This window comes from Loxodonta africana, chromosome 2, assembly GCF_030014295.1.
Source record: "Loxodonta africana isolate mLoxAfr1 chromosome 2, mLoxAfr1.hap2, whole genome shotgun sequence".
Classification (NCBI taxonomy): Eukaryota; Metazoa; Chordata; class Mammalia; order Proboscidea; family Elephantidae; genus Loxodonta; species Loxodonta africana.
The window spans coordinates 129185425-129329603 of NC_087343.1; the positions used below are offsets into that span (position 1 = coordinate 129185425).

The 144179-nt window shown below is 37.5% G+C and overlaps 1 protein-coding gene across 1 annotated transcript; it reads right to left on the bottom strand.

Annotated features, from left to right (window-relative positions):
• Positions 1-274: 274 nt before the first annotated feature.
• On the bottom strand, positions 275-97893 carry SLC12A2 (solute carrier family 12 member 2). Its single transcript, XM_010590225.3, has 27 exons — positions 97096-97893; positions 73523-73642; positions 71757-71832; positions 71287-71382; positions 60814-60953; positions 56989-57099; positions 55363-55471; positions 53788-53915; positions 53600-53684; positions 50239-50390; positions 40228-40335; positions 39071-39194; positions 37851-37952; positions 36124-36279; positions 34774-34873; positions 27252-27363; positions 25452-25592; positions 20923-21029; positions 17295-17374; positions 14937-15056; positions 11469-11516; positions 9893-10015; positions 8256-8367; positions 6298-6384; positions 4720-4855; positions 4357-4424; positions 275-1387 (listed from the first exon to the last, which is right to left on the bottom strand). Exons 1-27 carry the CDS (start codon positions 97828-97830, stop codon positions 1252-1254), a joined length of 3612 nt encoding a protein of 1203 aa, XP_010588527.3. The 5' UTR covers positions 97831-97893; the 3' UTR covers positions 275-1251.
• Positions 97894-144179: the final 46286 nt, after the last annotated feature.

Here is a 144179-nt window from a genome sequence, read left to right on the forward strand (position 1 = left end):
ATTCTGTATAAAGCTTTTTAGTAGCAGTGCACAATGCACTGCCAAAATTGTACTAGTAGACTATGATGTCAAAACAGACATTTCAAAAGCACAAACTGGCAGTTTCTCTTAACACAAAAGTTTTAAAGTATTAAGAATGGATTAAATTTAAATGTTCAGAATAATCTGTTCAAACCTGAGTATATTAAGACTAAGTGTGTTGGAAGTGTATTTGACAACTGAATGAATTAAGCCTAAAAACATTTCACTAAGAAACCAGTGGTCCATTTAACCATTTGATAGAACATTAAATATTTTAATGATTTATAAAGGAGGGTACAATACAGTGAAATTCCATGTAGCATTTATTAAAACAGGTCTATTAAATGACATTGCTTTGTCTAAATTTCCTCTAGAAAAATCTGTTAGCATTTCATAAAAGTCCCTCAGATTTGAGGGAAACTCTAAATTAGGACGGAGCTCTCCTAATAAATTCAAATGATCTTCAGCATTTCTGTTTAAAGAATTTTTCAGCATGGTATACAGAAGTACTGGATAACTCTTCAACCTTCCCTAAGGTTCTGAGAAATAATAACAAAAAATATAAATAAGAGCCAATCCGAGAGAGAAAAAAAGGTATATTGGGCCTTTTTTCCCTAGGTCTACATATATATGTATTTATACAAGCCTAACTTTGGGGTTGCTTTTGGTTCCCATTTTTTTTCCCCGTTTTTCATTAACTGCCCTAATTCTCACTTTTAGTATCTAACAGACACCTTTACAAAGTAATAGAAAACAAAGTATTCAACACTAATTGGTCAATGGAAAAGAAAAGTAGCATCCATTTTATTTTAAAGTGGAAGAGACTAGAAATAAAAATAGCTGAAGGCAAAGTCTGACATTCTATAAATTTATAAAAGAGGATATATGGATGAAATTTGGTTAATTTCAGAAGGCACCTCAAGGCTAAAGGCTTCTGTACTCCTTCCATCAATCAAAAAATAACACACTTTTATTGCTATTCACGTAGCAAAGGGAAACTTTACTCTCACCAGCTTCAGTTCAACAAGGAATCCTCATTCATTAAGACTGAAATAAGGAATTGACTAAAACCGAAGTCTCCATAAACGTATCAATGGAGCAACTTCCTGTGTGCTTTCAAATCAATGAAACAGTAAAAGAAAAGTCACAGTTCGCCATTGTGATGTTAACAAGTCACTGAAGATTTCAGTTACTTCACTAGGCACTAGGCTGTCCATGTGTAGTGAACATTTAAGAATAGAAGGTAAGGACACTCTGATGATTCCCTCGGACTAGGAGGATTGGTGGTAGATCCTTAGATAGAGCTTCTAACCATGCCATGTAGAGAGCACTAGACACAGCACCTTTTCTTGCAACTGGGAGACTCCTAGTATCAAAAAGAAAAAGGAAATTAAGTCAACCCATTTAAGTTGTGAAGAACAAAATATAATAAAAACTAGTCATTATAAATCACGATAATACCAAACCAAAAACCAAATCCACTGCCACTGAGTTGATTCCAACTCATAGTGACCCTATGTATAACAGAAGGAAACACTGCCCAGCTCTGCTCTATCCTCACAATTGTTATGCTTATGCCCACTGTTGCAGCTACTGTGTCAATCCATCTCATTGAGGGTCTCCCTCTTTTTCGCTGACCCTCTACTTTACCAAACATGGTGTCCTTCTCCAGGGACTGATTGTTCCTGAAAATGTGTCCAAGGTATGTGAGACACAGTCTCGCTATCCCTGCTTCTAAAGAGCATTCGTTGTACTTCTTCCTGGACAGATTTGTTCGTTCTTTTGGTGGTCCATGGTATATTCAATATTCTTCTCCAACACACCACAATTAAAAGGCACCACGGTCTTCTTTATTCATCATCCAGCTTTCACATGCTTAATAGGCTATTGAAAACACCATGGCTTGGGTCGGGAGTAGCTTAGTCTTCAAGGTGACATCTTTGCTTTTCAACACTTTAAAGAGGTCTTTTGCAGATTTGCCCAAAGCAATGTGTCGTTTGATTTCTTGACTGCTGCTTTTGTGGGTGTTGATTGTGGATCCAAGTAAAATGAAATCCTTGACAACTTTAATTTTCCCCATTTTTTTTTTAATCATGATATTGCTTATTGGTCCAGCTGTGAGGATTTTTGTTTTCTTTACGGTGAAGTATAATCCATATTGAAGGCTATGGTCTTTGATCTTCATCAGTAAGTGCTTCATGTCCTCTTCACTTTCAGCATGCAAGGTTGTGTCATCTGTGTAATGACAGCTGTTTGTTAATGAGAATTCCTCCAATCCTGATGCCCCATTCTTCACATAGTATAGCTTCTTAGATTATTTGTTTAGCATACAGACTGAATAGGTATGGTGAAAGGATACAACCCTGACGCACACCTTTCCTGATTTTAAGTCATGCAGTATCCCCTCGTTCTGTTCGAACAACTGCCTCTTGATCTATGTACAGGTTCCTCATGAGCACAATTCCCATCGTTTGCAGTATTATCCATAATTTGTTATGATTCACACAGTCAACAGCCTTTGCATAGTCAATAAAACAAAGGTAAACATCTTTCTCGTATTCTCTACTTTCAGCCCAGATCCATCTGACGTCAGCAATGATATCCCTTGTTCTGTGTCCTTTCCTGAATCTGGCTTGAATTTTTGGCAGTTCTCTGTCAATACACTGCTGCAGTCGCTTTTGAATGATGTTCAGCAAAATTTCACTTGCGTGTTATATTAATGATATTGTTTGATAATTTCCACATTTGGTGGATCACCTTTTTTAGAAACAGGCATTATTTATATAGATCTCTTCCAGTCGGTTGGCCAGGTAGCTGCTTTCCAAACTTCCTGGCAGACGAGTGAGCACCTCCAGCGCTGCATCTGTTTGTTGAAACATCTCAAATGGTATTCTGTCAATTCCTGGAGCCTTGTTTTTCACCAGTGCCTTCAGAGCAGCTTGGACTTCTTCAACTGTTTCAGGAGGTACCAATGGTACTGAAGGAAGATGTCTAAGCTGTACTGAAGGCATTCCAACTGATAGCAACCCTGTAAAACAGAGTAGAACTGCCCCACAGGGTTTCCAAGATTGTAAATCTTTTATAGAAGCAGATTGCCACATCTTTCTCCCTTGGAGCAGCTGCTGGGTTCAAATCGCTGACCTTTCGATTAGCTGCTGCACCACCAGTGGTCAGATCACAATAATAACAACAAAAAATTACTATAGTTACATAATATTTTTGATTCAGGGAAATTCTGCATACAGAATAGCATTACTATACTCACACTATTTCTGTTTTTTCAAGTTTAAACAAATGATTTAAAATTTTTTTTCATATGAACAGCAAATAAATATTTCTACAAATGGTAACAAATTTAACATCTAAAACTAATCCCCAAATTTCCCCTTTCTCAATAAGGAATTCTTTTAGAAGAAATGGGTGTCTCTATCTTAATTTAGAAAATGGAAAATACAAGTTAGTTGAAATTCAAATATAATTAATTCCACAGATTAATTTTCATTTTCTCTTATCTCTTGAGCTTTAATCACTATTATAGGTGATGGTGGTAGTGACCAGTTGCTCTGTAGAGTGCTTCTCTCTCAGTTTCTATGTTTTAGCTTCTTCCATTACAGATACTTGATCATCATTAGCAAAACCTGAAATCTTCTGCTGTATTAAATGTTTGTTGTCAAGGAAATTAACAACCCTTTGGTGTTACTTTTGCTTCATTTGGCATATTTTTAGAGGACTGAGTTCTCCTCATCTATTTAAGGGTTTGGGTTCCAGAACTAAGAAAACTAAGGCTCAAGTAATAGCTAGCTAACCTAGTTTGGCGGAAGAAAAGCCAAAGTAGGCATTAGGATCTATGTAAAATAAGGACAATGTGTCTGCATGTAAAGTTTGGAAACGGGAATCTTGGGGGTGGGGATATGGATAAGAAACGCTTTTTAAATGTAATCCTCCGAACGACTTTATGGGTTTATTTCCATGAGGAAGCTGTTGGTGTCCAAGTTTTAACTTGGAGCCCTCACACTCCACACATGGCTATGGTACAGTGTCTCCAAAGCGATGACATTTTGGAAAACAGGGAAGAAGGAATAAAGAAAAGGAAATATTCTAGAATAACCTACTATGATAAAGAACTACTAGATTTGTACAATCTTAAAGCTGTGGCTTTTGTTTTTCTTAAATCCTACTTTAATGATTTCTCCGTATGTTTAAAGCAAAGTGGATTCTAAATTATTTCTTCACATCTACTATGTCATTATAGGTTCTATACAGATACGGACCTAGTACAGAGAATCAAAATATAAAATGAATAGCCAGGAAAATCTCAGCACAGATATTACTTACATGACAATAATATTAGCTGTGCTTGAATGTTCTTTTAATAATTCATTTAACCTGATCTGCCGGTATGTCTGAAATAAAAGAAACAAGATGAAGTCATTCTTAGGTCATTTAACAATTAAAGTCTATCATGGTTCATAACTGCACATTTAAGTAAAAAGAAGCCAAAATGAATTTTGGCATAATAAAAATATCTGTTCCCTATTTATTAAAAAATTCGATGTTTTACATTGTCCACACATAAATTCAACTTAAGGTGGATTTAATATACACAACTCCTTCCCTTCATATCAAATTGAAGCTATTACTATTTACTTCTGTCTTAATAACAACAAAAAATCACATATTAATGAAGAGAAAAAATACCTTTGTCTTATAAAGTTCAAGCTCATTATCTGTTATTAGCCACGGTTCATCTTCTTTCATTTTATCTGCAATATCTTGCTCTTTGTCGTCTTCATGAAGTCTGTACGGCTCAATCATTTCATCAAAAGCTACAATACTTAATAGAAAGAATATTGGCAGTTAAACATATTTTAAATTACATAACAGGAAGATCCTAAACTCTAAATTATAATTTGAAAAGTTAGTCCTTCTCATCTATTATGCTCCTCTTTATATCCTAACTATGACAATCACTTTGGCAATTTATTTAGAAAACAGTAATTTTTGGGTATCTCAAGGGGATTAGAAATGTAAAGCCACAGTCACAGTAACAGAATTTCAACTTTAACCAGTGCACCTGGTCTCCCTGTATCTAAGCTACCCTTGTCCCCATACCCGCCCCCTCAACCTAAATAAATTTTCATCACAGTAGGCAAAATGATCCTTTTGAGCAGTAAGGAAAATTCTGTTACTCCTTTACCCAAACACCCAAAGGCACTCCCAGTTCAAGTGTCGATGAGTAAATACTGTAAGAAAATGTACCAGAACATTTTGAAGGGAGCAAAGAGCAGACACTCAGAATTTAACAAGCAGTAGAATTATTTTCCACATCCAAAGACATTTAATTACTTAATAGGATAAAAGAAAATGAACATGAATGGCATCCTAATCCCCTAAACTGACCATATTTTTCAGTATCAAAGTCTAGTTCAAAGCTCTTGGTATGTATTTTTTTAATAAGAAGAAACAATTTCCTGGTTAGAAGGTACTTACAAGAACCTACTTACAAGGTACAGCTAATGAATTCTTTATACCAATTTCATTTACTCAACTTTTGGTTGGAGAATAATCATGTATATGATAAAATAAACATAAATGTAACAACCTGTTTATACCATTTTCAAGTAGGTTATTCCAGAAGGGTCTGATTTGGCTGAGAGAATTCTGACACAGGCAAATTCTCATATCCTCTTATTTTAATAATATAACAACAAAACAGTAGAAGTAAATAGGTATGTGGAGTTGGGATCGAGTGGTCTTAATGAATATGGAAGAGTCCCTGTGTGGTGCAAATCGTTAAGTGTTCAATTACAAGCCGAAAAGTTGGCGGTTTGAACCCACCCAGAGGCACCTTTCAAGAAAGGCTTGGCGAACTGCTTCTGAAAGATCACAGCCTTGAAAACCCTATGGAGCAGTCAAATATTCAGAACTGACCTGAAGGCAACTAATACAACAACAATGAACGTGGGCAGGCACGATGCAAATTTAAAGAACCACAGGGAATTTCTGTGGCATTAATGATTTTCAAAAATCACTTGTAGAGCGGTAACTGAAACCACCTCTAAAAACTGAAAGCCCTTTAGACTTGCTTAAATATTTGCTACGGGCATACCAACTATCAGTGCTATATATAAAAATTTGACTTCACATATAACCAAAAGCAGGAAAAAAAAACCCAAATAATTAGTTGTAAATTGAATTATCAGTTACTGGAGTATCAAGTAGTTCATCCATAAAAGGATCAAAAATTTGTGCAGAGTAACTTATCCAACAACTTACTTTTCTTTCTTTGGTTTGGTATTAATATCTCCTAGGACCATGATGTCGGAGAAGTCTATCCGGAACTTGCTAAGCAAAGTAGCCATCCTGGAACAGAATGAACAGCACTGAGATACATAAAAGATGTACTGAAGTGTTTTTATTCTACGTAGGGCTAGATGTACATATGTGATTTATAGTCTATATGTAAGTTATAGTCGACCAGTACTAAACTAAGTCCACCAGAGTTAATTCAAAATGTACATTGACAAAGTAGGCTTTTAAATTCCCTGAGTAGAGACTTCTATTATATTCTTTTACTTTCTCCGGATCTCTCTAAGGAGGAATAATGAGTTAACAAAGCAAGGAATTAATAATGAAGTCTGAATGGCAAGTAGTTCTTTTTTTAAGTTAATTTACTCAAATTATATTGAGAAGTATATAGGTTTCAGTAAAAACTAGTAAACGGCTACTTAATTATTTTTGGATTATTCTTCTATTGAAAGAAGAATGCGTATGTCAAGGCAAAGTATGATTTTTGGGTTGGAACCAAACTGAAGATAGTTGACTTAGTTCATCACATTTGGGGGGGGGGCGGGGTGGAGAGGGGACTGGGATAGGCATGGGTGAGGGTCACCAAGAAGCCCCTGATTGTCAGTAAATAATACGTTTCACTCTCTTAGACATAAGGTCACTATGAGCTGGAGCTGAACTGACAACATTTAACAAATACCTTTTTTGAGACATAATTGGCAATGAAACATTGGTGGCAACAACAGAAGAAACACTCAAGAAAAGCAATTAACAAAACAGGATTTATTTTTTATTAAGAGGACAGTTTTCTAAATGAAAATAGTAGGTATGAGAAAGCAGATGAGTTTAACTTTTAAGTTCATTCCTAGTATTTCTTGTATAATTCACTATTTGAAATGAATAAACACCTAGTTTAACCCAGGGTCTACTTATTAAGTGCCTGCTACACACATGGCACTGTGCTAAACATTATAGGGCCCACACAACTGAAATTTCAGATAAGGAAACAAGTGTAATACAAGCCAGAATGTAACGAGTGGTATCAGTGTGTTGTGATTCAGGAAGGAAATGTAACTACTAGTACAGGGTCAAGGAAGAAAAAAATTAGTGAAGGCTTTATGAAGAAGGTGACCAGTGAGCTGGGCTTTGAAGAATGGAGTGTTTTAACAGAGAAGAGGAATGGAGTGAGGAGCTACATTAGCGTAGACAAAGGAGTAAAAGCCTGAAATCACACACACGTTCCGAAGTGTAAATTGAAGTACAGGGCACGTCTGGGGCAACAGGAGATAATAATGGAAAGGGAACAGAAGAAGAGATTATGAAGGGTCTTGAACGTCACATTACAGCAATTAAACTTTCTATAGTTAAGTAGTGGAGGAGTTGTTAAAGTATTTTGGGCAGAAGAATTATCATGATCAAAGCTCGGCTTTCTAAACATGAACCTGGGAGCAATGTGTACAATACGCTGGAAAGGTAAGAGATAAGACCAAGAGTACTTGCAGTGCAGGAGAGAAGCCCTGGAACCAGGAGAACTGTGGCAGCACAGAAGGAAAGATGTGGGATGACAATGGCACCCCACATTTCTGTTGTCTACAAGTCTACAAAATGTATCCCATATGTGAACATGTCATCTTTGTATACTTTCTTCTCCAATTAAAAAGCTGCTTATAGCTTTATTTAATGCTGCAGTATTTAAAGAAGACCTTCTACAATGCCAAAAATGTTTTTTAAAATATTACATATTAATATTAAAACTAAATATCAACAACTTAAACATAAAGATAAAACTAAAGAGAATGAAGTTTTATTTGTGTAGCTGGAATTTTAAGCTTACGTATAGAATGGAACATGACCTGACATTTTCTGCGTTGTCTAACTTTTATCCAATCAAACCTATATTGTGATAAGAAGTACATCTGGATAAATGCCCTTTAAGATAAACTTACGCTCTCCGGTCGTGGTCTATTCTGTTTATTTTTCCTCCAATGAATACTCTAATCTTACAGTCTTTCCATTTTTTCTTGGTAGTTAGAAGATAAGGTATCAATAAGGTCAAACCTGAATCAAAAATATAACAAATCATTTATTAAATGCTAATTTCTCAATCAACAATTTTTTTATCCAGTTTAGTCTCTAAGGATATGTTTACCACACTTCAATAAACCAAACCTGTTTGTCGAGTTGATCTCCGCTCATAAAACGGTATCTTTCTGTCCTTCTTTAATAATTCAGCTCTTTTTTTTTTCTTTTTAAAGCCATTAGGCAGGCCTGAGCAAGGAGGGCAACTCAGTGGAGTTAAAGCCCATGTGAGGAAGGCAGCCCAGTGGCAGAGGGGTCTGGCATCGTGGGGAAGATTAGCTACATACAGGAGGATTGAGAAAATAAGCACATTCATTGAAGATAATGGGGACCACGTTTCTCAATGAAATGAGAAATATGAAAAAGGAGAAAGCTGGACTGAACCCTGCAGTGTTGGACTGGAATTTTCAATCTACATCTATACATATACACATACAAGCACATACATGTACATTTCCTAGCTCTGTCCACCAAGAGGCCCTCTCAGAAGACAGAGCTAGGAAATAAATGTGTATGGTTTTATCACCCTAGTAGTAATGAGTATGCCTAATGTTCCAATCTTTGTTTCTAAATACCACCCTCCTGGGAAAGGAACTAAGGCTCCTGGGTTAGTTCCATCGCTGGAGCAGATAAAGTACAACACTGAGCCTGGAGCATCTCATTGTGTCAGAAAGTAAGAAAAGGCATTTTCTAAGAGTGACCGAGACATGACAAATGGACAGAGAAGCGTGCTTAAAGGGGACCCGGCTGTCTAAATCTGGAATAATCCAAACATCAAAACAAATAATGTCTGTAACAAATCATATCCCAATGAATAAAATGGGAATCCATAACTCCACACTGATAGAAATAAAGAAAACGTTTTTCCTTACAGTAGAAAGCCAACTAATAAATGAAGACATGATGGGACTCGAAAAATCGCCACTGGAAAACAACAATAATGAATCCAGGTAAGAAGAGTCAGTGGCTGCTTAAGATAGTGCTAAAAGTTGTGGGAAGAAGGACATATTTACATAGTCTCAAAGTAACTCCCTCCCAAAAACCTGTAATTATAAAGGGGGAAGGGGGCTAACTTCACAGTGAAAACCACATCACTCAATGGTCAAAGTTAACTTCACCAGTGATGGGACAAATCAACACCATGTGTCATATGGTAAAATGAATCACTTCTGTGTATTTCTGCCAAGAATACATAACCTGGAACTAATTATACTGAAACATCAGGCAGCACTCCGAATTGAGTGACATTCTAGAAAATGGTCTGTAATATTAAAAATATTAAGGTTATGAATAAAGGTGAAGGAGCAACTGTTCCAAATTAAAGGACACTGAAGAGACATGACAATTATGTGCAACACCTCCTTCTGAAATTAATTTCTTTGCTTTTGGGAACATGGGCAAAATCTGAATGGGGTCCTTGGGTGAAGAGTAAATGCGGATTCTTCTTACTATTCTCACAAATTCAGTAAATTTGAAATTATTTTAAAAAGTGCATTAACCTTACCTCCATCATCAAAAAGCCACCAGACGTCAATAGTGTTCTTTCCTTGTTTTTTCTGAAACTGTGTACTAGCTTCAAGGAGCTTTTGGTCAGCTACATTTAAAGGCACAACAGGGCCTTTCGATTCTAATGGATTAAGCAAAAACATAAGATGTAAGGGAGGTAAATCTTAAAGCCTCCCTTGCTGAATTCCTATAGTAGCCTGACTTTTGTATATTCAAATATGTTTTAGTTATATCCACCATAATCTTTAAATTGTCTACAATTTAAACATACTTTTAAAATTGCTACAGATTAACTATACCTTTAAAATTGCTAGATGAAAATTATCTTACCCAGTTTTTAATATTTTGAAGCATTATGAACGAATGTAAATGAATCACAAATACCAATACCAATATACAAATCATAAATAATCAAGAAGATTATACCTGACTGCTAGATTTCGGTTCTTAAAAAGTTGTCTTAAGCTAAATGGATGAGTTTATACCTGTTCTGTGAACATTCTTCATTCATACTATAGCTTCTCAATAATACAAAGCTCAAAAATATTTTAAAATAAAAGTTATCTATAACATAAATGATAGAAGGAAGTTGAAGATTTACCAATACCATCTTACTAATATCACAATGGAAACCTTTCTTAGCCTAAAGAAACTCTCCCTCATCTTTCCCTAACTTCTGTCCCTTCAAAAAATATGATACCCAATTCTGTAGCCATATAACCACCTCATCTTTCTGAACCACAGAAAGATGGTGGAACTCCTTGGAAGGGCACCCATTTGCTGCAGATCTAAAGGACAATAAACAAAGGGAGTTCCCATTCATTCCCAGCAATTAAAATGAAAAACAAAAACAAAAACACACCAAAAAAACATTGGCCCTGTGAGCAAGCAAATGACTATTATGAAACTCCTACACCAAAATTTTAAAGCAGAAATTTCCAGGAGGAAATCTGATCACTTCTGCAGAATGTCTATCATTCACTTTTCATGCTGCCATGACGTGTGCAAACATGACGGATGATTTTGCATGATGAAATAATATGGCTACCAAACCACACTGCTCCATAACTCTCACCTCTATCTCCTTTTCATAAAATTCATGTATGTTGACATGACTGTGTATCTCCCAAACGCAGCAGGACTGTGAGAAATATTATAATTTTTGAAATGAAAAATATATTAGTATCAAAATTAAGGACTTGGCTGGGTACAACTGACGGTAAAGAGTGCAAGCGACACTGTAACTCAGCCTAACTTGGTGCCTCTACTTATCAATCTAATCCAAGCACTTTAAATTAAAAAAAAAATTAACATTGACTTTCAGGATTTGAATATTTAAGAAATGTCATGATGATTTAAAAGAATGTTTGTGATATACCGCCTACTCCTAGGCAGATTTGCTTTTTAGTTGGACTGATGTTAATTTTTCTAATCTGCATTTAATAAATAACTTAATATCCCTCACCATGGAAATAAAACTAAGGCAAAAATAAATAAATAAATAAATAAAGTTGAAGTTAAAGAGTTAACAGCATGAAAAAAGGAATTAAAATAAAATGATGAAAAATGCCTGCCTTTTTTCAACAGTGGTTGAGTTGGAGTCTTGCCATCCTCTTCCTCATCTAGATTATGTTTAAAAAACACAAAATACGAGTTAATTGCTTTTATATTAGGAAAATAATGAAAATGTAAATAGAGCACATTTATAAACAAAACATAGTATGAAGCAACAGTCTGTGAAAAATAATCAAGACTGAAGATTAATATTTTCTACTCTAACTTTCAGGATTTTTAAAAGCAAACATGTTAGACCCCTCCTACAGGGTTACTGATTAACATTCACCCCTAAATTTTATTCCTATAAAAATGTCAAGAAATCTTACCAGAGTTTTTTAAGTTCATATTTGAAATTAGTTGAAAAAATGTTGAACTATTACTTCTAGACTATGACATTAAAAACTGACATTGCAAGGGGCATGAAAGTTGGTAATAGAAAACCCAAGGTAGAGAAGGGAGAGTACTGACATGTCGTGGAGTTGATAACCAATGTTATAAAACAATATGTGTACTAACTGTTTAATAAGAAACTAGTTTGTTCAGTAATCTCTCATCTAAAGTATAATTAAAAAAAAAACCCCAACATTGCAGATAATATAGATTTGAAACATGCCACTGCATCACTGAATAAATGACTGAAAAGTAATTTTAGAAACATTTCATGACTATTTGGTTAATTGTAAAAATTAATCACTACTTAAAATACTAAGGAATATGATCAGAGACAGAAGCCTTTTGATTTTTATAAAATGACAGGTTATGAGGCAGAGATTTTTCCCCAAATATATAAATTTATATATGTATGCATGCCTACATCCATCAATTTATATATGTATAATTATCTTCCTGGAGTTTTAAAAAAAACAAAAAACAAACCTATTGCCGTCAAGTTGATTCTGACTCAGAAAGATCCTATAGGACAGAGTAGAACTGCCCCACAGGGTTTCCAAGGCTGTAAATCTTTACGGATACAGACTGCCACATCTTTCTCCCTTGGAGTGGCTGGTGGTTTGAACCACCGACCTTTAGGTTAGTAGCTGAGCATTTATCCATTTTGCCACCAGGGCTCCTTTCTGGGGTCTACAGTTTCCCAAATCTCAATTTTTTGCTTAATATAAGTTTGTTATTTAAAACAAAAAACAAAACCAAACCCATTGCCATCCAATCGATTCCAACTCACAGCGACCCTGTAAGACAGAGAAGAACTGCCCCATAGGGTTTCCAAGGAGCACCTGGTGGATTTGAACTGCCAACCTTTTGGTTTAACTTTGTTGCAGTAAATATTATTTGTTTGTTTAAGGTAGATAATACTCCTGGACTTGGACTGGATGGGATATACTGCGGTGTGCTCTAGAGTTAGATTCCCAGATTCCTAATACTACCTCTATCCCTTTTTCTAGCTCTGTAGGCTTGAGCTAGTTACTTAACTCCTCAGGTTCCTCATTTATAAAGAGAGTTAACAGTGCCTACCTCTTGAGGTTGTTATATTGGGAGTATGAACGCACTTATAGTTTAGTGCCTGGCACACAGTAAGTACTCAAAGGGTGCTCTTTTTGTCTCTTTGCACATTGTTTGCTTCAATGACCAGCACCACCTCAAATCCCACCAAAAAAAAAAAACAAAACCAAACCCGTTGCTGTTGAGTCGATTCTGACTCATAGCGACCCTACAGGACAGAGGAGAACTGCCCCATACAGTTTCCAAGGAGTGCCTGGTGGATTCAAACTGCTGACCTCCTGGTTAGCAGCCATAGCTCTTAGCCATGTTTGTATTCTAAGGACTTAAAATTATTTAAAAATTTTAAAATAACTTTAGAAAATAACTGGCTAAAATAAACACAAAATAAAGCAGATGTTACTTCTGAATGCTACTTACTTCTTATGCTTATTATGGAATGAAAAACATTTCATTATTACTCTTAATTTTACATTATTAAATATTATTGTTCTTTTAAAAAGGACAATCTGTCTTTGATGATAATAAAATTTATAAATGTAACTATGGACATTCTGCTTTCATTTAAAACAGCTCAGAAATTCCAAGGAAATCTTGACATTTAAAAACATTTATATGTTAAAGTAAGTTTAAGGCATTTAGATTTTTATAATAAAAATTTGTGCAGAAATTAACTGACCCAGTTTCCTACTCTATAAAAATAAATGACCTTGTAAGACTGTGACACACTCACGAGCTAATATATGGATATATATACTACAATGTGGGTGGTACACAGAGTAGATGCTCAATAGATATTACTTCTTCTACTCCCACTATAACATTATCTATTATTTCCTAACAGACTGTAGAGAAAGTGTCTGTCTTAGGCCTAAGAGAAAAGGATTAAAAAAAAAAAAAAAAAATGTTTAAGAGGAAATGAAAGAATGTATACCAAAAACTAAAAAAAAAAAAAAACAAAAAACATAAGAACAGTTATGAGAATTGATTTATAGAAAAAATTATAATTGAGCCAGTAAAGAACTGAAAGAAAACATGGATCTCAACTCAACTTTCAAATACTACCACTCTAAGAAAACAAGGTAAATAACAAAGAAAGAAATAAAAGCAACATTAATGCATCTAAGTAATCTAGAAGAGATCCACTTCAGAGACATGATTTGTCCAAGGATATCAATTTCAGAAAAAAGGATGATAATTATTTTACAAGAATCAAAAGTATGATACAGGTGATGATTCTCTGTGCCGTTTTTCTTGTCGTGTGCCAGCTGGGACAGGACAGATGGAGATACTCGGCTGAAGAGAGGTAGGAGAGTGAGGGCAGGAGAGTAAGATTTGGAAGTCATCCCTCTTTCCTTCTCACAAAAGTGACATATACATTTGTGGAGAAAATTATCTGAAAGTCTCTGGAGATTCTGAAATCTTTTTGTGGCCTATATGGTCACATAAGCCATGAGGGACACTGTCTATAAATTATGGTCTCATAGTTCAGCAACCAAGTACACAAAGCTAGTGTCTTCAGATGGACTAAACTGAAGTATAAATTTTCATTTGATATTTTTTTTTCTGAACATCCACAAATGCAGTAGCTATAAAAACATTTTTATCAACACATAAACAAAAATCCCTTATATTTAAATCCTGTTTTACTAAAAAAAATCTTCAAATGCCATTCCCTTAATAATTTCATCATATGCTACACACATACGATTTATTATGTTTCTTTCCAAGTTCAGATTTAAAGTATGCTTCAAATTAAAATGTTTTATTTGTAATAAAAACATGCAAGAGCAAATTTGCAAATAATTAATCTGCAAGGTTTCTGTTCAATGATTGAGTTTTAATAGCTTAAAATACCTAGTCATTTTGAAGCCATTTTTGAAAGGCATAAATTTTACCTCAGCAACTAGAAATGAACAGTACAAGTCTGAGAATGGGTTACTTTACAAGACATGTTATATAATAAAAATCATTCCCCCCAAATTAAAACATTACTGTTAATAAAATTTCTTACTTCAATGAAAAATTACCTTTAACGGTTTTTTCACCAGATTGTTTGGAAGTACCTAAATCTGATGTTTTACTATATTCCATACTTAGTACCACATCCTTTGCACCAGGAGACTTCTCTTGTGATGACAGCAATTCTTCTGTGGACATAAAAGCATTTAAAATATTATCTAATTCTGTTTAAAAAAAGCATCATGGCTTAATCACAATTAAGTGACATTTTAAAGCAAACTTCCTTATGAGATAATACATTCACTGTACATTATTTCTGATGTAAACAAATGTCATAATGTTTGAAATAACTATTCACTTAAATAATGTGAGTGACAACTAAGTGCCACACATCTGAATTAGATGGTAGGAAATCAGTAATGAGTGAAATTTGTAACAGTAGAATCTGGTGAACAAAAGAATAATTTCTAAAATGTGAATGAATCCTCTTCTCAAAGAAATTTACAAATATAAAAAAAGGTGAAATGACAGGTGCTCACATGCATGTTGAAAGATGAGAGGTAACACTGAAATATTACACTCTTGACTATACAGCCAAGACCAGAGTCTTTTCCTGAGCTCATCGTGAAAGTATCATTTTTTCCTTTCTAAACCAATTTTTTCATTTTCTGTGTTTTTGGCAAAAGGTCAGTAAACATTTAACTTCCACCACTGCAAACATTTATCATAAACACAAATGTAACATGAAATGGATAATGTGTTCTTATTCTCATGACTTATTCACGTGAATGAAGACAACAGTAGAAACTACATGAGCCTAGGTGTCAGCACACAGCCTTATCTCCTTTTCAATCTTCACGGCAATCCTATGAGATAATTGTTTTAACAGATGAAGAAACTGAGGCTCAGAAGTCAGCAAATTATCCCAAGCTACGAAATGATGAAGAGGAAAAGCTAGGATTTTTAACTCAGATCTGCCTAACTCCAAAGACTGTTCTCTTAGTCCGATGCTACATGGAGTTCCTTCTCCAAATCCCACTGGTCATAAATTAGGCTTTTCAAAAAATGTTTCATAATGATTATAAATATTTGGGTGAAAATATTTTTCAATGCTTCAATCACATTCAAACCTCTGTAAATTATTAAATTATGTAGTTAGCCAAACTGTGATAGTAATTATAGAGGGATAACAATTATAAACTGGACACACTAAACTAACTTCAATCACTGTCAAAGCCAAGGGAGAACGGAAACAAATACAGTGTTTTGCAAGGCCTACTCCAGAGTGGAGTCCTGGCGGTGCACTGGTTAAGAGCTATGCTGCTAACCAAAAGGTCAGTAGTTCACATATATCAGCTGCTCCTTGGAAACCCTATGGGGCAGTTTTACTCTGTCCTATAGGGTCACTATAAGTCAGAATCAACTCAACAGCAACGGGTTTGTTTTTTTTTTAACTCCAGAGTAGAGTCCCAGTGGCACAACAGTTAAAAATACCTGGCTGCTAACTGAAAGGTTGATGGTTTGAACCCACCAGCCGCTCCTTGGGAGAAAGATGTGGCAGTGTGCTTCCATAAAGGTTTACAGCCTAGGAAACCTATGAGGAAGTTCTACTCTGTCCTATAGTGTCACTGTGAGTCAGAATCGATCCAACAGCACACAACAACTCCAGAGTAAGAAAATACATTTTCAGCAAGCCATACTTTTGTGTTATATTGATAAAGATCTCAAAGCCTTCCCTTCAAAATTGAAGGATAAGGTGGTGGTGGTGCAGATTAAAACAGTTTAAATACATAAATGGACAACAAAAGCTCATTCTCTGTCTCTGGTGATGCCATAACCTTAGTTAAGTGATAATTTGGTTAATTAACTGCTAATGGTAAAATACTAAATATGCAGATCTTCTTAAGTTTACAGTTTAAACACTATCAGGGAATCATAAGAGAGTATATAAATTTCTACAGGTTTTATAACAAGTTGACAAAGCAGTGATCATACCTTAATTAGGTTTTAACCTTCACTTAAATGTTTTGAAGATAATCTACTACATGATTCTACTCACATAAACAAGAAAATATCTAATGATTAAGTCATTTAATTTTTTCCCTCAGATTGTATTTAACAAGTATTTTTAAAAATAAGCCACTGTATAATCATGACTAATGTTTATTTCTCTTAAACTTGTAATATGGGTTGAATTTGATTCTCTCTGTGATAATCACTAACCATCATCCAGGTAAGTACAGACAGAAAACACAAACTTTGGTAAAGCCCAACAGATATGATCTTAAGATGCAATAAAGTAAGTCCATGGCATAGAATAGATGATAACTATTAAAATTACTGAATAATTTGAGAGAATTATATATAATTTTCTAACATAACTTATATTTTTTAATAAAAAAGAAAACATTTTAAACAAAGTTTACCTTGTCCTTGAAGATGAGATATATCCAGGCCCTCCTTTAAGCGGATAACCACCACTCCATATTGGATGTCAAAGGCATCACTACAATGGGGGGAAGGGGGGGGAAATCACAAAAATTTCTCTGTCTCCCTCTATAAAACGAAGGCAACAGGAGACAGAATCTCTAAAATTACTTTCAGCTTTAAATATCTAATTTAAATATGTTTTTAAAATTACTTGATAGAATCTGTATAATGTTAATTTCACATCCTACCCTATTCCTTTTCCCTTCTGTAATACCCTTGAAAACTATGTAAGTGTCCAACTTTATAATATCGATATTGTACCAGCAAGCTGTTTAAAGCAGTATTATTTATTTTTATTCTATCAGAGACAGTCTAACTAAAATTATGGAGAAATAATTTTCAGTCATCTCAACGTATCTCTATTTAGGCTCTACACTTAAAGCCAAAAGAAACACACAAAGATAATGAAGACAGACTTTCCTAAGAATGAGAATAGGTCATAGAATATGAAGAGATCTTTTCTAAAGTGAGACACAGTACTTGAAATAATCTGGAACAGTTTTTTTTTTTTTAACAGAATAGTCAAAAGGTTTTATATGCATTTGGAAACATGTATTTGTATCTCCTTTTAATTATTTTAACTGTAGGTGGAAACATCCCATACATATGTAAAAGACATTAAAACCACAAGAGCAGCTAAAACCAGGCTGAAAATCTGGACAGTCACTAAAACTGTAAGTCATGTAAAGCCCACACTTTTTTAAATCTACTTAAAAAGTTTCAAATTTCAAAAGTTCTGGTTGTTCTCCAAGAGTACTTTAAATTATTATATTTAATTATGCAAGTGGTCCATATTCATTGCATACGTATCAAGATATAAAGATCTATTCATCTATAATCATATATAACAAAAAGTGAAAAATCAAATAAAATGATCAAATTATTGATGCTACTGACAAATGGAAGGATGTGTTCAGGATATCTTTTGTGGCTGTAAAAGGTCTTCTTTAAAAAATAAATAAGAGAGAGAGAATTTTGGCCTTATTACTATGAGTTAAGTAAGGTCAAAGGAGATCTCTGGAGAAAGAAAGTTAATGGACACATTAACCTCCCCCAGCTGTAGTTGAAAATCTGAATATACTAGAGAAGAAATTACTACAAGTATTTTTAAGAAGTTAATGAAGTGAATCAAAATCAATTTCTTTAAAGAAAAGTCAGGGGATGTTCTCCAGAATTTATTATCAAATTAAATAGCTACAAGTTTTTGCTTTAAGCTACAGAAATTGATAGACAGCTTGTTTTAGGCCTCATATACTGTTAACAAAAAGGTGGTAACAAAGCCCATGTTAACTGGTATTCAGAGCCACTACCAAAACATTAGGGGGAAGTGTCACAAGATAAAAGGATGAAGTGTCACTGCTTTACATTAATTTCTATGGCTCTAGACATCAGAGAGCAATGTTTACCTACCCTTTAATTGCTGTCTGATGCACAATACTCAGGGCAAACACTTTCAGAAAGACTCCTTCTTCCTTCTAGTGCTCCCATTCTGAGCAACTACTATGAAAATTATTTGCAAAAAAAACAAAACCATCTTCTAGGATAATTAGCCCTGGTTTTGAGTCTTGAGAAAAAAGCATACATAGCCCATAGCCCACATGATATAACCTGTCTTTCACACTGCCCTTTCCCCCAATCCTCACATACACAACTATAGAGAGAACTATAAAGCAAGAATAAGATTTTACTTAGAAAAAAATAAACAAACCCAAAGCCAACAGCAGTCACAACATACAAAGGACTGGCAGAGCTTTAATTTTACCAAAAGTATTTAACCATTAGTTGGGAAATCTTGTTCACCATATATGAAGTTTTTTTTTTTTTTTAAGTAAATATGAGCCCTGGTTAGTTCCTCAAAGATTCCTCAAGGTAGGTAGGAATACAAACTAACTATTATGTGTAAAATGAGTAAATAAGTATGTGGTTATGTCTACAGATACAACAGGAATTCCAGTAAGGGAGGTAATTTCAGCGAGTTAAGGGTAATCAGGAATCCCTGGATGACGAAAATGGTAAAGTGCTTGACTACTAGCCAAAAGGTTGGTGGTTCAAACCCACCAAGAGATCCCCTGAAGACAGGCCTGGGGATCTACTTCCAGAAGGTCACAGCCTTGAAAACCCCATGGAGTAGTTCTGCTCTGCACACGAGTCGCTATGAGTTGGAATCGACTCAACAGCAATGAACAACAACAACAAAAGGGTAATCGGGTCGAAATTTACTTGAATTTAGTCTTAGAGCTACTTTGCCAAATGTAAATTATACATTAACAACAAGGACAGTTGTTTGCATATTAAGAAATACTTATAAGAGGAAGTAACCACTCATTGATTGGTGGCTATGACAAGAATACTACTCTTCAATCCAGTCTGGTGTGGTGGGAGGTAACGCTTGTCTCCATAGAACAGTGTCAACGAGATAAAAAAGACCTGTTAAGCAAACCCCAGAAAGCTAGGAAAGGAGACACTTTTGAAGATTAAGAAACAAACCTAGCAAAAATAAAAAGTTTTTTCTTATTAAATAACCCACTCAGTTGCAAAAGCATTTGTGGTAGACTAAAGTTTTTTGTACACAAAAAACTACAATAATATAAACAGTAAAACTAGAAAGGCAAAGTAATGAAAGAATAAAGAGAACCCTCTAGACAAGCCATAAGAAGGAAGCTAAAGTGACATAAAAAAAAATGACACTAAATGGACTAAATGCACTGATAAAGAGTGGCAGAATGGATAAAAAACCAAGATCTGTCTATATGCTGCCTACAAGAGACACACCTTAGACTTAAAGACACAAACATACTAAAACTCCCAGGATGGAAAAAAAAACATGTCATGGATTTAATTATGTCCCCCCAAAAATGTGTGTATCAACTTGGTTAGGCCATGATTCCCAGTATTGTATGGTTGTCCACCATTATGTGAATGTAATTTTATGTTGACAGGATTAGGGTGAGATTATTTAAAAAGAAAAAACCTAAGCTGTCTGATAAAAGACCATTGGAAACACCACTAAGAAATGAATAGTAAACTCACTTTCAAGGAGGTGGAAAAGCAAAACATAAGTACATTTTAAAATGTAAATAATTTAATGGATGAACCAAATGACTAACTGCAAAATTAGTTGGAGATGGGAACAGACCTAGACCTCTGAGGTTGGTAACAGTGAATGAAATGTCCTTCCTCAATGTAAGGCTTTATACTGACATAGCTTAGAAGGTTATGGGTCTGACAATATTTGGGAACTGGGCTCAGAAGCAGTTATAAGAATAGGAAAAAGTATACTAATTTAAATGGGAAGTCACAGTATACACACTTATATGTAATAAACGTCTGTATGTACATGTGTGAATATGCATGAGTGTGTAGAGAGACACAGAAAGATTAATGAAAAAAACTTGTTACTAGATCATCAATTCAGAACCTAGAAGACCACTGTGACACTTTTCATTGTTATGCTTCTACTATATGAGGCTATCTGAGAAACGGGCTTCAAAAACCAGTGCAAGCTTGCAAAATAAGCATTTCTTGAACAACCAATCAGGTTACTAAATTAAAAAAGATACTTACTGAAATAAATTTATATACATATCCACATCCCTCATATCTGCTTGCAACCAATCTTTCTTAAATCCAAGGACAAGTGTGTTTGGTTTCATACGACCGAGACCAGCAGCCTAAAATATAGGATAAATACAACTTTAAAGAACTATACATCAAAATGTTTTTAAATGACAAAATCCTTCAGACAATCTCTAGACATTTAAAAATTATGGATCCTTGTTAGCTAAAATTTTTGAGCATCTAATACATGTATGTTTACTTATAAATTACATGTATGACCGCAGTAGGTTAAGAGCTCGGCTGCTAACCAAAAGGTCAGCAGTTCAAATCCACCAGTCATACCCTGGAAACTGTTATGGGGCAGTTCTACTCTGTCCTATAAGGTCACTATGAGTCGCAATCGACTCAACAGCAATGGGTATAGCATTCATATACTACTTATGATTAAACATATATAAAGGATGTTAAAAGTGAAATACCAGAAAAGTTTTAAAATTTTCATGATCCACCAAAACTTTCATATTTTTACTGAGTGAAATATGATGAAATATACTTTATCTTTAAAAAAAATCACAACGATACAATGGGCTCACTCTAAGTTAAATATTTTGCTTCTAGGTTTTAATGAGCTGTTATCAGAAGTCCAAATGATGACTTTGAATTGTTGCACTGTTGGCTGAAATTCTGAATCACATCAACACTAAATTTTCAATCCTTTCTACCAATCATGTCAAAGTTTCTGGGGAAATTTGGCTAATGCCCACTCTCAATTGTTCCAACACTCAAGCTCATTTGGAGCTGCAGTCCAATACGCTGAACAAATGTACAATGTACAATGAATCTCTTCATTTGTAAGTTTTAAAAACATGTTGGAAATTTCTATTTCCAAGATTGTGTGCACACACAAGTTTTTATACGTGCCATACTTAAATCATTTTTGTAAAAGATTAAATTAATTCAAATACTTTTGTGCTAGACACTGTCCAAGCACTTTGGATAATTAGGGAACAACAACAGCAACAAAAGCTCAACCTTGTAAACCCTGCATCCATTTTCAAAATGTTCTCTGCACAGGTAAGTTTCTTTTTAAAAATCAGATTTTTTATTTCATTCACTATTAAAAACATCACCTTTACTTTGAAGTGACAGATAAAGAATATCCATTTGTGCTTTTTAAACTATTTTCTAGATAGACAGTAACCACATAACATATATTGAAAACTTTTTTTCTAGAAAAACAAGAAATATCTTTAAATTTTATAGCTTTTTAAAGAACAAGGTTACAGGATCATCAGTAACTTCTTAATGGTCCAAAATACTGTCACAATCTCTACCCTTCTCATCACAGAAAATGCAAAAGTTTTATTTTTATGAAATTAACAATGACAGTCTTTAGCACTCTGTGCACTTCTGCTTTCAACTATATTATTCCAACAACTTTTCTTTAATGATGCAGTAAAGCAGTTTCACATGAATCACTCTCATCCCTAAATCCTTCTTAAATTCTAATCAAGGAGGCATAATCACCAATACTTCCCAGACATAATCAAGCACCTCATGGGATTCGTTTACTGGGTTTGAAGGCTTAGGACCACAGTTTCATGGGACAACTTGGTCAATTGGTACAACATAGTCCATAAAATTCGTTCAACATCCTAGTTTGGTGAGTAACATTTGGGGTCTTAGAAGCTTGCAAGTAGCCACCAAAGATACAACCATTGGCCTCTATTCATCTGGAGCAAAAGAGAAACAAAGAAACCAAAGACTCAAAGAAACTAGTCTATAAGACTAACAGCCTACTTGAACAATGACTCATCTATCCTGAGACCAGGGGAACTAGACAGCGCCCGGCTACCACTACCAACTGCTCTGACTAGGGTCACAATAAAGGGTCCTGGATAGAATGGGAGAAAACTGTAGAACAAAACTCAAGTTTCTAAAAATGGCCAGACTTACTGGACCAGTAGAGACTAGGGAACCCCCAGATGATTGCCATGAAATACCCTTCAAACTTTGAACTGAAACAACACTTGGAGGTCGCCTTTCAGCTAACCAACAGATTGGATCATAAAATAAACATCACCCATGAGTACAGTGCTTCTGTATTTAAAAAAAAAAAAATCTGTATGAGACTGAACAGTCAACATTTACCCTAAAGCAACAATAAGAAGGCAAGGGGGGCAGGGAGGACAGATTAATGGAAGCAGAACAACCAGAACGGAAATAACAAAAATGCCGAAGCAATGTGAAAAATGTAACGAATGTAACTGAACTATGTGTACTGAAATTCTTAAATGGGAACCTAATTTGCATGCGAACTTTCACCAAAAACACAATAAAATACTATTTAAAACAAAATTTTAATCAAAATAGCTATTCAATTAGTGGTAATGCTTTCGCAGTTTCCATAAAACATTATGTGTATTGAAGAAATAATTTATTACTGAAAACATATCTCCTCTGAAACCTACTTTTTAGTGGCTCGTAGAAAAGCAGTTATTCATAGATTTCCATAATTGAAATCAAATTAGCAAAATACTATAATCTGAAGCATATTACATATATCTCCAATTTCAATCAAACATTCCCACTGTGTCATATGACCTGGGAAACCCTCGTGACACAGTGGCTAAGAGCTACGGCTGCTAACCAAAAGGTCGGCAGTTTGAATCTACCAGGCGCTCCTTGGAAACTCTATGCGGCAGTTCTACTCAGTCCTGTAGGGTCGCTATGAGTCGGAATTGACTTGATGGCAGAGGGTTTGGTTTTTTTGGTTTTCATATGCCTTGATACTTGTTTTTTCAAAGCTTTAGCAATTTTTTCTATATACCTTTCATCAGAATTTGCAGTTGAGGACTGCATTTACTTTGTTGTTATATTTTTTTTTGCTATATTATTACAACCATTTTTTACCACAGTAGGAAGAACAAGTGTTTCCCAGTGGAATGTAGCTCTTTGTTTCTGCTAAACATTTCCAAACATCATGGTTATCTACTTAAATAATTAAGCACCGGCATGAGATTTGTATCTCTTTAAAAATCACTGAAATAATTATTAAAGTTTTGGCTAAATATTCTGGGTGATTTTGAAATGTTCAGCTAATAGTGATGGCCTCAAATTATCTCATGGCTCAATATATACTCAGGACAAGGTCTGCAATTACCAAAACTGGATAAAAATTTATATCTCAAATACTTTCAGTGGCAATTTTAGGCTGTTTTGGTCTACACATCATTTAAATAACAATGTCTAAAAAATCACTGTTTTTACTTCAAATATGGCTAATGAAGAAGGGAAGAAGTAAAAGAAAAACTCAACACACAAGGTAATTCTGGGTTATCTTCTCCCAGGGAAAAAGGTAGCTATGCCTACACTGAGATTCCAGAATGAGATCTTATTGATTTAGAGAGCCGCCATCATGTTGTAGCCTAAAATCCTCAGTAAGAAAGTGGGGTTTTGCCACTTAAAATGAAGGTTTAAAAGTGGGCCAATGTGTAGCTCCTGCCTTGAAAAAAAGAAAAAGAAATTCAAATACACAAAATAAAGAAGTTAACTGTACTAAGACCTCACTGCCAAACGGCTCCTTAAGCCAACTATTGATGAGACTGCCTCTTCTAAATAGTGAATCTTAAGTGTTGTTGTAGAGACTGGATAGTTAAATGTTGGTTTAATGATTAATAAATGCTCGTGATTATAATTAGTAACTAGTAAGATAAGACCTCAAACCTCTACTTTAACTCAGCAGTGTGCCACAATTAACACACTGAATGGGCTCCTGGTTAAATTTTCTTTTGAAAAAAGGCATTTCTGTAAAAATAAATTGGACTGCCTCAACACATTTGTTTTTCCCTATAACCATTAGTGGAAACCCTGGTGGTGTAGTGGTTAACCGCTAAGGCTGCTAACCAAAGGTTCGGCAGTTTGAACCCGCCAGGCACTCCTTGGAAACTCTATGGTGCAATTCTACTCTGTCTTACTGGGTTGCTATGAGTCAGAATTGACTTGATGGCACTGGGTTTGGTTTGGTTTTTGGTTTATAACCATTAGGGCTGAGGAAACTAAGGTTCAGAGACTTTAAGTAACTTGCTCAGTCTAAAAATTCACAATAAATGGCAATGCTAGCATTTAAATCTAGGCCTGATTCCAAATCCCACATTCTGGCTACTATACCATACATAAAACTGAAATGAAAACTAAATTTAGTACTAGCAAATATATAGTGAGAAATACAAGAAACAAGAACTTTTAAAAAATTAAGAGGGAAGGACTGTCATGACTTAACAATCTTACCAAAAAAATTGCGAACAGGAACTATCTGTGAAAAGGAGGGCAAAAGACTAAATAGGTTGTTTGCCTTAGCCATCAGCATATGGTTTCCCTGGTCCCTTAGCTTTCAAATTATACAAATCTATTTTAATAAATTAAATGAAATTTCTCCTTGTGTTAATATGAACAATAAAACCTAAAACAAAAAAATTTTTTAAATGTTAACGCAAAGTTAAAATAAAGGCATGTGAAATACGTAACACATTTACCTGCATCAAATATTGTGCACCTTCTCTCAAGTCATCTGCATGAACTGGAGCATAAAAAGCCTTCATTTTGTTTTTAATAAGCCATCGCTGGTATTTGGCTTGATCAATGGACATCTCTTTCATGGCTTGTCTTCGAGGGCCCTTTAAATAAAAATATAAATGTTATCTTTAATTGAAAGGTAATCTTTTTCACATTTATAAAAATTAATCTGTTATGCTGGCTTGTAATAAGGTGCCTAAATGTGGAGGGAGGAAGAAATATAATAGCATTTCATTTCTGTCTCAGTGAATTCTTTCTAATCCTTAAGATTGTGTAAAGATATGACTCATGGTGCAGTTAAGGCAACAGGAGGAGCTAGAAGGGAGAAATAAAAGCAGCAAAGACAGGCTTAAAAATAAATTAAAAGTTTAGATACTAGTTTCTCTCATTTACAATGAAAGAAACTAGGAATTACTGAAAATGGAGAAGAGACTGCTCAGAGTAATATAAAAGCTTTCCGTTTTTCTACAGAAAGTCTCCTAGCTTATTTTTTTATTTGCCCCACATGTCTGAATTATCAATTCTTCAAAAACCAAAAACCCACTGCCTTCGAGTCAATTCTGACTCATAGTAACCCAACAGCAACCAAATAACAAAATATTATGGAAATTCAAAATGAGCTATATAACTTAAAAGCATTTTTTCTTCATAATTCTGTTAAAGAAAAAATAATAGAAGAAAGCTTTGTAACTTGCAATCCTGTTTTAATCATTGTAAGTGACACATAAAATATATTATATACAAATGTAAAAAACAAAAAACTAAAGTTTAAGAGCATGTCTAACATGAATAAGAGAAGAAAAATAAAATTTATCTTTCCTCAGAGGGAAATTGCTCCACATGTGTAATGTCTTATGTTCAAGGCTCCAACTTATCAGCCTGGAGAAAAACTGGAAAACTCCATAGCTCCTGAGTGGGACAAGCGTCTTACTCTGCCTTCCACCAACCTCCACTCACCCATACACAGAGCCTTGCCTTTGTCAATATTCAAAAGTAGAAGAGCAAACCAGCAGAGACCGGGGCATGAGGCACACGGCACACATTTCTAGCACCAAAACAAGACAAACAACAGAGCCTGGGAGAAAAGCTAAATTTGACAAATAAAATTTCTTATGCAGAACAGGTGAGCTATCATTCAGTATCTGTTCTCAACAGCAAAGATGCCAAAAATATGAAAACCATGTTTTAGTAAAAAATGAAGGTTTACCACAATTTAAAATATTTTCTTACTTTAGATTTAAAAAAAACAAACAAAAAATTGAAAGGACAATTAAATTTTCAGTGTTTGAACTTGGAAATTCAGGATTTACCTGCTTTCCTACATACTGGAAATATTACTTCCCTTTCTAGATATTTATCAGCTTTTACCCACCTCCTCCTACCAGTTTTTTTTTTTTTTCTGGTAAGTAAATGTTCCCAGTATTCCTGAACTTTATGAGAAATATCGATAAGAAGAAAAACATACTGAATTTCACCTAGGACCCTTAGTTACCAAGTCTTTTCTCAATGCCAAACCATTCTACAAAGGCAACACAGTTTGCTAAAATCTACTCAAAAAAGAATAAGAAAAACAATAAAAGATCAATAATTCCAAAATTAAAAAAAAAAATTGATACAGTTTAGAGGTTAAAATATTCTGAGGTAAATAACTCTGTCTTCATAAAGAAAACTAAGAGAATTTTTATCTTGTCAAATCATTTCAGATTTAGAAAGCCCTCCTATATTATAAATACATAGGGAAAAAACAAATGAACACTTACCATATGTACATGGCCACAGATCATCAAACCAACATTTTTTGTGAAATCATGAACAAGATGAAGTAAAGCTGGGCGTGAGTTTGGAGCACCTGTCATAACAAGACACTGTGGCCTAATTTAAGATTAAAAAGAAAAAACAAAATTAAAGAAGCTTGGGTTTTTGGTAACAAGAACATGATCTCAAGTTATTTCTCTAAATATAAAGAATTACACTAGGAACTTCTTTACGCAACTGTCTTCATGACCCGGGTCACAGGATTCTCACTGGAAAATATGACTTTTAATCAGACCTTCTCAGTGCATAAGAAATGCAGTAACAAAACCTTCTTGGGACAAACACCTTGCCAAATGTCCCTTTAAAATGATAGGTAAATTAAGGACCACATGAACCACAGCCTCCACCAGCCTGAGCCCAGAAGTAGATGGTGCCTGGCTACCACTGCTGACTCCTCTGACAGGGATCAAAATAGAAAGTCCCGGGCAGACCGGGAGAAAAATGTAAAGCAAGATTCAAATTCACACACACAAAAAAAGACCAGACTTACTGGTCTGACAGAGACTATAAGAACCCTCACGACTTTGGCCTCTGGATACCCTGCTAACTCAGAACTGAAACTACTCCTGAAGCCCACCTTTCAAACAAAGATTAAACAGGCCTATAAAACAAACAGAAACTCTGGTGGCATAATGGTTAAGTGCTACGGCTGCTGACCAAAACGTCAGCAGTTCGAATCCAGGGGGTGCTCCTTGGAAACTCTATGGGGCAGTTCTACTCTATCCTATAGGGTTGCTATGAGTTGGAATCAACTCGACGGCAATGGGTTTCTTTTTTTTAATAAAACAACAATAAACACACACACGTGAGGAATGTGCTTCTTAGCTCAATCAAATATACGAATCAAATGGGCAACTCTGCCCAAAAGCAAGATGAGATTGCAGGAAGTTGACGGGAAAACTGGACAAATGGACACAGGGAACCCAAGGTTGAAAGGGGGAGAGTGCTGTCACATTGCGAGGATTGTAGCCCACGTCACTACACAATCTGTGTAAATTTTTGAATGAGAAACTAACTTGCACTATAAACTTTCACCTTAAACAAACAAACAAACAAAAAAACCCCAGTGCTGTCGAGTCGATTCTGACTCATAGCGACCCTATAGGACAGAGTAGAACTGCCCCATAGAGTTTCCAAGGAGCTCCTGGCAGGCTCGAACTGCTGACCCTTTGGTTAGCAGCCATAGCACTTAACTACTACACCACCAGGCACAATAAAATTATAAAAAAAGAGGTAATATTATAACTTAAGATTCTGATAGGTATATTACAGAAGGAAATGACCATACTATTTTAAAACTATGGAACAACTTTTAATCTTCTAAAGGTAATAATTCAGTTCTTTCAGAGAACTTGCAAAACTTTCTGAAAACACGGCCTTGCCTTTCATGTCCAAAGCAGGTCACTTCACATCTTAGTTGATCACATTGCAATTCTACTTTGTGATATCAGCCATCTCTAACCTACCTTAATTTTAATGACTGCTGTCACATGAGTAAAACTACCTATGATGAAGAAAAGGTTTCTACTTGAACTAAAAGTTTAAATTCTAATTAACAATGGTAGACACCAAAATTGAATTCAATTGCCTTTGCAAACAAAGAAAGGCAGCATGACTTTGATACATTTTCTTAATCACTGATTTTTGCTGAGAAGTAGAAACCAGTTTTGTTTTAAGGAGAAGAAAAAAAAGTCAGGTAACTATTTTGTAAGTCCAAACAGGTTAGCAAAAACTCTTTAAACTGAAAATCTGGATTATCAAGATAAATTTTAACAGAAAGCAAACAGGAGACTAAAACTTCTGGCATAAACATTAACTGTTAGGATAGTTTCTAATTATACTCATAAGCAGGGAAAAATCTGAATAAAGAACAAAAAAGAATACTTACTCAGAAAGCTAGCAAAACTAGCTAAAAAAACAATTCTGAGAGCATTGCTTTAGGGCAACCAAATGTGAAATCAGGCCCTATGGCTAAGATTGTTAGTTGTCCTTAGTATCCCAGTGTCCCTTTCTGAGTTTTGACAGATTACACGGCTTCCCAGCTAGATATTACATTTCCTAGCAACTAAAAGTGACACTGTCCTATTTCTAGGTCATACCCTTTAAAAAGGAAGCTGCTGCTCCCTACACTTTGTTTCCCTTTTGTGTAAGCTGAGCCACAGACGTGGTGGTGCTGACTTGGACCACATGGAATAAGTGCTGGGGAATGGCAGACTGATAAGATATAAGGAATGTGGGTCCTAAATGACCAGGTGGAACAAACCCACCTACCTGCCATGAACCATCCATCTAGCCTCTGAAGTATCACATGAGATAAATGAACTTCTACCTGGTCTGAACCACTGTATTTTTCAGTGTTGTTGTTACAGTAGTTTAACCAATACTCTAAAATAATCTGTTACTATGGGGAATTAACTTGTATTCCCTGTCTTTACCAAATAGCAAACATACCATAAGGCATATTTTTGTATAGTTCTGCCATACTAAGCAAAGGTGTAATACAAAGTATGTTAGAGACGCCTTTGGATTAAAATGGCAGAGTGAACACTTGCCTTGATTTTAAATCCTTCCTCAAAAACCAACACTGTATAATAATTTTTTTTTCAAAGACATACAATCACAAAAATAGGGAGGACAGGAGGGGATATATCGATATATTGAAAGCTAGAAAGCCAACTGAAGAACGGTAAAGGATTTGGTAGGTCAAGGAAAAGCCTAAATCTTAAATGAGCATAATTTTACACCTAAAATTACGAAAATGTCTAGGAGTTAGTGGCAGCAGATGCCTCTGAAAGTAGCAGGGCAGTATGTTAAAGCGGCTACAATAGGACTGGGTAAAAGTTTGCATAAGAATCAACTAGGTATACCCACATCGTTTCCACTATTACAATGGGCAACCGTCCCTCCTAAACCCTGTTATTGTTGGCTGCCATCAAGTTGATCCCAACTCACAGTGACCCCGTATGACAGAATAGAACAGTCCCATTGGGTTTTCTTGGCTGTAACCTTTACAGGAACAGATTGCTAGGTCTTTCTCCCACAGAGTTACTGGATGACTGAATGCCTAACTGTTGCAAAACCAAGGCCCCTTCCGAAACTCTGTTAGTCTGAGGCTTATTCACTAGAGAGAGTCTCTAGTCCGGAAGAGATCAGCAACAGCTAAGGGCAAAAGCAAGCTACTTTAAATAGGAGAATCAGGAGGACATTTATATACTGAACTGTGAGACCTTCAGGGTCCTCCCCCACTTGGCTCTCAGAACCCTGCGGCCAGAATTACCTACAAGCAGAAGATTAGAAGATTCTTTTATGGGAAATCTAATCAGATCAAAAAGAAAGCCTTTAATATGACTTAAATTCCTCAAAGAACCAACACAGCCAGATTAATCTACATTAAGGACTTCAACTGACAAGCCCCACCTACCAATGCAGATCTTCCATCACCAAGGAACACAGAGATTGAGACAAGGTTAAATGAAAAAAACTCAAAGAAACAGGAAAGGGTGGGAAAAAAAGACTTCAAATAAATAGAAGTTATGCAAGGTGAGGAAAACAGTATCTTTTGTCAAGTTTGGTGAGGGTTGAAATCATGATAAATATGAAGTTAAACAAGGAAAACGAATAAAGATAATTATTAGATCCAGGGAAAATAAAAAGTTGCACAGGAAAGGAAAAAAAATAATTTACTACATGAAACAGCTATGAATCGTGTTAAAAAAGTCAAAAATATAAATGCCAAATACTGATCTAATCAAAATTCTGACATAAAAATTAACTGGGAGAAGGGGGTAGGGAAGAGTACACATGTGTGGAAGGGGCAGAGAGATGAAAGACATCAGTAGATAATGAATTAAAAACCACAAAGTACAGCAAGACAAGCGTGTTGTTTGGCAATATGAAGGTAAATACTGAAAGAATGGTTGCCTACAGTATGGAAGAAACAGGTATTACAGGGTGCAGTAACTACTTATTTTCATGACAGACCCTATAGGTTAGTTTTTCCTCTTTAAATTATGTACATGTAAAACTCTGATAAAAACTAGAAAGACACACTGGGATAAAATATTGTTAAAAATGTTTCCATTACCTGCTCCTGTCTGGAGGCAAAATGAGAAGGCAGAAAGGAATAAGAGCTGGTTGAGTGGACACGAGAAACCCAGGGTAGAAAGGAGGATTGTGCAGTCACATTACAGGGATAGCAACTAGGGTCACATAACAATGTGTGTATAAATTTTTGTATGAGACACTAACCTGAGCTGTAAACTTTCATCTAAAGCACAATTAGAAAAAAATGCGAAACCCTTGTGCTCAGCCACCCCAGGTATGGCAGACATGGAAAGTAACCTGGTATCACCTTGCTCCCTATGGCAAACATATTAACTACATCCTCAACTAACAGCAGGGATTTTCATCAAACTAAGGCAATACTGGAGCCCTGGTGGTGCAGGGGTTAAGCATTCAGCTGCTAACCAAAAGGTTGGCAGTTTGAATCCACCAGCTGCTCCTTGGAAACTCTATGGGACAGTTCTACTCTGTCTTATATAGGGTCACTATGAGTCGGAATCAACTTGATGGAAATGTGTTTGGTTTTTGGAAAGGCAACACTGTCCCAAACCAGCAGGTATGGATTAAGCATTTAGTAAGTTTTTTCCAGTATTCAAAAACGTAAGGAGGAAGTAAGTTCAGAAGTCTGGCTAAGAAGGAAATCAGAATCTGAATCCTAAAAAACACCACTGTGTGCAGAGAAAAGCTGGGAAAGGTAGGGTGCAGAGGGTAACATATAAAGCAGACTAGTTTCAAGGCTAAACTAAAGATGCCATAAACTGATTGTGGTTTTTAGAGAAGTACTAATAAAGAACTTCCTGGATCTCTCAAAAAAAAAAAAAGCCCATTACTATAATAAGACAAAGCCATTTTCATTTACATTTTATTCGTGGCAAATAAACCTTTTACATAAAGGAATGATCTCTATTTTCTATCATACTTGCCATCAACTGACAAAACTGTGCTGAAATTAATGTTTTCTTTCCAGGGCTCTCATTCCTTTTTCTCTTCCCTATTTCTCTCTACCCCAAGGCCGAAGATCTGTGGCCTCTGGAAACTTTTCATTCTATGAAAAAAGGGGAGAGAGGGTTCTACAAGAGCAACAAAAAAGTACACAAAGACTTTTCTTGTGGGAGAGGTCTGGTAGAGCAATTCTTTCCCGAAGTTCTTTTAAAGAACATCATTTTCCCTATGGTTTACTGACACACATGGATCAAATGTGTTTGTTTATAATGCAGAAGCCAATGAGAGGTAATTACTCAGGATGACAGAAAATCACCTGTTCACAGCCAGACCTAATTTGAACAATTTAAGAATGACAGCCTCATGATCTGATTCAAAAAATTACAAGTCTGCTTTTAATTAAGTATAAATAATAATCTATAATTTCTAATGTCTATAAGAAAATATTTCTGGGTTTATCCACTGCCATCAAGTCAATTTTGACTCATAGCAACCCTATACAACAGAGCAGAAGTGTCCCATAGGGTTTCCAAGGAGCACCTGGTGGATTCGAACTGTCAACCTTTTGGTTAGCAGCAGCCATAGCTCTTAACCACTATGCCACCAGGGTTTCCTTTCTGGGTTTAGAGAAGTACAAAACAATAGTACTTTTAGTAACTAAACTTCATTTATTATAAGTGCATTAGGCTAAGGAATAGGTTTTAAACTGACGGCTGGTAAAATGAACTATAACAGAGATGATATATACTTAAGGTCATTTACAGAGATAAAAGGGCAATGAATGCTCTTTACCCTTAAGTTAATGCAAAACTAACTTAAGGCACCATCCAAGGCCCAACAATTGGTCTCTATTCACCCAGAACAAAAGAGAAAGAAGGAAGAGTCAGGAACAGGGGGAGGAAATGGAATGTGTGGCTAACTGCCTTCATGAGAAACTGCCTCCTTTGTCATGGGACCAGAAGAACTAGAGGGTACCCAGCTACCATTACGGAACATTTTCAGTGAAGTTTCTATAGAAGAATCCTGATCAAAGCAGGAAAATGCAGAACAGAATTTCTAATTCTCATAGGCTCCGGACTTTCGGGAGCCACAGAGACTGGATGAACCCCTGACACAACTGCCCTGTGATAGTCTTTAAATTTTGAGCCAAAATATCCCCATAAGTCTTCTTAAAACCAAACAATAGTTTTAGCTTAACTAGTTGCCTTGAGCATTACAGTAGTCTCCCCTTATCTGCAGGGGTATACGTTCCAAGATCCTGTGGATGCAAGAAACCTTGGATAGTACCGAATCCTATATATATACCATGTTTTGTCCTATGCAAACATACCTATGATGAAGTTTAATTTATAAGTTAGGTATAGTAAGAGATTAACAATAAATAATAATAAAACAGGACAATTACATTCTAATAAAAGTTATGTGAATGTGGTCCCTGGGCAGGATGGTGGGGGATTTCATCATGCTACTCATTTAACATTTTTGGACCTTTGGGTAACTAAAGCCATGGAAAGTGAATACTTAGATCGGAAGGGGGTTGGTTTACTGTACAGTCTTAAGAACTATCCATATGGGATCAAAGTGACAACACCAACTTGAAAGACTAGATAGGAACCTTAGGGGGCAGTGTGTTTACGTTAACGAGGGGAAACAACTCAGAGAAGCAGGGTGAGAATGGTTGCACAACTCGAAGAATGTAATCAATGTCACTTAATTGTACATGTAGAAATTGCTGAATTGGTGTTATGTTTTGCCATGCATATTCTCAACAAAAACAAAATAGAATTTTAAAATTAAATAACTAATTTAAGGCACTGATTCTTTATCACTATAACTTGTTTCCAGTTAGTCACTGATGAGAAAGAAGCAGGCAACATGAAAATATTTAGTGTCTTAGTAAGATTACAAAGTATGTCAAAAACCTTTATGAATTTCCAAGTAGTTTTTATATCTAATAAAAAGAAAAAACCAAACCCACTAAGTCGATTTCGACTCATAGTGACACTACAGGACAAAGTAGAACCGCCCCACTGAGTTTCCAAAGAGGGGCTAGTGGATTCAAACTGCCGACCTTGTTTTGGTTCGCAGCCATAGTCTCCGTAGCTCTTAACCACTGCGTCACCAGGACTCTGAAGTAGGTACATAATTTCAATAGCCAAGGAGGAAAAAAACTGTTCACTTTACTATTACCCACCAGTTTGAAGTTTTCAAAGGCGAATTTTCCAAAACTTTCCTAATATTTGTCTAAGGTAATTTTTCTCTTTGAAAATTTTTGATAATTAAGGAATATCAATGCTGTTTTTGAATAATTAAATTGACAAAGCCTGACCAAAACAAAAAACGACATTCTATGCTGTTAGAAAGCTTTTTAAGGAAATGCCAGCATATGAAAATGTTGCTAAACAATAAGCCAAGAACTGGTTGCCGGGTAGGAAAAAGTCTCTAGGTTACCTTACTACGTACCTAAAGTTTTTCACATGGTCTTCTACTCCAGAAAGACGAATTGAATGCTGCAACGCACTCAGGTAAGTCAGAGCTTGTGTAGAGGATCCCCAATTCACATCTGTGGGAAGAGAGTACTCATGTTAACAACAAAATTAAAAACCAATCAATAACCAGCTGGACACATACAGCGAGTTAAACAATGCTTTCATATTTAAAGTCATTTTTTAAATTAAGCTATTGTACTTATAAAGTCCATAGGATTATATTAAGTTCTATGCTAATTTTACTATAATTGCATTTAAGGAGAAAGTATAGTTTAGAAAAAACAGAGCTGCTGACATACTATGTGTGCAATTCACTAAGAGTTCTTCACACACAAAAAAATTGCTTTTTATTGTTTATAAATATATCCAAAGGTCTAAAAGGGAAGAGACATAGTATAATTAGCAAATCTATTTATACTATCTGTAGTACTTAACTGTTTAGGATATTTGAACAGGCAGATTTTATTTCTTACTAAACCAACTATTTGGACACAGAGTGATTCCAGACATTTACTACTATGGAGACTAATAAGCATATTGGAGAAATAACTCTTCTAAAACGGTTAAAAGAGTAACTTCTCTGTGTACTCCACTTCTAGAGCCACCACTCTAATCCACAACAACTCACCTCTCATATCAGGATTACAAAATGTCGCCTCAGTTTTAAAACTACTAGTTTGCAAACACTCTTATAATCTCTTCTCAATCTATTCTATTAGGCCAAATCTTTTCAAGGTTTTGTTGTTGGATCCTTCTTCTGTGTAAGACCATACAATGGTTATACTACTGGATCAATCCCAATATTCCCTAGTATCATCCTGTTACTTGGAGATACCCAGCACTTATCAATATATCACATGACTAGGTAATCTTTAGTTATTTACATGCTTGTCCGATATTCCCAGCTACACAGTGGGAGGGTGCTTCTAGTGTTCTGTGAATTTCATGATTCTTACTACAGTTCTAAGATCACAGTAGGTAATACATATGCTTGTTAGGCTAATTACCTACACTACTACAGATCTAAGCCCTTTAAAGAATAATTTCAAAATATGTTATTGCAGCAGAATATTACAGGAACTTACTATTTTTCTACAAATAAAATTAGTTAAATGTATGGGTAAAAACAAAATTACATAGGAATAAAATATCTCAAAGTACTCATTTCATGAAAGCTACACGCATCTGGAAATAAAATATTTTAGATTTTATATGAAGTATAAGTGTATCTTTCTATATATACAAAAGACAATGTTTAAGTACTAAAAGTAATAAATTGTAGAAGTTTTCTAGCTCGAAATACTAAATAGAAAAAGCTACTGACCTGGTTTTTTGTAGGTGACATAAATGTACAGCCCAAGGACTATAACATACGTAAGCAATGCCGCCCACCAGTTAATGACAAACATCACTATGCAGCAAAGAATTGCTCCAAGAAGCGATATCCACATGTTGTAGTATTTGAATGCAGGGCGCCATCCTAACAATAACAAAAAACGAATTCCTTAAATAAAAATCACTCAGATGACTCATCTGTTTATATAATGGTACATGTGCACGCACAACATAACTCTTTTTGTGGCTGCCACGCTAAGAGGGCTTTAAGAATTAAGCATAAGGCTACCGTTTACCAGTAATATCAATGGCTATTATTCCTCACAACCACATTTTAAGGTTCCTGATGGCCATAAAGAAGGCATATCTATTTACTCCCACATTACTCTATCTTACTAATTCTGTATTCATTAAACTCATTCCAGAACATGTAAATCAACCCTATTGAACAATAAACACTAGAGAAGGTTTACAAAAGAAGGTTTCAAATTGAGTCCTTAGTAGTGTAGCTTTATTTTTAGTTTAACACAAAACGTTCATGAGAAGAGTTTAAAATCCATCCACTTGCTAGAAAAACTAAGAGTTGACTATAGAAACACATACGTTATCTTTTGGTGAAATATTTATGAATTAAGCCCCCTCTAAGAAATCTTAAAGATCATATTCTTAAATTTTCCTAACAGAAAACTAGCATCCATGCTTTCAACCATAATTTATTTTCTAAAAATGAACCCCTTTTATGTAGTTTCAGACACAAATTTTTTTTAAATCATTTAAATAAAGATGTATTTTTAAAGTAATAACTGAAGCTAAAATGTTTATGTGCCCAAAGTCCTCTTAACTTTATTTTTACTGTTCTATCCTTTCACTGTGCTTTTGTTCATCTTTTCTGATTTCCAACTGTAGTCAGATTTTACTAAAAAAGCCATATATGCTTTTTTCAATTAATAAAGGCTCCTTATAGTAGAACTCCATAGAACCCATTGTGTTAAAACACTCTGGAAAGGTTAAATGAAACCAAATCCATTGCCATCGAGTTGATTCAACTTATCAAGCAACCCTATAGAACACAGTAGAAACCCCATAGGGTTTCCAAGGTTGTAAATCTTTATGGAAGTGGACTGTCATCTCTTTCTCCCATGGACCAGCTAGTGAGTTCAAACTGCTGACCTTTCAGTTACCAGCTGAGTACTTAACCACTGCACCAACAGGGCTCCTTCTGGAAATGTTGTAACTATATCATAATAATGTTTTCAGAATTCAACTAAACAAAAATCAGCTAAATGAACAGAAAAAAGAAGCAAAAAAAAAAAAAACCAGAAAACTAACAGTAAAACATTCTTTCACAATGTTGGTCAGAATTAGCTACTAAAGAGCAATGGTTAAGAGCTAGGCTGCTAACCAAATGGTCGGCAGGTCCAGTCCACCAGCCACTCCTTGAAAAACCTACAGGGCAGTCCTACTCTGTCATATAGGGTTCGTTATGAGTCAAAATCAACTCAATAGCACCAGGTTTTTAAGTACTCTGAAGACAAGAAATAGAATATTATTAGTAAACTTCACGATAAAGAGATCTTTGAAACTTACACAATTTGAACTGTAAAGACAAACTAAGCATTAATAATTCCATAGCAACTTTTAAAATTTGTTAAAGGTTTTTTCTGAAATAAAAAACATTATCACATTTATGAAACATTTTTAAAAATGTAAAATCACCTGGAGATTTTGCAAGAGAGGCATGGAATACTGAAAAATTGATCAATGCATACGATGCTAAGAAGAAGTTAGAGATAATCGGAGCAATAACATTCAGCTCAGCTGCAAAAGAAATATGAGGTCAATTTAATGGCACATTAGAAATTTTTAAATCTATTAACATTATTAAATATTTCAAATCTTTAAATAATAGCATAATGAATATCCCTATATTCACTATCCAGATTTAGTGAATATTTACATTTTGCCATATATGCTTCATATACTTTAGTTTTCAGAAATCCATCCGTAAATACAGTTAAAACCTCCTTTATACCTCACAATTCTGAAGTTGGTGTATTCTTTTCAATCATAACACATAGATTTACTACACACATTTATAATCCATAAATATTATACGGTATTGTTTTGGGTGTTTTAATTAAAAGTTATATGAATAATATCATACTATGTCACTCTGCAATTTAATTTTGAAATTTATCCATATTAACAACACATGGAAACCAAGAAAATTCAATTTTTAACTGCAGAATACTATTCCTCAGTTTCGTTCTTCTTTGGACAGGTATTTAGGTTGTTTCCACATTTTTCACGACTAAAACTAATGGTACTATAAACATTTTTGTAGATCCTCTTTGGGCATATAAGGCATATAGAACTGCTAGTACTATCAGACTTTTAATGTATACTACTCCTGGTGGCCTAGTGGTTGAAGAGCTATGGCTGCTAACCGAAAGGTCAGCAGTTTGAATCCAGCCACTCCTTGGAAACCATACAGGGGCGTTCTTTATCCTATAGAGTCGCTGTGACTCAGAATTGACTTGAGGGCAGTAGGTTTACTCTGAGGGGTTAGACGAAATTCTTTAAAATTAAATGGCCAACGTCAAAGGCCCATTAGCTTCAGATCAGAGGCCCAAAAAAGCCAAAAAAGTTCAGCGAGGCTGCACCTATATGGAGAACACTAGGATCCCTTTCTTTGTGCTATTAACACATTTCTTTTAGAGGTTAAGAACCTAGGAGGAGTTCCCTCTAGCCCTAATGGGGACTTAATGACGGTAAGAATTTTAACAAACATGCATTGATGAAAAAGAAACTAACCGTCCTCTGGGCAAAGTAATATTGTGTTTGTATATTGTGTTTGTAATTTAATAATTCAATGTTTAGAGCTAATACTAAAAATATATCAAAATCTACATTTGTACACTATTTATATGACTAACCAATTAGGATGAATCCAAGTGCAATTAAGAATGTTAAGATGTAGCCACGAAGAGGTTCATTGTTCTTCCCATAACCTTTGGCAAACATCTGGAAAGCTGGGTAGATGTTGTCCTTACACAGAGCCTAAGGAAGAGATGGAAGGATTAGAATAAGATATACTGAAATTAGACATACAAATTTGCTTACGGTTACAATACATCAATCAGGAATGGAATCCAAGTTTCTAATTACTGGTCCTCTTTCCCCCATCTCACATTGCTTCACCTACAAACACTGCTTCTTGAAGTTTGTTAAGTACAACATACATGTGAAATAAATACAAATTCCAGACTTAAAGCAAATAAAAATCCTAACTACAAAACTTAACCACTTTTCTTAAAACTTCACTAAGTACTGCTTTAAAAAATGTATTTTACACCTTTACTATGCTCAAACCTATCTTTAGGAAAGGAGATTGTAAATGATAGATAAGATGGGCAAGATAAAAATGAGCAGGCCTGATTTCTGCTATACATACTTAGGGAACCACGCAAAACTCCATGTGTGCTCACTGGGTTCCACTACAGCATTAGGAACGAGGATGAAGAATCAACACTTCATTTTTCTGATTTACTATTTAAAAGTATTTCATATTTAAAATCAGCCATTTGTTTAATACTCATTAAAATGAGATAAAGTCTATCTTATTCAACACTGTTCCCTTAGTAGTTAATACAATTTGTCACACATTATTTGGCATCCAAATATTTGTAAAATAAAACATTTTGGTTGGTATTATGTTAACTGGGACAACATACTTTTTCTAGTCTATAATCTTGGATTGTACTCCAAACCCTTAGTTAACATATCTTGCAAATTTATGCTAACAATGTCAAAATGGCAAAAATCCATCACTAGTTTTAAAAAGATAACTCAAAGAATACACCTTAACAGTGGTTTAGTGCACAAATGTTTCTATAAATGTACATTTTCACATTCATATATACAAAATTAAACATATCACTTTTGATATATGCACATGTGCACATATCCTATACATATACGAGGTTGATATGAGCAATCAAAAAATAATTTGAAAATAGTTAACAATCTCAAGTTGAAAAAATATTACTTTAGCTCCCCCTTTAATAAAGCTTGTTGTAAGAATATAAGTTACCTGGAATATTTTGGGAGCGCTCACAAGGGATGCTAATGCAGAAGAAAGAGTAGCTGAAAAGATACCTGCAGAGATTAATGGTGCAAATCCTGACACCATGCTCATTACCTTAAGGGAGAAACAGACAAAAAAAAAAAAAGGAAAAATCAGTCTTATAAGCAATTCAAATAAGTGTTCAACACTATGGTCATATCTTGATGATTCTAATGAAAGAGACTGCCATGTTGTGATATCTATAACTTGTTCTCATATGACTGAAGAGAGAAAGAATATACACAAATACCAAGATAAAGCAAATGGGGCAAAATGTAAACAACTAGTAAATGTATGTGAATGGCAGATACATAGTTGCTTATTGCACTGTTCCTTCTATATGTTTAAAATCTGTCAAAATACAAAATTGAGGTACTATCAGCTTGATCCATCCATTATAAATTTCCACAGCAATGAACGATAATCATCACTTAGACTGTTTCATTAGTGGAGATTTACCTTTCATTTTTATTGACTAAGAACATGCCAACTGAGACCAAAGAGACAAGGAAATCAGGTGTTAAGCTGTTTATAACTATTTTACACTTGACTGTAATTTAATACCTTGAATCAGATATAAAATTAGCTATGGGACAATCCTGGGCCATAATGCATTAGCCTGATTCCATGTGTATATTAACCACCTTGTTTTTATACTTAAACGTCTCTTTCTTATTGACTCAGAGACCTTTCAGAAGCTCCACGTTAAATATGAAGAATAAAATTTGTAAGTGTTTTAAGAAACATCAGCAATGACTCTTTGTAAATCTTAAAGGAAAAAATTTCAAACAATTTTCTGTTCAAGCATTTAATAACAATTTAGCAGTTATATATATGTGCCATATATTTTTCACAATCATTATTTTTCACAAGTATTAATGTTAGGTTATCCAGAATTGCCAGCCCTATCTTTAGGGAAGGAGATTGCAAAGGACAGAGAAGATAGGCAAGATAAAAATTAACAGGCCTCATTTCTGCTATATATATTTATCAGACCATGCAAAACTGCATGCTTGCTACACTGACCTCAAAGTTAAACAAAGTGCAAAGAAGGAGACAAATGAAGAAAAAAGTAAGGAACAGAGAATATGATAATACAACATTGCTGAAAATAAGACAAAACTGACACCATCAGTATTACATATGAGCTTTACTTTTCACCTTTCACATCTTGGGGAAAAAACTGTTCTTCCTTCTTAACATCAATTCTGAACTGAGGCAAATAATGTTCCATGCTTAGCACCTGGAAACCCTATGCTTCTAGGGTCTGTCACGTTTCCTGTTCTCTAATTAAGCATTTACTCAATAACCTCAGCACTTCCCACCATTTAATAGTAAAGAATGAGAAGCAGAAATGATAATGAATGTAACAGTGGTATCAGTGTTGTCTGCAATATATAATGGAAACAAAGATTTAAAAAATGGTCTAGTCTATAGGGAAAAAACGACAAAGGCCCAATAAAAGGTAGAAGTGGCAAGTAAGCAAAAAAAATGGTGAGATTTCTTGTGTGTGTACCCATGTGAGCATGTGTGTCTGTAAGATGATCTGGGGGTTCAAGAAAATTTCCATGGAATTGGGTCTTCTAGAAGGCAGGGAGGTTTGGACATGCAAAAAGAAAAAGCAGGTACATTTCAAAGGAAGTGAAACACTGAATAAAGGAACAGAGAGGGTAGGTGTGTATGAATGTACTGGAGTCCAGTCTGCATAGAAGGCAATGGGACAAAAGACTGATGAAGGACTTTGACTGACAGTCCAAGGAAGCTCACATTTTATTAGGCAACAGTGAGTCAAAGGTTCAAAGGAAATGAAAATATACAACTATAAGAAACATAAGAGTATATATAAAATTAGAAATTTGAAACAAAAAAGATAACCCAAATCACTTTTCTCCTTGAAGTATAAAAATCAATTATATGTAAAAGAACATTATAAAGTACTGCTTTGTCAAACTGCATGATGGAGACTCCTAACTTATACACTCCTCAGTTATGTTCCTTCCACCATTCTTCATTCTCCAAATCACAAGTGATTACATTTTTATAGGCTTTTTCCCATTTTTGCATCACTTTCCAAAATACGTATTTTAAAAACTTATTTACTTAGAAAGCAGTTTTACTTATACTAAATTCCTCTTTGCTTGAATGAGGCCATTCTAGACTTATTAAGACAAGACATTTTAGCTTTTAAAGGCAACAACACAAAGACCTGATTGACATTTTTCAGTCACTGGGCAGGGCCCAATGTTTGTGCCTTTCATATACAATATCAATGTCAGCATTGGCCTGAATCATTAGCTGGGCATGAATACTTTCTTTCATTCCTACAATTTTGCCTAGTCTTGTGACTAGAAAAAAACAAACTTCTATTACATAATTGGATTCAATATTATAATCACTGAAAGTCAGTCAATTGCTTGAAACTACGTAATAAAAACAAAACAAAAAAATGCTAATAAAATCTTTAGTTAAAAAGCTTATTCTAATATTTACATGTTGTTGTTAGGTTCTGTCGAATCATTTCCAACTCAAGGCAACCCTATGTACAACAGAAGAAAATGCTGCCCAGTATTGTACATAAAATAGACACTGAGTTCTCAAATGCAGTAAATTCTCAATTATTTATTGTTTTCATATAAGAAAGCAAAACTTTGGAAAACAAAATTTTTATTTTCATTGAATCAGCAGAACCCATCTCTCCTATAAGTCTACCACAGACTATTCTGCTTTAATCTCCTCAATCTACACCCTTGAGTTCTTCCTAGCACCCTAGGATTTATCAAGCAACTCTCAAAATAATCCCCCAAATTAATTTTAGTAATTCCTTCCTCTCTTATATAATCTTTTCTAAGTTTCTAAAAAATCCATGAATTTGACAAATTAAAATTTGCTGTTTCTTTCAGGACCTTATACCTGACCAAACCAAACCCGCTGCCGTGAGTCGATTTCGACTCATAGTGACCCTATAGGACAGAACAGAACTGTCCCGATGATTTCTAAGGAGTGGCTGTGAATCTGAACTGCCGACCTTTTGGTTAACAGTCAAACTTTAACCACTAAGCCACCAGGCCTCCTCAGGACCTCACAGAGGTGATAATAAAAACAGTAGAACAGATAGCCTCCAAATACTTGAGAATACTAATCTTTACACAGTTCACATCTACTTTAACTTATTTTAAAATGTTCACTAACTTTCAATCATCCATTCAGAATTAAATTCTGTTGTTAAATGGCAGTTTAGACCAGCATGACTTTATATGGGCCATACAGAATTTTTTTTATTTTTTATACAGAACTAGATAACACTGCTGATAGTGATCATACTTTTTAAAAAGAGCATTTATAAATAAGAAAATTACGAACACATCACTAATTAGAAAACTGAACTCATTTCAATTAGTGTGGGTTTTAAATTTATTATTACATTAATGCTTCAAAAAACAATGTGGCACGTACAGTATATGAATTATAAAAGATTTTCTTCATAATTTATAGAACTGTTTTAAGTTTAAAGTATCAATCTATTATAACATTATTTTCATCTAACATTTTAAATTATTCTTTGAACTGTAAAGCTATTTACTTGATTTAAAAACGTTCACCAATTGGGAGACTTTCCCTTCCAAGAAGATACATTTTCCCTATTCCTCCCAGTAAGTCCACTAAAAAAACCTGGATATTATTTACAAAATAGCGTAAGTCTCTGACATACATGGGGTTGCCATGAATCGGAATCGACTTGAAAGCAACTGGTTTTAAAGCTACATCAATGTTCAAAAATCAAATAATGCAGTGCATTATACTAACAGGCTAAATAAGAAAAATCATGATCGTTTCAATCAATGCAGAGAAACCATTTTGACAAAATCCAACATCCACTCACCATAAAAACTCATAGAAATAGAAATAGAGAAATTCTTTAACTTGATAAAGAACATCTATGAAAAACACAGCTAACATGCTTAATGGTGAAAGACTGAATGCATTACACATAAGACTGGGAAAAAGACAAGGATATCTGCTCCTACCAGTCTCACTCAACACAGTACTTGAAAGTTCTATCCAGTGCAATAGGGCAAAAAAAAGAAATCACAGGCATACAGATTGAAAAGGAAGAAATAAAACTGCCCCCTATTTGTGTATGACATGGTTGTCTACAGAGAAAATCCTAAAGAATCTACAAAAAAATTCCTATAATAACTGAGTTCAGCACTGTCACAGGATACAAGATAAAGACACAAAAAATATACTGTATCTCTATACATTAACAAGAACATGTGGACAACAAAATAAAAATTACTGTTTACAATTGCTCAAAATAAAAATGAACTAATTAGGTATAAAATCTAAAATATGTACAGGACTTGTATGTTGAAAACTATACAATGTTGACAAAAGAAGATCTAAACAAATGGAGAGACATGCTCTGATCATGGATTGGAAGACTGAACATAGTAAACATGTCGATTCTCTCCAAACTGATATGAAGGGTTAATGCAATCAAAACCCCAGCAAGACTTTTTGTAGATATAGTTAAGATTATTCTAAAATTTACAGGGAATAACAAAGGAACTATAACAGCTAGTCATTTTGAAAAAGTGGAAGGGATCAATTTACCAGGTTTCAAGACTTATTGTAAAACTACAGTAATCAAAACTGTGTGGTACTGGTGAAGGGAGAGACACAAAATCAGTGCAACAGAATAGAGAACCCAGAAACAGACCCACACAAATAGGACCAACTAAGTTTTGACAAGGGTGATAAAGTATTTCAATGGAGTAAAGATAGTGTTTTCAGTAAATGGTGTTGAAGCAACTGGAGAGCCATAGGCAAATAAATGAACCTCAATCTGTATCTCACATCTTCTATACAATTTAACTCAAAATGAATTAAGAACTTAAATATAAAACATAAATTTTTTAGAAAAAACCAAAGGAGAAATTCTTCAGGATCTAGGGCTAGGCAAAGAGCTCTATGAATTGACACAAAAAAAAACACAACCCGTGAAAGGAAAAATTGATAAATTGAACCTCAACAACAATAAAAAAAAACTTTTGCTCTGTGAAAGACCCTATGGAGAGGATGAACAAACAAGGTGTAGAGTGGAAGGAAATATTTGCAAACCACATAAGTAATGTGACAAAGGACTAGCACATTGAATATATAAAGAACCCTCAAAACAGTAAAAAAAAAAAAAAAAATCAGAAAATGGGTAAAATACATGAAAAGATATTTCATGGAAGATGATATACAGTCAAATAAGCACATGAAAAGTTGCTTGACATCATTAGCCGTTTAAAAAAAAAAAACAAAACACTGCCATCAAGTCAATTCTGACTCATACCAACCCTATAGGACAGAATAAAACTGCCCCATAGGGTTTTCAAGGAGCAGCTGGTGCTTTCCAACTGTCAACTTCTTGGTTATAGCCAAACTCTTAACCACTGACCCACCATTAGCCATTAGGAAAATGTAAATTAAAACCACAATGATATAAATCACTACATACTTATCAGAATGACTAAAATAAAAAATAGAGACAACATCCAAGTGCTGGCAAGGATTCATGAAACTGGATTGTTCATACATTGCTGTTGGGAATTTAAATTGTACAGCCACTCAGGGAAACAGTTTGGCAGTTTATTAAAAAACTAATCATGCCATATGACCCAGCAATGGCATTCTTATGCATTTACCCCAGAGAAATGAAGATCTATGTTCACACAAAAATCTATATATGAATGTTTATAGCAGCTTTATTTGTAATAGTCAAAAACTGGAAATAAGCCAAGTGGTTGGTTAAACTGTGATCCAGTCGTACCATAGAATATTACTCACCAATGAAAAGGAATAAACTATTGACACCCACGACAACCTGGATGAACTCTCCAGAGAATTACTCCATGTGAAAAAAGCCAACTCCATAAGGTTACATACTACATGATTCCAATGACGTAACAGACTACATGATTCCAATGACATAACAGACTATGTGATTCCAATGATGTAACAACCAATGACAGATGAGTAGTCACTAGGCATAAAGAAGGAGTGGGGACAGGAAGGAAGTGAGTGTGGGTACAAATTGGCAACATGAGAGATGAAATGTTCTGTGTCTTGACTATACTAAGGCCAATTTCCTGGTTATGATATTCCACTATAATTTTGCAAAGTGTTACCATTAGGGACAACTGGGTAAAATGTACATGGGCTCTCCCTGTATTATTTCTTAGAACTGCAAGAGAATCTGCAATTATTCCAAAATAAAAAATTTAATTAAAAAAAAAAAAATTCCAGTAACATGGAATGAGGGTGACATAAACACAGCTTAATGAAGGTAAACGATGTCACTAAAATGTATACAAGAAAAAAGGGCTTGTTGGTAACGGCTACAGCATATATAATTTTGACACAACAGCAAAAACTACCAAAAAATATATATGTGGGCATATATATATATATATATTATGCAGGCATTTATGCATATAGGTATTATTAGGGATTGAACTGTGTCCCCCAAAAATGTCTGTCAACTTGGCTAGGCCATGATTCCCAGTATTTTATGACTGTGCACCATTTTGTCATCTGATGTGATTTTCCTACGTGTTGTAAATCCTACCTCTGAGATGCTAATAAGGCAGGATTAGAAGCAGTTATGTTAATGAGGCAGGACTCAATCTACAAGACTAGGCTGGATCTTAAGTCAGTCTCTTTTGAGACATAATAAGAGAGAAGCAAGCAGAGACAGGGGGACTTCATACCACCAAAAAACTAGTTCCAGGAAAAGAGCACGTCCTTGGACCCAGGGTCCTTGTGGTGAGAAGCTCCTAGACCAGGGTAAGATTGGTGACAGGGACTTCTCCAGAGCTGACAGAGAAAGAAAGCCTTCCCCTGGAGATGGATTGAATTTGGACTTCTAGCCTACTAGGCAGTGAGAGAATAAATTTCTGTTTGTTAAAGCCATCCATTTGTGGTATTTCTGTTACAGCAGCACTAGATAACTAAGATAGGTATGTATGCGTGAGTATATATGTGTGTATATATAAAAACCAAATCAAACTCACCACTGTCAAGTTGATTCTGACTCAGAGCAACCCTATAAGACAGAGTAGAACCGTCCCATATGGTTTCCAAGGCTGTAAATCTTTACAGAAGCAGAACACGGCATATCTCTCCTGCAAAGTAGCTGGTGAGTTTGAACCACCAACCTTTCAGTTAGCAGCTGAGTGCTTAACCACGACCACCAGGGCTCCTGTGTATATATAGGTACATGCATATATATATATATATATATATATATATATATATATATATATATATATATATATATATGCATGCATGTGACTACATGCACATATACTCATACATCGAACAAAACAGAGTGGGCACAGTTACGGATACTTCTCAGACATAACCAAACACCACATGGGACTGGTTTTCTGGGTCTGAAGGATTAGGGCCATTCTGTAATGGAACATCTCAGTCAACTGGCATAATATAGTTCATAAGGTTAAGTTCTACGTCCTAGTTTGTTGAGTAGTATCTAGGGTCTTAAAAGCTTGCAAACAGCCACCTAACATACCACTACTGGTTTCTACTTACCCGAAGCAAAAGAGAAAGAAATAAAGCAAAGACTCGAAGAAGAAACTAGTCTACAGGACGAACAGCCTACATGAGTCATGGCCTCATCTACCCTCAGACCACAAGAATAGATGATGCCTGGGTACCACTACCTACCATTCTAATCAGAGCCACAATAGGTGAACCCTGATAGAATGAGAGAAAAATATGGCACAGAGCTTCTAATTCTTAAATACACAAAAAAAAAAGAAACCAGAATTACTGTACTGGTTGAGGCTAGAGGACTCCCTGAGACTACTGCCTTGCAATACTCTTCAAACCATGAACCAAAACTAACCCTTGAGGTCACCTTGTAGTTAAATAACCGATGGCTTCATAAAATAATGATTATCGCTCATAAGCATTGTGTTCCTTTTAAAAAAATCACCTATATAAGACCTTACAGTCAACAATTACTTTACAACAAAGATGAGAATATAAACAGACAAGAAAATTAGATCAAAGGAAACAGAACCACCAGAATGAAATAATATGAATGTTCAAGCATTGTGAAGGATGTACCCACTGTCACTGAACAATTTATGGAGAAATTATTGAATGAGAACCCAAATTGCAGGGTAAACCTTTGCCATTTCCTGTAAAGACAAAATATTTTAAAAACAAATCTCCCAAAACAAATAGCCTTTCTTGCTTCTGTAGCCTTACACTTCAATGAAATAAAAACAAATCTCTTTAAAATGTTTTATATCAATTAGTAAGCCATTTTTTTCCTTTTTAACTTTACTTACTCTTAAACACATGAGGTCTGCAACTAAAATTTTTCAAAGAGGCCATGTCTCATTTATCCAATACTACAGGTAAAAAAAAAAAAAAAAAAAAAACTGCTCTATTTAAATTGATTTGACAACTCATCTGAAAATAAACTATAGGTAAAAAACAAAAAACTGCTGTTTAAATTGATTTGACAACTCATCTGAAAATAACCACCATAACAGCAATAACATCTAACATTTGAGCACTACGTGCCTAGCACACTTTGCTAAATATTTTGCATTAATTATCTTTTAAAATCTTCAAAACAATCTAATCAACTAGGTACATATGCTGTCTTCCCCCATTCTATTCCTTTTTTCATTTTGTATCTCTTGTTCTATGAATTGTCTGTACTACAGAGCCCCTGCTTCTCAAACGACTGTCAGATGGGATACCCAGACAGCTTTAGATGACTGCAGCAGAGATGGACACCAAAACCAAGGGCAGCTCATCGACACACTGGCAACGTGAGTTTCTAAACAAAAATGTGCGAGATGCTTCCAACACTTCCCTGCTTTCTAAAACATTATGTCCTTTTGAGGCTCAGGACAAACATAGTATACTATATTATAAAAGCGTTACCCTCAGGGGTCCTTTGTCCTTGAATGGCCTCAGATTTTTTTTTTTTTTCTGAATAATTTTTATTGTGCTTTAAGTGAAAGTTTACAAATCAAGTCAGTCTCTCACACAAAAACCCACGTACACCTTGCTACACACTCCCAATTACTCTCCCCCCAATAAGACACCCTACTCTCTCCCTCTACTCTCTTTTCATGTCCTTTTTGCCAGCTTCTAACCCCCTCTACCTTCTCATCTCCCCTCCAGGCAGGAGATGCCAACATAGTCTCAAGTGTCCATCTGATCCAAGAAGCTCACTCCTCACCAGGATCCCTCTCCAATCCATTGTCCAGTCCAATCCATGTCTGAAGAGTTGGCTTCGGGAATGGTTCCTGTCCTGGGCCGACAGAAGGCCTGGCGGCCATGATCACCGGGGTCATTTCAGTCTCAGTTAGACCATTAAGTCTGGTCTTACAAGAATTTGCAGTCTGCATCCCACTGCTCTCTGCTCCCTCAGGGGTTCTCTGTGTGTTCCCTGTTAGGGCAGTCATCGGTTGTAGCCGGGCACCATCTAGTTCTTCTGGTCTCCAGATGACGTAGTCGCTGGTTCATATGGCCCTTTCTGTCTCGTGGGCTCGTAATTACCTTGTGTCCTTGGTATTCTTCATTCTCCTTTGATCCAGGTAGGTTGAGACCAATTGATGCATCTTAGATGGCCACTTGCTAGCATTTAAGACCCCAGATGCCACTCTTCAAAGTGGGATGCAGAATGTTTTGTTATTAGATTTTATTATGCCAATTGACTGAGATGTCCCCTGAAACCATGGTCCCCAGACCCCCGCCCCTGCTATGCTGGGAATGGCCTCAGATTTTATCCTTTCATATTTTTCTGTTTGCCTAATTATCTCCCTGTACAGTGAAAATGGTCCTCCCTCTAGGCTGTAGCTATACTCTGAACAGTCAGATCTGACAGCAGTCTGACCCCTACATAAATATAGAATACCTGTATAATATAAATTCCATGCTCACCTGGAAGTTGTTCATTAGGCCATAAGAACAAGGACCAGTTTCACAAGATGAAAAATCAAAGTTTAATTTGCATGCCGCAGAAGTACAGTTTGCTAACTCTGTCACAATAGTGTCATTAATGTTCCCAGTGGCATCCCGAACAACGCAAGAACCTGAAGCACAAGTGACAATGAGAACAAATAATATAGCTAATATTTAGTCATTTCAGAATTACATATACCCATGAAGAAACTATAGTACTGCTACAGTACTCATAAACACTTGCTCATAATAGCATACACTGCATTTACAGCTAACAGCTTCACTGTGAACAGAATTTGGAAAGCATTATGGTCTCCCAATTTTTAAACAGTAAAATGGAACCTTTAATAAGTAAATCATATCCACTTTAAAAAGTTGTAAATGTAGTTGTGGAGAACAGTATATTAGAAAAACTTTTTCTGGGCCTATTTGGTCAAGATTTCTTTAAACAACTACAAAAACACTTGTGGTGAAAGAGTTTCAAATGTCTCACACTTAAAGTGTGGCCAAAAGTCAAAGCACTGTGAGGGAAAACTATGTGAACATGAATGAACAAAGTTCTATTTAAAACACTGTCTCATGTAAGTTTTCTCTGACAATAGGAAAATATAAGGTACTTGAGATTTGCTTAAAATCAACCCATCGGGGAGAGTGACTGGGTATAAATGAAATAAAATTAACCATGTATTGATAATTTTTATAACTTTTTTTGAAGCTGGGTGATAGTTATATTGGGTTCATATTGACTATGCTTTCCACTTTTGTGTAAAACTTAAATTTTCCATAATAAAACAGTTAAAAAGCTACCTTGAAACAACACTTTATTATTTGGAATAACATATGATGTGCGAATACTAATAATTACTATTCCTTTGACTTCATATATTATTTTCTGAAGCACTTTAATGCTATTGCTTCACCGTATATGAGCTAAAAAATTACACACAGTTCAAAAACTGAACAAGAAACAGAAAACAAAGTATATATTCAGAATAACATACAATATGCAAATAATTAATATTCCTTAGGCTTCATGAATTTTTTTCTGAAGCACTTTAACACTCTTGCTTTACCATTTATGAGGTAAAAAATTATACACATTTCAAAAACTGAGCATAAAACAGAAAACAAAGTATACCTAGACTGCCTACACATAGTCTTCACTCTTAAATTTCTGCTCTACCCTTCAGAGCAGTGTTTGCAAAACCACGTTTCCCTGAAGGTATCTCTGAAATCACTGGAGGAATGGTTGAAGAGCAGGGCTGCGTCCCCCATCAGCTCTAAAAGCAGTTATTGTTTTGTGTATTTCGTGTTCTGATGTTTTACACCTACAATTGTTTGGAACAAACGAGTTCCCTGCTTTGAACTAGTTCCACAACCGCTGATCTTAACTGAGTGGCTTAACTGGCTTGGCTCTGGAATATCAGGGAGAATGGGAAGGGCTAGTATAGACAGACAGAATGAGCACGAGGGCTGGTTAAAAACAGAAAATGTTTGCCTGCTCTAACAAATTATTTTCCAAATTGAAACACTCAATTACAGCATTCTTTAAATTAAATTTTATTTAGCTTATTTATATATAAGGCATACTAGCATGTTAAGAACTCAGGTGAACACAAAATTATTTTGCTAAGCTTATATATATATAATTCATTTGTTTTTCAAAATAAATTTCAGGGATTTAAGTATGGACTATAAAAGATAAATAAAATCCAAATTCCTTTTTAAGATAAAATTAGCTCAATATAATACTGAATAATGCTGTTTCTACATTTAGTCAAATTTCAAAATTACATTTAAGCAAACAGTGACAGAGTTGGTAAAAACAGTACTGTTATTACTTCTCAGCAAACAATGTATAACAAAAAGGAAATTTTCTTACTGAAATACAACAGAAACCTCAGATTTTGATGTGTATGAATTGGAGTTTATGACTCTCTTGATTGGTATCACACTATGATTTACTTTTGTGGTATGTTTGAGAAATTAAACTATTTCTGTTTATAGTGATGGAAAATGTAGCAGTGGGTATTGGTGATGGTTACACAACATGATCATCATAGCTGGTATCACTGAATTGTACACGTGAAAGATACTGAATTGGTAATGTTGTATTATCTATATTTTTACAATAAAAAAATTTGACTTTAAGAGTTTAGACATTAAAAACTGCTTACATTTCAGGAATACATGTTTTTAGTTTCATGAAAATGTAATACTCTAGGCAATTTGTCTACGGTCAATGAATATACATTATATGTAAATTGTTATTGTTAGCTGTCACAGAGGCAGCCTCCGCCTCATGGAGACTACACACACCATGGACGAAACACTGTCCACACTGCTACGGTTCACAGAATTTTTAAAAATTGGCTGATTTTCAGGAAGTAGATTGCCAGGCCTTTTTCCTAGTGCGTCTTAGTCTGAAAGCTCTGCTGAAAGCTGTTCAACGACATAGCCACACACACTGACAGATGGGCAGTGGCTCTGCATGAGGTCATGAGGTGCACTGGCTGGGAATTGCACTCGGGTCTCTCGCAGGAAAGGCAAGAAGTCTACCACTGAACCACCAAATTTGATAATGAGTAGTCATCAAATTTTACATCGAAGTTTTCTGACCAGAATGTTTCAATTAATTTGAAGAACTACTACTATTATAGTGAATAGCTTTTAAAGATGATCTTTTTTCTAAACCATTTTTACCATCAAAACAATTCTTTAAAGCAATTGCCAGTTATCTCTGGTAATGAATGAAGTCTCCGAGTTTTGATCTCCTCATCTATAAAACAGGATTTAGAGACTGACCACTTCATTTAAAGTTTTAAATACGGTGATTCCATGAATGTAATAAATAAAATGATTTTAAAACCACTGTCAATTTAGTAAGATTTTAAATTCAATTTAGTATTATGCTAAATGGCCCTGGAACAATTTTTGTACAATAAAATTATACAAAGATATAAAATAACCACCATAAACAAAAATACTCAGAAATTTCTAAAGATTAGAGAGTAAAATACATTTGCTTGGACACATAAATTAAGCTTTTTAAAAATATAGCTCAGTGAAATTTAAGATTTTACAGATATGATTTTTACATTATTTTTTAATGTAATTAATAAAAACTCTTGAATGCATTTGGTGGTTTAGATAATGCTTATAAAAGTCATTACTAGTTTTTTAAAAAACTTTTGGGGTTGTAATATGCTACTCCATTTGTCTTTTTATTATAATATTTCTGAATTTAAAAGTTAGAAATTGAACGTCATAAAAATAAATTTTTATAGTAATGTATATCATGAAATTTCTAAAAGATGTAAAGAAATGTAAGGCTATTTACCTACAGATACTGCAATTCCTACGTAAACCATCGTAGTAATTAAAATGGCTAAAAGTGTTCCTTTGGGTATGGCTGACTGAGGATCCTAAAAGACAAGAAAATTTTTTAAGTCTATCTTTAGAAATATACATGTACCATTTTTTTTTTTTTTTTTTTCAATTATCAATACAGTGCTTTATAATACTTACTGCAAGGTCACCTGAGATATTTGCTCCAGCCAGAATACCAGTTGCAGCAGGAAAAAAGATAGCAAATACAGAAAAGAAAGTCTCTTCATCTCGAAAATCTGGTCCGAAGTTCTCATTAAATATTTCTGCTGTAGAGAACAAAATATTTTTGGCAATTAATAGACACCAAATTTAGACCACAGTAAATTAGTTTTAGAGTAACTGACTGGTATATACTATGCTCGACTTCAATTCATCATCGATAAATTTTTATAGGTGTCATACTTATGGAGTGGTAAATATTACAGCCAAGTATTAGTGCTGGCCTTTTCTTATATGCACCCCTGGTGGAATAGTGGTTAAGAGCTTGGCTGCTAACCAAAAGGCTGGCAGTTTGAATCTACCAGCCGCTCCCTGGAAACCCCCTATGAGGCAGTTCTACTGTCCTGTAGGGTCTTGCTTGATGTGTTGGAATCGACTCAATAGCAATGGGTTCGGTAACAAATAAAAAAAAAAATAGCAATCAATAAATGTATTGACAAAAATGGGGTTTTGTGATAAAGAATAAGAGGGAGAATTTAACTTAATGGAGCTAGAGAAGGCTAAAGACATAGAATTAATGAGATAACATATAAGCTGAGACTCATACTGAGCTAGAATCAGCCACGTGATGATCCAAGGAAAAGAATATACCAGGAATAACAAACAACATAAAGGCCCTGAGATAAGAAAAATTTAGCTCTTTTGAGAAAGTAAATGAAGGCCAAGCTGTTAGTGATGGGGCAAATGAAATGCAACTGGAGAGATCAGCAGGGGTCAGCTTCCCAAAAACTTATAGGAGTTTGGACCTGCCACCTTCTGTTGCCAAGAATGCAAAATGGAAAATGTAAATAAAAGTGATTTTTATTCCAATTCTACAGCATACATAAAGACAAAACTAAATTGTATATTAGTATGAGTCAGACCAAACTCAATTACAACATATTTAAATGTAATAAATTTAATTATAAAATGCTTTGGTACCCCAGGTGTCCATCAACAGATGAATGGATAAACAAAACGTGGTATATACAGATTAAAAAAAAAAAAAATACAGAGAGTGGAATATTATCTAGCAATAAAGAGAAATGAAGTTCTGATACATGCTATGACATAGATCAATCTTTAAAACATTATGCTGAGTGAACATGTAAGTCTGATACAAAGGGGCAAGTATTGTATGATCCTATTTATATGAAATATAACAGGCAAATGCATAGAAACCAAAGTTTATTAGTGATTACCAAGGAATGGGAAATGATTGCTTTAAGGGGTACTGAGTTTCTGTTTGGGGTGATGAGAAACTTTTGGAAATAGTGGTGGTGACTGTGGCACAATATGGTGAATGTAATTAATGTCACTGAATTGCACATTTAAATGGACAAAATGGAAAACTTTTTGTTATATGTATTTCACCACAATAAAATTGGGAAGAAAAATGCTTTAGTATCCATGACTTTTAAGATTTTTACAGCAATGAGTGAAGATTAGCTTCTACTGAATAATAAAATGCTAAAATATGAACCTTAAAACATACATGTTCTCTTTTTTACTTACATTTATAACCAAAGAAACCTTTGGGCTTCTTGCTTTCCAATGGGATAAATGTTCCTATGACGAAATCAGCAATAGCAAGTAGTAGAATCACCAAAAGAACAATTTGAGCCTGAAATTTTAAACATTAAAAATAAAAATCAAGTATCTTGTGTCCATACATTGATCCAGTTCCACTAGAATATAACTTCCACGAGTGAAAGGATTTCTGTTTTTTCCCTCAAGCAGTGCCAATTACAAAGTAAATGTTTAAAAACTTTTTGTTAAATGAACACTTCTAAAGAACTATCCTAGAGTGTCCAATACCCTGGGGAAAAAAAAATAGATACAAAAGTAGGCTGATATTTTTGCAATGACTTGGAGACACGCGTGTCCTTCCACAACCATAAAGCATCACTGTAAATACATAAACACTGTAGGCTTTTCATCCTACATCATTCTTCCCTACCCCTTCCACCTCACCACTATGATCTTGACATGAGAGCATATTAGCCACAAACACAGGTTTTATACCAGGTGCAAATATAATTTTGAACATGTAAATGCTCCAGGAAAGGGGGGAGAAGAAGAAAAGCTATGGAAGCGAAGGACAATACCTGTTGGGAAATTCAAAAGGCAATGGGATTGGTAAAAAAGAACCATCTATTAGTAAAAAAAAAATTTTTTTTTTTTTTTATTAGAACTACCAATGCCCCTCCTCCACTCTTTCCAATAAACCTGAACAGACACTCATGAAAAGCTAGACCCTGTGGGAGTAAGAACTACTTATATGCTAATCGTGCCCCAGGTAGTATGAAATTTTGTTCTTTCAATAAAGAAATTTGTTAAACATATAAATAAATGATTTAATTCTACACTTATGTACTTTAAAATAAATAACGTGCAAAAATTATTCTCTCAGACTGTCCTGAATTTTTGGTTAGGTAATTACGTCATAGCTCATAAACATAAATAATACAGATACGTGATTTTTAGATGATCTACTAAAGTAAACCTAGGAAACTTGGAGCTTTTGAGTTCTTCAGTAGGATCTTTGTGGATATTCACTACTCAGGAAACGAGAGCTGTGCTGTAGCATCCTCTAGCTTTCAAAGATATGGAAACGTTTTATTTTGGGGGAGCTTTTGGGAAACATTTTGTGGAGTTAACATATGACTTTAGCATTTTTTCCTAGAAACAGTGGCACTGGCTTTGGTACCCATGACTTCTCATATTTCAATAGCAAGGAGTAAGAGCAGCCTCACATGGGTATTACCCTTCAGTTTACGTGCCCATATTTATTTTTAAATTGACCTTCTAAATAAATTACAAAGCCAGCAGTTTCATTTGGACTACCTAATATACCGACCTGAGCATTTCTAGGTAAGTGCAAATCAAGAACCGGGTGGAGAGGCGGAAAGTTCAAAATTTAGAAGTACTGTGTTTAACTGGATCCTAGACTGACTGACTTATCTCCAAATACTCCCCATCTTGTTAAATACAGAAAAACCTTATACATAAACTTGTGCGAAAATGGCTACTTAGGAATCACAGGAATCTGAAAATATCACCACACTTTAGATCATTCCCCAAACATAGCTCTTTAAGCTCACATATTAGATACCTACAGATGTTCCTATCATCACTTACTTTTGCTTCCCATTCCATTCCAGCTACTGAGATACCTAAAAGGATCACCACTGTAATCGCTCCAATAATTCGGATATCATTGATTTCATCTATCATAAGTATGGAATGTTCCTGGAAAAAGAAAATTACAAATTTAACGTGCAATAGTAGTTATTTTACATAACTCTTTAATTCTTTCTGAAACATTTTAGAAGTATGACAGCACCTTAAATGTAGAAGATGAATAAATGCTTATTTAATGAATTGGAATAAACCAAGTATGTCAAGTCTCTTACGCCTCATAGCAACTCTGTAGGACAGAATAGAACTGCCCCACAAGATTTCCAAGGCTGTAAATCTTTACAGAAGCAGACTGCCACATCTTTCGCCCGCGGTGCAGCTGGTGGGTTCGAATCGCCAACCTTTTGGTTAACAGCCAAGCACCTAACCTCTGGGCCACCAACAGGAAGATCTAAAGAAAAGGACGTAGTTAATTACCACTTAACTACTGAGGTGTCATTCAAATATCTGATGACAACAAAAAATAAGATCAAATTATTAATACTGCTATATTTAATGTTGGCTAAAGTAAGCAAATAAAAAGAAAAATCATAGTATGACTAGTAGTTCTGATAGCTAGGATTCTATAAAGTTAAGAGGCAGAAATATACTTTGTATCCATTGTGATTGGGGAACTCTGTTCTTAATGGGTCTTTTATGTTGCATAAGGAAAACTGATTAACCTTCGTGCTGTTGTCTAAAAACACTGTTCTCATTCTATGAGCAAAATTATTTGTAGTTTAATTATCAATGACTTTTTTTAAAGCTCCTGTTTAGATCAAAATAGTTAAGGACTGTGACATTCTAGTCAACTAACAAGTAAAATAGCCATGTATGAACGATTACTTTCAAATAATGTAATCAAAGGCCGAACATGCACTGTAACAAATATTTTCATCTTTTTGATAACTCAGGATGACTGTGCCATATTATGACTTAAGAAAGTGGAACTTATAATTGTTTTACAAATAAAAAGTAATTTTACTAATGTTTTTTTAAAAAATCTTTCGTAAAAGTCAACTACAAGAAAGAAAAAAATCTGTTTGAATTCCAGATAAATGAGCTTAGTACAAAAACTAGGAAAAAAATTAATTCAGATCTAAAGATATTCTTGCCAGACAAATGTAATATAGTCGGCCTTCAGTATCCACAGGGCACTGGTTCCAGGAGCCCCAGCAGATACCAAAATCCACGACGCTCAAGTGCCTTATGTAAAATGGCAGAATATTTGCATATAAGCACATCCTCCCCATGTACTTTAAATCATCTCTAGATTACTTATAATACCTAATATAATGTAAATGATATGTAAATAGTTGTTTCATCACAATTAAAGACTTGCTCTGGAAGGCAGCCTTTCTTTTCTCTGAGTTTTTTGAGTCTTCTGGGAACGCTGATGCTGCCTGGGCATCAGCCAATGCCTATTCTCCCATCATCTTTAAGTTCTTGAGGCTGCAGCGCTTTACATAGTAGCCAGCCATCCCTTACTAGCCTTAAACTCCTTTCTCTCCCTCTCCTCAACCACCTCACACTTAGCCTTTGAGGGACTGCTTTGACCACTGAACTGCTTTTTAGGAGCCATTTTTTCACAGAAACAAAGGGTGAACACAACTAGTGAATGACTCAAGGCAAACAATGGTCGAACCAGGAGTGCTGGAGAGAGACTAAGGATCTGTGAAATGGCGGAGGCTACAGCAGGGGATGCCTATACATCATTTCATTTGCATGGATTCAGCACAAGTGCTTTTTGGAACTTTCTCCTCCCTATCCCCCCTGCCCACCCCCCCCCCCCCAAATATCTTCAATCCATAGTCAGCTGAATCTACGGAAGCAGAATTCACAGATACAGAAAGCCTACTGCATAGCAGGAAAAACCATTTCCCGGTTCTACAGCATTTGGATAATCGTATCTGAAAATTACTTTCAGAAGAAAAAACAACAGTAGTAGTATAAATATATATCTACTGACTGGCTTTTAGATTCACTGATCACTACACACTACAGCTGTAGCTCCATATTTTATGTATCAAATCTAGTCTTAAGTACTTGGTTTGAATTTAGTTAAATCCCTCTTAATATCCCATGAAACAAAAACATTTTTAAACCCTAATTAAATACAATGGTGATAGCTGGCAAAGTAAACATTAAACTTAGAATCTCAAACAAAAACATACTAAACTGAACAATGATTGCTTTGAGAGGACCCTTAATTTTCAAAAGCACTTTGGCCTACACAAGTAAAGGTCAATACCAATGTAGGTATCAGTCCTTTTCAGATACTATACTTCCTAATGTACCGCAAGAGGCCTGGTGGTGAAGTGGTTAAGAGCTCAGACTGCTAACCAAAAGATGAGCAGTTTGAACCCACCAGCTGCTTCCTGGAAACCCTATGGGGCAGTTATACTCTGTCCTAGAGGGTCACTGTGAGTTGGAATCGACTCAGTGGCAATGGTGGTAATGCTTTTTTTTAACGTAGTACAAAGAAGTCCTGGTGGTACAATGGTTAAAGCATATGGCTGCTCAAACCCACCAGTCACTCCATGGAAGAAAGACATGGCAGTCTCCTTCTATAAAGATTACGGCCTTGAAAACCCTACGAGTCGGACTCGATGGCAATGGGTTTGGTGGTTTTCGTTTAACATACCATGTACTACTATAAAAGAAAAGTTACAATCTAACCTAACGTGAACAATGACAGTGATCAAGGTTCTTCTCATCTATTCATACTGAGGAACCCTATTTCACTCCTACTGCTTTAATTACATACATCCCAATGACTCTTGATTTTGTCTCTTCAACTACGTTCTCTTGTGAACTCCAGAGCAGTATAACAACTGCCCTTCCAGCCATTTCCCCTTGGATATAACCTTGGTTCCTTAAATGAGCACATCTAAAACTAAACTGCGTGCTCTGGCTCACAATAAATAGCATTACCTTCTACCTAAATGTTGAAGTCAGAAACCTGTATATAAACTGATAACTTTCTTCTTTCTCTAATTCCCCAAACTAATCAATTATCAAGTTCTACTTGTTCAACTTCTTTAAAATCTCTCAAATTCATCCATACCTTTCTAGCTCTGCTGGCCACTGTTTTAAGTTACCGTCTCTTCCCTCAGGACAGCTACTTTTAAATGATCGCTGTCTTCAGTTGTGATTTCTCAAATTCATTCTCCATACTGTGGTCTTTTTTTTTACTGTGGTCAGATACTTCTCTAGGGCCCAAATCTGATTATGTCACGGTCCTTAATGCCAACCAAGATAAGACCCATAAATTTTACACTTTAAAATGGTTAAAATGGCAAAAAAAAAAAAAAAAAAGACAAACTTATTAAACTGCAAACAAGGTCCTTCCTGACTTAATCTTGCCTCTTTGTGATCCAGCCATACTGAAGTATTTAGTTTCCCTAAGACACTATATTCTACCACTTCCAAGTTTTTGTTTCCTTTACTTCCCTTTTCCCCTCCTACCCTAGTCCATCACTTCTCAACATCTGCCTACTACTGCCTAGACTCCCTTCCTTAAAGAACCCTTCACTGACGCTCCTAAACACCTCCATTCCTGAATAATAAGTTAAATGCTTGCCCCCTCTGTACTGCAATGGCCTCCTATATTTACCAACTTATCATATTCCATAATAATGTGTTTCGTTGTCTATGTCCCCCACTAAACATCTTTAAGAACAAATTTCTTGCACCTCACTGCTTTGTAAGCACTTAATAGAGTGACTGCCACATAGACCTGAACAAAAATTTGGTGAATGAATGGCTCAAAGAAAAGTGAATTACCTTAAGCAACTCCACCACAGTTTCTGCAAATCCAACCACATACATAGCAACTGCAACAGCATTAGCAAAAGCGAAGATCAGGCCAATGGCACCACCAAATTCAGGCCCTAGACTTCTAGATATTAAATAATATGCCCCTCCTAAAAAAAAAAAAAAAAGAAGAAAAGTACTGAAATTAGGATTTAAAACACCAACCTTATTTTGAAATGTTTAATTCCACAAAAGAGATCACAAAGCAGATGCCTACAATAAATATGGCAGTTAAATTAATAGGCAAGTGGGTGAGCATATTTTCAGGAAGAAAACATCCCAAACAGAATACTTCACAACACATTTCATTAAGCTTTCAACATCCAGAGAATTCTCCCCATATCTAATATAATACCACCCTGATTTTTAAATCCTAATTTTCTCTCCTAAAGTTCAGATTAAAACGGGCAACAACTAATTAGGTTCTTCCTCATAGTCACAGATACAAAGACCATTTCCCAGCAGTTTTCTAAATAATATTTTTAACACTAATGTAGCCTTTAACATCACAGTTGATATGATTTCAGTTACATTAGTATGGTAATTTGCTGGTAATGTGAAGACTAGGCAAAAAATAAAGTTTCACAATGAACTGCTAAGAACAGCATACACTGGCATTGCAAACAGACATATCTGTATTCTAATAAACCCTGCTAGGTCATAAACTTAATTTCAATAATACCATAAAGTTATATACATTTTTCTAGATACTAATGAAATACCTAATTCTTAACACTTTATAATGAAAAACCACTAAAGAGTTCAATATTTGTTTCTACTGGTCTTCCAGTATAAAGAAGACAAATGCACGAAAAGACATACATACATCCCTGTTCATTGGGGCATTATTTACAATAACAAAACAATGGAAACAACTTAAATGCCCATCAACAGGTGAATGCACAAACGAACTATGGTACATACACAATGGAATACTACACAACGATAAAGGACAATGATGAATCTGTGAAACATCTCACAACATGGATGAATCTAGAGGACATTAAAAAAAAATTATGCTGAGTGAAATAAGTCAGTCACATAGGAAAAACATTGTATGAGACCACTACTACAAAAACTCATGAAAAGGTTTACATGTAGAAAGAAACAATCTTTGATGGATTTGAGGGAGGGAAGGGGAAGGGATGGAAAAACACTAAACAGACAATACATAGGTGGTAACTTCAGTGAAGGGTAAGACAGTACACAATACTGGGGAAGTCAGCACAACCTGACCAAGGCAAAGTCACAGAAGCTTCACAGACACATCCAAACTCCCTGAGGGACCAATTTACAGGACTGAGGGCCGTGGACCATGGTCTTGGGGGACACCTAGCTCAATTGGCATAACACACTTTAAAAAAAAGAAAACATACTTTATAAAGGAAATATTCTACATTCTACTTTGGTGAGTAGCATCTGGGGTCTTAAAAGCTTTTGAGTGGTCATCTAAGATACTCCAATGGTCTAAACCCATCTGGCACAAGGGAGAATGAAGAAAACCAAAGACACAAGGCAAAGATTAGTCCAAAGGACTAATGGACCATATAACTACCACAGCCTCCACTAGACCGGATCCAGCACAGCTAGATGGTGTCCAGCTACCACCACTGACTGCTCTGACAAGGATTACAATAGAGGGTCCCACGCAGAGCTGGAGAAAAATGTAGAACAAAGTTCAAACTCACAAAAAAAAGACCAGACTTATTGGTCTGACAGAGACTGGAGAAATTCCTGAGAGTATGGCCCCCGGACACCCTTTTAACTCAGTACTGGAGTCAATCCTGAGGTTCACCCTTTAGCCAAAGATTAGACAAGCCCATAAAACAAATGTAGCTCAGTCACGTACAGAAGACTAAACAGACACACTAGCCTAGCATCAAGGACAAGAAGGCAGGAGGGGCCAGGAAAATCTGATGAATGAAAATGGGGAATCTGAGGTCAAAAAGGGGAGAGTGTTGACACATCATGGGTTGGCAACCAATCTCAGAAAACAATATGTGTATTTAGTAAGAAATCAATTTGCTCTGTAAGCTTTCACCTAAAGTACAATTAAAAAAAAAAAAGACAAAGGCAACAAAAAATCCTACGGTTTGACAAAGTACTGCATATGTGCATCTCATTTTAAAAATATCTGTAAAAGGTTTTGTAGTTAATTCTACCAATTCTCTCAAAACATTCTACACTTTAAATCCATTCAAGTAAAACTCCCTTAGTTATATGCTTTACCAATTAATAATCTTCACCATTTTGGAAATCCTGGAGGAATATATGCAATCTGAATCACTTAATATAAATCTCATGTGATTTTTTTATGAGATGAACATGACTCAAAATTTTTCCCAGAAATCTTTTTGAATGCTAAAAATTCCCATCGACATATTATGATGATACTGCGTGACATATAAAGATCTTAGAATAAATTCTGAAGACATTAAATCATATTAATCTCAAGGAAAACGTCTGGAAAGCCATATCAGTTTATATTTAACATATATGTTTTCAAAATTCATGTAAATTATTTAATTTAATCCCAGTACCAACAAGAATTAAAACAACTATTGTTTACCCTGATTTTGTAGATGAGAAAATTAACCAGGAGGAAAGGTTAACTGAAATCAAGTCAACCACTCAGTGTTTCAATAGTTGATAACATAAAATCTAGAATGAGAAATATTGCCAATAGTACCTATAAAAGCAAGGAATTCATTTGTTACGTGGTTTAAAGTTTTGATTTCAAAAAATTCTGAGTTTTTCTCTTAGGAGGAAAGGAAAATAGATTCTAAGATGTATTTAAGAAGAAGAATAGGAGGGGGAAATGCACCTTGGGAATGATGGTCAATTCTGACATTTTCATCAGACAGAGAATAACAAAAATACCCTCCCCCTCCCTTCTCACTTCTTCCTTCTCCTCAGTGGGGATAAAAATGGAGAGGAATTGGGCTTATCTAAGATATCTGAATTTAATAAAATAAATCTTTTTGTGCAGTCTCCTAAACTGGCTGGGATGCCAAATGACCAGGGAGTAAGAGAGTATACATTTTCAAACTCTCATTTCTTCACCATATTGGGGCCAAACAATAATGTTGATTTGATACCATATAACCAAGCAGACAGATTAATTTGTATATAGGCAAAATGCAGAAATTAAAAGTATATATGCTAAGGGAAAATTCATATTTCCTACATATGGATCCTATAATCTTTATGTAAATTTGATTAGAAATTATACAAATAATAGAAGACGAAAAGCAAAGGCTCTCTGTCCTATTTCTTCTTAATTCCAGTCCTGCTTCCTAGAGGCAACCAGTTTTAAGAGCTGATCCTGCAGTAGTCTTCCTTTTCTTAAAAAACATCAAAATGTTGTTGTTAGGTGCATCAAGTCGGTTTTCGACTCATATCACCCCATAGGATTTGCTAGGGAACAGATCGTTATGGGAACAAATCACCAGGTCTTTCTTTTGTGGAGCAGCTAGGTTCAGACTGCCAACCTTTTGGCTAATAGCAAGCATCTAACTGTTTCGCCAAAGCTCTACTACTCTAAAAGACTACACCTGACGAGGTTATTACATCAGCAAAAAGGATACCATCTATGGCCAACTGGGGTTTTTCCTCACACATGCCAGGTTGTTTTAACATTCATAAAACCACATAATTTGGAACTCTCATACATTGTTGGTGGGAATGCATAATGACACAGTTTTGGCGAAAAAGTCTGGCAGTTTCTCACATAGTTAAGCATACACATACCATTTAATCCAGCAATCCCACTCTTTGGCATTTTCCTGAGTAAAATGAAAACCTAAATTGACACTTACAGTGGCTTTGTTTGTAAAAACCAAAAACTGGAAACAATCCAAATATCCCTCAAATGGAAAATGAATAAACAATCTGGTATGTCTAGGCAATGAAATAATACTCAGCAATAAAAAGGAACGATCGAATAATAAACACAATATGAACAAATCTCAAAGTATTCTGTTAAGTGAAAGAAGCAGTACTAAAAAGGATATACACGATATGATTCTATTTTTACAACGTTCTGGAAAAGGTAAAACTACAGAGATAGAAAACAGATCAGTGACTGACAAGGGCTGGAGATGGGAAAGGAACTGACTACAAAAAGCAGCATCAGAAGCTTCTGGTGTGTTTGAACTGTTCAGTTCTGATTGTGATGATGGTTATACAACTACTTGTACTTGTCAAAACTTACAGAGTTGTACACTAATAAAGGTGAATTTTATAGCTAAATTTCAATTTAAAAATGAAAATAATCTGAGAAATATACAATACATTTAGAAAACACTTCTACAGTTTAAATAGTAGACATTTGGGCGTTTAAGTCTTTAAGCTATTCCATAACTTAATTTTTAATAGTATACACGTATTACTTTTACAATCACAAAAAAGAAACAGAAGGAAATGGTGGGAGCTTAAGAATCACAGGTCTTGTTGGCTCATACGGAATACTCATATGGTATTTCAGACACCTCTGTCTTCATCCACTTAAGGAATTTCAATATTAACTTATCAAAAGATTCAAGAAGATTTCTACTACTAAAACGTTGAAAAAGTTGTTAAATAACTCACCAGAGGAAAATGCAAACCTTTGAGTCCAGACATCTACGAAATGATCAACACATAGAATAAAGATCATCTACATAATCTGATATCTGTGGAAATTTTGTAAAATAAATGTTTTGTTTTGTTGGATGTACTGAGGAAGGAATCAAAAGGTGAAAATAACAAAAATGTAAAACTTACCAATGAGCAAGAAAACTATTTAGAAACTTCTGTTCAGAGTTCATTTGGTAAATACACCAAAGTCCTCTGTCAAAGTGGCAAAGGACCTACTTACTCCCATTAGACAGTTCATCCAAAGCCACCCTGTGTACAAGTCTGAAGAACAACAACTTTGGGAATGCAAAGGGCTTACAATGGATCCAACATCCATTTCAGTTATAATTCTAGGAAACATAGTCTAATAGCCTGTTTTACAAGTACACAATAAGAACTTTGCCTGTTAACTTTTGGCAAATTTCTTCTATTCTGTTGCCATTAAGTCAAAAAGGAAAGGCAAGGTGAAAAACACAGAATCTTCACACAAGGATTGGGTGCTATTGTACCACTGCAACTAATCATCTGAATAAGTTAAACTTAAGATATAAGAACAAAGACAAATAGTCCTAACACTGTGTCTGACCCTTTTGGGAAGCAAACAAAAGATTGGCAAATTGAAAGGTCACCCCTGAATAAGAGAGAAAATCCAAATAAAAAATTAACACACACAGGAAACCACCCCCCCAAAAAACATATATATACATATATATAAACAATTGCCTGCCAGATTCATATTTGAGCTACTTTTGATATGCTTACAAAGTAGTGTTTTACTGAATCAAAAACACAATGCTATGTTTAAATCTAATAAAACTTCATAATACAACCATTATATAACTGCCTTTTACAGCTTCAAACATTTCATTGATCTGAAAGAAAGCTACAATTTCAAAGAAATCATCTCTCTAAAAAGAACTACGGAGCTGAATTCTACCTTAGAAGCCTTGCTTTGCAATGAACAAACAAAAAAATGGATAAGTCAATGATAATTTGATTTCACCAATACAGAAAGCATTTTCTGTCACTTACAACGTGGGAAAATGTCAGGTTTTTCTCACTTCTGATGTTTGGTTTTATCTATCTATGAAAGTGAGGAGGTCCTCAGTTATTTCACAGAAAAGAAAAAAAAGAGATAGGAGTACAAAAAAGGTAATTCTGGCTTATTATGATGTAGACATCTAAAAAAATTCACCCAGAGTCTACGTAAGGCTTAATTTTGCTGAAAAAAATGGGTATAACTGCTTCAAGTCTGCTCTCTTAATCCATACAAATTATAAATGTGACTCACAGCAATCCTGCGTTAAACAAGATAAGGTACGTACATCAAGACCACAGAATCATGCCTGGAAGTTAGGTCTCAAAAAAATAATGCCTAATTATCTGAATATAAGCTCCATGAGACTTACCTGACATACACATATCCAGTGCTATCACAAAGTTAAGTGCTCAACAATTATCTGTTGACTGATTGAAATATAATTAATATATAAAACTTCATCTTAAACATGGAATAGGCAGGCTTACATTGCCTCTAGATTTTCAGAAGTACTTGTCTGCAATTTTATACCAACTGGGTTTTTATTTCAAAGTGTATTGATCTCTACTTTTAACTAAGACCAAAACAAAAAGTGATTAAGCGCCTTTCCTTTCTATTGCTCAGTTCACGTAATACAAAAAAAAAAAAAAAAAAGGACAGTTGCCACTGAGTCGACTCTGACTCATGGCAATGTCACGTGTGTCAGATTCCCAGTCAATGTTCCTCACGCACAGCCACTACTCATCTGTCGGTGGAAGCTCGCGTACTGCTATAGTGCTCAACAGGTTTCGGCAGAGCTTCCAAACTAATATGGACTAGGAAAAAAGGCCTGGTGATCTATTTCCAAAATTAATCATTGAAAACCTTATGGGTAACAATGGTCCAATATGCAACCAATCACGGTGTTATGGATTGAACTGTGTCCCATTAAAATATGTGTCAACCTGGCTAGACCATGATCCCTAGTATTGTGTGATTGTCCACCATTTTGTCATTTGATGTGATTTTCCTATGTGTTGTAAATCCTACCTCTATGCTGTTAATGAGGCAAGATTAGAGGCAGGTATATTAATGAGGCAGGATGCAATCTACATGATTAAGTTGGATCTTGTGTCAATCTCCTGAGATATAAAACAGAAAACCGAGCACAGACACAGGGGGACCTCATGCCACCAAGAATGAAGAATCAGGAGAGGAGTTTGTCCTTTGGACCTAGGGTCCCTGTACTGAGAAGCTCCTAAACCAGGGGAAGATTCATTACAAGGATCTTTCCCCAGAACCGACAGTGAAAGAAAGCCTTCCCCTAACAGCTGGAACCCTGAATTTGGACCTCTAGCCTCCTGAACTATGAGAAAACAAACTTCTGTTTGTTAAAGCCGTTCATTTGTGGTATTCCTGTTATAGCAGCACTAGATGACTAAGAGACATGGGGACGGCACTAGGCCAGGCAGCATTTGGTTCCCCTGTGCATTGGGTCACCATGACTCAGGGACCAACTTGACAGCAGCTAACAACAACATGACACTTTCTCCCATGTGGAAAATACTGATTTTTCTTGATACCAAAATAATTTCTGTAAGGGGTCTCCAAGTTCCTGAGGTAGAGGAGACAAAGGTAGCTTACTTTCATGGAAAGAATCTCCAGAAGGCACAGGAGACACTCACTACAAATGATGCAGCTTGTTTATATTCTGTAAAGATTTAGTCAGGTCTCCAAACTCACTAACTGAGATGTGAAAAATGAATGCCTTCTAGGAAAGCTTTGCAGTTAGTATTTGGTTTTCTCTTTAAATTAAGGATTTACTTTCTTTTTTCTTCTATCTTTTTTCTTCTACAGGTTTCATTATTTGGGCAAACCAATATTTAAAAACTACCAGGAGTATAGAAAAATAAAATAGCTTTCAGGTTATAATCCTGGAAAATCTATACTTCCCATAAGTTTGGATTCACATGGAAAACAGTCCAGGGGTCATGCTGCCATTGGCTTCGTCCCATTTCCCTTGAGGCTCACAACTTGAATTCTAAAGTCTAAGGATAAAGAAAAATTCCTTGATGATTTGTAGATTCCCTGCAAATACCTAACAATTTTCATCTCACTTCCATTCCCCAATAGTGGCAGACAGAAACAAAGCATGGAGCACACAGTACACAAGAAGCAAAACGAGTCTCTGAGTGTTTTCTGATTAACTCTACTGGACATGCCCAAGTTATGCCCCAATACACCTGAATCTAGATTCATATATACATAAAAATACAGCAAATACTGATGCATGTTCATCACAGATCACACAGATAGGAACTACCAGCTTCCCCATGGTTATCATGATATGGATCCTCTGCCTTCTGAGAGAGATGAAGACAATGGGGAGAAGTAAAAAGCTTAGCCCCGTTCTTCTTTCTAAAGATCTGATGTAAAAAAAAGCATAAACTGTGTTTACATAATGTCAAATAGGGATCTTCAAAATACTTAAGGCAGATGGAACAAGTTGATTCTCTTCTCAGTTGACCTGCTATGGTGACTTTTCAAAGGGCTGGCCGACATTTTCTCTTCTTTCTCCCGAGATCTTCTCACTCCAGCACAATAATGAATTTTGGTTTAGAATATGGAACTCTTTTTGCTTTCAGGGGTCCTGAGTCCATTCTCCTGGTTGCTCTCCGTGGGGAGGGTAAAGTCTCACAACGTAGATCTTGTGGACTATAATAAGAGGCCTCAGGGTGTTCAATATGAGGCCTCAGGGTGTCTAAGCAAGAAAACTACAGTTCAGGAAGCATATTGATTCAGAGTCCAAAGTGTAACTCACACAAGACCATGGGTAAGGTACTCTACACCTCTCCTAACTTCAGTTTCCCTCAATGTAAAATGGTGTTAACCACAGGGGCAAGAGGTTACACCTATAAAATGCTGACCAAACGCAGGATGCGAATTACTTGTTCTAGGGTAGAAGCCTAGGAGAGGACAATAAAGTATGGCCTGGTAGGAAAGATGTGACTAAAAGCGCCATTCCTGCTACCAGACACACTGAACAGGGAGGCGGGGCCAAGATGGCTGAATAGACAGACTCTTCCGGCGAGCCCTCTTACAACAAAGGTCTGACAAAACAAGTGAAAACGAGTATATTTATGACAAGCTAGGAGCCCCGAACATCAAAGGCAAGCTTAGAAAACGAACTGAGTGGCAGGGGAGGAAGATGCTGTTCAGAAGTGGAGAGGAGTTACTGGACCTGAGTCCTGGGGAGCCCTCAGGCACCATTCCTGGAGCAGCTGTGGCAGGCTGGTACTAGCGTTCTGCCGCAGTTTCCTCAGGGAGAAGCAGCCAGCCACACGGCCTACTCACACCTCCGGAACCAGAGAAGAACAGCACTCTTGGCAAAAGCTAAGTACTTACGTATATTTTACCGTGCCCCCCAAACCCCACTTCAAGCCAGCTTCAGCAGCTGATTTCCCTGGGCCTGAGATAGGCCCTGTTGAGTGCCTAGAGCCATCCTCCCGGCCTTGGAGAAGGAATAATTTGCAACTGGGGGAAAAAAAAATCTGCCAGCTCCACTAACCAGGGGAGCTCAGGACAGAAGCGGCTCCTATCCAGGCATAAATGGTCTGTGGACTTTGAGTACCTTTCCCCTCTGAATGGACCTGTGTGGGCCTATTTCAGGAGAATAGGCCCTTGCTGGCAAACTACAACTGTTTCAGCTGTGCGGTACAGAAGTGGATGTTTGATGTTTGACACCGTTTTGCCTATTAAACAGGGTCCTCACCTACCCACATCAGGGGCCTAAGGACTGGTGGCTCCACTCACGCCACCAGCCACCCGTGACAGGGGTCCAGGGATAACTGGTACCTCCCGGTCCTTACAACCAAAAACACTGGGTGCCCACGGTCCACCTGCAAAACCCACCCACCTGTACGCTCCAGGGAACAGGGACACACTTTCCTCAGAGATATGTGGGGGACAATTCTCAGCCCCCTGCCTTGTTCAGAGTTTGACCCTCTGCTGCAACCAGATAACCAGTACCTACACCAATCACTGCTGCTCCTCTAAGACTGTAGGACAGAGCCTGTACCACACACTTGATGATCAGCTGCCTGGACACCTGAGCTGAATTCATACAAGAAAAGTGAACGGACTCCTAGACTGATACACCTGACAATAGCTCTAGCTACCTGGGGACAGGACGTCAGAGCTCCAAAGGTGAAAATAATCAAGCTAGCTCACTCAAGCAACCCATTTGGGCATATCAAAACAAAACAAAGCAAGAAGCTATGACACAGTAAGCAAACATAAAATAAACTAATACAGTAACTTATAGATGGCTCAGAGACAACAGTCAATATCAAGTCACATAAAGAAACAGACCATGATCGCCTCAACAAGCTCTCAAAACAAAGAATCAAGGGACCTTCTAGATTAAAGTGCCTTCCGGGGATTACCAGATGTGGAATACTAAAAAATTAATATACAGAACCCTTCAAGACATCAGGAAGGAAATCAGGCAATACGCAAAACAAGCCAAGGAACACACAGATAAAGCAGGTGAAGAAATTAAAAAGATTATTCAGGAATAGACACACTGAATGCCCTGAACAATTTAAAGCACATATATGTGTGTATCGATCAATAAAAAATTTTATGTCAATGCTCTAGTTTGAAAGTGTTAAGCAGTGATTTCCTTGCCTACGTGGGCATGACACGTTGCTTCCATTAAGGTAAAAAAAAAAAAAATTAGAAATAAGATTTAAATCTCAATGTATTAACAGTTTTCTAATATGATGATGTGAAAAGACTGAACTCACCTCCTCTTACAAATCCGTTAGTAGCTATTGCTGAAGTAGACAATCCTGTGATAGTTGTCACAACAGTGGCCATTGTTATGACAAGGACAGACAGACCTTTAGGGGAAAAGAAAAAATACTAAGTAAACTTATACCAAAAACAAAACAAAACCTGTTGCCATCAAGTCGATTCTGACTCACTGCGACCCTACAGAATACTTATACTCCTATTTAAAACTGCCACACCTGGAAATCCTCAGTCCATTGTATACTAAATTTATGTTACGATGTATAAAATACCTTATTTTTGATCCTATTTTATAAAAATCAAATTTGAGTTATGAAAAAAAAATTAACATTAAGATAATCTGATACAAAGGACAACACAGTTCCAAAGACTCCAATTGCTTGAATTTTAAGAGTTCAGGCATGCACCCAACTATTTTGCTTATTCATTATTCTCAAATGAATCAAGCAGTAACTTCACTTACCTATTCCAGCTTGACCCACAATCCATGACAATCTAATAAAGAGCATCACACCCCAAATATTTAACATACAACGTACCTAGAAGAAAAAAAAGTGAGGTCAAGTCACATGTAAAGAAAAGTAATCAGATATGATATAGTGGTAAATGCTAAACCAACCAAAAGTAGGATAACATGCATTTGAAACTACAAAAGTATTTTAAAGCTACCTCCTACCCCGCCATTTTCTTAAAGTTTTAGAAAGAGCTTAATGACAGTTTAAACATGAGCTAATGTAGGTAAAATTCATACGTAGATACATACATTTGTGTGTACACATATAAATATACACATACACACACACACATCTATCTATTCATTCATTCATCCCTCCATCCATCCCTAGGTATCTGAAAAGACAAAAAGAAAAGAAAATGTCACAGTTATCTGAGGTGGCAAAAGCAATAGAACAACAAAGACACAAAAAACATTTTTAGGCCCCAGCCCTAAAAAAGAGTAGTGCATGTTCCCCTTTATCAGTGCACATACATAAGTTTAATTTTTTAATTATTCCTTTATAATATCCTCATTCTATGTAATTCCCACAGATTTAAGTATATAATTACATAATATTCATCAACATAAAATGCCACGTTCATACATTTTTTAAAAAATCTAAACTATATGTGAGACAATTTCCTAAATTTATTTTTACTTTTATTTATAATGCTCATACACAAAACACAACACCAACCAAACCTATAGCTCTGGAATCGATTGTGACTCATAGTGACCAAATATAACAGAGGAGAACTGCCTAATACGGTTTGCAAGGCTGTAAATCTTTACGAAAGCAGACTGCCACGTTTCACCTTTGGAGCAGCTGGTGGGTTCGAACCACCGACGTCTGAGTTAGCAGCCAAGCACTTAACCACTGCATCACCAGGGCTCTTACAAAGAACATAACTCATAAAAAACCAAACACGTTGCTGTTGAGTCGATTCCGACTCACAGCGATCATAGTCCTCTATAATACCTAAAATCTAAGAATAGACATATACTACTACCTGGGGCTTTATATTCAACATTATTGATTAGGAAACAATTACTACTAGAACTAGGATTTTCCCTCCTACTACTTGCTCCCTAAGTACCAATACCTCAAGCAAATATTTTGAAAGTCCCAATGAGATCAATTTAGCCTATCTAATCAGTTAAAAAAAAAAAAAAACTTTTTTTTAATCAGTTTAGTGCTTATTCAAATGCACAAAAACAGAAGTATATGTACACCTTAATCACCTAAACCTATCTACTGAAGTGAACTCTAACACTTAAGAAAAAAAAATTCTCCTTTATTCTGTTGCCTGTTAGTTACCAGATACTTCTTTTCAAAAGAAAATGGGATAGCAGGAAGAAAGCTGGCGTATTTCAGTTCTATCCTCTGCTGTTTTTTTTTTTTTTTAATTTAGATATTCCTATCAATTTAAAAAAAAAAATAGCTTCAAACTTAATTTCTGAAAAGTGACAATTTGTGACTTCACAGAAGTAATAAAATATAATTTAGAGGTAATCAAATATAGGTTGGTTAATTAAAGTTGGTTAAGTTAATAAACATATTTTTGTTACTGAATTTAATATCCAAAAGAGGTATGAATTATTAATTCGGTTTTCCATAGTACTCAGAAAAGACATTTCAAAAGGAAAAGTTCTCTTGAGAACTGATGAGAATATTAGGAAGATTTTATAAGTAAAAATGCTGTAGCTCTAAATTTAAGTCTAAGTATACTTACTAACACACCCTTGATCCAACCAAACTTCACGACTCCTTTACTTTCCGCAGTATATGTGACCACAGCATCTCTTGTTGGAGTAGTTTCCTCCCCGTTTGCAAACCCATCCTCAAAAGGTTCCTGGTTAGAAAAGGAAATGAGAATTACACATAAGAATTATTTGAAATTTAAAATCATCTGATTAAAACATACATAATAAACATGGGTAAAACTAACATACTCTTAACCCTATTTAGGACAACACAGTACAGACTGACATTCACGAATAAAGGTTTTCTGGCACAATATGAGGCAATAAAGTACAAGAAAACCTTTATTACTGAGATTTTTAAAAAATTAAAATCTCACCATAACAGTAAGAGTCTCAAATATTAATTAAAATTCAGTAGTATTTGAAGAACAAAATGAATACAGTTTTCTAAGTATAGGCTACCTAGGTCAGTCATTCAGACCACTTTTGATATTTTTGCCTACTTTCCAGCCATAACTTCACATTGCTCAGTTGCCACTCTTCTCACATTAGAAATTTCAGTGTTAACAATTTAGAACTTCACTTCCTCACCAACATTTTTCCCTTTAAAGTCCGTGATAGCAGGATTCTCACAGATACCATGATTCACTCATAATTCCTCCCTCTAGCCAGCAGCGCCATGGCGGCAAGTCCTGGTGACCTGCCTGGAAACAACTCCACGGCAATGGGATTGGTTGTTAGAACCTTGTCAACTATGGTCTAGATTTACTGTAGTACTTTTGAAGAACTGCACTCAGTGGTTCATGCCTGTTAGTTAATTCTGAATATATAATTTTCTTTATATTATTTACTAACTACCCAAAAACATTTGACCATGGGAATAACAAATTATGGATAAAACCATAAGAATGGGAATTCCAGAACACTTAATTGTGCTCATGAGGGAACTGTACATAAATCAAGAGGCAGTCATTCGAACTGAACAAGGAGATACTGAGTGTATCAGGGTTGTATCCTTTTGCCACACTTATTCAATCTATAATGCTGAGCAAATAATCCAAGAAACTGGTCTACATGAAGAATGCGGCATCAGGACTGGAAGAAGACTCATTAACAACCTGCAATATGAGATGACACAACCCTGCTTGCTGAAAACAAACAGGTCTTGAAGCACTTACTGATGAAGATCAAAGACTACACCCTTCAATACAGATTACACTTCAACGTAAAAGAAAAATCTTCACAACTGGACCTACAAGCAACATCATAATAAATGAAAAAAATACTGAAGTTGTCATACTTGGATCCACAACTAACACCCATGGAAGCAGCAGCCAAGAAACCAATGTACAGCACTGGGCAAATGTGCTGCACAAAGACCTTTTTTAAAGAACCAAAAAGCAAAGATGTCACTTTGAGGACTAAGTTGTGCCTGATCCAAGCCATGGTATTATCAGTCATCTAATACGCACACAAAAGCTGGACAATGAATAAGGAAGACCAAAGAAAAATTGATGCCTTTGAATTATGGTGTTGATGAAGAATATTGAATATACCATGAACTGCCAGAAGAATGAACAAATAAGTCTTGTAAGAAGTACAGACAGGATGCTCCTCACAAGCAAGGAAGGTGAGACATGTTATCAGGCGGGAATAGTCCCTAGAAAAGGGCATCGTGCTTGGCATAGTAGAGAATCAGCAAAAAAGAGGAAGACCCTGAACGAGGTGGACTGACACAGTATTTACAGCAACAATTGCGGGGATGGTGCAGGAACGGGCAGCAGTGTTTCCTTCTGTTGCACACAGGGTCGGTTTTGACTCAGTGGCACCTACCAATAATATCTACTTCAGTCTTCAAAAATTTGGGGCTTTCATAAGAAAAAAATTAGATTTGAGAGAAACAACAGGAGTATGAATAAAAGTATTTAAAAAAATTTTGTTTGCTTCTAATACGACAAAATAACACAATGGAACAACAGTAGTATTATCTAAAGCTAAATGATGTCAGGCTTTTGAACAATCAATAAGCTGTAAGGATTGGGACCTTTGGAATTATTTCAAACTATATGCATGCTACATCATCAAACCTTGGGACAAATATCCTCATGTACGAAATCAATGTCTGAAATAAAGTACTCACATCCAAGATAAATCACATACATTCTGTATTCAAACTTTCCCAATCTATGATTATTTCATCATATGCCGTACTAACTCTTTGCATTCCACCAATGCAAAATTCCATCAATGTAGTCATTTTACACATGTAAATGCAGACTTCCTGGTAATACCAGCTCATGAAACAGTTAAATATTAAACAAATCTCAAAAGCACCAATGCTATCTCAAGATAACGATTTTCAACACTGAAGAGCTAAGTCTTACATGATCCTAAAAAACAGAAATACTGAAATTAAGAGTTAATGGGGATGGTCTTCTGTTCACAAAGTACAGCTGCTTATGCAAAGACCTCAGAAGAACTTTCCGGACATTTTTCATAAAAAACAATTTTTTTTTTTTTTGGAAGACCCTTCTTCCCCCCATGCTAAATTTTCTATATAGTCCCCTCCCAAAAGTTTTTACTTATAAATAAAACAGATTTATGCCATCACCAGGAACAGCATGTTCCAAGATTTCAGATCTCTATAATCTTTTGCATATTCAAGGTTGCAATAACTGAACTTTAATAATTCACAGACCACAAACACACCCTGTGTTAAGATTTTCCTTCAAATACCAACATCCCTACTCTCAAGATTCCTAACGGGTGTACATAAACCATACTATATGATCTTTAAAATGAGCACAGGTGGTAGGTGCACTCCATTCACTCCCAAGGGTCATCCACACCTACACCTCCTCACCATTTCCTTCCCTGGAGAAGGGAAGAACTCTAACAACAATTTTCTCTTCACATAAATGGACTGTAGCAAGCTGTGTTACCACAGAGGAAGATCTACCTAATAATTCACATTTTTCTCTCTCTTAACATGTTAGCCAAGCAGACTCAATTAATTTCAATTAATTGCAATTTTACTATATGCTTTTCAAAGTGCTCCCAATCTAGATTACCTTAGATTTCATACTTACGTAGCTAAACCACTGCTAATTCTTAGATTTTCAAGCAATAGAAACACTGCATAAGCTAGATACGGTGATTTAAGGATATTTTCTGAAAACTATCTTACCTAAGCTTTTAAATGATGTTATTAAAAGAAAAATAATCAAATTTTAAACTAATCCTCATGTTTGCATTAATTATAAGTATAACCTCACAACTATTTGCAATATTTAAAAAAAAGAAGTCATTCTAAGATCACTAAGAACTTTACTGACAATCACTTCTGACTGCTGTTGTTAGGTGCCATCGAGTCAATTTCAACTCATAGTGACCCCATGTGACAGAAAACTGCCCCATAGGGTCCCCTTGGCTGTAATCTTTACAGAAGCAGATTGCTAGGCCTCTCTTCCACTGTGCCGCTAGATGGATTCGAACCACCAACCTTTTGGTTAGCAGCCATGCACTTAACCACCAACAGGCCTCCTTCCACTTCGGATAGTAACACAAATTAAAAAAAAAAAAAAAAGATCATAAAAGACATAAATTATAATAATTTCCCCGATAACACAGTTTCATTAACTATTATCTGATTATTGTACTGTACTAATTCAATGCGGGATGTCTCTAGGCCTAAGGTATATAGAACTAACCATCAGCATTTAAAAAAAAAAAACTAAAAATTAATCTAATCTGCTAAATATAGCTTTATTAGGATATAGTTCATATACCATGCAATTCACTCATCTAAAGTGTACAATTCAATGATTTTTTTAGGAATATTCACAAAGTTACACAATCACCACCACAGCCAATTTTAGAACATTTTTATCATCCCAAAAAGAAATTCCACGCCTGTTAACAGTCACTGCCCATTTGTCCAGCCACTGGCAACCACTAATGACTGTCTGTCTCTATGGATGTGCCTATTCTGGATATTTCACATAAATGGACTCAAACAATATGTGGCCTTTTGTGTATGTTTCAAGGTTCATCCATGTTGTAGCATGTATCAGTACTTCACTTTTTTTTATAGTTGAATATTCCAATGTATGGATAGACCTCATTTCACTCATCCAGTCATCACTTGAGGTACATTCGAGTTGTTTCCACATTATGATTATTATAAACAATGCTACATACAAATTTTTGTGTGGACATATGTTTTCATTTTTCTTGAGTGCAACTGCTGGGTCATGTTACACTTTTTGAAGTGACTACTTCTGGTAGTTTTCCTCATCTCTTCCTTTGTTTCAGGCTGCAGTTTGTCATTCCTCATTTCAGTGAACGTGCCTGCCTATTGTCATCCCTCTCTTGCTTAGAATCTGGTATGAACATGAAAACCAGTTAACTATTAAAAATGTTAATACGAATAAACAGCAAAAAAAAAAATTCTGACCAGGGGCCTACGCTGCTCAATCACAAGAGCAACTCACTCTATGTTTTACTTCTACTGTTTGATGTTTTCCAGAGAGTGGAGAGTCAAGGACAATCTCCAAAAAAAAAAAAAAAAATCACTCTGAATTGGGATTGGTGACTTGATTGTTCAATTAATCAAATAAAGCCAGAACAAAAATGTTTGCCTGTTAATTCAATTAACATTAAAACCAAAAACCAAGCCAAACCCATTGCCGTCGAGTCGGAGTCACAGCGCCCTATAGAACAGAGTAGAACTGCCCTGGAGGGTTTCCAAAGAGCGCCTGGTGGATTCGAACTGCCAACCTTTTGATTAGCAGCCGTAGCTCTTAACCACTATGCCATCAGGGTTTCCAATTAACATTAGACAGAAATTCCTTAACTTTCACTCTAGGATATTTAGTGCTTTTCAGTTAAATTCATGAAAGACTTCAGAATATTATACAACCTGCAAATTTTACAAGAAAACATAATTTGCTTAATATACACATAAAAGACATCTCTATTCTTGTATCTTAAAAGAAAACCAGAGATGTGTATTCCTATTGTTTCCATGGCTAACTAATGATGTAATAAAAATAAAATTCTTGTATCTTAAAAGAAAACCAGAGATGTGTATTCCTATTGTTTCCATGGCTAACTAATGATGTGGGTGTCTTTTTAGCAATGCAAAAGTATGCAGGCATTCCAAAATGTTTGCTGTGGGTGTTTTATCAGAATTCCACCTCAAAGCTGAAGATCTAGCAACAATTATTTTGCTAGCTTCTACCATACTGTGAGCAACTATGTTCAGAAGACATTAAAAAAAAAAAAAAAAAAAAATTTTTTTTTTTTTTTACCATACTATGAGCAACTATGTTCAGAAGACAAAGTAAGATTTTCAACTATGGATGAAGTAGTAACTTGAAAATAAAGATGAGTCAACACAAAATGAAAAGTTTATCTCCTCATCATCTTTTGGTAGGTCTATTTAAAAATATTTTTATTATTAATCTCTAAAATAAAGTTTAAATTAAAATCAAATAAGTATTTACTAGAATTATTTGTAGTTCAGCAATAGATTAGACAATGAAATTGGATTTATAACTGTATAGTATTAATTTCCTGAAATACCAAGAAATCAAAGTAGAATAAACATTTTGTCTCTTTAAAAAGGTTAGTTTCAGATAAATAAGGCAATTGTTAAGTATGGCATTTTGTCCAAAAAATTGATAGCAACTTTATAATCAAGGAAAATTTCAAATACACAATTATGAACTATAAATTATACTGATATGTAAATAAAATATTCAATCTATAATTTTCACTGAAATAGTTTTTTTTTTTTTTACTGTTTTCCATACTAATGGATAAAAAGCAATAAACAACAACATAATAAACGACTCTGAACACACATTATACCTCAGATCTTTTTGGGGGGAAAACTCTTTGAAGAAGTAGCATTGGGATTCTGAGTCTACCAAGCCAGGATTGAAGGTAAGGAAGAGTAGAGTGGGGAAGAGAGGAAGAGGCTTGAGAAAAAATGGAAGGCCCAGATGTCAGACCATTAGAAATACGGATACTAGTAAATTATGTCAGCTTGTAAAAGAAATGACTACTTCAGTTGCACATGCTGAATTTGAGGAACCCTGAGACAATTAAAGAGTTCTAACAGGCAGTTAAAAATTTCATGACTGGAACTTGGGAGAAGGGCCAGGGATAAAGAATTAGCGGGTAAAGCTACGGAAACAATGAAAAGAGAAACTTATAGGGAAAACATGGTCAATTAAACGTTTTTCTGAAGACACAGAAAATACAAGAAGGACACTCTTGGTCTCCATGGTCATAATTTCTTTACGGATGGTAGAGAAAGGGAGAATTTTTATACTAGGTATAATCTCTTCACTCCCTTGTATATTCAAAACTTCCACCTCAACTTGATCATTCTTCGTTCTTTTTTAACTAACCATGCTTAACTTTTTACTGCCTCAACAAGCCAAACTTGCTTAAAGAAATGTAAGGTACATTCTTTAATGCATGCCAACCGGGCCTCACTCCACATCACCAAAACAATTTTGCTAAATTACCCAATGACCTCTCTGTTGCCAAATCTAATGGACAGCTTTCAGCCCCAGTCTCACTTAACTTCCTTCTGAGGCAGCATTTGACACCGCTGACCACTCCCTACTCCCTCTTTCTTGAAACACCACACTCTTTCTCCAAGCCTCTTCTATCCATCAATTAAATGGTAGAGTTCCTCAAGACTTGGTCTTAGAGCCCTCTCCTTTTCTCACACTGTATTTTCTTTCCACAGTCGTGTCACAGCTTTAAATACCATCTACTGGAGCCCTGTTGGCACAGTGGTTAAGAGCTACAGCTGCTAACCAAAAGGCTGGCAGTTGGAATCCACCAGCCGCTCCCTGAAAACCCTACAGACAGTCCTATATGGTCGCTATGAGTCAGAATTGAATCCATAGTAATGGTTTTTTTTTGGGGGGGGGTATATGTGGTAAGTCAAAGGATGGCGCACATTCATTTCCAGACCACGCCTCCCCTATGAGTTTCAAACCTGTACATAAATATGCCCACTTGATGTTGCCACTGGGATATTTCATGTTTACTATTCTAATTTTTACCAAGAAGAAAAAGAAATTATCAATGTGCTGTAAACGGTGACTTTTCTCTAAACAAAAGGAGAAGGACATAGTTTTTCTTCTCTGGATCTAGTTTTTAATTCCTGAAGAATTCAGGGAACATGTACCTGTCAATAAAGTGTATCTGACCAGAAACATATTGTTGTTGTTGTTAGTTGTCACGGGTTTGATTTTAACCAGAATTACAGCAAATTCTTAAAAATTAAAATCCTTTATAATGCTTTAGGGCTTAAAATATATTTAGTTTCTTCCTAGATCTGCATGTTTTAGAAACTTGTTTTTTTTTTTTCAGTTTTCCAATATCCAAAAATTAACTTATCTTTTGATTTACCAGTTTAAATTATCATTTACATATCAAAGGTCATATTTCAATTCTGCTTGATGAAAGAGAAAAGACTACTTACAATACAGTGACTTGGTTTCATGATTTCTCAGTGAAAAATTCTTGTAATACAGAGCTATTGTTTCTTCCCTAACACGAGAACTTTCTTAAGTCTTTTAGACACAACCTACGATAAAACCAGATTTCTTTTTTAAATACTGGACAAAAATCAGTATTTAGGAAAAACTACCCAATTTTTCTAAAATTACAATTAAAAAGCCTTAACACTCTAAGATATCAATGTTTTCTGCAGCACTTTCACAATAGCCAAAAAGTGGAAATAAACCAATGTCCATCAGTATATAAATGGGCAAACAAAATGTGGTATGTACATAAATTGGCATTTACTCAGTCACAAGGTGAAATGAAGTCCTAATACACGCTACAACATAGGTGAACCTTAAAACATGCTGAGTGAAATAAGTCAGGCATAAAAGAACAAATATTGTACAAACTCACATATATGAAATATCTAGAATAGGCAAGTGCATAAAAACCAGGGAGAGAGAAGGAACCGTGGTGCTGTGACTGTGAGCCCAACTGCTAACTAAGAGGCCAGAGGTTCAAACCCACCCAGCAGTTCTGCGGAGGGAAAAGACCTTCCGTAAAGATTACAGCCTTGGAATCCCAATTGGGCATTTCTGTCCGATAGGGTCACCATGACTCAGAATCCACTCGACAGCACACAACAACCAGGAACAGGTGGGAGCTAGGCTGAAATGGTGACTCACTGCTTAGGGGACACTGAGCTTCTGTTAAAGGTGATAGAAACATTTGAGAATAAGTAATGGTAATAACTGAACAACATGACGAACATAAATTAATGTCACTGAATTGTACATGTGAAGAATGTCGAAATGGCAAACGTTTTCTTATGTATATATTAACTACAATGAAAAGAAAAAAACAGTATGTGCTCACAGACCCGTCTTGGTAAAGTCTTTCAATAGCATCCCCTTAGGGGTCAGGAGGCTCTTTAAATAAAAATCAACTTGAAATAAGACTGCACCTAAAGCAGCTGAGGCTTCCAGGTGGCTGTAAAGTCAGCTGATACAATCTGATTATAATACAACTATTTAAATTTAAGGGCCAACGCCATGTTTGAAATGTGAGAGCATGACTGGCTTCTTGTTGCTGTTGTTAGGTGCTGTCAAGTCAGTTCTGACTCATAGTGACCCTACGTACAACAAAACAAGACAATGACCAGTCCTGCGTCATCCTCACAATCATTGCTATGCTTCAGCCATTGTTTCAGCCACTGTGTCAATCCACGTTGTTGAGGGTCTTCCTCTTTTTTGCTGACCCCACTTTACCAAGCATAATATCCTTCTCCAGGGCCTGATTCCACTGGATAACACGTCCAAAGTATGTGAGATGTAGTCTAGCCATCCTTGCTTCTAAAAGGCATTCTGGTTGTACTTCTTCTGAGACAGATTTGTTCATTCTTTTGGCAGTCCATGATATACTCAATATTCTTTGCCAACATCACAATTCAAAGGCATGAATTCTTCTTCAGTCTTTCTTGTTCATTGCCCAGCTTTCGCATGTGTATAACGTGATTGAAAACACCATGGCTTGGGTCAGATGCACTTTAGTCTTCAAAGTGACATCATTGCCTTTCCACACTTTAAAGAGGTCCTTTGCAGCTGATTTGCCCAACACAGTGCATCTTTTGAGTTCTTGACTGCTAGTTCCATGAGTGTTGATTATGTATCCAAGCAAAATGAAATGCTTGACAACTTCAATCTTTTCTCAGTTTATCATGATGTTGCTTATTGGTCCAGTTGTGAGGATTTTTGTTTTATGTTGATGTGTAATCCATATTGAAGGCTGTGGTCTTTGATCTTCATCAGTAAGTGCTTCACGTGCTCTTAGCTTTCAGCAAGCAAGGTTGTGTCATCTGCAGATGTTCCATTCTTCTTCATATAGTCTAGCTTCTCGGACTATTTGCTCAGCATACAGATTGAATAGGTATGGTAAAAGGATACAACCCTGATACACATCTTTCCTGACTTTAAACCATGCAATATTCCCTTGTTCTGTTTGAATGACTGCCTCTTGATATATATACAAGTTCTTCATGAGCACAATTGACTTGCTTATTTCTATGTATTTCAAAAGAATTAGTGGGACACTCATGCCTAGGTGGCCTGGCTTTTCAATGCCTGACCAGTCTTCAAGAACAAGGTTACATACACACAGCTGGCCCTATCAGAGCAAGGGCAGCAGTTTCCCTGGGAATGGACAAGCACTCAGTGCCTTGTCTATGCTGTTCCAGTTCCACCTGTTGAGCAGTTCAGCCCCATCACACTATGGGAGAACCAGAACCCTTGCCAAACAGCAGCTGACATCCCTCTGGAAACTAGGGATCCTCCCCCTCCCACCACCACTGCTTCTCTGAAATAGATATAGCATTAGAGCTTGCTCACGTTTTATAGATCCATGGTGAGTCTATGCTTCTACATAAAGGTCTGTTTATTTAAACGAACAACATTTTTGGTTAGCACCATCTCTGGAACTAGAAAAGTAGTTCTTAAACTAATACACTAACTTACAGGGTTAATGCGAGGAGCCATAATACTTATAAACAAATATTATATATCTTATACTGATCAATTTTATATTTATCTTATAAAGCAATTTATCTTACTGCCTTATTTCAGTTTACAAAACAAAGACGATTATTTACTGAAGATGAAGAAAGCTGAAAAAGAAGGAAACTATGCGTATTAAGAAAAAGTTTTAGTTTTTCAATAAGACAACGTACTGGCAAGCATCTAGCTGCTAGTATTAATTCCTTTCTTACCGTCTCAATATATGTATCAATTACTTACCCAGCCAAATGAAGACTAGAGAACTATACTGAAAAAGCTTACCAGCACTTTGATCTATGAAATAAAATTTGGACCCCAACCAAAACCGATGCACCTTTTTACATGGTAAATCAAATTTTACCACATAATCTTTAGTGATTAAAAAACCAAAGCAAACAGAGAAAGAATGGGAGGTATGGGTAGGGGTGAAACACAAGTCTGACAATAAGGAAGATCACAAAAACCAACAAAAGTCTCTTCCAGGAGTTAAATTTTACATTCTATCCTAAATTAACACCTGTGCTAAATGAAATGTAAGATGGAAAAGCCTATTTAATAGTGTAACAAACTGCCTTCCTAAATACATTTTATTTCCATCTGTTTCTGAGATATTCCCTCACCATTTTCTGTAACTACACAAACACCTGGAAAATATAACACGGAAAAAGCTGACATTTTTCTTCCATGATTCTTGAAGAGTTTAATTCCGGATAAGAATTGGTTTGTAAGTTGGGAAATAATTTGGCTTTGCATATTTGGGGGGTGGGAAGAATCCTGGCACAGAATTCAAACCAATTCAAGCCAAGTTTATTGTGATATGTGCTAATAACATATCTAGAAATAGCAGTTTTTTCTACCTTCAAGAACTTATAAATTTCTTATAAAAAAAAAAATCACAGATAGCTGTACATAATCTAAGTTCTAAGAAACTAAGAATTTTTAGCATATAAAGCCCTCATAATCTGTCTGCTTTAATAGCAGCCACCATTTACTGAAAACTTACTATATGTGTCAGATTCTCTTCTAAATGCTTACAAATTCCGTTTCCCTGAATTCTCCCCCTTCCTTGAGAGGTAGGTAGTATTATCCTTCCCCACTTAACCAATGAGGAAACAGCCTTTTGAGAGATTAACTTGCCCAAATTCATGAAGCTATTTACTGTGGCAGAGCACACAATCTTCTAAATAGTAGAATCTCACATACCACCCATGAGCCAAGGTAAACTGTTTTAGGTAACTATTTTGGGTCAGGGTACAAAAGATAGGCAAATCATCAAACTCAGGAAACTATCCTGCTAAAAGTCCCCAAGTCACCAAGATTATTTTTAGTGTTTCACCTTGCTTTATTGTTTCCCTCCTTACTCTGCTTCCAAATCTACAAGCTAAAGGCTTCTAACAAGGTCCTCATAAAATCGACAGCAGAGGTTGCACTAGATGGCACAGAGAAGATCTTTCATATCTTGACAGAAATACCCTCAGTATCTAGTGTCTAGGGAACTGTTGCCCTACACAACTGCAACTGACAGCCGTACCACACCACCTATCAAAAAAATTAAAAAACCAAATCCATTGCTGTCTATTCCGACGCGGACCTAGGGAGTTCTTTAGTGTCCAGACAGAGCCTTTCTGGGGCATGTCAAATGTTGAAGTATGAAATTCTGCACTAGAATTATATGGGTTATTTAACATTGAAGGTTTATTTGGAGGCTACTGTGGGAGAGGGGCAGGTAAACTAGCCCAGTCATTCAGTTTCTCTGTTATCTAGAATTTTCTTTCTCCAATTTAAAAAACAAAACCCTCACGAGCTGTCCAAGTTACCGTGTCCTTTTAAATCACTGTCCCAAGTCATACCAAGCTTTCTTCCCTTACATGCTTTCCCATGGCAATCTCTTGACCCCCTGACCTGTGCATCCATGCCTTTTCAGGAAGGCTTGAAAAATAAAATCATCCAGATTTCACATACCCGCTAGCTATGTGAAATCTGGCAAAGTATTTAACCCCTCTGGACCTCACTTTCCACATCTATGAAGTGGGGATGATAATATCACCTACCCCATACTGTTTGAGAATATGGAGAAAATATGATGATTTGGCAGAATACATTGCTGGAGGGACTATGAATTGGTACACAACTTTGGAAAAAAGCTTAACCATTATATTCTCAAGTTGAACCTACAGATACACAATGCTTATGTGAAGCCGGATACCTGTATAAAAACACTCACAACAGTATCATTTAAACTTGCCAAAAGCTAGAAACAATCCAAACACCCATAACTACAGAATAAATAAGTAAAATTGCAGTATTCTGATATAATGGAAGATACATAGGAATAAAAATGAATGAACTACGGTATGTCACATGCATAATATTGAGCAAAAGAGGAGAGACAAAAATATACTATATGATTCCATCTATATGAAGTTTCAAAGCAGACAAAACTAGAATCATAGTCCTTACTAGAAATGACAATCTATTATTACAACTGCCAATGTCATATAAATAACTGATATTGAACAAATACATGCAAACACTATAAAATATCATTTAGACTCTTCTACACATGTCCTTATAATTTCATATTGGTAGAGTTTAACACTACCTCTGGAAAAATAAAACAGAAACACTGACCTTCACATACAAATACAGCAAACCATCAGTACGCCAGCAGGGTTCAGTGCAAAGAACGTGGCTTTGAAGACTGATGGTCAGACTACTAGAAATGTTTTACAACTTCTTTGGCACTAAGAAAGAATAAGCTTAGTAAGTGATAGATTTTCTCCCTCAATATTTCCCTCAATGGCAAATGATATGCACATTCAGTAGAGCTAGTTAACGTTAATACTCGAATGCCTGATATGACAATAAAAGCAAAACTTCTGGGCCCAGCTTATTTGAGCAAATTAAATCACTGTAAATGATAGCCAGATATGTATAAGGCACTGCTATACAAAAATTTATTGCTTTTTGTTTACAAGCAGCTTATTTACTGATTTAAAGTAACCCAAAATTATACTTCAAAAATGTTAAAGTTCACCCAAAAATGCTATTGAAATCCTAGTAACTTTTGAACTAGACTATCAATAAACATATTTTGAAGATCAGTATTTCTCATACAGTTTAATAGCATCTGCTTATTACTAAGGTAAATCAAAGTGTTAATACTATGAAACAGCCGTTTTAGCAACTAAAAACGAGTGCAAATATATGAAAATTTAAAAGCCAAAGGCGCTAGGTTTCAGATTTACTAATGATTTTTTTCAAGTACTACCCAATTATGAGGAAGCCCTGGTGGTGCAGTGGTTAAGCGCTTGGCTGCTAACCAAAAGGTCAGTGGTTGGAACCCACCAGCAGCTCTATGGAAGAAAGATGTGGCAGTCTGCTTCCGTAAAGATTTATAGCCTCGGAAACCCTATGGGGCGGTTCTACTCTGTCCTATAGGGTCACTATGAGTCGGAATCAACTTAATGGCAATGGGTTTTTTTGTTTGTTTAGCCAATTGTATCATCCCAAAGCTACCAACACTTCCTATCCGTGCTGTCGGTGATTGGTGTATTCAGTGTAATTCTCCCCGTACAGGCTGCTCTTTCAAAACAAAGTATTGTTTTACAGGAATCCAATCTGCTCTGGTTAACAATGCTCTATTAATATCCAGTGGCATTAATGCAAAGCTCAAAACTCAAGTACCACAGATAAAAGTGGATGGTGTGACATGTGACTTTACAGTGAACCAAGTCAGAACTGCTGATTGCAGTCAAAGAATTCAGTACTCCATCTAACCCATCATGTTCTTTACTAACCATTCAACAACACTGTTACCATGAATGCATTTAAAAAAGCGTAACTTATGCCTCACTTCAAATTCCACACAGCTTGTTAATATCAAAAACTACTAGCTTGAAAACAACTACGTACTACTGTTAGAGGGACAATAAGAGTCTCCATATGGTCTAGGACACTACACTGATTCTCAAACCTGGCTCTCTGGAAATCACCAGAAGCTTTAAAAAATTACATATATTTACTGGGTAAGAAGTGAGGGAAGTCTTGTAATTTTTCCCCAGGGGATTGCTTTTAGAAATTTGGGAATCATTGATCCAGAAGATAAGTACAGGCAGTGTCTTAGTTACCACAAGTGGCTGGCTTTAACAAAAAGAATTTATTCTCTCAGTCTAGCAGGTTACAAGTCCAAATTCAGGGTGTCAGCTCCAGGGGATGGTTTTCTCTCTCTGTTGGCTCTGGAGGAGGATGCCCTGTCATCAATCTTCCCCTGGTCGAAGCACTTCTCAGGTGCAGGGATCCCAGGTTCAAAGGATTCACTCTGCTCTCAGTGCTGCTTTATTGGTGGTATGGGGTCCCTGACTCTCCACTTGCTTCCCCTTCCCTTTTACCTGTTGAAAGATAAAAGGTGGTGCAGGCCACACCCCAGGGAAACTCCCTTTACATTGGATCGGGGTGTGACCTGGGTAAGGGTGGTGTTACAATCCCACCCTAATCCTTTTTAACATAAAATTACAATCACAAAATGCAGGACAACCACACAATGTTGGAAATCACAGCCCAGCCAAACTGATACGCACATTTTTGGGGGGACATACCATGACAGGTAGGCAGAAGACTCTGTTTCAGAAACATACAGCCCCACCAAGTATTAGCTATGTGCCCTTTGGCAAATCACAACCTTGCAAAGTATGACTGCTACTTCAAGACCTTCTGAAAGCTCACTTACTCCAAGGATCAATATGAAGAACAAACAAGGATACGTAACTGAAGGGTGCTTTGGAAACTCTAAGGCTTTATACAATATTAATTCTTTACAGGCTTTTCCAATTAAACATCTCCATTTTCAGACAGAGATTACTTTCACTGATTCAACAAACACTTACCAAGGGCTTAGGATTTTACAGACACCTTTATCTCAGGAAGAATTCTGTGCAAAATTAGAAGAAAGTCTGTCTAACCACTTTAAACTAGTGATGAGTATTTAATGTGTCTTAGTGTTCTACTGCTGCTATAACAAATACTACAAGTGGATGGCTTTGACAGATGCTTATTCTCTCACAGGAAACCCTGGTGGCATAGTGGTTAAGTGCTACATCTGTTAACCAAAGGGTCAGCAGTTCGAATCCGCCAGGCGCTCCTTGAAAACTCTATGGGGCAGTTCTACTCTGTCCTATAGGGTCACTATGAGTCAGAATCGACTCGACGGCACTGGGTTTTGTTTTTTGGTTTTATTCTCTCACAGTTTAGGAGACCAGAAGTCCAAATTCAGGATATCAGCTCCAGGGGAAGGCTTTCTCTGTCAGCTGTGGGAAGGTCCTTGCCCTCAGTCTTTACCTAGTCTAAGAGCTTATCAGCGCAGGGACCCCAGATCTAAAAGGTGCTCTGCTCCTGGTGTTTCTTTCTTGGTGGTATGAGGTCCCACTCTTCTCTGCTCGTTTCTCTCTTTTATATCTCAAGAGATTGACTCAAGATACAATCTAATCCCATAGACTGAGTCCTGCCTCGTTAACATAACTGCCTCTAATCCTGCCTGATTAACATCATAACCCACTGCCTTAAGTCTGATTCCAACTCATAGCTAGGATTTACTACACACAGGATAATCATATCACAAAATGGTGGACAACCACAAAATACTGGGAATCAGGGCCTAGCTAAGATGACATGTATTTTGGGGGGACACAATTCAATCCATAACAATGTGGAAGAAAAGACAGAAACTGAGTAGCTACAAGCTTTTTGTCTATTTTCAATTGACTAAATAAACTGCTGTAGGTATTTAAAAAAAAAAAAAAACATAAATCAATAAATCACCTAAATAACAGGAGCTTGAATAACATTAAAGTGAAGGATATTGGAGTGAATACCAACTGGCAGACAGAATGCCTGTTCCAAGTTCCAGCCCTGGCTCTGACAGTTACAGGTCCTATAATTGTGGACGTGGATCTTTTGGTCCCCACATTCCAAACGTGCAAATGGAGTAATCTGCCTGTCAAACACCCTTTAGGAATTCTAAAAAAAGAAATATAAGGTATGTAGAAGAACTTAAGATCCTTTTGTACTACATTAATTTGTATATTTGGTATATTATCCAACATGTAGAGTCCACTGCCAGGTCTCTGGTAGGCACTAGAGACATAATGGTGAGCAACGACATAGCCTGCTACTCATAGAGTTTCACATCAACTAAAGGAGAAACACAAGAATCAAAAAAAAACACGTAAATGAATATACTAACACAACCTGAAATCGGGCTCTAAGGGAAAAGGAGTTTGTCCTAGACTGGGAATGAAGGCTTTCTCTCTGAGGAAATAAGGATTGAGGTGAGATCTTATAAACTGAAAAGTTAACAGTATGTGTATGGGGGTGAGGGTTTCCACAGATAGCATCATGTACAAAGGCCCTGTGGCCAAAGGAAATATTGTGCCATTGAGTAAGCGAAACACTAAAGAAAAGGAAGGCTAGAGCTAGACCATGCAGGGCCAGTTACAAGCCAAGGGATGACATGGGGTTTTGTTTTTTAGAAGATCAATTTGGGTACAATAGTGATGCGAGACCATGGTGAACAGGGGGAGCCCAGTTAGAAAGCTATTACAAGAAGAGATGCTGTAGCTTGAACTAGTATGGTAGCTGTAAAGACGAGAACAATATTTATGAAGTTGATAGAAAGTATCTGGTAATGAAGTGGATGTGAGGGGTGAGGGCAATGTGTCAAGAATGTCTCATAGGTTTCTTACTTGTACAATATGATGAATAGTGGTACCATTCAGGGAGACACAAGACACACTGGAAGACACACAGGGAGACACAAGACAAAAAACTGTTTTGTTTTTTGCAGGTGGAGGAAGAAAAAAGTTTGTGATTCTGGGACACCACTGAGACATTAAGCAGAAATGTCAAGCAGACATTGGATGCCCAGAACTCAGAAAAGGGGCTGGGAAGAAGACAAATATTTGAGTCATTAGCCTACAAACGATGCGGCATGTTGTCGTTGTCAGGTGCTGTGAAGTCACTTCTGACTCATAGCAATCCTATATACAACAGAATGAAACACTGCCCGGTCCTGCGCCATCCTCACAATCGTTGCTATGTTTGAGTCCATTGTTGCAGTCACTGTGTCAATCCAACTCATCAAAAGTCTTCCTGTTTTTCACTGACCCTCTACTTTACCAAGCATGATGTCCTTCTACAGGGGACTGGTCTCTTCTGATAACACGTCCAAAGTACACGAGACAAAGTCTCGCCATTCTCACTTCTAAGGAGCATTCTGGCCATACTGCTTCCAAGACAGACTTGTTCGTTCTTCTGGTAGTCCACAGTATATTCAATATTCTTCACCAACACCATAATTCAAAGGCATCGATTCTTCATCAGTCCTCCTTATTCACTGTCCAGCTTTCACATGCATATGAGGCTAAACAGTTAAATAACACCACTCCCTCAGTTTTTATTTTTTCCTTCTCCTTCTCTGGCTCTTTCAGCTTGTTATTTTTTGCAGTGTATTTCTAACCTAGCCATCCTCAAGACTTAATTCTGACGCTTCTTCGTTTTTCCTCTCCCCATAGGTTCAGAATAAAACCAAAGAAACCAAAACCATTACCGGAGAGTCAATTCTGACTCACAGGGACCCAACAGGACAGAGTAGAACCGACCCATAGTGTTCCAAGCAGCACTTGGTGGATTCGAACTGCTGACCTTTTGGTTAGCAGCTACAGCTCTTAAACCACTACGCCACCAGGGTTTCCAAATAGGGAGAGAAAAAAAGAGGAAAGAGGGAAGAAGAAACTTCAGAATTAAGTCTTGAGGATGGCCAAGATAGAAATAAAGGAGACTGCAAAAGATATCAGGCTGAAAGAGCCAGAGAAGGAGAAGGGAAAAAAACTAAGAGAGAATGGTGTTATGGAAGTGAAGGAAGTTGACAAGGCAACTTCAAAAAACATCAAATGCTACTAGAAGGTTGAATGTTGCTGGAAAAAAAAATGTTTCCTGGAATTGGTGATAGGGATGGCAGTCACTGGTGACATTAACAAAAACTATTTAGGTGAAATGATGGGATAGAAGCCATACTAGAGAAATGTGACACGTGAAAAGTGAGGAAGTTGAGATAGCAGGTAGCAGTCTCACAAGACTGAAAATGTTTTTGAGTATGAACACAAACGCACATGGAAGAATTATCATTAGCAGTGGGCAGATTTTTTTTACTTTTTAAATCCCAAAACTTATCTTTCCTTCTAGCCAGGTAGTCACAGTTGGTGTGCGCTTGGGGAATGTAAAGTAATTAATGGGTAAGTCAGTCTTCAGCAGCCATTGGCAGGGATGTAGCAGGCAAGATGACTGAGTGGTACAGCCCCTCGTAAAAATGGCCAGGAATGAACATAGCCTTCTCAGAGAAATAGCTACAAGTGCTAAAGGGGTTAGTAAGCATGTTTAGTGTTTTACATAATAAGTCCTTATTACGTGGGAGGAACTGCCCACCAAGACACATTCAGTAAATATGAATGAGACACAAGCTCTGAAGTGTGGTGTTGAAGCTGAGACTTGGAGAGTAAGGTGATAATAAAGCAGAATATTTCAGGCCTAAGGAACAGCATATATGAAAGTAGTAAGGTGAGAAAGTGCTTGGTACGTCCAAAGAACTAAAAGAAGGCCAGTGGAGATTTTATCATCAATGCAGTAGGAAAGTGTTATGGACTGAATTGGGCCCCCTTCCCCCACCCCCTCCAAAATTCATGTTGGAATCCTAACCCCTATACCTACTGGAGTAATCCCCTTTGGGAACAGAGTTTTCTTTAGTATGTTAATAAGGCCGTATCGGTGTGGGGTGTGCCCTACACCTAATCACTCTTCAGTTATAAGCAGCAGCAGAGACACAGAGGCAAGTAAGCACAAACAGGAAAACAGAAGGATCAGAGGAAAGCCAGGCTTACAGAAAAGAGGAAAGGCTCTTCTCCTAGAGCTAGCAGAGAGAGCAAGTCTTCCCCTTCAGCCAGTGTCCTGTTCCCTGAATTCAAACTTTTAGCCGCCTAAACTGTGAGAAAATAAATTTGACCTTTAAAGCCTCTCACTTGTGGTATTTCTCTTACAACAGTACTAAGAAACTAAGAAAATGGCTACAGAAGGATTTTGTGTGAGAGAGCCAAACTCTGGCTGCTAGGTGGTTGGCAAGGGCTTGAATGAAAATGAAAACCCAAGCTGTATAGTAAGAGACAGTCACATAAATCAGTAATTACAACATCACTACATCCTCTTCCTCATTTCTCTCAAGTTACACACTCATTCCACTTTCAGGAGGCCAAGGTGGAGAGGTGATGGTGATAATCCTCACGGTGTTCTCAACATCCCTGTCAGCTGAGAGCAGGTCTGAAGAAGAGAGAAGAAAGGGATAGTAACCTGGAGCTACTAAGTAAGTCCTGGCCTTGGAGTCAGAAAAACCTGGACATGAATTCCAGTTGTAACACTTTCTATGACAGTGACATTAGGCATTTTTTTCAGCTTCTCTGAGCTCATTTTATCATGACTAAAAAAAAAAAATATGTGTAAGATCTATTTCTTGGGAATTAAATAAAAAACAACTAGTTGAGCAAGACATAGAAACACTCCGTATAGTTGCTCCCTTCAACTTCCCCCTTTTACTTTTACTTTTAACAACAACAAAGTTCATATACTAGGACTTGACATACCACTAGCAAAAGGCTCCCAAGCCTTGGCCTAAGGACAACTGCAAAGGTAAACAACATTTAAAACTGTTTTAATAATGCCCTAAAATCCAACAGGGATTATTCTGGATTGACCACCACACTTCCCTGTATTTAGTAATCACAGCTTCTATCACATACTCGTTCTGAAGCTGTCCATCAAACACTTCTTTGTCAACTCTTCATTTTCTTTTTTTTTTTTAATTTCTGGAATCAGCTTTGAAGAGTTCTGCCTTTTTTAAAACTCTTCCCTCAGCTTTCCTGACACTGCTTTCCTGGCTATTTCTCACTAGCCTGGCAGCTCCTTCTTAAATTTCCTTTGCTAGTGGCACCTCATTCTCTAACAGGCTGAGTTTCTTCACACCCAACCCTGGACTCTACTTAATTATCTATCTATCCACTCTCCCTAAATAATTTCATCTACAACTTTAAAGCACCATCCCTTCATTTCTCAAAATGACTCTCAGAAAAGATCTCCTACAGACTACTCAGAGTTCTCCTCCCTCCTAAAATCTATTCCTTCTCCAGTCTTTTCTACCTCAAGCAAGAGTACCACCATTTATTCAGTTACTCAAGTCCAAAACCTGGAGTCAACTTCCCTCCCTCTGCCACATCCAATTCACCCCACATCCGATGAGTTCTACTACAGACTCTTATTATCTCTAATCCAGACTTAATAGCTTGGGTCACCCTACTTCCATTCTTGCTCCAGCCAATCCATTCTTCACCCAGATGTGTTAAAACAACACACATCCTGTGACTCCCTCACACAAAATTCTTCAGTAGTTTCCTACTGTATTTATGATAAAATCTACACCGGGCTTCTTTTAGTTCTTTGGACGTATCAAACACTTTCTCACTTCACTAACTACCTTCACATATGCTGTTCCTTTGGCCTGGAATGTTCTTCTGCCTTACTGTCAACTTACCCTTCAAGTCTCTGCTTCAATGTCACAGTTCTTGAAAAACGGTTCCCCAATATCTCAATCAAGATTAGGTCCTGTAACAGCCTCACTAGCATTCAACTCAACAGGTTTTTTGGTCTTAGCATTCTATAGTTTTCCTTCATAGCACTGAAATTATTTGTTACTATATACTTGCGCAACTTTTTCATTAATGTCTGTTTAAACAGAGGCATTATCTGTTCTGCTAATCGCTGCATCATCCCACAGTGCCATAGCCAAGTAGACTGCACCTAAAAGCCACGGAGAACTCATGAGTCTTGGCTCTAAAACAGTTACAGCTGCTCTACAGCATAATACAGAAAGATGCAACATGGTTATTTAACTACTCCCCCTTAGTTGGGTATTTAGGCAAAACACATAAAAGTCACAGTGCAGAACAATGAAGGCAAATCAAGTAGAAAGAAGACAACACGGTCCTTTCCCTTAACGAGTTTCTGGAGAGCTTGTCTTTTGCTCCTCCATAGTTCCTAAACAGATTTAGACACACAGTAGATACTTAAATACTTAGTGATTACTACATGACAACATGTAATCAAGCAATAGAATTAAATGCTATAGAAATTCTACACAGTATGATTCACTGAGCTAGAAGCATTAGAGACAATTTTAAGAAGCTAAGAATCAATCTAGACAGGGTGATGACCAATTGTTGAGGATTTGGCCAACCCAGGTCATCAGTCCTCCTCTACCAGCTCCCCAACAGTATCTCTATAGCCATGATGTACTACTTAACATCACACATGTTTACTTCGCTTGCTAAAATTCTACATTAAAGTATCCTCAATGTGTGGTTCTATGCTTAATTAACCTAACAGACCTCTTTTGTTGGTCATAAAGGACCTAAGCAGTTTTTTTTTAATTCCTAAAGTACTCATTAGACTACTTGTTGCAGCAATGAAAATCCAAACATTGCATTTTATATACTACATTCACCTAAGCCTCTAGCACTCTGTGAGAATCTAAAAGAGAAATTCTTAGAGTTTAACACTGTACTTCCTAAAGGACAAATATAAGGACAAAATAGTAACTACACTGGCCATTACTTTCCAGGCACTGAGCTTGGTTCTTTACGTGCAGTTTTTTCCAATCTTCACAATAACCCTGAAAGCTGAAGAAGCTGAGTTTGGGTGACTTCTTGAACTACTACACAGCTAACAATACAGATGTTATGTTTAAGACACTGTAAACCCACCACAACACACACACACAACATAAAAAGCCTAAGGAACCTATAGTTTTAGAGAATCTGAAGAGCTTTGTTATTGAACTTAAAATAACAGAAACTTCCTAGGAAGCACAGAAGGTCAAGGTAACATGCTCCAATTCAAAAACTCCTTCTAAAACTTTCAATACAAAAAAATAACTTTCTAAAAAGCAAATAGACTGCTTTACTATGAAGCTACTCCACTTTGGTGAAATCAATCTGCATAATATTTTCAATAGTAAAACGCTCTAAGACAAGAAAAACTGCCAGTTTCATATCTACTTTAGCCTACAAAGATTTTGGACTTTCATAAGAAAAAACTTAATTTGAGAAAAACAACAGGAATATGAACAAAAGTGTTTTAAAAATTGTTTTTGCTTCTGATGCGACAAAAAACCACAACGGAATAAGAGGAGTAGTATTATCTAAAGCTAAATCATGTCAGGCTTTTGAACAGTAAGATGTAAGGGTTGGGGCCTTCGCAATTATTTCAAACTGTATGAATGTTACACTATCAAACCTTGGGACAAATAAATATCCTGTTGTATGAATGTCTGAAATAATCAAATCCAAAACAAATCACATACATTCAGTATTTAAACTTTCTCAAACACGATCATTTCATGCTATGTGGTACCAACTGTTTGCATTCACAAAATTCCAATAATGTAGCCATTATACACTCGTAAATGTAGCCTTCGCAGTGATACCAACTCATAAAAAAATTAAACATTCCCCAAATCTCAAAAGCACCAATGTTATCTCAAAATAATGCTTTTGAACACTGATGAGATATGTGACCCTAAAAATAGACCCTAAAAAACATAATTACAGAAATTAAGAGTTAATGGGATTGGTTTTCTGTTCACAAAATAGCTACTTATGAGAGACCCCAGAAAACCTTTCTGGGCATTCTACATAGAAAAACCAATTGTCTTTTTTTTTTTTTTTTTAAATCCTTCGTCTCTCCCCCCTCCAAACTTTTTATATAGTCCCCTCTCAAAAGGTTTACATTATAAATGAAATGGATTTATACCATCATCAGAAACAGCATGCTCCAAGATTTAAGATTTCTATAATCTTTTGCATATTCAAGGCTGAAAAAACTGCACTTTAGTGATTCGCAAACCACAAACACACCCTGTGTTAAGATTCTCCTTCAAACACCAACGTTCCCACTCGAGGGGTCCCTAATGGCTGTACGTAAACCATGTATTATACAATCTTTAAAATGGGCACAGATGGTAGGTGCGCTCCCTTCTCTCCCAAGAGACGTTCACACCTAAACCTCCTGAACATTTCCTTCCCGGGAGGGGAACAGGTACAAACACAACTGTCCTCAGAAAGGTGGTAGCTGTCAAGCTGGGTGAGAAAAAAAAGCGTAGAAGAGATACATAACTGGATGCGACGGCTGTTGAAGCCAGCCTCCCCAACATCACGTTTTAACTAGCCTAACCCGCTGCAAACTTTTAAGCTATTAGGTTACATTCCTCTGCAATTCCACTCTTGACAGCTGAATCCCGAGACGCCAAAAAGTAGAGCTCTTTCATTCCCGCCACCTCACCCAGGGAGGGCTGCAGCCACATCCCGCGGTCAGCGCGGACCAGTGGTCAGGGCGGAAGGGAGCTGCAGGGAGGGGGCTGGCGAGCTCACCTTTTCCAGCTCGTCGTGGAGCTCCGCCAGGCTGGGCCGGAGCAGCTTCTCGCCCAGCTGCGCGGCCGTGTGCCGATAGTGGTCGATCCTCGGCACCGCGTCCATGGTGTTGTGGCCGAAAGTGCGCAGGTAGTAAGTGTTGGTGTGGGTGTCATAGTAATAGTGCTGGTGGTGCCCGCTGCCGCCGCCGCCGCCGCCGCCCGAGTGCAGGCTGCTGCCCTCACTCAGCACCGTGTCCCCGCCGTTCTGGAAGTTCACATTGGGTCCGTCGCCTGCGACACCCGCCGCATCCGACAGGCTCTCGTCCGCCGACGAGGTGGCGGCCGGATCCACGAAGTTCACGCGGAAGCGGCCCTTGGCTTCCTCGCTGCCCTTGGTCGGCCCGCTCTCCCCAACGGCCTTTCCCGACTCAGGGGTCTCCTTCTCCCCCGTCCCCGCCGCCGCTGCGGCAGCCGCGGCCCGCCCGGCGCTCTCGGAGACCAGGTCCACCTGGAAGCGGCTCTGGCTCGGGGTGGGCCCCAGAGGTCTTCCCAGCCCGTCCCCGGCCGCCGCGACGCCCTCACCGCGGACCCCGCCGCCGCCCCGGCTAGCGGCCGCAGCATCCTCCGGCGCTGAGGGCACAGCGGTACCGGGCAGGTCCATCCCCGCAGCGGTCAACGCAGCGGCTGGCGGCGTCTCCCCGGGCCCTGCCGTCCTCGGGGCGCCGGAGGAGGGCGCCGTGGGCCCCGGCTCCATCGCCTCCCGACCACCGGCGAACCCGGAGAAGCCTGGCAGACGTCGCGGGCTACGCGTCCTCCGCGCCCCTGGCCGGCGGTGGCTGCGGCCGCAACGCCAGGTGAGGGAGTCGCTCTCCCCGTCGCCCGCTTGCAGCCGCTAGCCCGGGCCGATGCGAACGCCGCCAGCTGCAGAGTCAGCGCGCGAGTGAAGGCGGCGCGGGGCGGGCCTCGCTGTTTAAAGCCTCCGCGGGGCCGCGGCGGCTGCTGCTCGGGCTGCAGCACGCGGGAGGCGGGGCTGGCGGCTCCTCCGCCCCTCAGCCCGCCCACCCGCGATCCCGCAATAGTGCGCGGCGGACGCTCCCTCTGCGCCCAAGCCTCCAGGACTCCTAAGCGACCCCACGGGGGAGCCGCCCGCGCAGGGGCCGCGTCCAGCCAGGCGCGCCGGGCCTCGGGAAGCGCGAGGAGCGTGAGCAACGCGATCAAGGAGCAGGCGCGCGACCTTCGCCGGGAAGATCTCCGCGCCGCTACCTCCCCTTCCGTCGTCCTCCACCCACCCCCCACCTCCTTCCCCCGCCCCACTCTGCGGCGTACTGAAGCGGGCCCCCCGGGCGCCTCCCTCTCTACGGTCCCTCGGGCCGGGCCGTGCGTCAGTGGACTGGCAGTCCAAGCCACACGGCTGCAGACGGCGCCCGGCTTGGCGGACTAAAGGGTGTGCGGGTCGTGCTTCAGCGCGCGCCGGTAGCAGATGCTCCCGCGCTAGCTGCCACCAGCTCCTGGGCTTCTCGCCGGCTCGCTTTTTTTTTTTTTGAAGTTCTAAACTCGCAGTACTTGGGCAAAGCCGGCGAAATCTCGCGAGATGCTGCAGGGCGAAAGAGCCACTTCCCCCTCAGGCGCGTGGTACCCGAGGCCGTGCTCTATCCGCGCGCCGCCCCTCGCTCCTCCGGGTGATGCTGGGGCTTTCCCGTCGGGCGCGCTGGCGCTTCCGGAGGCGCGAGCGAGCTGTGCAGACCCGGGAGGCCTGCTCCGGGCGCCGAACCGCCGCTACTTTCCGAACTCGCTCCGGCCCTGGGATGGGGGAGTGGCGGGGGGACGGCAGGATTTCCTCTGTGAAGCCTTTGAGGCGTAGTCTTACCCTGCCTGGTATAGATTTGCATAACCGTTCATTAATTCCATTCGTGATACAGTGGGTGTGTCCACACAATCGATGACGTGACACCTTTATTTTAAAAGCTGTGATGTTGGAAGATGAGAAGGGGGCTGTTGTATCTTATTGTTTGAAAACTATTGTTAATTTGAGGTGTTTCCGAAAATGATTGGAAGCCCAGCATTCAAAACACACACAGTCGGCAATAACAAACCAGGAAGTTTCTATTTGGCTTGATTTGTGAAGAACTGCTCTATTTTCATAGAAAAAGAAAGGTACTCCTCTCCTGTGCAGGCCAGTTTTCTGTAAAATGTAAAAAATAATTTTCCAACTTTAATAGCAACAGAGTTCCATTTTTAACATAAATTCTACTAAAACTCAAGTAAAACACGTAACAGCGATGAATGGCTTTCTCTGACAATTTCTCTTTTATTTATGTGTTTTCTATATGTATTTTGAATTTTTATTTGTAAAGGGAAACTTCACACTCTGCTGAATCCTTGTAGCATGATCAAAGAGCCTCAGAGTTCGTAAAGCTGTTTAAAAGTGCTCAGAATAAAAGCTACTGTAACTAGACAATGTTTAAAAAATTATATGCATGATCTTATTTGACCTTGACAACTTTTCACCTCATCTTATTATCTCTCTCTTAAAGCTGGAAAGAAGGAACAGTTCTTGGATTGTGATGCCAGTGTTTTTAAAGCACCTGCTGAGCTTTAGTAATGTTAGCAGAAAACCTGAAAAGGCCAGAAAAATCAAAAAAATTCTAGGGAATTGCTGTCTTGTCTGATCCCTGTGGTACCTTTCAGCCTCAAAGCTAATTCGGTGGCTATTGGCATTGAACATTTATTTAACAGAAAAAATTTTGAGCAGCTGCTATAAGCTGTCTGTGTTCTGGGGACGTAGCAGTAAGCAAAACAGATAATCGCCTCTCTCATATGGAGCTCGTGTTCTGGTGTGAGAGAGAGGAATACACTAAGTAGATAAAATCTATAGCATGCTACTGGTGACTGCTATGGAATGGGGATAGGGGTGTTGAGATTTTCCATAGAATGGCCAAGGAAGACCTGAGTGCGTGAGTTCGCAAGCAGAGGGAAAGAAAAGACTCAAAGGTGGGAGCAAGCCTGAGATGTTCATGCAATTGTAGACAGTCACTTGTGGCTGGAGCTACTTTAGAGATAGGAAGAATCAAAGAAGGTAAGGTCAGAGAGTTTGGAGGGTGTGACAAATGACCAGAAGGTGTAGGACCTTTTTGGCTGTTAGAAGGACTTTGGTTTTTACCAAGGGGGATGGCAAGTCGTTGGAGAGTTTCAGTAGAGTGACATGATCTGAAATATGTTTAAAGGAACAGTCTAGCTGACTTGTTCTGAATAGATCAAAGGGGGAAAGTGGTAGAGGCAAAATAGAAGCAACGAAATGTGTTAGAAGGCATTACAACCATCCAGGAAGTAATGATGTGGCTTGGACCACGGTGAGCAGCAATTGTAATGGGAAAAGTGGTCGATTTCTGGAGAGGCAGTAAGATTTGCTAATGAATGAAGAGTGTGAGAGAAGGAGAATCCAAGGTTTTTGTCCAGTGCAACTTGAAGGATGCCGTTGCTGTTTTCTGAGAGGAAGGAAATGGTGAACAGAACATGTTTGGGTGGAGGCAATATTAGGAGCTCAGTTTGAGATGCCTTTTGGAGGGAACACAGAAATAAATTTATTTGTTGTTGTTAGGTGCTGTCAAGTCAGTTCCAACCCTGTGTACAACAGAACGAAATACTGTCTGGTCCTGTGCCACCCTCACAATTATTGCTGTGCTTGAGCCTATTGTTGTAGCCACTGTGGTAGCATATGTCGTTGAAGGTCTTCCTCTCTTTCACTAACGCTTTACCAAATATGATGTCCTTCTCTGGGGAACGTTCTGGCTGTACTTCTTTCAAGACAGATTTGTTCATTCTTCTGGCAGTCCGTGGTATATTCCATATTCTTCTCCAACACCATAATTCAAAGGCATGTGTTCTTCAGTCTTCCTTATTCATTGTCCAGCTTTCGCGTGCATATGAGGCTATTGAAAATACCATGGCTTGGGTCAGGCACACCTTAGTCTTCAAGGTGACATCTTTGCTCTTCAACACTTTAAAGAGGTCCTTTGCAGCACATTTACCCAATGTAATACATCATTTGATTTCCTGACTGCTGCTTCCACGGGTGTTGGTTATGTATCCAAGTAAAATGAAATCCTTGACAACTTCAGTCTTTTCTCCACCTATCATGATGTTGTTTATTGGTACAGTTGTGAAGATTTTTCTTTTCTTTATGTTGAGGTGTAATCCATACTGGAGGCTGTGGTTTTTGATCTTCTTCAGTAAGTGCTTCAAGCCCTCTTCACTTTCAGCAAGCAAGATTGTGTCATCTGCATATCGAAGGTCGTTAATGAGTCTTCCTCCAATTCTGATGCCCTGTTCTTCATACAGTCTAGCTTCTCATATTATTACTCAGCATACAGATTGAGTAAGTATGGTGAAAGGATACAACCGTAATGCACACCTTTCCTGATTTGAAACCACGCAGTCGCTTTTTCTGTTCAAGTGACTGCCTCTTGGTCTATGTACAGGATTCCTCATGAGCACAAATTAAACCTTCTGGAAGTCCCATTCTTCACCATGTTATCCATAATTTGTTATGACCCAGGCAGTCAAATGCCTTTGCATAGTCAATAAAACAGGTAAACATCTTACTGGTATTCTCTGGTTTCAGTCAAGATCCATATGACATCAAAGATATCCCTAAATAGTGGTTACTTATTTAAATGTGTAATTGCAAACTGAGACATTCTGGGACCAACAGGAACATGGTGCAATGAGAATGCAAAATAGAGAGATCTGACACAGTCAGAGAGGAAGTGACTTTTCAGCTGAGGTCTGAAGAATGATTAGGACTAAAATGATGGGGGTGGAGGTGGGGGTTCAAACAAGGGTAATATTATGGATAAAAATCCTCATGGAGTGAACATGGCTTACCTAAGGAATTTAAAGACAATTTGCTTAAAGCAAGGGATTAAGGGGCAGGACTGCTAAGAGCAAGTCTACCTTTACTCTAAAGGCCCTATGAAGCCATTAATGGGTTTTGAGGGAGACAGGAGTACATGATCAGAATTATATATTTTTAAAGATCTTTCTGGTTATATTCTGGACAGAAGATTGGAAAGGAGCAAGGGAAAGCATGAGAACACAGGACACAACTTCAGTAAGCTAGGCATGAGATGATAGTAATAATAGCAGTTAGCATTTATTGAACACTTATATCTTGGATACTGTGCTCAGTCCTATATTCATGATCTAATTTAATCCTCACAACGCTATGAAGAAAATCGTAGTATTCCTGTCAATTTACAGGTGAAAAATTTGGTTTAGTAAAAGAGGTTAAGTAAGTTGCCCAAGGTCACCCAGCCAAAACCAAGTGTTGAATCCTGGCAGATTTCTCCACTAACCAAGATACAGGAATTTGGATCATAGGGGGTGTGGGAGAGATGAAGAAGGGGACAAATTTGAGAGACACTTAAGAGGCAACTCAGAGAACCTGGGGATTGATTGAAGGATTGGGAGAGAATGAAGGATAACTGGAGCTTTCTAACTTGTTCATCCGGGTTTGGATGGTGGTGGCATTAGTGAGAAAAAGAACATTCTAAAACTAGATTTGGAGATAAAGATGAGAAATTTGGCCATAGACATGTAGAGCAAGAAAATATAATAATCATAAATATCTATGTACCTAATGTCACAGCCATAAAATTATAAATCCAGCTCTAACAGAATTAGCGAAGTAGATCCACAATAGTAGTAGGAGACTTTAATACACTACTTTTGATAATAGTACAACCAGAAAGAAAAAGAAGATTTGAATAACACTATTAACCAATTGAACCTAACAGGTAAGGAGATACCCACTTCGCCCCTGCTAAAATAACATTGATTAAAAAAAAACAACAACAAATGTTGGTGAGGATATCAGAAAATTGGAACCCTTATCCACTGCTGGTGGGAATGTAAATGGTACAACCACTGTGGAAAACAGCATGGTCATTCCTCAAAAAATGAAAAATAGAACTATCTTATGATCCAGCAACTCCACTCCTAGATGTACACTCTAGGGTACTCATAAAAGAGACACAAACAGGCATATGCACACTTACGTTCGCTATAGCGCTATTCGCAATAGCAAGAAGATGGAAACAACCTAAGTATCCATCAATGGATAGATGGATAAGTAAAATGTGATATGTATATATAATGGGATACTCTGCAGCCCTAAAGAAAAGTGATTTCCTGAAACATCTTGCAATGTGAATGAACCTGGAGGACATTACACTGAGTGAAATACGTCAATCGCAAAAGGACAAATACTGTATGATGTCACTTTTATAAATTGAAAAGTATAGGTAGATATACAGACACAAATGTTCATTGGTGGTTATCAGGGTAGAGAAGAGAGGGAATCATTCTCTAGATAATAGTCACTTTTTATTTATGGTGGTGGGTGGATTTTGCACAGCTTGACTAATGAAACTTATGCGGCTAAGTTGTGCAGGAGGAGAAGAATGAATTCGTAAATACTATGTTATATATAATTTTGCAGCAACAACCAATTATATATATATAACAAATAGGGGCTACAGATGCTGGTATTTCATATGTATAACCAGTTACCTGACAGGATTAGTTTTTTGGTTTGAAGACTTGGGGTCATGGCTTCACATGCCAATTCAGTCATTTGGCATAATGTAATTCATGAAGTTTATGTTCTACATTTTAGTTTGGTGAGTAGTGTCTAGGGTTAAAAGCTTGTGAGTGGCCATCTAAGATGCAGCTATTGGTCTCTGTTAGTCTGGAGCAAAAGAGAAAGAAACCCGAGAATCAGAGAAGGAACTGGACAACAGGACTCATCACTACATAGCAGTTTAGTTAAAAAATTAGAGGATGTCACCCTTTAGCACTGCGCTCTTTTTAAAAATTATCTATATGAGACCAAATGGGAAACAGTTACTCTAAAGCATAGGTGAGAAGGTTGGGGGAAAGTGAGACTAAGTTAATGGTAATGGAACAGCTAGAATGGAAATAATGAGAATGTTGATACGTTGTAAAAAATGTACCCAATGTCACTGAACATGATGTGTAGAAATTGTTGAATGGGAACCTGTTTTGCTGTGTATACTTCCACCAAAAATACAATACAACATTAGAAAAGGAAAGAAAATGCTATGGAGCACTCCGACACATGGGTCTCCATAAGTCAGAATTGTCTCGATGACAATTAGGTGGTTTGAAATATGCAAGTGGAAGGTCTAAGGAAGTATTTGACTACATGGTTCTTGTGCTCAAAGGAGAAATTTGAATTGGAGAGTACAAATTTGGGGGTCTTCTGCAAATAGGTGATAGCTGTTTCACGGGTATGATAAGATCACCTAGGGAGACAGTACAGAGCAACACTACATGCAACTGATCATGGGAATGGCGTAGGACCAGGATAGCATTTTGTTCCATCGTATATAGGGTTGTCATGAATGGGAGGCCAACTCGATGTTAGCTAACAACAATAATATATGATAGAACTTTCCGAGATGACTGAAATATTCTATACCAATGCTGACCAATACAATAGCCACCAGCCACTTGTGGCTTTTGGGCACTGAAATGCTGAGTGCAACTGAGGAACAGAATTTTAAATTTTGTTTAATTTTATCAATTTAAGTTTAAATAGCCCCGTGTGGTTAGTGGTTACCATATTGAATAGCCTTGGTACAGAATTTAAAAGAAGGCAAGGCTTGGGGAATTCCAACATTTACTGGCTGGTTAAAAGACCTACAGAGGTGAGGTGCAAGGAGTAGCCTGAGAGATGGGAAGAGAACCAAAAGGCAGCATTGTCAAAGTAGGGGCAGATAGGTTAAATAGGGCCAAGATGTGGAGAATCATGAGAATGGAAATAATGTATTTTTTAGTTAGTAAAATGTACTAACTAACAAAATGGGAAGGCAATGGGGGAAAGGAGCTAAGATTCTAGGAGGTATTATCAAAATATGCATATGACACTTATAGTAACATTGTCAGGAAAAGTCTCCTTTAGACCACCACTGTTGGCAAGCCTTTGGTTGTCAGATTTCCCACATGCCAATTTAGAGACTAATCTTTTGGAAAACAGCTTCATTGTCAGTGCCAAGAAGGAATACTCTGGTCATTTAGCTTGTTTTCCCCTTTTGTCAAAGGTCAGCCTGTTAAACAATTGTGCTTAGAATTTTAGAACTGGGGATTGAAGTTACTGTTATTCCAGTGACAATATGTCAATTGTCCCATGTCACAAATGTCTTAGAAGAAGTAAATTATATTGTTAGACCTACGACTCTTCAAATCTACAGCATTAGAACATTTGAGGTACAAAACCATGTACAACCTTTAATACGAGCTCCATTTTTTTTTAAAGTGAGTTTTAGTTAGATGTCCTGTGCTGACATTCTATCAGGTTATGTTTTGCTTTTTTACCAGCTGGCATTCGATATACAGATTAGGTCAATGGTATTTTCCTCAAGAAACAAAGTGATGATTCTATCATGGGGGGAAAAAGTTATCCTAAAGAAGCTGCAAATGTCATAATTTTGTTTTCTCACCTAAGTCCCAATCACATTGTTCCTTAATTAAAAGTATTACAAAGATTTTAAGTCAGTCGTAGAATTAAACATTAGTCAAATCTGACTGTGCCTTTTCTCTAAATAATACTTACATTCATGTTTGTTAATTGTCTTTCTAATAAGGCAGACAAAGCTTTTATTTTAAATTTAAAGTTTTTATATTTTACTTATCCAAACAGCAAGTCCATGACAAATTCATTTAAAATAAGCATAATTTCTTTCTTTTTCTCATTTCCCACTTCTCCTTATACATGTATTTGTCATGAAGCTAATCAAGGAAAATCACTTCCAATTCAAATTCTGAACTGAAAAAGTTCTTTTCTTTAGCGCTGACTTACTTTATACTTCTAACTCTGTAGGCTGTGGAAATTTACAAACTTCAGAATTGTTATCAAATATTAACATATGCCCCCATGTGTCTGTCAGTTTGTCATACTGTCGGGGCTTGTGTGTTGCTGTGATGCTGGGAGCTATGCCACCGGTATTCAGATACCAGCAGGGTCACACATGGAGGACAGGTTTCAGCTGAGCTTCCAGACTAAGACAGACGAGGAAGAAGGACTCAGCAGTCTACTTCTGAAAAGCATTAGCCAGTGAAAACCTTATGAATAGCAGCGGAACATTGTCTGATATAGTGCTGAAAGATGAGCCCCCCAGGTTGGAAGGTACTCAAAAGATGACTGGGGAAGAGCTGCCTCCTCAAAGTAGAGTCGACCTTAATGACATGGATAGAGTAAAGCTTTCAGGACCTTCATTTGCTGATGTGGCACGACTCAAAATGAGAAGAAAAAGCCGCAAACATCCATTAATAATCTGCACCTGAAATGTACGAAGTCTGAATCTAGGAAAACTGGAAATCGTCAAAAATGAAATGCATAATGAAATGAAATGGAACACATATCCTAGGAATTAGTGAGCTGAAATGGACTGGTATTGGCCATTTTGAATCAGACAATCATATAGTCTACTATGCTGGCAGTGACAACTCAAAGAGGAATGGTGTTGCATTCATCGTCAAAAAGAACGTTTCAAGATCTATCCTGAAGTACAACGCTGTCAGTGATAGGATAATATCCATACGCCTACAAGGAAGACCAGTTAATACGACTATTACTCAAATGTATGCACCAACCACTAGGGCCAAAAATGAAGAAATAGAAGATTTTTATCAGCTGCTGCAGTCTGAAACTGATCGAACATGCAATCAAGATGCATTGATAATTACTGGCGATTGCATTGCAAAAGTCGGAAACAAAGAAGAAAGATCAGTGGTTGGAAAATACGGCATTGGTGATGGAAACAATGCTGGAGATCAAATGATAGAATTTTGCAGGACCAACGACTTCTTCATTGCAAATACCTTCTTTCACCAACATAAATGGCAACTATTTATACACATGGACCTCGCCAGATGGAACACACAGAAATCAAATCGACTACATCTGTGGAAAGAGATGATGGAAAAGCTCAGTATCATCAGTCAGAACAAGGCCAGGGGCAGACTATGGAACAGACCGTTAATTGCTCATATGCAAGTTCAAGCTGAAATTCAAGAAAATCAGAGCAAGTCCACAAGAGCCAAAATATGACCTTGAGTATATCCCACCTGAATTTAGAGACCATCTCAAGAATAGGTTTGACACATTGAACACTAGTGACCAAAGACCAGATGAGTTGTGGAATGACATCAAGGACATCATCCATGAAGAAAGCAAGAGGTCACTGAAAAGACAGGAAAGAAAGCAAAGACCAAGGTGGATGTCAGAGGAGACTCTGAAACTTGCTCTTGAGCGTCGAGCACTTAAGCAAAAGGAAGAATTGATGAAGTGAAAGAACTGAACAGAATATTTCAAAAGGCCTCTCGAGAAGACAAAATAAAGTATTATAATGACATGTGCAAAGAGCTGGAGATGGAAAACCAAAAGGGAAGAACACGCTCAGCGTTTCTCAAGCTGAAAGAACTGAAGAAAAAATTCAAGCCTCAAGTTGCAATAGTGAAGGATTCCATGGGGAAAATATTAAATGATGCAGGAAGCATCAAAAGAAGATGGAAGGAATACACAGAGTCATTATACCAAAAACAATTAGTCGACATTCAACCATATCAACAGGTGGCATATGATCAGGAACCGATGGTACTGAAGGAAGAAGTCCAAGCTGCTCTGAAGGCATTGGTGAGAAACAAGGCTTCAGGAATTGATGGAATATCAACTGAGATGTTTCAACAAACAGATGCAGCACAGGAGGTGCTCACTTGTCTATGCCAAGAAATATGGAAGACAGCTTCCTGGCCAACTGATTGGAACAGATCCATATTTATGCCTATTCCCAAGAAAGGTGATCCAACCAAATGTGGAAATTATAGAACAATATCATTAATGTCACACGCAAGCAAAATTCTGCTGAAGATCGTTCAAAAATGGCTGCAGCAGTGTATCAACAGGGAACTGCCAGAAATTCAGGCCGGTTTCGGAAGAGGACGTGGAACCAGGGATATCACTGCTGATGTCAGTTGGATCCTGGCTGAAAGAGAATATCAGAAGGGTGTTTACCTGTGTTTTATTGATTATGCAAAGGCATTTGACTGTGTGGATCATAACAAACTATGCATAACGCTGCGAAGAATGGGAATTCCAGAACACTTAATTGTGCTCATGAGGAACCTTTACATAGATCAAGAGGCAATTGTTCGGATAGAACAAGGGAATACTGATTGGTTTAAAGTCAGGAAAGGTGTGCGGCAGGGTTGTGTTCTTTCACCATACCTATTTAATCTGTATGCTGAGCAAATAATCCGAGAAGCTGGACTATATGAAGAAGAACAGGGCATCAGGATTGGAGGAAGACTCATTAACAACCTGCGTTATGCAGATGACATAACCTTGCTTGCTGAAAGTGAAGAGGACTTGAAGCACTTACTAATGAAGATCAAAGACCACAGCCTTCAGTATGGATTACACCTCAACATAAAACAAAAATCCTCACAACTGGACCAATGAGCAACATCACGGTAAACGCAGAAAAGATTGAAGTTGTCAGGGATTTCATTTTACCTGGATCCACAATCCACAGCCATGGAAGTGGCAGCCAAGAAATCAAAAGATGCATTGCATTGGGTAAATCTGCTGCAAAGGACCTCTTTAAAGTGTTGAAGAGCAAAGATGTCACCTTGAAGACTAAGGTGTGCCTGACCCAAGCCATAGTATTTTCAATCGCAGGATATGCATGTGAAAGCTGGATAATGAATAAGGAAGACCAAAGAAGAATTGACGCCTTTGAATTGTGGTGTTGGCGAAGAATATTGAATATACCGTGGACTGCCAAAAGAACAAACAAATCTGTCTCGGAAGAAGTATAACCGGGATGCTCCTTGGAAGCAAGGATGGTGAGACTCTGTCTTACATACTTTGGACATGTTGTCAGGAGGGATCAGCCCCTGGAGAAGGGCATCATGCTTAGCAGAGTACAGGGTCAGCGGAAAAGAGGAAGACCCTCAACGAGCTACATCGACACAGTGGCTGCAACAAGGAGCTCAAGTGTAACAATGATTGTAAGGATGGCTCAGGACCCGGCAGTGTTCCGTTGTGTTGTGCATAGGGTCACTATGAGTCGGAACCAACTCGAGGGCACCTTACAACAACAACATTAACATATGAAGTAAATACTTTGACATAATAGTTTAGTGGTTATGATCATGGCCTCCAGAGCCAGATGGTCTAGATTTGAATTCCAGCTGCACTACTTACTAGTTATATGACCTTGAGCTTAGGTGACCTCTGTGCCTCAGTTTTCTCATCTGTAAAATAAGGATAAGAATGATCACAGCCTCATGAAGTTGTTACGACGATTACATGAGTACTGTATGTTCGTTGGATAGACAGTGCCTGATACATAAAAACCAATTGCCTTCAAGTCAATTTCCACTCATGGCGATTCCATGTGTGTCAGAGTACAACTTGCTTAATAGGGTTTTCAGAGGCTGATTTTTCAGAAGCACTTTGCCAGGCCTTTCTTCTGAGGCATCTCTGGGTAGACTCAACCCTCTAACCTTTCAGTTAGCAGCCAATAATTTGCACCGCCCAGGGACTCCATCTGATACATAAACCAGAAAAAACCAAATCCGTTGCTGGCATGGATCCCAACTCACAGCGCCCCTATAGGACAGAGTAGAACTGCCCCATAGGGTTTCCAAGGCAGTAAATCTTTATAGATGCAGACCACCAAATCTTTCTCCCACAGTGTGGCTGGTGGGTTCGAACTGCCAACGTTTCAGTTAGCAGCTGAGGGCTTTAACCACTGTACTACCAGGGCCCCAGCTGATGCGTAGTAAGGCTTAATGTATGAAATTGTACCTTTTGTATGTGTGTGTACTATTTAGTTTTTTTTTGTATTTTGCTTTTTATTTTATTTTTGAGAGGCATGTAATTGAATTTTTTGAGTAGCATGTAAGTGATTTTTCATTACAGACTTCAGGTTTTTAAAGCAGTTATTAGTATCTTTACATTGCTGCCAGTTATTTGGAAGATAGAACAACAGCCCAGATTGAGAATGATACTTATGCATATTAAACCCATTCTTTCCCTTCCCTTGTATCCTATAAAACTAATGGGTAACCAATACGCTATAGGAAGTGTTCTCTACATTCACTGTATTGCACTATATACTTTCCAAGAAATAAAGGTCCAAAACACACACACCAGCACTTACAATACGTACACACACCCACACCCCTTTATGGCTAGTTTAATTGCCCCCTCCCGTGCCCCTCTAATGGAGTCAAGTACTATAATGCATCCGCTACCTAAATTCCATGCCTATATTTTCTTTACTAGTAATGAAAATCTCTGATTTTTTGTTCTCTTTTATATTCCCTAATGAATAATCCATTTCTCTCACTTTCAAAAAGCCATATGTATAATTGAATTTTTTTTTTTTATAATTGTTCTAAGATGCCTGGAATTCAAAGAACCATAAACATGGAATGAATCTCAAAAGATAATGTAGTAAGCCCCTATTTTGAAAAATAATTATTCTAGCTTTGCCACGCTTTAAAAAAAAAGTTGTTTTTTTTTTTTTTTCCATTAGTAACACATTCTGTGGTCACAGTCCCACAGCCATGGTCCTGGGCATGTAATAAACACTCAGATACTTATTTAAGAACAGGACATTCTTCCTAAGGCTAAACTAAATTATTCTTATAAAAATTAATTTTTTTTTCTTCGTGTCCTACTCTTCAGAGGTTATGGTAACCCATAAAATGTACGGTTATTTTTAGTTTTATTTTCCAAATGATTTCCTCTTGCATGTCATTATAGAGCCCAATATATAAATACGTAATTATTTTTACTACTTTCCTCTGAGTTCTTTCCAAGTAATTTAATCTTCCTTTAATATGGGCCAGAACTATTTGGTTCACAATTCTTGTTTTAAAAAATAAAAAGATTGATGATTATAAAGGTAAAAACAGATTTTTATGGGTCAAGTCATTGTTTTTACTTAAAACAGTTACTACATCTGATTTCTCATATGGCCCTGAGTATCAACTCTTCCAGTTAGTCAAAAATCTTTTTGTTTTTGAGAAATTGAACCTAAAAGCCCACCTCAATTTCAACCAATTTCTGAAGATGTAAAATTCTAAAAAAAAAAAAAATCAAGAATGTCATATTTTATAAGTTTAGTAATTAATTATCTATTTATTATATGTAATATTGTTCTAATTACAAATTTAATACATGTTTAATACAGAAGTCATAGAGAAAAAAAACAAAGGGAAGCAGTAATTATAATTTCTTCACCCAAAAATAACATTTACCTTTTGACATACATATATACACACACACGTATATGGGAGCCCTGGTGACAAAGTGGGTAAGAGCTCAGGCTGCTAACAAAAAGAGCGGCAGTTGGAATCCACCTTCCACTCATTGGAAACCCTATGGGGCAGTTCTATTCTGTCCTACACAGTAGCTATGAGTCAGAATCAACTCGACAGCAATGGGTTTGGTTTGGTTATATGTGTGTGTGTGTACATACATACATATATATGTACACATAAATATACATATATATACACAGAATGATTTATTGTATGTTTTGTAATTTTTAAAACTTACCGATAATATGAATATCTTTCCGTATATATAAATAAAAACTGCATGATTTCCAATAGCTTCATTATACTGCATCATTTGGATTTATCATAATTTACTGAATCTATGGCCTAGTTTTGAACATTCAGTTTGTTTCCTTTTTTTATAAGTATAGCAAACAATGCTGCATTGAATATCTTTGTGCATATATCTTTCTACATAATTGATCATTTCCTCTGGATAAATTCCTAGAAGTGGAATTGCAGGGTATATATATTCTTAAAACTTTCGGCATACTTTGCAAAATTGATTTTCTTCTGTCAGCGTTGTGTTTGACTGCCTGTCTTTCACCACCCTTACAAATACTGAGTAAGATTCTTCTTCTTAACCTTTGTCAATCTGATTAGGACAAAATAGTTTTAGTTTTCACTTCATCGATCGCTAGTGAGGGTGAACTTTTTAAAGCTTATTAATCATTTATATATCTTTATTTCTGAATTGCCTGTTGATATGGTTTTTTTATTATAGAATGTCTGCTGTCTCCTGTAAATCTGACTTCCATTACACCTTGTTTTGGTAGTAGCATCCAATTGTTCTTTGGGTGGAGTGGGGGAATTACGCTCTGTGTGCAAGGTTGAAGGGGGAGTACATCCAGAGGTGCCTCGGAGGTAAAAGCCTAGGGATCTACTTCTGAAAAATCAGACATTGAAAACTCTATGGAGCACAGTTCTACCCTGACACACATGGGTCACCATGATTTGGAATTGGCTCAATGGCAACAAATAACTAGTGCAGTTTTGGAGGGACAGTGTATCAGAGGACCTTGCCTGCCCCAGCCAAATTGTGAGCACATGATCAAATGTGCCAATTTGGCTCTCCTAAAAGTTTTGAATTTTGAATGGTGTGATGTAAAGGAAGAATATAAGTCTATCTACTAGGACTATCAGCTGCTGAATGCTCAGGGCCTCCCTCACCAGAGACCTGCCTTGTCTGGGTGCAGCCTGAGGCCAATGACTGGGTGCAAACCAAGGCCAATAACTGGCTGCAAACCCAAGGCCAATGACTGGCTAATGGGGTAATACAAAGTTCCAGCTTCCTTGAGTCAATTTAGGACAACTCTAAAGGGCCATCCCAGCAAACAGTACCTGTAGAATTGGCTGAGGCTTCACTTGCATCCTTATTGTAAATCTCCTCCCTCTGCCCAGTCCTGCCTTCCTCACTTCTTTATAGGTATTATCTCCTTGAGAACACTCCCCAGCAAACCATTTCCCAACTCTCTACCTCAGAGTCTGTTTCCAGGGAGCCCTGGTGACCTAGTGGATAAATTTTTGGCTGCTAACCAAAAGGTCGGCATTCGAACCTACCAGCTGCTCTGAGGGAGGAAGATGTGGCAGTCTGTTTCTGTAAAGATTACAGCCTTGGAAACCTTATAGGGTAGTTCTGCTCTATCCTATAGGGTCGCTATGATCTGGAATCAACTTGATGGCAAAGAGTTTTGTTCATTTATTCCAATGGCAGCACTCAGAAAAGACTGTGTGGTAGTTCCTACTACCCAGATTCTCTAGAACTACTTTTCTCGACCTTTCTGAGACTAGTTCTTCCTTTTAGCTTTCTCATATTCTCCCAGTTAATTCACTTTAAGTTAACCAGAGTTGGTTTCTGTGGTTTGCAACCAAGAATCAGTGTTAATGTTCTTTGCCATTTTTCTGGTGTCTCTGACTTTTCAATTTTTAAGTACTATGGAAAAAAAAAAATTTTTTTTTTATGGACATAAGCCTTAAACTAAATTGCTTTTCTGCAGTTTGTATGTTGTGTTGTAGCTTTATTCATCATGTTGACATTCGTTTATTTAAAAAAAAAAATTGTTAATTTTGTGGGATTGCAGTCAAGTCTGTCAGTCTTTTTGTGATTTTTGCCTTTGATATAATGCTTAATGATGTCATTGCCATATGAAAATTATATGCGTGAACATTGATGTGTATTTTTTTACTTTAAAGTTTTGTTTTTATCCCCTAATCCTTCTGACATTTATTCTTGCTTTGGTGTGGAGCAATAGTTTAATTTTTTTTCTGCGAATAACATAACTGAGTACTTAGACCTTTGTATTAAAACCTGCTATAACAGAATCCTCAAATTCTAATCTTTAAATAAGATAGACATTTATTTTTTATTCAGACAACAGTCCAGAAATGATGTATCTCAGGTTGGCCAGACCATCCTCATCAGGAGAAGGCTTGCATCTCTGGGTCCAAGGCAGTTGCTTCATTTGCTGCTGTTTTCCAGTCAGTGGGAAGGGGGAACAAGAAAGTAGAAAACCATCAGCTTCTTTATCATATATACATATACATACATACATTGTTGTCGTTAGCTGCTGTCAAGTCAGTTCCAACTTATAGTGACACTAGGTACAACAAAACAAAATCCTGCCTGGTCCTGTGCCATCTTCAAATTGTTGTTGCGCTTGAGCCCACTGTTGCAGCTACTGTGTCAATCTATTTCACAGAGGATCTTCCTCTTTTTAGCTGATGCTCTACTTTACCAAGCATGACAACATTCTCCAGGGACTGATCTTTGCCAATAACTTGTCCTTGCTTCTAAGAAGCCTTCTGGCTGTACTTCTTCCAAGACAGATTTGTTCATTCTTCTGGCAGTCCATGGTATATTCAATATTCTTCACCAACACCGTAATTCAAAGGCATCAATTCTTCGGTCTTCCTTATTCATACATATGTATATTTATACATACACATACATATATATATATATGGACATATGTATTAAGTGATATGTCATACACACATACCTGCTTGCGTCTTATTGGCCCAAATTTGGGTACTTAGCTATACATAGCTGCAAAACGTGTTAGGAAATACAGTCTTTTGCTGGGCAGTCACCTGGCCAGCCAAAACCCATAGTTCTGAGACTTCCTCATGATGATGATTCCTACCAGTAGGTAGAAACCTGAGTTTTAAAGGGTTATAAAACAGTTTTAATACAACTATTAAAATGGTAATTATGTTGAATATGGAACTGAAATGTACCTACAAATATTAAGTAAAAATTAACATATAGCCAGCAACTTAAAGGGTTTTTTTCCTCCTTACGAAAAGTTTGTGGGTGTGCGTGTGTATATACAAGTACTGTAACAGCTCAAAGCTTCTCTTCCTTCTCCTCCACTAACAAAACCATACATCTGGATGTGCAGAATGAGTTGAGAAGAGACTTTTTTTTTTTTTTAAATAAGTGGTTTTAACCCTTTTCCCATGCTTCCTGCACTTCTCTTGTCCATCTCTCAGATTCTTTCTGTGCAATGAGGTGAATATGAGCAGCGATGATGGGAAGGATATTTTAGTATCATTGTTTAATAGCATTTGCAATTTACTGTTTTCCGCAGCGGTTGCACAAACCATTCATGCAGAAAACTACAAAATTTTATTAAAAGGCAGTAAAAAGACCTACGAAACAGTAGGGTATATATACCATGTGTATAGATTAGAAGACCACAATGTTGTTAAGAAATTAATTCTTCCCGAATTGGTCTGTAGAGTCATTGTATTTCCAGTAAAAGTTTTAACCAGTTTTTTTGGGGGGGGAAGGGGGATGTAAATGACAAGCTGGTTCTAAAATTTAGATGGAAAAAAATTTTAGGTGGAAGTGCAAAAGGCTAAGAATAACCAAAATACACATGATGAAGAACAAGGCAAAAGAACTTCGAATGGATACCTTGACTTATTATGAAGCCACTGTAATTAAGACTATGAGGTATTGGCAAAAGGATGGAAAATAGCCTGTGAAATGGAATAGAAATTCAAGAAACTCATCCCTGTTTATATACTTGTTTTACAAAAAACATGCCATTGCAATATACCGTATGCAATATATGGCACTGCACAATTGGATTTCCACATGGAGAAGAAAATAAATTAACCTTACCTTACAATTTACTCAAAAATAAATTTTAGCTGGATATCAGATCTAAATGTTACAGCCATAACAAATCTTCCAGAAGGTAATAAAGAATATTTTCATGATCTCAAGGTAGAAAGTGACTTCATAAACAGGACTCAAAAAACACTACTGTAAAGGCAAAGTTTGGTAAGGATACATTAAAATTAAGAATCGTTGTTAACCAAAATTCACCATCAAGAGAGTGAAAAGGCAAGGCTAACAGGGAGAATATATTTGTAACATACATAATTAAAGAGTGCTCATATCCAGAATATACAGAAAACTTCTCTACAAATCAATATGAAAATAACAAAGCAATACAACAGAAAAACAGGCAAGACTTCCAGGCACTTCACAAAAGAGGCATCCAAAATGCCCAATAAACATAAGGAACAATAAACTAATTTTATTAATAACCTGTTGCTGTAGAATTGATTCCAACTCAGTGAGCCTATATGACAGATTAGAACTGCCCCATATGGTTTCCAAGGGTGCAATCCTTATGGAAGAGACTACCACATCTTTCTCCTGCGGAATGGCTGGTGGGTTCAAATTGCTGACCTTTTGCTTAGCAACCAAGTGCTTAAATATTGTGCCACCAGGGCCCCTTATTTCATTAGTAATCATGTTAATTTGAATTAAAACCAAAATGAAAAACTTTTAAAACACCTACCTGAATAGGCATACTTGAGAAGACAGCCAAATATTGGTGAAGATGTAGAGCTGTAGGAACACTTACATTGCTGGAAGGAATATAAATTGTTATAATCACTTTGGAAAACAGTTTGGCAGTATTTATGGAAGTTGAACATAATCATATTCTATAATTCTGTGAGTCTACTGCTAGGAATATACCCCAAAGAAATGCTTGCATATTTGCACCAAGAGATATGTACAAGTGTGTCCACAACAGCATTATTTATAATGGCCCCAAACTAGAAACAATTCTGTGTCTATCAACAGTAAAATGAATAAATTGTCACATATTCATCAATAAAATATTATATATCAATGAAAACTAATGAGCTACAGCTACATGCAAGAACATGGGTAAACTTGACAAACAATGTTGAGAGAAGCCAAGCATAGCACATATACACTATATGATTCCCATCATATAAAGTTCTAAAATAGACAACATATTTATTTATTTTATTGTGCTTTTGATGAAGTTTTATGGAACAAATTAGTTTCTCATTAAACAATACACATACTGTTTTGTGACATTGGTTGCCAACCCCACAATGTGTCAACACTCTCTCCTTCTTGACCTTGGGTTCCTCATTTCCATTCATCCAGTTTTCCTGTCCCCTCCTGCCTTCTTGCCCTTGACCCTGGCCTAGTGTGCCCATATAGTCTTCTATACATGGTTGCGCTACTTTTATTATTGTTTGTTTTATGAAACTGCCTAATCTTTGGCTGAAGGGTGAACCTCAGGAGTGACTTCAGTACTGAGTTAAAAGGGTCTCTGTGGGCCATAATCTCGAGGTTTCTCCAGTCTCTGTCAGATCAGTAAGTCTGGTCTTTTTTCGTTAGTTTGTTTGAATTTTGTTCTATATTTTTCTCCAGCTCTCTCTGGGACCCTCTATTGTGATCTCTGTCAGAGCAGTTGGTGGTGGTAGTGAGACACCATCTAGTTGTGCTGGACTCAGTCTGGTGGAGGCCATGGTAGTTGTGGTTCATTAGACCTTTGGACTAATCTTTCCCTTGTATCTTTGGTTTTCTTCATTCTCCTTTGCTCCAGAGGGGGTGGGACCAGTGAAGTATGTTAGATGACCGTTCACAAGCCTTTAAGACCACAGACGCTACTCACCTAAGTAGAATGTAGAACGTTTTCTCTACGAACTATTATGCCAACTGAGCTAAATGTCCCCTGAGGCCATGGTCCCCAGCCCTCAGCCCAGTAATTCAGTCCCTCAGGGAGTTTGGATATGTCTGTGAAGCTTCCACGACCTTGCCTTCACCAAAGGTACCACTTACCTATTGTCTACCCAGTACCTATTGTCTAGTTAGTATTTTTTTCACTCCCCACCCCGTGCCTCCCTTATAACCATCAAAGATAGTATCTTTCTGTATGTAAACCTTTTCATGAGTTTTTATAATAACGGTCACATAGTATTTGTCCTTTGTGATTGACTTATTTCACTCAGCATAATACCCTCCAGATTCAACCAGGCTGTGAGAGGTTTCTCAGATTTATCATTGTTCTTTATTGTTTCGTAGTATTCCATTGGAAACCTTGGTGGTGTAGTGGTTAAGTGCTATGGTTGCTAACCAAAGGGTCAGCAGTTCGAATCTGCCAGGCGCTCCTTGAAAATTCTATCCGGCAGTTCTACTCTGTCCTATAGGGTCACTATGAGTCGAAATCGAATTGACTCGATGGTACTGGTTTGTTTTTTTTGTTTGTTTTAGTATTCCATTGTGTGTATGTACCATAGTTTATTTATCCATTCATCTATTGATTGGTACTTAAGTTGTTTCCATCTTTTGGCTATTGTGAATAATGCTACAATGAGCATGGGTGTACATTTGTCTATTCTTGTGATGGCTCTTATTTCTCTAGGGTATAATCCTAGGAGTAGGATTGCTGGATTGCATGGTATTTCTATTTCTAGCTTTTTAAGGAAGCACTATATCATTTTTCAAAATGGTTGTACCATTTTACATTCCCATCAGCAGTGCATAAGAGTTCCGATATCCCTGCAGCCTCTCCAACATTTGTTATTTCCTAAAAACAGGCAGCATTTTATATAGTGTGTAGGCATGCATATTTTGGTAGAAAAACTATAAGCAGATGTAAGAAATTGATTACTGTAAAAATGTGCTCTTTCAGTGTTGCAACCAATAGGTTATTGTATAAATCGTTCAAGTAATATTAAGGACAAAAAAAAACCAGAACTATTGATGGATATTAATCTGTTTTCTCATGTGAATGCTATAGTTATCTAATACAAAGATTGCCTTTTTTTTATTAACTTTTATTGAGCTTCAAGTGAACGTTTACAAATCAAGTCAGACTGTCACAAATAAGTTTATATACATCTTACTCCTTACACCCACTTGGTCCCCCCTAATGAGTCAGCCCTTCCAGTCTCTCCTTTCGTGACATTTTTGCCAGCTTCCAACTCTCTCTATCTTCCCATCCCCCCTCCAGACAGGAGATGCTAACATAGTCTCAAGAGTCCACCTGATATAATTAGCTCACTCTTCATCAGCATCTCTCTCCTACCCACTGTCCAGACCCTTTCATGTCTGATGAGTTGTCTTCGGGGATGGTTCCTGTCCTGTGCCAACGGAAGGTTTGGGGACCATGACCGCCGGGATACCTCTAGTCTCAGTCAGACTATTAAGTATGGTCTTTTTATGAGAATTTGGGGTCTGCATCCCACTGATCTCCTGCTCCCTCGGGGGTTCTCTGTTGTGCTCCCTGTCAGGGCAGTCGTCGATTGTGGCCGGGCACCAACTAGTTCTTCTGGTCTCAGGATGATGTAGGTCTCTGGTTCATGTGGCCCTTTCTGTCTCTTGGGCTCTTAGTTGTCGTGTGACCTTGGTGTTCTTCATTCTTCTTTGCTCCAGGTGGGCTGAGACCAATTGATGCATCTTAGATGGCCACTTGTTAGCATTTAAGACCCCAAATGCCACATTTCAAAGTGGGATGCAGAATGTTTTCATAATAGAATTATTTTGCCAATTGACTTAGAAGTCCCCTTAAACCATGGCCCCCAAACCCCTGCCCTTGCTCCGCTGACTTTTCAAACATTCATTTTATCCCGGAAACTTCTTTGCTTTTGGTCCAGTCCAATTGAGCTGACCTTCCATGTATTGAGTATTGTCCTTCCCTTCACCTAAAGCAGTTCTTATCTACTAATTAATCAGTAAAAAACCCTCTCCCACCCTCCCTCCCTCCCCGCCTCGTAACCACAAAAGTATGTGTTCTTCTCAGTTGATACTATTTCTCAAGATCTTATAATAGTGGTCTTATACAATATTTGTCCTTTTACCTCTGACTAATTTCGCTCAGCATAATGCCTTCCAGGTTCCTCCATGTTATGAAGTGTTTCACAGATTCATCACTGTTCTTTATCGATGCGTAGTATTCCATTGTGTGAATATACCACAATTTATTTACCCATTCATCCGTTGATGGACACCTTGGTTGCTTCCAGGTTTTGCTATTGTAAACAGAGCTGCAATAAACATGGGTGTGCATATATCTGTTTGTGTGAAGGCTCTTATTTCTCTAGGGTATATTCCGAGGAGTGGGATTTCTGGGTTGTATGGTAGTTCTATTTCTAACTGTTTAAGATAACGCCAGATAGATTTCCAAAGTAGTTGTACCATTGTACATTCCCACCAGCAGTGTATAAGAGTTCCAATCTCTCCGCAGCCTCTCCAACATTTATTATTTTGTGTTTTTTGGTTTAATGCCAGCCTTGTTGGAGTGAGATGGAATCTCATTGTGGTTTTAATTTGCATTTCTCTAATGGCTAATGATCGAGAGCATTTTCTCATGTATCTGTTAGCTGCCTGAATATCTTCTTTAGTGAATTGTGTGTTCATATCCTTTGCCCACTGCCTTTTTTTTTTTAATTCAAAAATCATCACAACCTGTGATACCCATTGAAGATAAAGAGTTCAGCTTTTCAAGTATTAGCTTGCAATCCTTAAACCAGAGGTAAATATATTAAGTCTTTGATCAACATGATAATCAAGGTTACCTTAGCTATGTTAGCGCATGAAAAACAGTCAGCTGGTCTACAGCTTGCTTTAATCCAGAGGAAATGGATTCACCAGCATCTCCTAGAATAGACATAGATGTTGGCAAACATCATTTCATCAGCAGTACAGGTAATAGATTGTGCTGTGAAACGAATTCTCTGAAAGATCCACAAAAGTTCCACACTATTCTAATTTTCCTATTAGCTATAACTGCGTTGTAAGTGCTATCTCTTTTTGAAAAACGAAAGCTTCCCTTCTGGAAATACAAAGGATCAGGCTTTAAATATGATAGTTCCTAAATTTCAGATAACTGAATTTGTAAAGGGCAAGAGTCATTGCTAAATTCTAGTATCACATTAGTAGAGATGCTAATATGTACTAATAGATGCTAACCTTGTGTTATGCTCAGCCTTTGTAAATGGTAGCATAACCATTTATAATTTTGTAAGCAGCAGCATGTACAGTGAAAAATGACTTTTGGGGTCAGAGGTACCTGGAATTAAATTCTTTCTGCTAGTAACCATATGTGTGGCCTGGGGCAGGATAACTTCTTAGTGCCTCTTTTTCCTCAAAAATAAGAATACAGTCCGTCTTGCACTGTTGTCAGAATCCCTGGGTTGTGCAAATGGTTAATGCACTTGGCTGCTAACTGAAAGGTTGCAGGTTTGAGTCCACCCAGAGGCTCCTCAAAAGGAACCCTTGGCGATCTAATTCTGAAAAATCAGCCATTGAAAATCCAACTGAGCATAGTTCTGACACACACACAACTCAAGGGCAACTGGTTTGTACTGTTTTTGTGAGGGTTAGGAATGACAACTGCCATTTTGCTTCAGGTTTTTAAAAAGTGGTACAAATAAAAAGTGAATAAATTTATTCTCCTTGTAAAAAAAAAAAAAAAGTAAAATTATACAGATAAGGAATTCAGATTTTGATGACCATACTCCTTTCTACCTTGCCAGTGTTAACCACTAATATCAGTTTGATGTATTTTGAGAGACTAAATATACAAATGGCCAATGGCCAGACCATATTTGACAGAAATCTGACCCCCAGAGCCTATAGCAGCCAGCCTCGTAAGCCAACCTCTGCCGTGATTGATCCAGAAGGGTCAGGGCTTGGTTAATGACTGCCAAATATGCTCCCCAAAACAATCACATGAGATGTCCTTCTAGATTCTAGTTAGTCCACCTCCAACTTCCCCATACCAACAACCTCCAATCGGAGTATACCTGAAGTCTTCTCTTTTTTTCTACCATAAAGCTTTACCACTCCCTTGCCAGCCTTTGAATCTCTGCCAAAAATAAACAATGGTGGCTTGCTGTTCTCATTTGGGTGGGCTTTGCTTATTTCTGCAATATTCTGGCAGTCTTTTTAATATGCATATGCAGGCTGAAATTCATATGTACCAATGGGAAATATATATAAATTTAAAAATATTTAAAAACAAAAATAGTACCTTTTACTTTGTTCTGTAAGTTGATTTTTTTTTTTTCTCTCTCTCTCTTAAAAATGTCCTGGAAATCTATCCATGTCAGTTCATTTCTATAGTTTTTACTGGAAGGACATAGTAATATTTTTCCTGGTTGACCTTTTGTTATCCAGTCAGCCTTGTAGTGCTTCCTACTCCATTGCTTTACAGGCTGCTTTGTTTTCCTTTGTCTCACAGGGATTTTCTTTCTGTCTTTGCACCCCCATTCCACTTCTCTTCCACTCCCATCCTGAGGCCATTCTTTTTTTCACCCTCATCCTCTGAGCTGAAGCTGATTCCTCATGACTCTGGCTGGTGGCCTTCCTTCATGGTTGCTAGGAATGGCTGCTCAGGGGCCATTTCTTCAGCTGTGCAAAGGTGGGATCATGTCTGGGAATTCTGGTCTCTGTCCTGTGTATTGTCTACTTAACTTCCTTGCTGACATGTGACAAACTGCAAATCTTACTCATGCTAGATTCTTTCATTTTGAGTCAGTTTTCCAATTGTATGAAAGGAATTTCTTCCAATGAATTAAACATACCAACTTTAGAAACCAGTTTGTGAAGGAAGTAAAATAAAGTTAAATGCTTCATTTACCTTTGCTTTTACCAAAAACTTGAATGAGCCTTACCATCACCCAAATAATGCCCCTCCTGTAAATACCAAAACATTTAGAATTAAAACACCTGACAGGAGAGTCTTGAAAGAATTACTTTTAAGATTTGACAGTTCACATAGGCTACTAGGGCCTCTAGACCCATTATGAACAATTTAGTGTACTGTTACTAGCATAGACTCTGGGACAATACAGCAATGTAATTGAATTTTGACTCCTCTAGTTCAGTGAACTTGGGTAAATTTCCTAACTTCTATGAGGTGAAATTTCCTCATCCCTATAATAAAGACGAGAATATTTACCTCACAGGGTTGCTGTGAAGAATAATTAAAGGAATCCAGGTAAAGATTTTAGCACAGCACTAAAAAAAAATACTTGCTTTTGTTATTAATATTTGGAAATTGGTCTTTCTGCCCTGATACCAGTAGCTGACAGAAAATTTTGAAGATTTTCGGTTCTAACATTGACCCATTCAATAGACTTCAGCCAATCTGCTTAATCCCTGGATGAACATTTCCTATATAGGTTTTCAGTCGCTGGATTCATCACTCTTTGCTCACATTCAATTAAATTCTCAGCCTAACTTTTTCACATTTCTTCCTGATTGTTAAACTTGCCTCAGAATTCACTGTAGTTGTTCTAAATAATTTGAGTAACTCAAGAAAAGGAACACCTGCTAGAATCTTTTCCTACCTTTTCTAATTTCCACCTGGCTTCTCATGGATGCTCTGGGTTGTCACTCAAGGTTTTTGTTTTTGTTAGACTCATGCCTTCTTCACGTCACTTAGCTTCTCAGCCCTTAGAGGAAAAACAGAAAAGTGATAATCTTTGCATTGAAAATCCTCTCATCTTAACAAGTGTTTATTAATAAATGCTGAGCATTTATAGGGCTATTACAGGATAGTGGGAAAGATGGACTTAGAAGAATTCATCTTATCAACGGATAGTGTCTTTTCTGCCTTTGATCATTCGTGGGCTTTTACACAAGGTCTGTGTAGCCAGAGTAAACAAAATTCTACTAAGTTTAGTAGTAGGTATGAATATTCACACAGGGTATGAATATCAGATTTTGTTTGCAGGAGGTACATAGCCTGTCTTCAAATTGGCTTGAAATGTATAAATTGTCAATGTTATCTTCTGCTGCCTAAATTTGCCAGATAAATACTTAGTTTGCTTTGCTTGGGAAAGCATTACTCATTTAAAAAAAAAAAAAAAAAGCTTAGACATTCACTTCATACAAATGTAGTGAAGTATAAATGTGCTTATTAAACCCCCACTTTACATTGGTAATTTATATTTTATTTGGCATGAAATGCTTTATTTATTTATTGTGGTATTAAAAATTACTGTAAATGTAGTAAGAAAATTATTTCCTAGTAGCTAAAAACATATACTGTGTCTTACGTATGAAAATACATTTAAAAAACATTTCAGTTGGTCATTTGACATGGCAACACTGTTCCATTTTTTGTAGATGAGATTAAGTTGCGAAGAGGGGAAAATATTCAACACTATTCCGTGGAGGCTAGTTAGTTTACAGTTTGTTGGACCACAAGAGGGAGTGAATTCTATAGCTGAGAACCCCTCACTGATTCTAAAATAAGATCAACATCCGTTTAGGTAATAACAGTTGACCAAACAGCCTGGCAAAATGCGGAAAGAACTAGTTTGTAATATAATTATTAAAAAGAATTTCAATATTTTCAATTAAGTGAACCATTAACCTATTTTAAAACCAGTTATGTCCTCCTTTGATTAAGTCTTTTCATACTTGATAATTAGAATTGTGAATATGAAATGTCAGAACAGAGATTAGCTCTAAACTCTTTGTGGATGTGGACTTTGTTCTTTTCTAAAATTTCTCTACAACCTAGAAAAAAAGTTGAACCTTAAAATGTAATTTAAAACGTTGCCAAACCAAATCAGGATGCTATTTACAAGAAAACGACAATAACTTGGGTCTATAACCATAATTACCTGGGTAATTCAGGATAGAAACACTAATCTTTCTAAATTGCCAAGATAATTGAGGGGTTAAGGAGTTAATTAGCCTGAATTATCCCAGTTAGTTAACTGTACAATTCAAAATGACATGATAACTCTGACCTATGGTTCGCAATGTTAAGGGCTTATTTGAGAAAGTGATCTTTGTCAAGGTTTGAGATACATAGCTCAAAATAGAGGAGCCCATAACTGAAAGCCACTGAAGCTAATTAGCATATATTTTCCTGCTTAATGGGATCTAAGAGATCCTGATGATTATTCTTACCTTCATGTATTATACCACTGAGTGGTTATCCCATAGCACCTTATATTCTTTAGCTAATGAGATAAATAATCTGTCTTAGCCTAAACAACTGGCCCTCTCAGGACTCACCAGGACAAGGGCAATTGTTCACAAGGCAGAGAAGTCAGGAAAAGACTTCTGAATGACTGATGGTCCATGAGTTTAGCACAGAGGTTTCAATATAAAAGGAGCTCAACATGGATTCTAGGTAACGCAGTAGCTGGCCTTGGAAGACTGACTTGAAGTAACATCCGGATGGCCTGTTCCTAAACAAAGGTCCTCCCTAGTGGCCAACAATTTAAGAGAAGGTGTGATGCCAAGCCCCAGTAAGAGAGCCTAGCAAAGCCTGTGTAGGACTCTGACTTCCCTTGGGGTATTGGAGCACAACGGAAACTAGGACAAAGGCAGAAGATTAGCTAATAAAGCCAGTGCAAGGGTCTCAGGACAAAGGCTGAATTCTGCTATCACAAGTATCAGGCAGCCACATAGAAGTCTTGATTCCCCAGCTCTCTCAAACCTGCTTCTCCTCCACCTTTCCCAAATCAATAATTGGTACCACTGGAGTCGGAATCAACTAGACCACAACAGGTTTGGTTTTGGGTTATCCTCCCATGCCACACTTGATCTTCTTTATCCCTCAGTCCAAAACATCTGCTCTCTTTTAGAGATATTGTCTATTAAAATCACAGCAAAAATCATTAGCAACCTGAAAGTTGCTTTCATTTTCTTAATGGCAAACCCATCCATTGCCTTTGAGTCAATTCTGATTCATAGCGACCCTATAAGACAGAGTAGAACTGTCCCATAGGGTTTCCAAGGCTGTAAATCTTCATGGAAGCAGACTGCTACATCTTTCTCCTGAAACGCAGCTGGTGGGTTTGAATCACCAGCCTTTGGGTTAGCAGCCAAGTGCTTTAACCACTGTGCCACCAGTGCTCTTTCTTAATGGCAAAAGGAACTTACTTTTCCTAGATATTTAGAGCCCTATTGAGGAGACAAGAGCTACACCAAAGCAAATGGAACCCAACCACACTTTGGAGTGGATTGGAAATATTTGTATTGTGTTCTGAAAGTACAAAGATGGGAGGGGGAAAGGTACCCTTCCTCACAGATTTACTGGAATTTCCCTTTTAGCACTACAAATAAAAGGAAAAAAATTCCATATTAAAACATGCTAACTGTTCATATCCAGCGTACAAAGTAACTGCTGGAAAACATTTTTCTGGAGGATAATACTATGTAATTCCAAAACAAAAGAAAAATAATGGCCTCTGTTCTCAGTCGATTTTTGCTGGTTGGCTTTTCTAATTCCTTGAACCCTCTGGCAGAAACACGGAAAGGAACATTTTTACCAGTATAGTCACTTTTATTACATGTGAAAAAATGAGTCACTGACATGATAACTTGGTCTACACCTTACTCCTCTGATTGAGGTGAAGCCCTGGAGTGCAGGGAATTTGATACTATCACCATGTTGTTGTTGTTGTTAGGTGCTGTTGAGTCAGTTCCGACTCATAGCGACCCTATGCACAATAGAATGAAACACTGCCGGGTCCTGCGCCAAACTTACAATCATTGTTATGCTTGAGCTCGTTGTTGCAGCCACTGTGTCAGTCCACCTTGTTGAGGGTCTTCCTCTTTTCCACTGACCCTGTACTCTGCCAATCATGATGTCCTTCTCCAGGGACTGATCCCTCCTGACAACATGACTAAAGTATGTAAGACACAATCTCACCATCCTTGCTTCCAAGGAGCATTCTGGCTGTACTTCTTCTAAGACAGATTTGTTTGTTCTTTTGGCAGTCCACGGTATATTCAATATTCTTCACCAACACCACAATTCAAAGGCATCCTTATTCATCGTCCAGCTTTCACATGCATATGATGTGATTGAAAATACCATGGCTTAGGTGAGGCGCACCTTAGTCTTCAAGGTGACATTTTTGCTCTTCAACGCTTTAAAGAGGTCCTTTGCAGCAGATTTACCCAATGCAACGCATCTTTTGATTTCTTGACTGCTGCTTCCGTGGCTGTTGATTGTACATCCAAGTAAAATGAAACATTTGACAACTTCAATCTTTTCTCCATGTACCATGATGTTGCTCACTGGTCCAGTTGTGAGGATTTTTGTTTTCTTTATGTTGAGGTGTAATCCATACTGAAGGCTGTGGTCTTTGATCTTCATTAGTAAGTGTTTCAAGTCCTCTTCACTTACAGCAAGCAAGGTATGTCATCTGCATAACAGAGGTTGTTAATGAGTCTTCCTCCAATCCTGATGCCCCGGTCTTCTTCATATAGTCCAGCTTCTTGTATTATTTGTTCAGCATACAGATTGAATAGGTACAGTGAAAGAATACAACACTGACACACACCTTTCCTGACTTGAAACCAATCAGTATCGCCTTGTTCTGTCCGAACAACTGCCTCTTGATCTATGTAAAGGTTCCTCATGAGCACAATTAAGTGTTCTGGAATTCCCATTCTTTGCCATGTTATCCATAATTTGTTATGATCCACACAGTCAAATGGTTTTGCATAGTCAATAACACACAGGTAAACATCCTCCTGGTATTCTCTGCTTTCAGCCAGGATCTATCTGACATCAGCAATGCTATCCCTGGTTCCACATCCTCTTCTGAAACCGGCCTGAATTTCTGGCAGTCCCCTGTTGTATACCGCAGCAGCCATTTTTGAATGATCTTCAGCAAAATTTTGCTTGCATGTGATCTTAATGATATTGTTCTATAATTTCCACATTTGCCTGGATCACCTTTCTTGGGAATAGGCATAAATATGGATCTCTTCCAGTCAGTTGGCCAGGAAGCTGTCTTCCATATTTCTTGGCATAGACAAATGAGCACCTCCAGTGCTGCATCAGTTTGTTGAAACATCTCAATTGATATTCCGTCAATTCCTGGAGCCTTGTTTCTCACCAATGCCTTCAGAGCAGCTTGGATTTCTTCCTTCAGTACCATTGGTTTCTGATCATATGCCACCTCTTGAAATGGTTGAATATCAACTAATTCTTTTTGGTATAATGACTCTGTGTATTCTTTCCATCTTCTTTTGATGCTTCCTGCATCATTTAATATTTTCCCATCACCATATGTGCACCAAATGATGCCACATTCCTGATATTCAATAATCTGGCAAGTGTGAACTTGGGTTTTCCTGCCTGTGCCACCAAATTCCATTCCTAATTAACTAGCATAGTTTATCCTCTTGTGGTGAATGTAGAGACATTGTATTCAAGATTGGTGAACATTCCCTTATGATCAGAAAGGGTGCCTCTTTAGGCATTCTAAATGTCTCACTTAATAGCAAGCACAGGGGAGAACTGAGTTCTTTAATGTATTTTGTTTTGATTTAGTTTTTAACAAGACTTAGGAAACCTCACCCTTAAACATTTTTATTAGCATATGTGTCAGCCCTTGGGGTATAAACCATGAAGAGAAAGACACAATCCCAGTACTTGGATAATATGGCATCTATTTGAATAGAGATTCTTATTTATTTGTTTGTTTTTCTGTTTTTTCATTAATTAATTACTTTATTATCCTCCAGTTTGTTCCTAGGAAAGCATTTTTGAGGGAACTCTACCCCCAAAAACCAATGAAGACATCATCAAAGGTCATCAGTGTTTGAGTGGTGTGATTACGGGTGCTGTTTCCAATTTTTTTGTTTGTTTGCAGGGAATATGCTTAAAATTTTTTTATTGGAAAAATAAACACCACTTTTTAAAGTAATTGGCAAGGTTTCATAGTGCTTTCTTCACAAAAAGAATGCTCAATGAATATTTGTTAAACAAACGAGTACATTTTCACACTCTTTAAACTTTTTCCTATTTTTTTGAAAAACATTAAGGACCTTTGTTTGAGGTGAAAAGAACTCCCCACATTTCCTGTAAGGGACATTTTGTGCTAACTTTATCTTTGAAAACTACTGAGGAGTATGTGAAGACCTTGATAAAATCTATAGATGCTATGTTGTTCCCAAATGGTAAAGAAGGTGAATTTGTTTTCCTCTCTTCATTCTGGAAATAAATACTGCTGGTATGTAGCACATAAACATAGTTTGAGTGTCATCTGGCTTGGACTTAATACACAATTTTTAAATGACTTCCACCCCTTTCTGATGGACTACAGTAGAGGATGCAAAACATATTCATTAAGGTGTAAGATGTAAAGGTAATAAATGTAATGAAAAGCAACCCTAAATTACTAGAACAATTTGTTCTTAATCTAAGGGTAGAAGATTTCAAAACATAGCATGTAAATTCAGTTTAGTTCACTGGAGTGTGAGGTCTAATAAGCCCTGTGTTCCAACCTTAGATAATCTACTCGTCTTCCTTAAATTTTTTAGTCAGTGACTATGTTGCTAAACTGATCAGACTTCTTACATAGAATGCATTAGAACAAAAATCATATTAAGCCAATAATAGAAATTGATTGAATATATGATTTGCAGATTGGGGTAACAGTTCTATTAAGGTGTCAAAAATATTCTGAAGATGAGAAGAATTTCCAAAATTCTTATACCAAATGTAATTGGCATTGCCATTTATCTTAGGCTGGGTTCTCTAAAGAAGCAAAGCCAGTAAAACATATATATATATATAGAAAGAGACTTATACCAAGGAAATGGCTCATGTGGTTGTAAAGCCTGGAACATCCCAAGTTTGTGGGTCAGGATAGAGGCTTCTCCTGATTCACATAGACACATGAGCTGGCAGACCCAAGATCAACTGATCAGAGAGCAGGGCTCTTCTCACAGGCTGTGAAGATAGATGAATCCCAAGATTGGCAGGCAAGACCACAAGTAAGCTGCCAGCTCAAGTTCGAAGAACAGGAGGTCAGATGAACAGAAGCCAGCTGCAGGATCCAGCGTAAATGAAAAGCCCCCAAGCCTTGCCAGAACGTCTGCTTATATTCAATGCAGTCCACATGCTCAAGGAAATTCCCTTTCAACTGACTGACTACTCAGAGTGTTACTGGAATAAGGTTCTTGCCTCTCGCTGGTCAAGAATGAGCAGGTAAGGCACGTAGAATTTTCCACATGAGCAAAGCTTTATTGAAGAGGCTTGCAAGCAGAGATGAGGGGGGCCTGAGCAACTCATGCCCCCTCCTCACAGGACAAAAGACTTACCTGGATTTTTAAAAGTTCTTGGGTGGGAAAAGATTCATGTTTATTCATAGGCATAGGCAGGAATATGTTAACTACGGTGCACATGCAGCTGCTTTCTAAGATGGCTCCTGTCCCAGAGGCCTCTGGGATTCATAGCAGGACTTATTATGGAGTGTCACACCTGTGCAGTCTCTCGCTCCCCAAGTTCGATTCCCTGGCTGCAGCTGCAGCCCCTCACTGCCCCTGGTGGAAGGTCACACAGCGGTTACAGGTGTATGTTCTGCACATGTGCCTGGGGCTGATTTTATCCAGCTGCTTCTGTAAGACAACTTGAAAGAAGTTTGTGGGCTATTTTCTGATACCCTACCCCATTGTTCTGGGAAATGGCTTTGTTTCTGCACCCTCACCCATTTTCTGTCACTTTGTTTGGAGATTTGAGGGGCCCTCTGTTCCCTGTCTTACTCCCCGTTGAAAGACTTCAAACCCATAAATCTTTATGGGACTGTGAATGGAGATCTCTGCTTCTGTAACTTCTTCATGTAGGGCTGGGGCATTGTTCCTGCCTAACTGAGTAGAGGTCTTTCGCTACCTGATCTAAGTCAGCACACACTATCAGGACCCCTTCTTGGGGAATCAGTTGGTAGCCTTGCATGACCAGGAGCTTGGCCTGAAATTGTTGTAAATAGGCAGATACGAACTTTACTAAAAGCTTAAACAGGGAGGGACCAAATGTGAGCTTCCTATCCAGTGAAGGTATCTGCAAACACCAACATGTATTTTAGTCCTTGCTTGGATGGCATAACTGAAATCAATTTGTCAACCCTCCCCTGGGTACATACCCCGATGTTGGACAGATCTAGCCAGGCTCAGACAGATTTCACAACCATTTGTTATTTGTTTAACTACTTTATGTAGCCCTTTTTCTTTATACATTTAGATAATACTCCTAGGAGGGCATCCCCGCCATAGTGTGTGGCATCATGAAAGGCATTTACTATTTCCCATAATAAATACTCAGGCACATATAATACTTTCTCATCATTCTTCATTCATCCTATCTCATCGTAAGAAAAATCCCTTCTTTCCCCTCAGGGCAAGGACCAGGGCAGTTAGCTCAGTTTTTTGGGGGGCTGATGTTTCTGGTGGTAAAGCTCTTGTCTCAATAACAGCAATCTGACTGACAAATGCATAACCTATTTTACGGATGCCTTGTTCAACAAAGTTGTTCTTACCCATATACCACTCAACCTCAGGGTTTTTAGAGGTTTTTCTTGGAGGTCTGGATGGTTAGAGTAGACCTCATTAACTGCTCCTATACAGTTATGAATAGACTCATATACTCTGAGGGGTGGTAAAGGGGTGGCAGGGTTCAAAGTTTGGCACACCTTTAAATTTAACTCTGGGAAGCCAAGTAATAGTGGGGAGTGCTTCCTGCACTGCCCACCAAATATTTTGGCCCCCTCTTCTTATGTTTCTCAATCTCATACTATTTTTTTTCTTTATATTCTCTGGCCCACTTTACAAGAAAGGGGGAAAGTAAAGTTTCTTACCTTAGGCTTTCCGTCAACCCCAATGACTGTACAGTCACGACTGAAGAGTGGGCCTGGATTTTGGGTTATAACAGAGGAGGCAGCTTTCATATCTAGCAAAAATTCAGTCTCTTTACTTCCCACGTTGAGAGTAACCCAGGGCTCTGCTGTGGAAATAGTGATGATCTTCTGGCCGGGAGCTGAGTGGACCTCTAGGCCTCATCAATAGGGCCACCCTTCCTCCTCCAAGAGGGACATCAGGTGCTGTGGGCCTGCCTGGACTGGCCTCTGTGGGACGTCAACTGGGTGCTCTGTTTTAGAATGCTCAGGAAACTCCACCTTCCAATGGTTTCTCTTTTTTTGCAATACCCACATTGATCTGGCTCGATACTCACCAGCCGATGAGGAAATTCTCATCGAGGGCTTGGTCTTCAGGATCCTGTATGGTTACCTCGAGGTGGGCCCTGAAGTGCTACTGCCAACAATCGGGACTTTTTCTACATTTTATCCTCCGCTGCCAGGTTCCTGTTGCCAAATACCTTAAAGGCTTCCTCAACCAGTCGTGAGAGTGGAGTCTGGGGTCTTGCCTCTATCTTTTGCAGCTTCCTTCTAATATCTGCTGCAGATCAGAAGCAGAAGTGGAACCTAAGACAAAATGGAGTCTGAGCCATGAGCTCAATCTCCTCTGAGAACCTGATTTCTTTAAGATACATAATTTTCTGTATAGCAAGAGTGTGAGAGTTTGATTACAAACATTAAACAGGTATTTTATACAACATTATTTTGAAGACTGATTAAACCAATTACAGATTTACCCTAAACATAACTCTATTTACTGATCTTTGCAGTCGGTTTCTCAGAACAGACTGAATTCTTTTAAAAGAAGCACAAAGCCCAGAGCAAAATGGTCTTGCTTGTTTATCTGGACAACTGTCTGCCTCAAAGTGGCTTCAGGAACCAGTTTTTCTTCAAAGTTCGAGGTTCAAAAGGACACCCAAAGGCGATGGCCTGAGTGGGCTGTCCCAACCTCTATGGAAGCCAGAAATCTGGATTCTAAGAGAATTACATACAACTCTCTCACGGTTCCCTCTTTTGGATCATGATCTAGTTATAGAATCTTTAATCAAAAATACTTAATCACTATCTGTTTTTAAGATCTCAGGCACCATACAGCAAATTAGGAGGTAGGATAGGAACACTAACATTAGGCCAATTGTCTGAAATGACCAGTGAAACCATGACCCTGAGGCCTTTGAACCAAGAAAACAAACCTCATGAGGTGTTTGTTTTCGCATAAGCAGCATCAGTAAAGGTTTTTCATGTGCCTCAGCAGCAACTACATTCTGCCAAACCTAAGATCGCAACATTTATCTATTAACGCACAAAACTATTTGGAGAGAGCTAATAGGAAATCTAATGTTATGCTAATTTGTAAAATCATAGCTCAAATTTCAGATACTTTTCTGGTTATGATATTCATAACTTTAAGTTAATATGGTTTCTTATCTCCAGAAAGTAGGACCTTAAAGCATTCCTTATTTCTAGAAAGAAAGACCTTAAAACATCAGCAATATTCCCACATAAAACCCGTAGTACCCTTTAGTCTACCCAGTCTTATGTAGTTAAATTCTGTTCCATGTGATATTGGATCAACCGCAGTCTGTGAACCCACCAGCATCTGCATAAGAGTTCTGAAAATTTCGATTGAGTTTAGTCACAGTCCCTTTCATAAGCCCAATATAGTCCATCTTTTTTTTGTTGAGATATTCTGGCCAAATATTTTCAGGAAACCAGCAAAGTAAAAACTTGTCTGTAGATGACAAAACTTAATATGGTCATGATTAATTTATAAACATAATTTTTAATGGTGAAAGACCTGATAGAAATCAATTACAAGCACAACACAAAGGCCAAATAAAATCAGTTAAAAAGCTTTAGATAAAAATATTTCTAATAATAACCATTAACCATATTTTTAAAGAACCTCAGCTGTAACGCCTAATAATCTTGAGACATAATACCATATAGTTAGGATATATCAAGAATATACCAAGACCATCAAGTCACCGAATACCTGAACAGCAACAAAGATAACTTCATAGGTAAGTGATATGAATTTTTCAGTTAATCCATTGGCTTTGATGTTGCTAGATTCAAAAAGTAAAGTTTCAACCAAGTTAGCAATCATTTGTCACCTAATACTAGGCAAAAACGCAAGAGGAAATACTAACATATAAATTTTAACCCAAAGAGAATCGGGCACTTCTCATGATTTTAACAACATGTTGCATGTAATTTATATCATGTTAAATAAACCTTTTTACCACTCTTTCTTTACAAAAATTTTGTTACCAAGAAATAATACTTTAGTTATTTAACCCAAAGATCTTAAAATAAAATCCTTAGCTTTTTCTTCCTTAAAGCCACGCGGCTTGATTTCTGACTCAGGAATCTTATTCTAATGAGAGACTGTACCTTTGTCTTTGAAGCAGATCATACAAAGAAGAGATTAACTCTTTAACTCAGTAATCGAAGAAAATTTTGTTATTGTAACAGTGAGGAACTTTATTCTTTGCTTTATATGTTATTCATCATCAAAGCTCTTAATAATCTCATAATTAAAGCATTAAACTTTAGTCAGACAGATAAAACTTTTGAGTATATCAAATAAATTTTTTAAATAAACCTCTTAAACATCTTTGTTGTGTACTTCTTATACTAAGTACATCCCTTTAAAATGGCAAAAATGAACTCACTCATTAGTTGACTCAAATATACACATATATGTATCCTTTCTCTTGTGGTATAAAAAGCAAAAGGTATGTAAGATGGATACCTATTAACTCAATTTAACATCAACAAGTTACCTAAAAGTTCTTAAGAATTATTTTAAGCCTGTACACCATAAAACATAACTAACTGAAATAAAGTTTCTTTAAATATTCCAAATTTTCATTTGACTTTTACTCTTTCTCATATTATTCTAATCTAATTTTATCAACTGGCTTTGGAAATCACAAAGTCTCTGTTTAACGGACTAATTTATTGATATGAATATAATCTTAAGTCTCTAGCTACTATTGGGAACATTTCTCCAGGCCATTTCAGGCGTGTCTCATTGTGATTTCTATTTGACCTTGGCAGCTGAGGGCTGGGGCTGAGGAGGCCTGATCTTGCCCCACCCTTAACTTTTAACTCTGGGTGGAAGACAAGATTAGCGCATTCTGATTCATTTACATACAGAGGCATTTTGAAAAGCTCTTCAGTAAATACCAAAGCTCTTTAGCAATTTTGTAAATTAATCTAATCCTTAGCTAGGCAGACTGGGGGCTGCAGGGAGTCATCCCAATTCATTTACATATGTTTAAGTTCACCTTTAAGACAAAATTATCTTTTTTTCTTTAAACCATTTAGAGCAAAAGATGACCAACTGTTCAATAAACAGCCCAATCAATAAATTCCCAGGAGTCTCTATAAGTATGTTCCAATGTAACCTGAATTTCTTTTCACCAATTAATTTCTATGCAACACACATAAATTACACATAAAACACAGACAGAGGCGACTAAGACAACCTTGCAGTCTCAACCTCCCAGAGAGCCCCAATCACACATAAGACAAACAGAGAGCATTTGGACCAGAGAAGTCAGAAAGGGCTTAGTGAGGCCTAACACATTACTGGGAATATCTGAATCTCCACTTTGATCTTCCATATACCTCTCATCCCCAGTACCAGGCGGAGGGGCTCCAGTCTCTCAATCTAAATAGAGATCTCTACATACATCCCCCAGAAACAGGGTGTATCATCTAGAGACAGACAACATCCAGACACACAAAAAACGATGGCTGAAACAAGTGGCTGGGCAAAAGGCCAGCTTGACAGGAAAGGAAAGAGGAGGAAAAAGGGAGGGGCTGCAGTTTCCATCAAAGAGTCCACTACTAGCAGACCAGAAATTCCCTACTCCCTGGGGTCAAAAAGAAGGTGTCCCTTGGTCCCTAGGGTCAAAAGACCTGTCGCACTGGGGACCCTCCAAAGACCTTTCAGTAGTAATTTCTGATGTGGAGACCCTTAGTCCTTGAGGTTAAAGAAGGCACCCCTTGGTCCCTAGGGTCTGAAACCTAAAACACTGGGGACCCTTCAGCCTTCACTAGTGACTCCGGCCTCCACAGTACAAGACACCCATCTGTAGGGGACTCTCAGGTGGCCTTACCTGGGCAAGCGACTCACCCGCCACTTGGATTTCTATTGAGTCCTTGTTATTGCGCTTCACATTTCCAAGGAAAAACAGAAAGCTTGCTTGGGAGGAAAATGAAACTAAGGTCAGGTCGCAAGGAGTAAGGTGGAGAAGTCCTGACCGGGCAGAGAAACACAAGAAGAAATCAGTCTCAGCAGCTGCTTCTTTAGTCTGCAGAGGTCAGGCGATTTTCCTCTCCACACTGCCTTGGGTCCCAGAACGGGACACAAAGGATCCTCTGGTGCCTCCTGGCTAGCTCGCCAGAATTGTTACTGGAATAAAGTTCTTGCCTCTCGCTGGTCAAGAATGAGCAGGTAAAGCACGTAGAGTTCGCCGCACCAGCAAAGCTTTATTGACGAGGCTTGCAAGCAGAGACAAGGAGGGCCTAAGCAACTCATACCCCCTCCTCACAGAACAAAAGACTTGCCTGGGTTTTTTAAAGTTCTTGGGTGGGAAAAGATTCATGTTTATTTATAGGCATAGGCGAGAATGTTAACTACAGTGCACACGCAGCTGCTTTCTAAGATGGCTCCTGTCCAGAGGCCTCTGGGATTCATAGCAGGACTTAATATGGAGTGTCATGCCTGTGCAGTCTCTCGCTCCCCAAGTTCGATTCCCTGGCTGCAGCTGCAGCCCCTCACTGCCCCTGGTGGAAGGTCACACTGTGGTCACAAGTGGATGTTTTGCACATGTGCCTGGGGCTGATTTTATCCAGCTGCTTCTGTAAGACAACTTGAAAGAAGTTTGTGGGCTATTTTCTGATACCCTACCCCATTGTTCTGGGAAATGGCTTTGTTTCTGCACCCTGGCCCATTTCCTGTCACTTTGGAGATTTGGGGGGCCCTCTGTTCCCTGTCTTAACAACAGATCCCATCGTGGGAATGACCACATATCAAATCTCAACAGGGAAGTGATCACAACATTATACAACTGTCAAAACACTGAGAATCATGGCCCAGCCAAGCTGACACACAATCTTAACCATCACAGCATGGAAAAAAGGGTTGGAACAAAACTGATAAACAAATTCGTGGTCAGGGAGGATTTTCATACAGTGCTATCTTGAAAAAATGCAGTTCGATGGATCGCTTTTGTATAGCCTTTCTTGCCATGGTCTTGTAACTCCCCCCCAAGTGATTGGGTGGGTCTGTGCAACAAAGTAATTGTGGCCAACCAAGGGGATTGATCAGTTTTGCCATTCCACTAGGCTTAAAACAAGCCATTCTAGAGATGGGAAGGAGAGGATCTCACTACCATCAAGAAAGAATAGCCAGGAGTGGAGGGTGTCCTTTGGACCTGGAATCCCTGTGCTGAGACTCTCCTAGACCCAGGAGACAAGAGCTGTAACACCAAAGATAGCAAGACGGTGAGAAGTATCAGCAGAGAAATGGCAGCAGCAAAGGCAGCAGAACCAGAAGCCTGGCAGAAGAAAGTGCGGCGGGCTTCCTGGCCCAAAGAGTGAGAAAGCTGAGTGACTTGGGGCAAGAGCCTTGCTGGAGGAGTAGGGTGCCTCCAGGCACTTGGCGGAGCTAGGTTTGCCAATCCATAGAGCTAGAGCTGAGCTCCTTCCCCCAGGCTTACTGGCAGAGTGGGGTGCCTCAGGGCGCTTATCAATAGATAAGAAACACTTGCCCAAGCAGGGAAGAGGCCAGAGAGAAGCATACCTGCAGGCACAGCTTAAAATAGGTTGTCCTCATGGAAGCACTGTATCCTGGGCATTCGTGAACCTGAATCGTAACCTGTTACTTCCCTAATAAACCCCATAATCCTGAGTACTGTCTGTGAGTTCTGTGTGGCCATTGCAGTGAATTATTGAACCCAGCAGGGAAGTAGAGAGTGCCATGGGAGGGACGGTTGGTGTCAGAATTGGTGAAGATGGTGAAGAGAGGAGGCATGTCTGACCTCCACTTTCATAAGAATCAGCCTTGGGCTGTTGATCTTGATTCTCCTTCCACCCTGTGAAGTTAGATGAGGAGGTCAGATGCTGCCCCATGCCATTTTTACAAAGAACAAATTATTGATTTACTCTAAACATAGCTCCCAGTCTGAACTTCAGAGCATGTGTCCCAAAATTGACTGAATTCTTCAAAAGAGCACATTGTCCAAAGCAATATGGTCTTACTAGTTTATTCAGAACACTGTTTGACTCAAAAGTGACTTTTAGGAACCATTTTTTCAAGGCTCAGAGTTCAATAGGATACTTGTTATGGATTGAATTGTGTCCTACAAAAATGTGTGTCCACTTGGCTAGGCCATGATTCCTAGTGTTGTGTGATTGTCCACCATTTTGTGATCTGATATGATTTTCTTATGTGTTGTAAATCCAATCTCTATGACACTAATAATGCAGGATTAGAGGCAGTTATGTTAATAAGGCAGAATTCTATCTAAAAGATTAGGTAGTGTCTTAAGTTAAGCTCTTTTGAGATATAAGAGAGGGAAGCAAACAGAGAGATGGGGGACCTCATACCACCAAGAAACAAGAGCCAGGAGAATAGTGTGTCCTTTGGCCCCAGAGTCCCTGTGCTGAGAAGCTCCTGGACTGGGGAAGATTGATGACAAGGACCTTTTTCCAGAGCCAACAGAGAGAGAAAGCCTTCCACTGCAGCTGGCATTCTGAATTCAGACTTCTATCCTCTTAGACTGTGAGAGAATAAATTTCTGTTTGTTAAAGCCATCCGCTTGTGGTATTTCTGTTATAGTAACACTAGATAACTAAGACAATACCTAAGGGCAATGGCCTCTGTGGAGTACCCCAACTTCCACAAAAGCTAGACAACTGGATTCCAGGAAGATTAAAATGATTTTGTCAAGTGCCATGGTCTCATGAAAAACCAAATAGAAACACAACACCAGCATAAGAAAACAATTCAAAATGTATGCTTTAATGATAGTAGATGGGGAGTGCTTTGACATCAGTTGATATTGGGGGCATAGCCAGGGAGGGGTGGTGGTAGTTGTTGGTAAAATTCCAGAGAGGTGAATAGATACTATTAATTCTATAAAAGCCAATTCTTTTACTGAGAAATTAGTACTACACCAAAAATTAGTACTAGAAAGATTAAATCTTTTCACATCATAAGAAAATTGAATGTGACTGAATGATTCATTTAGCAAATATTTTAACTCTAATGAGACATTTAGAATTCTATTTAAGAGATAACAGACACAAAAAAGCAAATTAATTAATAAGGTATATTATATGCCTGTTACAGACCACTCACGTCTTCTTTGTTCCATGTCTTACTCCAGCAGCTGCTGCAGTAGGTGCAACTGAACACCCACCTAAGCCCAAAACACATACCTGTCACTTCCTGCCTAGAGCATTTTTAATGCCATGGTGTATGCTAGCAGAACTGCACAGACTATGCATGCATGTGTAATCAGGAAGCTCAGGGGAGTTATTGCTAGTAGGGCCATCTTTAATCAATGGGGGACATGAGCAGATGAATAAATTGTCTGATGCATTTTCATAAGGCCTATTAGAAGAGGATACTGGTGAGACCTAGCATTAAGTTACCCATAACCGGTTACATTGTGTCAGTTCCACCTCCTGGCAACCTCATGTGTGTCAGAGCAGAATTGTGCTCCCTGGGGTTTTCAATGGCTGATTTTTTGGAAGTAGATCACCAGGGCTCTCTTCTGAGGTACTTCGGGGTGGGTTTGAATGGCTGACTTTTTAGTTAGTTGTCTAACAGTTAATCATTTGTATTACCCAGGGACTGCTGTTGTTATTAGTTGCCATTGAGTCAACTCTGACTCATGATGACTCCATGTGTGCAAAGTAGAACTGCTCTGTAGGATTTTCATGGCTGTGCCTTTCAGAAGTAGATCACCAAGCCCGTCTCCCAAGGTGCCTTTGGGTAAGTTTGGATTGTCAACCTTTTGGCAAGTAGTTGAACGCTTAACTGTTCGTACTACCGAAGGAGCTCTCCAGGGACTGCTGTTGTTGTTGTTAGGTGCCTTCAAGTCAATTTCAACTCACAATGACCCCGTGTTACAGAGTCATCAAGTTTTCTTGACTGTAATCTTTATGACAGTAGATCGCTAGGTCTTTCTTCTGGGGAGGTGCTGGGTCAATTCAAACTACAAGCCTTTTAGTTAGGAGCTGAGCGCTTACCTGTTTGCACCACAGGGCTTCTTCCCAGGGAGTCCTAACAGTGGCCAATTCATTAAGGCGTCCTGGAGTTGGTTGTTCCTCCTTCCTTGTCCCACTTCCTCAAGCTCTCAATCATGCTTCTTAGGATCACTGCCCAAATAAACTACCAGTAGGCAAGCTTATGTTTCAGCTCTGCTTTTGTGGCGACCCAAGCTCAGACACTACGCAGGAAGATATCAATGTGATGATAAGGCTATGCCCTAAGAAAGGTAATTGGAAAGACAAGTAAAGTGAAGAGATAGAATTGAGAGAGTCAACGAAAGAATTGATAGAACATAGTGCTTAAGGAGCCCTGGTGGCACAGTGGGTTAGTGCTAGGCTGCTAGCCAAAAGGTCAGCAGTTAGAACCTACCAGCTGCTCTGTGGAAGAAAAGACAAGGTGGCCTGTTCCTGTAAAGATTACAGCCTAGGAAACCCTATGGGGTCAGTTCTACTCTGTCCTGTAGAGCCGCTATGAGTTGGAATTGACTTGACGGCAAAAACCAATAGTACTTAGACACTGAAGAATAAGAACAGTCAACTTGAAGGGCAAGATGATGGGTTCTGTCCCAGATGAGACCAAAGAACTTAATAGTAATGCTCAGTAGCCAATTAGGACTAAGATTTAGGAATCAACTGAGAGTTGAAATTTTGAGAGTGAATGAGTTCTCTAAAAGGTAACTTTGTGAAGGGATTACCAATAGGCCATAAACTGAAATTCAGATAACGGTCACTGTGTTAGTCATCTAGTGCTGCCATAACAGAAGTACTACAAGTGGATGGCTTTAACAAAGAGAAATTTATTTTCTCACAGTCTAATAGGTTACAAGTCCAAATTTAGGGCATCGGCTCCAGGAGGAGGGTTTCCCTCTCTTTCGGCTCTGGAGGAAGCCTTCCCCTGGTCGAGGAGCTTCTCAGGCGCAGGGACCCCACGTTGGATGCATTCTGCTCCTTGTGCTGCATTCTTGGTGATACAAGGGTCCCAACTCTCTGCTTGCTTCCCTTTCCTTATATCTCTTGAGAGAAAAAAAGGTGGTGCAGGACCCATCCCAGGGAAACTTTCTATAACTTGGATCAGGAAGGTGACCTGAGTAAGGGTGGTGTTACAATCCCACCCCAACCCATTTAACATAAAATTACAATCACAAAAATGGAGGACGACCATTCAATACTGGGAAGCATGGCCTAACCAAGTCGATACACGCATTTTGGGGGGAGACATAATTCAATCCATGATAGTCACATTTCAGGGGCCAAGAAGAAAAAGAAAGAGCAACTACTGAGCACTCAGGAAAATAGTGGAGTTTCAGGATGTGTCACAGTAAGTGAGGAGGCAGAACACGCAGTTGAATTCTACCAAAAGGTCAGAGAACAGACGGAAGGGGCTCAAGATGGAAACAGATAATAGACAGTGAAGAGATGGAGACAGCAATGTAGACGGTTCATTATACAGTTCAGTGTAAATGGATACAGTTCATGCCTAGCAAGTAACAAGCTTGCTAAGAATGAACTGAAGAAGAGAAATTAGGGACTTGCAGATACAAGTAAAGCAATTTTTCCCCAGGATTTAAAAAATGGAAATAAACTTCATATAAAAAAAAAATCCTCAGTTCATTTTATTTTCAAATAAACTTTATTAAAATTAATCATTAGTTACATAGAAAATCTGAGTTTTTTTTTTACTTGCACACATTTATGCCTTTTTCTACTTAAGAATTCTCCTTTTAAAAAAAAAAAAAGAACATTCATAAGCACTTTTTCTAAGATGTTGGTCCACAGAATGGCATTATTGAAAGGTACCTCTCTTCCAGAAAATATTGGAAGAATTCCACTTGAATAAATATTGCATAACTCAGTGCCTACTTTCACATACCCATATTTGTGTTAAGCTAATCCAAGTTTCTAAAAAAAGGTTTTTGTACTGTTGAAAAGCATTGCTGAAATACTACCAACCCCATCTTGTGCTTGAAGTTCTCTGGTATAAAACAGGTTAGAAGGGACAGTGACGTCACTAGGGTGGACGTCACCCAGTGCTGTAACTCACGGTGTCATCCTTAGTAATGTTTTTTGTACTAATGTTATTTGTAAATCATAATTTCTGTACATCACTCCTTCTTTTCCTTTAATTACTTCATTCTCAAAAAAGTCCTTGCTATTGGTTCACAAATACGAATTACCACAATACTGTAGCTAAAACACCAGGAAATTTGACAAAATCAGCAACTAAAAAAACACCAGCAGCGAGGAAAACAACAGCTTGTGCTTGCAGTGCATGCGGACGGCACCCTGTGATTCCAAGCATCCTTGTAATTAATGGGGTAATAACGACAGATCTGACCGGAGCACATTAGAAGGTTCAGAAGATAAATTAGCACAGAGTTGTAGCCTTGTAGGTATATCGATACAGGTAAGCTGGGCTTATGAAAAATATTTTTGTTGTTATAACTAACTATAGGGATATTTTTTATTAAAAAAAATTCTTCTGAAACACTGCACAAAAATTTTACAGACAGTCATTTTGGTGTCACCCCCTCTGACGGTATCACCTGGTGTGATCCATACCCACCCCCCACACACCCCTTGTGACACCACTGATAAGGGATGCTATACTAAGGAGGTATTTACAGAGAGAGTTTGATTTGATGTCTTATATTTGAATAAGACATAGTTTTGGTAAAGTGTGCTTCTATAAGAATGCCTTCTTTTTTTTATTTTAAATATATTTATTCATAGACCAGAACACAGCTGAAGAAAATAATGTAAAATTCTCTATAAAAAAATACTCAGAACTCTTTAACCTTGAAGAATATGGATGTGAAGACAGTAAAGCAGGATCTTTCCAGAAACTGGGTAGGCAGGGTAACACTGTAAGTAAAATGTATAGAGCTTCAGTAAGCAGATACTTCCAATCCACAGCCTCATCACAACCGAAAACCTTTGCGTTTTACCACAACATACATTATCCAACATAATCAAAGTACCAAAATGAAACTTAAGAACTGAAAGAAGAGAAGATCCAGATTTCCTAGCAGCCTTCTCTGGATTACAACCCACCCATCCCTTGACCATTTATTAATATATCTCTTAATATCACTTATTTAAACTGCAGGTATCAACTGATCTTTGATAATCCAGATTTTATGCATAAACTTCCTTATGTTTTATTCCAGTGAAGAGAATTCTTATATCCTTCTATACCAAGTTTGTTGCAGTAAAAGTTATGGTGCTGAATTGATTTTTCATGATAACCTGTAACCTTTGTCTTAGTTGACTCTTTTTTTTTTTTTAATTGTGCTTTAAGTGAAAGTTTACAATTCAAGTCAGTTTCTCAAACAAAAACTTTTACACACATTGTTGTGTGACCCTAGTTGTTCTCATTACAATGTGACAGCACACTCCTCTCCACCCTGCATTTCCCATGTCCGCTCAACCAGCTCCTGATCCTCTCTGCCTTCTCATCTCGCCTCCAGACAGATGTCTTAGTTGGTTCTTAATTTTTTCTTTCTTTTTTAAATCATTTCTCAAACAAAAGTAAGGAGACTCTTTGCTTACTGAATGTAACTCTTTAAGCACTTAAAATTAGATACTTTTTTCTTGATGGCCTATCAAATATTCTTTCTACTGGGATATATCCATCTCTGATGTCCTCAACTAGCTGAGAATCTGACTGGACCACTATTGATTTGTGGATAATGTTGTTAGAATGTTGCTGTCAGTATTGCAATCCAGAGGCAGGGTAGTTCCCAGAACTTTTTTTTCCTTTCTTTTAAATTGTGCTTTAGGTGGAAGTTTACAGAGCAAATTAATTTCTCATTCAACAGTTCATATACAAATTGTTTTGTGACGTTGGTTGCAATCCCCTCAATGTGTCAACATTCTTTCCTCCCTCACCCCAGGTTCCCTGTTTCCATCTGTTCAGTTTTCCTGTCCCTTTCTGCCTTCTCGTCTTTGCTTTTGGACAGGTTTTGCCCATTTGGTCTCCTATACATGATTGAACTAAGAAGCACGTTCCTCATGTGTGTTATTGTTTGTTTTATAGACCTGTCTAACCTTTGGTTGAAGGGTGAACTTTGGGAAGGTGAACTTCAGTTAAGAATGTTTTCAGTACGCAATCTGGTCGCTCTCTGCATTTCCATTTAATATTTTCTTTTTGGTCCTGTTCAACCGTCTGCCTTAAATATAAATGACAGTTTATCACAGTGTGCTTAGATTTTAGCACACCTCATCTCTCCAGGGTATGTTTGTTAACTGTTGGATTTACACTTTGGTTAAATAGTTACTGTAAGAGATTTGAGACAGTGCTTAGTTGCCCACAAAGAATGAATGAGCCTTACAAACCACACATTGCTTATTCAATCTGTTATTATAAGCCTGATGTTTATCCACATGATATAATGGTGACAATCA

Bases quoted from the DNA above. Each gene is read 5' to 3' on its own strand.
- SLC12A2 (XM_010590225.3), bottom strand. From the start codon at position 97,830: ATGGAGCCGGGGCCCACGGCGCCCTCCTCCGGCGCCCCGAGGACGGCA. The intron at 55,472-56,988 runs GTAAGTGATGAT...TTAAAATTTCAG, and splicing joins GAATGGAATGGGAAGCAAAA to GCTCAAATTGTTCTTTTGGT. The intron at 4,856-6,297 runs GTAAGTTGTTGG...CTTTCTATTAAG, and splicing joins ACCAAACCAAAGAAAGAAAA to TATTGTAGCTTTTGATGAAA.